This window comes from Scylla paramamosain, chromosome 1, assembly GCF_035594125.1.
Source record: "Scylla paramamosain isolate STU-SP2022 chromosome 1, ASM3559412v1, whole genome shotgun sequence".
NCBI classification, from domain to species: Eukaryota; Metazoa; Arthropoda; class Malacostraca; order Decapoda; family Portunidae; genus Scylla; species Scylla paramamosain.
Window position 1 is genome coordinate 18335499 of NC_087151.1, and position 144179 is coordinate 18479677.

The 144179-nt window shown below is 34.9% G+C and overlaps 1 protein-coding gene and 1 long non-coding RNA gene across 4 annotated transcripts in view; both read right to left on the bottom strand.

The window, feature by feature from the left end:
* Positions 1–25724: 25724 nt before the first annotated feature.
* LOC135101814 (uncharacterized) lies at positions 25725–120485 on the bottom strand. Of its 3 annotated transcripts, none has more exons than XR_010269385.1 (4): positions 120316–120485; positions 118502–118633; positions 103790–104272; positions 25725–26207 (listed from the first exon to the last, which is right to left on the bottom strand). XR_010269385.1 is itself a non-coding variant. In XM_064006111.1 (3 exons), exons 1-3 carry the CDS (start codon positions 120364–120366, stop codon positions 104129–104131), a joined length of 327 nt encoding a protein of 108 aa, XP_063862181.1. In that variant the 5' UTR covers positions 120367–120485; the 3' UTR covers positions 103740–104128. The 3 variants fall into 3 exon arrangements, 1 of the variants encoding a protein (XP_063862181.1); XR_010269382.1 differs by lacking the exon at positions 25725–26207 and adding an exon at positions 99230–99876; XM_064006111.1 differs by lacking the exon at positions 25725–26207 and having other exon boundaries at positions 103740–104272.
* A 12899-nt stretch (positions 120486–133384) lies between these two features.
* Positions 133385–144179, bottom strand: part of LOC135101841 (uncharacterized) — an 18234-nt gene continuing 7439 nt past the window's right edge. Inside the window, exon 2 of the long non-coding RNA XR_010269400.1 lies at positions 133385–133919. This is a non-coding gene — a long non-coding RNA (uncharacterized LOC135101841). The remainder of the gene's footprint in view (positions 133920–144179) is intronic.

Consider the following 144179-nt stretch of genomic DNA (forward strand, 5'->3'; position numbering starts at 1 on the left):
AGAAAAGTGTATAATAAGTGTTTTATAGTTCAAAAGAACCACAAAGCAAACAACGCAAAAACTCGTGTATATGGAGAGATTTCTTAGATACCAAAATGCTGAAACTCATGAATAACACTCTTAATTGAGAAACAGAACAACCTTACTAAATGCGTGTATTTTGAGTGCTTTTCACATTCTTATTTACCAAAAACCCCAAATTACATGCAAAAATAGCTTTGTGGGGAAAAAAAATTACTTTACCATAAAAGTATATTTTGAATGTTTTTTTCAACGTGATAGGTAATAAAGCACTCAAAAGCAGGACAATCACATTACATTGGAATAAAACCATATTTTAACAAGAACTTGTATTTAAGTGTTTTTGAGCTCCTTATATACAAAACTGCTAAAACGCATGCAAAACACACTTTTATGGAGAAACAGAATAACATTACCAAAACCTTGTATTTTGAGTGTTTTGATCATGTTATCTATAAAAACGCTTAAATACATGCAAAGAACCTTATGTTTGGGAAACTAAAGGACATTACGAGAAACGTATATTATGAGTGTTTTTAAGTTTAAGTACCAAAAACATAAAACCCACTCTTTATTTAGAAAAAAAATAAATGAAAAAATTAAAAAATTTTCAACAATATTACTGAAAACGTGTCTTTTCCGTTTTAGCGTAAAACGCTAAAACGGATGCAAACCAACCAATATGAAGATATAGAATAACATTACAAAAAAGTTGAGTGTTTTTGAGCTTGTTACCTACAAAAAACGCAAAAATGAATGCAAAGCAGTCTATATTGGGAAACAAAAGGATATTACAAGAAAATTGTATAATGAATGTTTTTATAGTTTTCAAGAACCATAAGGCAAAAAACGCAAAAACTCGTATATATGGAGAAGTTTCTTAGATACCAAAATGCTGAAACTCATGAATAACACTCTTAATTCAGAAACAGAACAATCTTAGGAAATGAGTGTATTTTGAATGTTTTTCACATTCTTAGTGGTCCAACCCCAAATTACATGCGAGAATGTGAAAAAAATGAAATTACTAGAAAAGTGTCTTTTTAGTGTTTTTCAGCGTGTTAGGCAATAAAGCACTAAAAAGCAGGGCAATCACATTACATGGGAATATAACCAATTTTTACCAAGAACTTGCCTTTTAGTTTTTTTCAGCTCCTTACATACCAAAACGCTAAAACCCATGCAAAACACCCTTTATGGATAAACAGAATAACATTATGAAAAACATGTATTTTGAGTGTTTTTGAGCTTGTTACCAATAAAAACGCTTAAATATATGCAAAGAACCCTATGTTTGGGAATGAAAGGACATTACGAGGAATGTGTATTATGAGTGTTTATAAGTTCCTTTAGTACCAAAAAGCTAAAACCCATAATTAACACTGTTTATAGAGAAAAAAAAAACAAGTAAAAAATAGCATTTTTTTTATTGATCTTCATAGGTACCGAGATGCCAAAATTCTGGCAAAATTAAGGAAAATTACGTGAAAAAAAATATATTATGAAAAAGGTTAATTTTAACTTTTTTTTCAGACTGTTATGTACCAAACCCTAAAGTGTATACAAAGCCACCTATATAGGGAAATTAAACTACTTTACAAGAAACCTGTCTTTTGACTGTTTTTCAGCAAGTTAGGCATCAAAAACGATAAATAATATGGAAGTCACTCTATATGGGAATCCAAAACAAAATTACTGAAAACGTGTCTTTTCTGTGTTTTTCGTAGAAAAACGCTAAAACGGATGGAAACCAACCAATATGAAGAAATAGAATAACATTACCAAAAAAGGTATATTTTGAGTGTTTTTGATCATGTTACCTATAAAAACGCTTAAATATATGCAAAGAACCTTATCTTTAGGAAACAAAAGGACATTACGAGAAACGACTATTATGAGTGTTTTTACGTTCCTTAAGTACTAAAAAAAGCTTAAATTCACATATAACACTCTTTATAGAGAAAAAATAAATAAATTATAAAATAGCTTTTTTTTGGTTATTGATCTTCATAAAATTCAGAGAAATTATATGAAAAAAAATATCAAAAAAGTTAATTTTAGCTTTTTTTTTTTCAGACCGTTATGTACCAAACCCTAAAGTGCATGTAGAGCCACCTATATGGGGAAATTAAACGACTTTACCTGAAACCTGTCTTTTGCCTGTTTTTCAGTATGTTAGGCACCAAAACAATAAATAATATGGAAGTCACTCTGTATGGGAATCCAAAACAAAATTACTGAAAACGTGTCTTTTCAGTATTTTACGTAGAAAAACGCTAAAACGAATGCAAATCAACCAATATCATGAAATAGAATAATATTTCCAAAAAGGTATTTTTTGTGTTTTTGAGCGAAAATGGATGCAAATCTTTCTATATTGGGTAACAAAAGGACATTACGAGAAACGTTTATAATGAGTGTTTTATAGTTTCACAAGAACCTCAAGGCAAAACAAGCAAAAACTCATGTATATGGAGATTTTTCTTAGATACCGAAATGCTGAATATCATGAATAACACTCTTAATTACCAAATACGTGTATTTTGATTGTTTTTCATATTCTTAGTTACCAAAACCCGAAATTACATGCGAAACTAGCTTTATGTTGGAAATAAATGACATTACCAGAAAAAAAAGTGTTTTTTGAGTGTTTTTGAGCGTGTTAGGCAATAAAGCACATAAAAAGCAGGGCAATGACATTACATGGGAATAAAACAAACATTTACCAAGAACTTGTCTTTAAGTGTTTTTCAGCTCCTTACATACCAAAACGCTAAAATGCATGCAAAACACCCTTTATTGAGAAACAAAATAACATTACGAAAAACATGAATTTTCAGTGTTTTTGATCTCTTACGTATAAAAACGCTTAAATGCATCCAAAGAACACTATATTTAAGAAACGAAAGGACATTACGAGAAACGTGTATTATGAGTGTTTTTAAGTTCCATGAGTACGAAAAGAGTTAAAACCCACAAATAACACTCTTTATAGAGAAAATAAATAAACAAATATAAACTAGGATTTTTTTTTTTGTTATTTATCTTCATAGGTACCGAGATGGCAAAATTCTGGCAAAATTCAGGGAAATTATGTGAAAAAATAATATTATGAAAAAAGTTAATTTTACCTTTTTTTTTCAGACTGTTATGTACCAAACCCTAAAGTGTATGCAAAGCCACCTACATGAGGAAATTAAACGACTTTACCAGATACCTGTCTTTTGAGTGTTTTTCAGCAAGTTAGGCACCAAAACGATAAATAATATGGAAGTCACTGTTTATGGGAATCCAAAACAAAATTACTGAAAATGTGTCTTTTTAGTGTTTTACTTAGAAAAACATTAGAACGGATGCAAACCAACCAATATGAAGAAATAGAATAATATTACTAAAAAGTTATATTTTGAGTGTTTTTGAGCTTGTTACCTACAGAAAATGCGAAAATAGTTGCAAAGCACTCTATATTGGGAAAGAAAAGGACATTACGAGAAACGTGTATAATGAGTGTTTTATAGTTTCACAAGAACCACAAGGCAAAACACGCAAAAACTCGTGTATATGGAGATGTTTCTTAGATACCAAAATGCTGAAATTCATGAATAACACTCTTAATTGAGAAAGAGAACAACCTTACCAAATGGGTGTATTTTGAATCTTTTTAACATTCTTACTTACCAAAACCCCAAATTGCATGCGAAACTAGCTTTATGTGTGAAAAAAAATATTACCAGAAAAGTGTCTTGAGTTTTTTTGAGCGTGTTAGGCAATAAAGCACTAAAAAGCAGGGCAATCACATTACATGGGAATAAAACCAACTTTTACCAATAACTTGCCTTTAAGTGTTTTCAAGCTCCTTACATACGAAAACGCTAAAACGCATACAAAACAAGTATTTTGAGTCTTTTGTAAAATTGTTACGTAAAAAAACTCCTAAATGAATCGGAAATATCCTATATGGGAAAAATTAAAAGACATTACGAGAAACGTGTATTATGAGTGTTTTTTTTATTTTCTTAGTATCAAAAGGGTAAAACGCATGAAAAACACTCTATATGGAGAAACAGAACAATACTGCCAAAAAAAAACGTGCATTTTGAGTGTTATCACATTGTTAGTTACCAAAAAGCCAAAATTCATGCAAAGACCCATATCTAGATATATGAAACGACTTTAAAAACGTATGAAAATACCATATATAGAGAAACAGAATACACTAACCAAAAACGTGTATTTTGTGTGTTTTTTTTTTTTTTTTTTTTTTGAGTTTATTATGTACAAAATCGCTTGTCATCAAACAAATCACCCTGCATATGGAAATAAAAACGACATTACGAGAAACGTTTGTTGTGTGTGTGTGTTTTTTTTTTTTTTATTACTTTCTTATGTACCAAATCAGTACTTCAATAGTGCTCTGAAGAAAAAGAACAAACTTACGAAAAACGGGTATTTTTTTTTTACATTGATAATTACCAAAACGCCAACATGCATGTAAAGCAACCTATATGAAGAAACGAAACGAAATCACTAGAAACTTGTCTTTTGTTATTTTTTGGGCGTGTTAGGCACCAAATCAGTAAGTAACGAAATCACCCCATAGGGGAATACAAAACAACTTTACTAAAACGTGTCTTTAGAGTGTTTTTTTTAGGTTCTTACGAACTAAAATGTCAAAATACATGCAAACACCCTGTTAGGTAAGAAAGCACCAAAAACAGCCTATATGAGGAAACGAAAGGACATGACAAAAAATGTGTATTATGAGTTTTTTTTTTTTTTTTTTAGCTTAGGTACCGAAACGCAAAAATGGAGAAAGAAAAAACATTACCAAAATCGTGTAATTTGAATGTTTTTCACATTGTCAGGTAGCAAAACACCATAATGCTTGATCGCTATACGAGAAAATTAAACAACAATATAAGAAATGTGTTTTTATATGTTTTTCAGCGTGTTAGGCACGAAAACGCTAAATAGCATGGAAAGCACCTTATATAGAAATGCAAAATAATAAGCATGTCTTTTAAGTGTTTTAAACTTTTTACGTTCCAAAACGCTAAAACACGTGCAACAAACACGAATAATCTTACCAAACAGAAAAAAAAAAAACTTACCAAAAACGTGTATTTTGAATCTTTTTGATTCTGTTACGTACATCATCTTAAAAATGCATGTAAAACACCCTGTATGAGGAAACGAAAGGACATTACGAGAAACGTGCATTATCAGAGTTTTGAGTCTCTTAGGTACCAAACACTAAACCGCCTGAATGAAAATTAAATATATTCTATATCTCTTAATAGAGAAACAGAATATCACCAAAAACGTGTTTTTGAGTGTTTTTTTTTTTTCCTTTTTATGTACCAAAACGTCAAAATACATTCGAAGCATTCTATATGGGTAAATGGAAAGACGTTTGGAGAAACAAGTTTTATTTGTGTTTTTGAGCTTCCTAAGTAAGCTTCCTAAGTACCAAAACGCTAAAAAGGATGAATAGCACCCTATATAGAGAAAAACAACAACATTATCTAAAATCTTTATTTTGAGCGTTTTTCACATTATGTAGCAAAACATCTTAATGCGGGCAGATCCCTATAAGAAGAAGTAAAACGATATTACAGGAAACGTGTCTTTTGAGTGTTTACTTGAGTGTTAGGAATCAAAATCCTAAAAAGCATTGAAAGCACCCTATTTGGCAATATAAAATAACATTACCAAGAAAGTGTCTTTAGAGTGTTTTTCACCTTCTTACATCCGAAATCGCTGAAAAGCATGCAAAACAACCTTTACGGAGAAACAAATTAACATTACCAAAAACTTGTATTTTGATTGTTTTTGTGCTTGTTAAGTATAAAAGTGCCCAATTACACGCAAAGCATCCTACATGGAAAAAAGAAAGGACATTACGAGAAAAGTGTATTATGACAGATTTTGAGCTTTTTAGGTACCCAGACTCAAAAAGACATGATTAGAACTTTATATGGAAAAATAACTCTACCGAAAACTTTTACTTAAACTTTTTTTTTATATTGTTAAGTACCAAAAGACAAAATGCATTGGAAGCCCCCTTTATCGGGAAACGAAACGACATTATCATCAACGTGTCTTTTGAGTGTTTTTCAACGTGTTAGACACCAAAACACTGAAAAGCATGGAAAGCGCTCCATAAAGGAATACAAAATAATATTACTAAAAACCGGTTTTAAAGGTTCTTATGTACAGAAACGCTAAAACTCAAGCAAAACACCCTTTATAGAGAAGCGAAATAAATATTTCGTTGTTAAATCACATTCAGGACAGTTAGGGAATATCCCTTACAGAAGAATAAGATCGCAGAAGAATGATCCTAAATGGATGACTGAGGTTAAAACATTACATAGGGCGAAAGAGAAGTATATATGAGATTAAAGACAGGGGAAACCTGACTTTTGAGTGTTTTTCAGCATGTTAGGCACCAAAACAGTAAATAATATGGAAGTCACTCTATATGGGAATCCAAAATAAAATCACTTAACACTTGATATTTCAGTGTTTTACGTTAAAACACGCTAAAACGGATGCAAACAAACCAATATGAAGAAATTGCCAAAAAGGTATATTTTAAGTGTTTTTGAGCCGGTTACCTACAAAAAACGCGAAAATGGATGCAAAGCACTCTATATTGGGAAACAAAAGGACATTACGAGAAACCTATATAATGAGTGTTTTATAGTTTTACAACAACCACAAGGCAAAAGTTTCTTAGATACCAAAATGCTGAAACTCATGAATAACACTTTTGATTGAGATACAACAACCTTACCAAATGCGTGTATTTTGAGTGTTTTTCACATTCTTAGTCACCAAAACACGAAATTGCATGCGAAACTAGGTTTATGTGAGGAAAAAATTTTATTGCCAGAAAATGTCTTTTGAGTGTTTATGAGCCTGTTAGGCAATAAAGTACTTAAAAGAAGGGCAATCATATTACATGTGAATAAAAACAAACTTTTACCAAGAACTTGCCGTTAAATATTTTTGAGCTCCTTACATACCAAAACGCTAAAACGAATGCAAAAAATCCTTTATGGAGAAACACAATAACACTAAAAAAAAAACATGTATTTTGAGTGTTTTTGATCATGTTACCTATAAAAACGCTTAAATACATGCAAAGAATCCTATGTTTGGGAAACAAAAGGACATTACGAGAAACGTGTTAAGTGTTTTAAGAAATAAGTGTTTTTTTAGTTACTTAAGTACCAAAAAGCTATAACCCACAAATAACACTCTTTATGAAGAAACAAAAAATAAATAAAAATAAAAATAAATGAATGAAATAGAAATTTTTTTTTTTTTTTTTTTTTTTTTGTTTTTTGCTATTCATCTTCATAGGTACCGAGATGCCAAAATTCTGTTAAAATTCATGGAAATTATGTGGATAAAAGAACATTATCGTAAAAGTTAATTTTAGTTTTTTTTTTTTTTCGGACTCTTATGTACCAAACCCTAAAGTGCATGCAAAGCCATCTATATGAGGAAATTAAACGACTTTACAAGAAAACTGTCTTTTGAGTGTTTTTCAGCATGTTAGGCACCAAACCGATAAATAATATGGAAGTCACTCAATATGGAATCCAAAACAAAATTATTGAAAACGTGTCTTCTCAGTGTTTTACGTAAAAAATCGCTAAAACGGATGCAAACAGACCAATATGAAGAAATAGAATATTACCAAAAAGGTATATTTTAAGTATTTTTGAGCTTGTAACCAACAAAAAAAAAAAAAACACGAAAATGGATGCAAAGCACTCTATATTGGGAAATAAAAAGACATTACGAGAAACGTGTATAATGAGTATTTTATAGTTTCACAGGAACCACGAAGCAAAAAAGGCAAAAACTAGTGTATATGGAGAAGGTTCATAGATACCAAAATGCTCAAACTCCTGAATAACACTCTTAATTAAGAAACAGAATAACATTACTAAATGCGTGTATTTTGAGTGTTTTTTCACATTCTTAATTACTAGAACCCAAAATTGCATGCAAAACTAACTTTATGTGGGAAAAAAAAAAATATTACCAGAAAAGTGTCTTTTGAGGGTTTTTAAGAGAGTTAGGCAATAAAGCACTAAAAAGGAGAGCAATCACATTACATGGGAATAAAACCAACTTTTATCAACAACTTGCCTTTAAGTGTTTTTTAACTCCTTATATACCAAAACGCTAAAAGACATGCAAAACACCCTTTATGGAGAAACAGATTAACATAACCAAAAACATGTATTTTGAGTGTTTTTGATCATGTTACCTCTAAAAACGCTTAAATACATGCAAAGAATCTTATGTTTGGGAAACGAAAGGACATTTCGAGAAACGTGTATTATGAGTGTTTTTAAGCTCTTTAAGTACCAAAAAGCTAAAACCCACAAATAACACTCTTTATAAAGAAAAAAAATTAAAGAAAAAAATAGGATTTTTTTTTTATTCATCTTCATAGGTACCGAGATGCCAAAATTCTGCCAAAATTCAGGGAAATTATGTGAAAAAAGAACATTATGAAAAAAGTTTTTAGCTTTTTTTTCGGACTGTTATGTACCAAACCCTAAAGGCACCAAAACCATAAATAATATGGAAGTCACTCAATGTGAGAATCCATCACAAAATTACTGAAAAAGTGTCTTTTCAGTGTTTTACTTAGAAAAACGCTAAAACGGATGCAAACCAACGAATATGGAGAAATAGAATATTACCAAAAAGGTATATTTTAAGTGTTTTTGAGCTTCTTACCTTCAAAAAACGCGAAAATGGATGGAAAGCACTCTATATTGGAATACAAAAGGACATTACGAGAAACGTGTATCATAACTGTTTTATAGTTTCACAACAACCACAAGGCAAAAATAGCAAAAACTCGGTGTATATGGAGAAGTTTCTTAGATACCAAAAATGCTCAAACTCAGAAATAACACTCTTAATTAAGAATACAGAACAACCTTACCAAATGCATGTATTTTGAGTGCTTTTCACATTCTTCGTTACCAAAACCAAAAATTGCATTCGAAACTAGCTTTATGTGGGAAAAAAATTACAATAAAACAAAAGTGTCTTATGAGTGTTTTTGAGCGTGATAGGCACTAAAGCACTAAAAAGGAAGGCAATCACATTATATGGGATTAAAACCAACTTTTACCAAGAACATGCCTTTACGTGTTTTTGAGCTTCTTACATACCAAAACGCTAAAACGCATGCAAAACACCCTTTATGGAGAAACAGAATAACATTACCAGAAACATGTATTTTGAATATTTTTTATCATGTTACCTATAAAAACGCCTAAATACATGCAAAGAACCCTATGTTTGGAAAATAAAAGGACATTACGAAAATCGTGTATTATTAGTGATTTTAAGTTCCTTAAGTACCAAAAAGCTAAAACCCACAAGTAACTCTTTAAAGAGAGAAAATTTTTTTTTCTTTGTTATTCATCTTCATAGGTACCGAGATGCCAAAATTCTGGGAAAATTCAGGGCTATTATATGATAAAACAAAAATTATCAAAAAAGTTAATTTTAGTTTTTTTTCGGACTGTTATGTACCAAACCCTAAAGTGCATCCATCCTATATAAGGAAATTAAACGACCTTACCAGAAATCTGTTTTTTGAGTTTTTTTCAGCATGTTAGGCACCAAAACGATAAATAATAAGGAACTCACTCTATATGAGAATCCAAAACAAAATTGCTGAAAACGTGTTTTTTCTTTGTTTTACGTAGAAAAACGCTAAAACGGATACAAACCTACCAATATCAAGAAATAGAAAAACATTACCAAAAAGGTATATTTTGAGAGTTTTTCAGCTTGTTACCTATAAAAAAACGCGAAAATTGATGCAAAGCACTCTATATTAGAAAACAAAAGGACTTTGCAAGAAAAGTGTTTAATGAGTTCTTTTTTATAGTTCAAAAGAACCAAAAGGGAAAAAACACAAAAACTCGTGTATATGGAGAAGGTTCCAAGATACCAAAATGCTGAAACTCATGAATAACACTCTTAATTGAGAAACAGAACAACCTTACTAAATGCGTGTATTTTGAGTGCTTTTCACATTCTTAATTACCAAAATCCCAAATTGCATGCGAAACCACCTTTATGTGAGAAAAAAAATTACATTACTAGAAAAGTGTCTTTTTAAGTGTTTTTGAGCGTGATAGGCAATAAAGCACTAAAAAGCAGGGTAATCATATTACATTGGAATAACACCAGTTTATTCCAAAAACTTGCCTTTAAGTGTTTTTGAGCTATTTATATACCAAACAGCTAAAACACATGCAAAACAAACTTTATGGAGAAACAAAATAACATTACCAAAAACATGTATTTTGAGTGTTTTTGATCATTTTATCTATAAAAACGCTTAGATACATGCATAGAACATTATGTTTGGGAAACAAAAGGACATTACGAGAAACGTGTATTATGAGTGTTTTTTTTAAGTTCCTTAAGTACCAAAAGCTAAAACCCACAAATAACACTATTTAGAAAATAAAAAATTAAAAAATTAAAAAAATAGGAATTTTATTTATTTATTTTTTATTTTTTATTTTTTTTTTATTATTCATATTCATAGGTACCGAGATGCCAAAATTCTGGGAAAATTCAGGGCAATCATATGATAAAAGAATATTATCAAAAAAGTTAATTTCAGCTTTTTTTTCGGACTGTTATGTACCAAACCCTAAATTGCATGCAAAGACTCCTATATGAGGAAATTAAACGACCTTACCAGAAATATGTGTATTGAGTGTTTTTTTTTAGCATGTTAGGCACAAAAACGATAAATAATAAGGAACTCCCTCTATATGGAAATCCAAAAAAAAGTTGCAAAGCAACAAATATCAAGAAACAGAAAAACGTTACTAAAAAGGTATATTTTGAGTGTTTTTGAGCTTGATACCTACAAAAAACGCGAAAATTTATGCAAAGCACTCTATATTGGTAAACAAAAGGACATTGCAAGAAAAGTGTATAATGAGTGTTTTATAGTTCAAAACAACCACAAGGCAAAAAACGAAAAATCTCGTCTATATGGAGAGGTTTCCTAGTTACAAAAATGCTAAAACTCATGTATAACACTCCTAATTGAGAAACAGAACAACCTTAATAAATGCGTGTATTTTGAGTGCTTTTCACATTCTTAGTTAACAAAACCCCAAATTGCATGCAAAACCAGCTTTATGTGGGGAAAAAATGACATTACCAGAAAAATGTCTTTTGAGTGTTTTTGAGCGTGTTAGCCAATAAAGCACTAAAAAGCAAGGCAATCACATTACATTGGAATAAAACCAATTTTTAACAAGAACTTCCCTTTAAGTGTATTTGAGCTCCTTATATACCAAAACTCTAAAATGCATGCAAAATACACTTTATGGTGAAACAGAATAACAGTACCAAAAACATGTATTTTGAGTGTTTTTGATTATGTTAACAATAAAAACGCTTAAATACATGCAAAGAACCATATTTTTGGGAAATGAAAGGACATTACGAGAAACGTGTATTATGAGTGTTTTTAAGTTCATTAAGTACGAAAAAGCTAAAAGCCTCAAATTACATTCTTTATTGAGAAAAATAAATAAATAAATAAATAAATACGATTTTTTTTTCATTCTTATTCATCTTCACAGGTAACGATGTGCCAAAATTCGGGCAAAGTTCAGGAAATTATATGAAATAAGAACATTATCAAAAAAGTTAAATTTAGCTTTTTTTTCGGACTCTTATGTATCAAACCCCTAAAGTGCATGCAAAGCCATCTATATGGGGAAATTAAACGTCTTTGCCAGAAAACTGTCTTATGAGTGTTTTTCAGCATGTTAGGAACTAACACGATAAAACCCAAGGAAGTCAATCTATATGGGAATCCAAAAACAAAATTACTGAAAAGGTGTCTTTTCTATGTTTTACGTAGAAAACGCTAAAACGGATGCAAACCAACCAAAATGAAGAAATAGAATAACATTACCAAAATGGTATATTTTGAGTGTTTTTGAAATTGTTACCTACAAAAAACGCGAAAATGGATGGAAAGCACTCTATATTGGGAAGCAAAAGGCACCAAAAAGCATGTTAGGCACCAAAACGATATATAATATGAGTCACTCTATAAAATTAAAATTAAATTAAAACAAAATTACTGGAAACGTGTGTTTTAAAAGATTTACGTAGAAAAACGCTAAAACGGATGCAAACCAACCAATATGAAGAAATAGAATAACATTACCAAAAAAGTATATTTTGTGTGATTTTGAGCTTGTTACATAAAAAGAAACGCGAAAAATGGATGCAAAGCACTCTATATAAGGAAAAAAAAAAAAGGACATAAAAAACGTGTATAATGAGTGTTTTATAGTTTCACCAGAATCACAAGGCAAAAAACACAAAAACTCGACTGTATGCAGAAGTTTCTAAGATACCAAAATACTGAAACTCATGAATAACACTCTTAATGAAGAAACATAACAACCTTACTAAATGCGTGTATTTTGAGTGTTCTTTACAATCTTAGTTACCAAAACCCCAAATTCTATGCGAAACTAGCTTTATGTGAGAAAAAAAAATGACATTACCAGAAAAGTGTCTTTGAGTGTTTTTGAGCGTGTTAGGCAATAAAGCACTAAAAAGCAGGGCAATCACATTACATGGGAATAAAACCAATTTTTACGAAGAACTTGAATTTTAGGGTTTTTGACACGCATTTAGTAAGGTTGCTCTGTTTCTCAATTAAGAGTTTTATTCATGAGTTTCAGCATATACACGAGTTTTTGCGTTTTTTGCCTTGTGTTTTTTTTTTTTTTTTTTTAACTATAAAACATTCATTATACATTTTTCTCGCAATGTCCCTTTCTTTCCCAATATAGAGTGCTTTGTATCCATTTTCGCGTTTTTTTGTAACAAGCTCAAAAACACTCAAAATATACATTTTTGGTAATGTTTTTCTGCTTCTAGATATTGGTTGGTTTGTATCAGTTTTAGCGTTTTTTTCTACGTAAAACACTGAGAAGACACGTTTTCAGTAATTTTCTTTTGGATTCCCACATAGAGTGAGTTCCTTATTATTCATCGTTTTGGTGCCTAACATGCTGAAAAACACTTAAAAGACAGATTTCTGGTAAGGTCTTTAATTTCCTCATATGGGAGGCTTTTCATGTCTTTTCAGTGTTTTTGAGCGTGTTACACAATAAAGCACTAAATGCCAGGGCAATCACATTACATGGGAATAAAACCAAATTTTACCAAGAATTTGCCGTTAAGTGTTTTTGACCTCCTTACATATCAAAACGCTAAAACGCATGCAAAATACATTTTATAGAGAAACAGAATAACATTACCAAATACATGTATTTTGAGTGTTTTTGATCATGTTATCTAAAAAAAACGCTTAAATACATGCAAAGAGCCTTATATTTGGGAAACGAAAGAACATTACGAGAAACGTGTATTATGAGTGATTTTTAAGTTCCTTCAGTACCAAAAAAAGCTAAAACCCACAAATAACACTCTTTAGAGAAAAAAATGATAAATAAAAAAATTTAAAAATGGGATTTTTTTTTTTTTTTTTTTTTTGTTATTCATCTTCATAGGTACCGAGATGCCAAAATTCTGCCAAAATTCAGGGAATTTATGTGGAAAAAAGAACATTATCATAAAAATTAATTATACCTTTTTATTTCGAATTGTTATGTATCAAACCCTAAAGTGCATGCAAAGCCACCTATATAGGGAAGTTAAACGATTTTACCAGAAAACTGTCTTTTCAGTGTTTTTCAGCATGTTAGGCACCAAAACGATAAATGATATAGAAGTCAGTCAATATGTGAATCCAAAAGAAAATTACTGAAAACGTGTCTTTTCAGTGTTTTACGTAGAAAAACGCTAAAGCGGATACAAACCATCCTATATGAAGAAATAGAATAACATTACCAAAAAGAAATATTTTGAGTGTTTTTGAGCTTGTTACCTACAAAAAATGCAAAAATGGATGTAAAACAAAAATGGATGTAAAGGACATTACGAGAAACGTGTATAACGAGTGTTTTATAGTTTTAAAATAACCACAAGGCAATAAACGCAAAAACTCGTGTATATAGAGAAATTTCTTACATACCAAAATGAATAAATGCATGAATAACACTTTTAATCAATAAACAGAACTACCTTACCAAATTGTGTATTTTGAGTGTTTTTCACATTCTTAGTTACGAAAATGCCAAATTACATGCGAAACTATCTTCATGCGGGAAAAAAAAATGACATTAGAAAAATGTCTTTTGATTGTTTTTCAGCGTGATATGCAACAAAACACTAAAAAGCAGAACGATCACATTACATGGGAATAAAACCAACTTTTACGAAGAATTTGCCTTTAAGTATTTTTTAACCCCTTATATACCCAACCGCTAAAACGCATGCAAAACAAACTTTATGGAGAAACAGAATAACATTACCAAAAACATGTATTTTGAGTGTTTTTGATCATGTTATCTATAAAAACGCTTAAGTACATGCAAAGAACATTATGTTTGGGAAACAAAAGGACATTACGAGAAACGTGTATTATGAGTGTTTTTTTTTTTTTTAAGTTCCTTAAGTACCAAAAAGCTGAAACCCACAAATAACACTCTTTATTTAGAAAATTAAAAAAAAATTAAAATAAATAAAAAATATGATTTATTTTTTTGTTATTCATCTTCATAGGTACCGAGATGATGAAATTCTGGGAAAATTCAGGGCAATTATGTGATAAAAGAATATTATCAAAAAAGTTAATTTCAGCTCTTTTTTTTTCGGACTGTTATGTACCAAACCCTAAAGAGCATGGAAAGCCTCCAATATGAGGAAATTAAACGACCTTACCAGAAATCTGTGTTTTGAGTGTTTTTTAGCATGTTAGGCACCAAAACGATAAATAATAAGGAATTCACTCTATATGGGAATCCAAAACAAAGTTACTGAAAACGTGTCTTCTCAGTGTTTTACGTAGAAAAACGTTTAAACAGATGGAAACCAACCAATATCAAGAAATATAAAAACGTTACCAAAAAGGTATATTTGGAGTGTTTTTGAGCTTTTTACCTACAAAAAACTTGAAGATTGATGCAAAGCACTCTATATTGGGAAACAAAAGGACATTGCAAGAAAAGTGTATAATGAGTGTTTTATAGTTCAAAAGAACCACAAAGCAAAAAACGCAAAAAACTCGTGTATATGGAGAAATTTCCTAGATACCAAAATGCTGAAACTCATGAATAACACTCTTAATTGAGAAACAGAACAACCTTACTAAATGCGTGTATTTTGAGTGCTTTTCACATTCTTAGTTACTAAAACCCCAAATTGCATGCGAAACCACCTTTATGTGAGAAAAAAATGACATTACCAGAAAAGTGTCTTTTAAGTGTTTTTAAGCATGATAGGCAATAAAGCACTAAAAAGCAGGGAATCATATTACATTGGAATAACACCAAAATATACCAAAAACTTGCCTTTAAGTGTTTTTGAGCTCCTTATATACAAAACTGCTAAAACGCATGGAAAACACACTTTATGGAGAAAAAGAATAACATTACCAAAAACATGTATTTTCAGTGTTTTTCATCATGTTATCTATAAAAACGCTTAAATACATGCAAAGAACATTATGTTTGGGAAACAAAAGGACATAACGAGAAACGTGTATTATGAGTGTTTTTTAAGTTCCTTAAGTACCAAAAAGCTAAAACCCACAAATAACACTCTTTATTTAGAAAATATAAAAAAATAAAAAAAAATAAAAAAAATAGGAATTTTTTTTTTTTTTTTTTTTTTTTTGTTATTCATCTTCATAGGTACCGAGATGCCAAAATTCTGGGGAAATTCAGGGCAATCATATGATAAAACAATATTATCAAAAAAGTTAATTTCAGCTTTTTTTCGGACTGTTATGTACCAAACCCTAAAGTGCATGCAAAGCCTCCTATATGAGGAAATTAAACGACCTTACCAGAAATCTGTTTTGAGAGTTTTTTAGCATGTTAGGCACCAAAACGATAAATAATAAGGAACTCACTCTATATGGGAATCTAAAACAAATTTACTGAAAACGTGTCTTCTCAGTGTTTTACATAGAAAAACGCTAAAACGAATGCAAAGCAACCAATATCAAGAAATAGAAAAACGTTACTAAAAAGGTATATTTTGAGTGTTTTTGAGCTTGTTACCTACAAAAAAACGCAAAAATTGATACAAAGCACTCTATATTTTGAAACAAAAGGACATTGCAAGAAAAGTGTATAATGAGTGTTTTATAGTTCAAAAGAACCACAAAGCAAAAAACGCAAAATCTCGTGTATATGGAGAGGTTTCCTAGATACCAAAATGCTAAAACTCATGTATAACACTCTTAATTGAGAAACGGAAAAACCTTACTAAATGCGTGTATTTTGAGTGCTTTTAACATTCTTAGTTACCAAAACCCCAAATTGCATGCGAAAATAGATTTGTGGGAAAAAAAAAAAATCATTTACCAGAAAAGTGTCTTTTGAGTGTTTTTGAGCGTGTTAGGCAATAAAGCGCTAAAAACCAGGGCAAACACATTACACTGGAATAAAACCAATTTTTAACAAGAACTTGCCTTTAAGTGTTTTTGAGTTCCTTATATACCAAAACACTAAAACGCATGCAAAATACACTTCATGGTGAAACAGAAGAACATTACCAAAAACAAGTATTTTGAGTGTTTTTGATCATGTTACTAATGAAAACGCTTAAATACATGCAAAGAACACTATTTTTTGGGAAACGAAAGGACATTATGAGAAACGTGTATTATGAGTATTTTTAAGTTCATTAAGTACCAAAAAAGTTAAAACCCACAAATAACACTCTTTATAGAGAAAAAAAAAAAGAAAAGAAAATATAATCTTTTTTTTTTTTTTTTTTTGTTCTTTATCTTCATAGGTACTAGGATGCTTCTCCATAAAGGAAATTTTTTTCATGCGTTTTAGCGTTTTGGTTTGTAAGGAGGTCAAAAACACTTCAAGGCAAGTTCTTGGTAAAAGTTGATTTTATTCCCATGTAATGTGATTGCCCTGTTTTTTTTCTGATTTATTGCCTAACACGCTCAAAAACACTCAAAAGACACTTCTAGTTATGTCATTTTTTTTCCAACATAGTTTCGCGTGCTATTTGGGGTTTTGCTAAGAATGTCAAAAACACTCAAAATATACGCATTTGGTAAGGTTGTCCTGTTTCTCAATTAATATTGTTATTCATGAGTTTCAGCATTTTGGTATCTCAGAAACTTCTTTATATACACGAGTTTTTGCGTTTTTTGCCTAGTGGTTCTTGTGAACCACAAGTTCTTTTTCTCAAAAATAATGACACTCATTATACACCTTTCTCGTAATGTCTTTTTGTTTCCCAATAGGGAGTGCTTTGCATCCATTTTCGCGTTTTTTTGTAGGTAACAAGCTCAAAAACACTCAAAATGTACCTTTTTGGTAATGTTATTTTATTTCTGTTTATTGGTTGGTTTGCATCCGTTTTAGCATTTTTCTACGTAAAACACCGAAAAGACACTTTTTCAGTAATTTTGTTTTAGATTCCCATATAGAGTGACTTGCATGTTATTTACCGTTAGGGTGCCTAACAAGCTGAAAAACACTCATAAGACAGTTTTCTGGCAAAGACGTTTAATTTCCCGATATAGGTGGCTTTGCATGCACTTTTAGGCATCTTGGTACCTATGAAGATAAATAAAGAAAAATAAAAAAAAATATTTTTTTATTTTTTATTTATTTATTTATTTTTTCTCACTAAAGAGTGTTATTTGTGGGATTTACCTTTTTGGTACTTAAGGAACTTAAAAACACTCATAAAACACGTTTCTCGTAATGTCCTTTCGTTTCCCAAACATAAGGTTCTTTGCATGTATTTAAGCGTTTTTATAGATAACATGATCAAAAACACTCAAAATACAAGGTTTTGGTAATGTTATTCTGTTTCTCCATAAAGTGTGTTTTGCATGCATTTTAGCAGTTTTGTATATAAGGAGCTCAAAAACATTTAAAGGCAAGTTCTTGGTAAAAAATGGTTTTATTCCAATGTAATGTGATTGTCCTGCTTTTGAGTGCTTTATTACCTATCACGTTGAAAAACACTCAAAAGACACTTTTCTGGTAAAGTCATTTTTTTTTCCCCACAAAGCTATTTTCGCATGTAATTTGGGTTTTTTGGTAACTAAGAATGTGAAAAGCACTCAAAATACACACATTTAGTAAGGTTGTTCTGTTTTTCAATTAAGAGTGTTATTCATGAGTTTCAGCATTTTGGTATCTAAGAAATCTCTCCATATACACGAGTTTTTGCGTTGTTTGCTTTGTGGTTCTTTTGAACTATAAAAACACTCATTATACACTTTTCTTGCAATGTCCTTTTGTTTCCCAATATAGAGTGCTTTGCATCAAGATTTCGCGTTTTTGTAGGTAAAAAGCTCAAAAACACTCAAAATATACCTTTTTGGCAACGTTTTTCTATTTCTTGATATTGGTTGGTTTGCATCCGTTTTAACGTTTTTCTACGTAAAACACTGAGAAGACACGTTTTCAGTAATTTTGTTTTGGATTCCCATATAGAGTGAGTTCCTTATTATTTATCGTTTTGGTGCCTAACATGTTAAAAAACACACAAAACACAGGTTTCTGGTAAGGTCGTTTAATTTCCTCATATTGGAGGCTTTGCATGCACTTTAGGGTTTGGTACATAACAGTCCGAAAAAAAAAAAGCTTAAATTAACTTTCCATATACACGAGTTTTTGCGTTGTTTGCTTTGTGGTTCTTTTGAACTATAAAACACTCATTATACACTTTTCTTGCAATGTCCTTTTCTTTCCCAATATACAGTGCTTTGCATCAATTTTCGCGTTTCTGTAGGTAAAAAGCTGAAAAACACTCAAAATATACTTTTTTGGTAACGTTTTTCTATTTCTTAATATTGGTTGGTTTGCATCCGTTTTAACGTTTTTCTTCGTAAAACACTGTGAAGACACGTTTTCAGTAACTTTATTTTGGATTCCCATATAGAGTGAGTTCCTTATTATATATCGTTTTGGTGCCTAACATGCTTAAAAACACACAAACCACAGATTTCTGGTAAGGTCGTTTAATTTCCTCATATTGGAGGCTTTGCATGCACTTTAGCGTTTAGTACTTAACAGTCCGAAAAAAAAAAGCTGAAATTAACTTTTTTGATAATATTCTCTTATCACATAATTGCCCTGAATTTTCCCAGAATTTTCGCATCTCGGTACCTATGAAGATGAATAACAAAAAAAAAATCCTATTTATTTTATTTTTTATTTCTTATTCTCTAAATAAAGAGTGTTATTTGTGGGTTTTAGCTTTTTGGTACTTAAGGAACTTATAAAAACACTCATAATACACGTTTCTCGTAATGTCCTTTTGTTTCCCAAACATAATGTTCTTTGCATGTACTTAAGCTTTTTTATAGATCACATGATCAAAAACACTCAAAATACATGTTTTTGGTAATGTTATTCTGTTTCTCCATAAAGTTTGTTTTGCATGCGTTTTAGCGGTTTGGTATACAAGGGGTTAAAAAATACTTAAAGGCAAGTTCTTCGTAAAAGTGATGAAATTATTCCTTTGAAAGTATTGATGGCTGATCTCTTTCTATAGGTGAGGGTTAGTGTTCTCTACTGTACCAAATACTGAAATATCTTTTTTACTATTTCTCCATCTGTATCCTACCCAGTAATGGTAATAGACTGAGGAACTCCCCACCTTTGTTAATTTTTACTAAGTATTGTCCTAGTGGTAATCAGCTGCAGCATTGATTTGTTTAGGAGTTGGATATCTGAGAATGAGTGGTTATTGGCACCAAGTGCAGCTCAGTTGTGGGTAACTCCAGTTGTTGGGAACATTCCATGGTACACAGATGGTGGGATAGTCTTGCCTTGGACTCTTGTAAATGTGTACTATATCCCAATGAGTTTTTTTTTTTTTTTGACATGAATCCCAAGTTTATTTAGGCATTTCAGGGACTTATTGTGGGTGATGGAGATCTCCACAGCACTCTTCTCTTGGTTGGTGGGTAGCTGTTGAAAAATTCATATAAATAGAGATGTCAGATGTAGGTAAAATAGAGAAATGTTGATTTGATTGTGAACTAAATCCCACAACTTATATTATCTTTGATAAGAAAGGTTTCGTTTAGACCATGAAAATTGGATAAATGAAGCTGAGCATTATTTTACTGCAACAAGAAGGCACACAAAGTGAAGGAGATCGCATACTTGACTTTAGTTTGTTGTTCCTTTGATGGGGAACTTGTATCATTGTTAAAAGCTTAAAACCTGTAAAATAGCATGGATCCATCTGAATCTTTATTCAGTCAAAAGTTTATATGATGTGTAGACTATTCAAGCTTGCCAGCCTGGAGCCTGGAGCCTGCTTGTTGTAGAGTTGTCCTATGTTCTGTAGATTTGCTTGATATTATAAACAATTATGATAAAATTTTTGTAAACAATTTTGTTCTTTATTTCTTTCAGTATCAGATTCAGTATTTTCTCCATCTTATGGCAGCATATATTTTCAACACAGAGTGAGGGCAGTGTCATTCCTCCTGTCCACTATCCCAACTTCTACTCCCAACACTACCACAACAATGAGCGGTCTGGTGTGGTGGCTGAGGATTCTTTTGAAGAGGACAATGCTTCTGCTTCATCTGAGCAGGTCAGAAGGTGGATAGCAGCAGTACTAGTAGCAGACTGGTGTTACCTTGATGCTACTGCTACATTGCATTATTTGCATAGTTTTTTCAGTTATCATGGGCTTTGTGTAATATGTATAAAAGTATATGAAGCTCAAGAAACTTGTTGATAAGGTTTATGTTCAGTATACAAATTGTAGGATGCAAAGTCAAGGATTGAAATATCATTGCCACAATTCCTGACAAAGCATTTGGTGCCACAGAATATTCAGCAATGTAATGTTTGTTTGGCAAACAAACCAGTTTCCCTGAATGATAGCTTTATTTCTGCAGGTTAATACAGTCTCTCTATGGGGGAGACTTTGGAGACAAAGCCAAGCATATATATATATATATATATATATATATATATATATATATATATATATATATATATATATATATATATATATATATATATATATATATATATATATATATATATATATATATATATATATATATTAGTTTGTGAGCCAAGCATACTGATCATTACACTATCATGTGTAGTTTTAATATGTAATTTAGATCAAGGACAGTGCAGTGATAGAGGAAAAATTATTCACTAGATTTTTTCAGAGAAGTTTTATGACATAAAGGATTAATTGAACGATCAGTATATATATTGGCTCACTAGCTGCATCTCTTTAACACAGAAAGCTTTCACTAATTATCTCGGCCCAATTCATTAAGTGCATCGCTGTTGTGGGAGGGAAGATATGCAGTGTTTCCCTGCCATCTGTGGGAGTTACATTCCAGAGCCTCCTGCAAATAATTAAAATCTATGAATATGGGAAACCATTCTTATAAGGATTAGAACTACCTTTATTTATAGTTTAAACCTTAAACTATGCATCTCACATTTACTAAGCAATTCACTTTAAGACAATAAAAAACAGTTATTATATGTATAGTATATGATATTTTAATTAAAATACAGTGCACTATATAATAAAAGGGGAATAAGTTGATATGTACAATAAACCCTTCATATAATGAACTTCTATTTACCAAATTTCAGGTATAACAACCTATTTAAGGCTGCTGTCTCCTACCTCTCTCTCTCTCTCTCTCTCTCTCTCTCTCTCTCTCTCTCTCTCTCTCTCTCTCTCTCTCTCTCTCTCTCTCTCTCTCTCTCTCTCTCTCTCTCTCTCTCTCTCTTTCTCTCTCTCTCTATACACATATATAGCAAATTTTCATCTCAAGTGAACCACTCTCCCCCCATATGTGTTCGTTATATCTTGGGTTACTATAATTTATAACTGAAAGAATAATTTGGGCTCTTTGGACTGAAAGACTGAGCTGGTGGTGACACCTGGCAACTCTGAAAACTCCCCATAAGTTAGGTTAGGTTAGGGAAAACTCTGCAAATATGCAAAACCATGAATATGTGAGGGAACGCTGATATATGCTATCTCTTATTTGTTGTAGATGTATTCCATTCTATTGGCATAGAACGATAGGAAAATGGCATCAAGGAAGTAGGGATGCCACCAAACTTTATGACACTAGACATAACCTTGCACATAGAATTGCTGAACATAAAGGTATTTCTCCTTGAACTAATAATCAACCAGCTGTTCCATCATTTTCAGTAATAAGTTCCCATTCACATGAACATGATCATCCCTTTTTGTGACAAAGTTTTTAGAATACTACACAAGACAGAGTCCAATATGGATACAAAATTATTAGAGGCAATATATATTAAACACATAAATCCAGTACTGAATAATAACTTAACATCAAGTCAATCACATATTGTAAGATAATGTTTCGGAGGCCCGTTCCAATACCATTATCATAGTGTTAGGAACCCAACTTTTTCAGTCCCTCTCTCATTGCCATACAGGCAAGATGTGTTTGGATACTTATTGTTTTCTGTCAATCCAGTTTATAATCTTGGTGCTTGTAGTGTTTTGTTTTTTGTGTGTAGTGTCATATGATGTGAATTTTATACAACTTTTACATAGTATTTTATTGTTTTTTCTAGCTTGAAGCTGCCTGCAGAAATAGGCAAAACAGCAACTGACGAAAGAATAAAGTTGAAGGAAACTGGAGTTTCCCTGCAAAACAAGTTATCAAGAAGACCTATACAATGTGTGTGTATATATATATATATATATATATATATATATATATATATATATATATATATATATATATATATATATATATATATATATATATATATATATATATATATATATATATATATATATATATATATATATATATATATATATATATATATATATATATATATATATATATATATATATATATATATATATATATATATATCCTTGTCTTCATAATGCTCTTCATTGGCACTTGAAGCATGCATCACACTTTTGTATGATTGATCGTATAATTTTTCCTGAGTGGCCCAATCACCCACACTATCACATTCACTATCCAAGTCCTTCCTTCAGCCTTGACACACGCACTGTAATGATGGAACAGTATTTTTCTGTATGTCACAACTAGATAAGTGTAATCAACTAGGTTAACACACACACACATACAGGTATTTTTGAGGGCTTCAAGGAAGAGGATCTCAATGTAGCTCATACAAATACATGAATGTGGATAACTAAAGAAGAAAATGTGAAAATACAAGAAGCTTAACAGCGATGATAAGGGCATGGAAGGAAGAAACAGAAGTGGATGGCGACAATGTAAAACAGATATCCAATGATATAATAGAGATGGAAAGGGAAAAAGAAAACAAAGAACTGAGAAGAGGTGACAAAAATAGTGGACTTAAATAAGAAATACTGTGAAGAGATTAAGAAACTCAAGAAAGAGAATGAAGAATTAAAGAAAACTTTGCAAGAGAGGTTAGGGTTGGAGGAGTGAGAGTTAGTTACAGAGGAAGTCAAAGGTTGGAAAGAGAGAGAACAGCAAAAGGTGGACATGGAGGACATAACAAGGCAACAGCAACAGAAACAACAAGGATATGGAAAAGCAAGTGATTAAAATAATAAAGGAAAAAAGTAATCTTGTGAGAGACACAGTACAGAGAAAGATGTGTATGGTGGTATTTGGGGTCAAGGAAAAGAACCTACCCATGAAAACAGCTAGAGAGAAAGAAGTGAAAAGAACTAAGGAAATTATAGCACAAGTGGCAGAGGAAGGAGAGGGGAGAGTCGAACAAATTGAAGAGGTTTACAGGATCGGAAAGTATGACAAAAATAGAACAAAGCCAATGTAAAACAAGAATCATGTCACAAACAGCAGCAGAACATGTCTTGCAAAGAACAGGAAAATTGGCAAAAGCAAAAGGATTGAAGGAAATATGGATAAAAAGAGACATGAACGAAGAATAGAGAAGTAAACTAAAAGTCAAAAAATGAATAGAGAACACAGGAAAGTTGTGGACATGAAAGTGAGGAAATGATGGCACAAAGATGCCACACAAGACCACTAAACAGAAGTTTAAAGATTATGTATACTAATGTAGATGGTTTGGTGTCCAGCCTACTGGAACTTGAAGACTATTTAAAGAACAATAAACCAGATGTGGTATGTTTAACAGGAACCAAACTAGAAGAGGAAATAAAGTTGGGATTTGCAAAGGAAGGATACAGTACATGGAAGAGGGACAGAAAAGGAAAGGGAAGAGAAGTGATGATATTGGTAAGAAAAGGATATTGTTCTTGAGGAAGTGGAATATGGTGATGGAATGGTAGAAACAATGAGTGTTGTGATTAAGATCAAAAGATGTGAAAAAAGGAAAAATCATTGTGAAATACATACCACCAAAAACTAATGCATGGTAGACTAATAAGTTCAAAAGTATGCAACTAGATACAAAAAAATAGTATGGAGGAAATGATAAGGAAAGGTAACAAAGTACTCTTAGTAGGTGACTTCAACACTAAAAGAATTAACTGAGAGGAGATGGAAGTAACAGAAAATGTTGGCACATGGAGTGAAGAACTTATGCAAACCATGATGATGAATACAACGAGACAGTGGGTGAATGAGCCTATAAGATGTAGAAGAGAAGAAGAACCATCACAGCTGGATTTAATGTTTATGAAAACCCCAGAAAGTAGACCAAGTATACATTGTCTGAGTTCAATGGGAAGAAGTGATCATGTGACAATAGAGATAGTACTACAGGAGGAAACAGTGTTGCACAGGAAAGAACAATACAGAAATTGGAGACAGAACTATGCTAAGGCAAACTTTGCAGAGCTTAGTAAGTTTTATTGAAAAATTAAATGGAAAGAGCAATTTGAAGGTAAAGTAGTGCAAGAAAAATATGAGATATTTTTGAGCAAGTATAGAGAGAGGATGCAACAGTTTGTACGGTTATAAAATGAAAATTGGGAAACAAGAACGGTATAATGGCAGGTGTGTAGAAGCAAATAAGAAAAAGGACAGGACATGGAAGAAAATGGCTATGGCCTGTTTTAAGACTATACAAGTGGAAATACCCTGGTCTGAGGCAATTTTCTCTCTCTCTCTCTCTCTCTCTCTCTCTCTCTCTCTCTCTCTCTCTCTCTCTCTCTCTCTCTCTCTCTCTCTCTCTCTCTCTCTCTCTCTCTCTCTCTCTCTCTCTCTCTCTCTCTCTCTCTCTCTCTCTCTCTCTCTCTCTCTCTCTCAAACAAAAAATAAAAAAGGTGGAGAAACAAGGGGAAAGGGAGATGAATGAACAGAAGGTAGCCAAAATCAAATTTGTACATTTGTGTGTGTTTGCATTTGTTTCTTATTTATATTTTCACAGATTGACCCAAATCTAAATTACCATTTTTAATGAGAGAGAGAGAGAGAGAGAGAGAGAGAGAGAGAGAGAGAGAGAGAGAGAGAGAGAGAGAGAGAGAGAGAGAGAGAGAGAGAGAGAGAGAGAGAGAGAGAGAGAGAGAGAGAGAGAGAGAGAGAGAAATCACAAATACCTACTAAACTGGAAAGTGGAGTCCTTGATGATAAATTGGCTGGGATCAGCAGGGTGAACTGTGGCAGAAGTTTGGTGCATGGCAAATATGGCTTCAGGATGAGTAAATGGAGAGGCAGGAGGGAGTGATGGTTGTGGGGGAGATGATGAGTGAGCAGATGGTGAGAAGGATGAGGAGAAAAAAGGTGATGGTGCAGAGAATGATGAGGAATGGACTAATGGGGAAGGGGAAATGTGAGATAATTTTGAGGACTCAAAGGCAGTAATAACGGGTGGTGTAGTGCTGAGGTGAGTATGGTCTGAGGCATGGCCAGGAGCTGCTGTATGACCAGATTTCTGAATTTCCAGTCAAAGTGTCTGGCTAAGAGTTGGAGATCTGGCAGAGAAGCTGTGGCCAGAGGAAGGAGGCTTGGCTGCTGCACCAGACCCATAGACCACATCTTTGGAGTGGCTTTGGCCTTGAGGTGCAGCCAGGTAGCTGTAGCTCACCACCTGCCAGAGAAAAGCTTTTTAACCTCACTGCCTGCCAGGGAAGAGCTTTTTTAATTTCCATTTTAATCTTACATGATTAAGGTCATATGATTAATAGTTATACCATCTTCTGTATATCTAGCCTGGAGGTTGAGATGTGATGGAATGATTCCAAATGTGAATGTATACCATATTAAATCCTTGTCTCTACTTTCCTCCAAATGAGATCCATGGGCCTTGTAAAAAAAAGTTGGGAGTCCAATCTTTTAAAACTAGTAACTCTAATATTAGAGATTTGAGAGACAGAATGAAGCATAATTAAAGCTTTGATAAGCATTTATAAATCTGTACATTCTTTCAATTTTTTTTCACCATTTTTGAATGGCATATTGGAGTGATTTGAGTCAGAAATAACAATTTTGAACACTTTTGTTTCTATTTGTTGGTAATGTGTAATACCACTGATGAGAGACAAACTTTGTGCTTGGAAGGAAAGAACTGACACCCTTTCTCTATAAATTCTGCTTCACTGCATGCCACAAGTTTTATAATTTATATCAGAACTATTTCTAGACTAACCACTTCATAAGCATAATCATTTTGTCATCACAGTTTTCACTATGCTGCCTTATCACCATTGTGCTACAGTGATCTCAGATGCTTCTGATTTCATAATGAAAGTTAGGGTTCACTTTAAAACCAGTTGACAACTGATAGTCTAAATTCCAATCCAAGAAATGAATTTTGTATCATCAATGAATGAAAGTGCTTGATTGTTCTACAAGTTTGGTGAGGATTGAGGTTGCTGGTTAGTTCTGGGGAGTAGATTAGTAAAATTCTGAAGAAGTATTTTTTAACTGTCTTCACCCAGGAAAACATGCAGGAAATGCTGGATAGTGAAATTTTTAGAGCAGAAGAGAATGAGAAGCTGAAAGATATTACCATAATTAAGGAGATAGTGGAACAGGTGATAGATAGGCTAAGAAAGTTCAAGACACCAAGACCAGATGAAATATATCCCAGAGTAGTTGGGTTTAGGAAGGGGGATAAAAACCCAGGGAGGAGGTAGGATTCTTTTAATCTCTAATGTTTCAGCTGAATAGCCATCCTCAGAGAGACTGATTTACATGAGTGAAAACACATTATTTATAACAACAAACAAAATTTTCTCATATGACATTCGTACAGAGTATTGCCATCCTGGCGTGTACCTCACCTAATTTTATTTTCCTAGTCAGGTGGCATTATTCGCCTACGTGACGAGCCTTTACTGGGGATTTTCCTTGTACCTGACCTGAGGGCCAATCTGGCGGAATTACCCGCCCACCTGATAAAACCTTCTCTGTGGTTAATGACTTCCCTAGTTGTTATGAGGGCTGCCTCTATAGCTTTTCTCATTCTTTTCTTCAATCCGACTTTAATTTCTTTAGCCTCTTCCCATTTTGGTAGGTGTTTACATTTTTCTATGTTCAATACAAGGGAGTTTGATGTGTTGTGTTTTAAAACATCTTTCCTATGCTCTGCTATTCTTGTTTTAAGTCCCCTGCCTGTTTCTCATATGTACTGCTTTGTACAACCTTTGCATGGTATGCTGTACACTACACTGTTATTATTAACAAGTCCGGTCTCTTTAGTCCTCGTTAGCTCACCAATTTTCTCTCCCGCTAATGTTGCTATTTTTAATCCTGTTCTAGACAAATATTTGTTAATTATGGAAGCCTTGTCCGAATTTGGTACACATGTATAACTCTCTCTTTTGCTGGTTGTACAGAGATCTTTATTCTCTTTGTTTTCAGTTGTTATTTTCTTTGCCTTATTCTTAAGCCTAACAAGGAGCCCTTCAGGATAACCCAGCTTTTTGAAAGTTGATATGATATATCATATTTCTTGCTCTAGGAAGTTGTTGCTGCAAATTCTGAACGCTCTTAAGTAAAAACCAATAATCACATCAGATTTGACTCTCATGCTGTGGGCTGAAAGGTAGTGAATGAAATCGTCCTTATTGGACATTCATTCACTTGTTAATAATAACAGCGTAGTGTACAGCATACCATGCAAAGGTTGTACAAAGCAGTACATAGGAGAAACAGGCAGGGGACTTAAAACAAGAATAGCAGAGCATAGGAAAGATGTTTTAAAATGCAACACATCAAACTCCCTTGTATTGCACATAGAAAAATGTAAACACCTACCAAAATGGGAAGAGGCTAAGAAATTAAAGTTGGATTGAAGAAAAGAATAAGAAAAGCTATAGAGGCAGCCCTCATAACAACTAGGGGAGTCATTAACCACAGAGAAGGTTTTATCAGGTGGGCGGGTAATTCCGCCAGATTGGCCCTCAGGTCAGGTACAAGGAAAATCCCCAGTAAAGGCTCGACACGTAGGCGGATAATGCCACCTGACTAGAAAAATAAAATTAGGTGAGGTACACGCCAGGATGGCAATACTCTGTACGAATGTCAAATGAGAAAATTTTGTATGTTGTTATAAATAGTGTGTTTTCACTCATGTAAATCAGTCTCTCTGAGGATGGCTATTCAGCCGAAACGTTAGAGATTAAAAGAATCCTAACTCCTCCCTGGGTTTTTATCCCCCTTCCTAAACCCAACTACTTGTCAACATGAACAGTTCATATCCCAGAGTACTTAAGGAATGCAAAGAAGTTATTAGTGAACTGTTAGTTTCTGCCTTTAGGAAATCACTTGAGATACCGGTAATGTGGAGGCAAGTTTAAGCTTTAAGAAAGGAGATTTAAGCTTAACTTCTGTTGTAGATAAAATAATGAAGTCTGTAATAGTAAAGAACATTAGGGAACATTTAGACAAACATAACTTGATAAATTGGTCACAGCATAGCTTCACAAAGGGGAAGTCTTACCTGACAAACTTGTCAAGATTTTACTGTAAAGTTTACATGGCAGGAGATAATGCTGATAGTTATGACATCCTATATCTGGACTTCAGTGAAGTGTTTGACAAGGTACCCCATCAGAGGCTCCTGAGAAAGGTTAGGGCACACGGAATAGATGGGAAGGTGTTAGGGTGGATAAGGTTGTGGCTAAGTGACAGGCGACAGAGTCGTAATAAACAGCTCTAAATCGGAGTGGGATTAAGTAATTAGTGGGGTGCCACAGGGATCAGTATAAGGGCCATTGATGTTTTTAATATACATCAGTGACTTGGATAGTGGAATTAGTTGTGACGTTAGTAAATTTGAGGATGACACGAAGATAGGTAGATTAATTAGATTAGAATTGGATGCCATTCCCTTGCAGGCAGATTTGGATAGGATGAACGAATAGACAGACAGATGGCAAATGCAGTATAATATAAAAAAATGTAAAGTACTTAGCATAAGTAGAGGAAATCCACACAGAAGGTACACAATAAACAATGAACCTCTGGTAGGTTTAGGGTACAAAAAAGATTTAGAATTTATAGTTAGCTCTAAATTCCATATAAGAAAGCAATGCATAGAGGCCAGAAACAGGGCAAATAGGATATTAGGATTTATTTTTAAGAGTGTTAAAAGTAGAAGTCCCAAAGTAATATTAAAGTTATATTTGGTGCTGGTCAGACCTCATCTATATTATGCTGTGCAGTTCTGGTCCCCCATATTACAGGAAGTATATAGGTCTTTTAGAATCAATACAAAGGAGAATGGCTAAAAGGATACAAGGAGTGAGGAGTATTCCTTACAAAGAGAGATTGAAGCTGTTAAATTTACATTAAGAGAGATGTAGGTTAAGAGGGGACCTGATAGAAGTCTTTAAATGCTATAAGGGTTACAACACAGGGGATGTAAGCAAAATTCTTAGGATTAGTAACCAGGATAGAACAACAAATAACAGTTTTAAGCTTGAAAAATTTAGTTTAAAAAAGAGATAGGAAGGAATCAGTTCTCAAATAGAGTGGTAGATGAATGGAACGGACTCAGTAATCAGGTTGTTGGTGCTGGGTCATTAGGAAGCTATAAGAGAAAATTAGAGATTTATGGATGGGGATTGATAGGTGGAAATAGGTAAGTATATTTCATACAGGAACTGCCACATGTATGCCTGATGGTTTCTTGCAGCTTCCATTTTTTATGTTCTTATATTCTTATGAGTATGTATCTTGAACCTGAGATATTATGCTTGTCTTATTATCACAGGGATATTGATCATAGAAAAGAAACACTCATCTTTTGTACTTACATTTTTTTTTTTTTTTTTTGTGAATGTGAAAGAAAATGCCCTGACAGAATTAATTTTTCTTTTTAAGGAACATAATGAAAAAAGTTATATTTGCAATTGTCATGTTTGGGTTAACTATAATTAGCCTTAGTTTGTGTTGGCTACACACACTGGATCATGTGTGTTGCTGCTGTGATTATTAATGAGTGTAATTTCCAGAAATGTGATTTCAGTACTCTCCTAGCAAGTCAGTTAAACACACATGATTTATTCAAAGCAAAAGACTATTCAGTGTGTTTGAAGACTACTTGATATTGATAATAAAACCCATCTTAATGCTTACTTTCAGGTTTTTTTTCTGATTTTATTTTCAGACAAGGATATGTTCACATTGTTTTTGTTGTTGAGGAGAAACTGTTGTTCTTAGTGAGCTATGAAAGCCCTGACCCATTCATAGCTATGAATGTTCCATGGTTCTTAGTTGCGAATGATTTTGCTTTAAAAAATTACCAGCACTAAGATGTTCATAGCCCACTAAGATAAATCTTAGAAGCATCTGGGAATGTGGCTTCTGGCTCCTCAGGGGTATGTTGTTGTCCGTCATAATAATGAAAGGCTTATGTGTTGTGTAAAAGTAAAATTAAGATAGCAGCCTGTTATTTATGGATAGCAAGCAGGCTGGAGGGAGGGAGAGTGTGAAGTGTGTGGGTGTCGTGGTGGGGAAGTGTCTCAGTGTGACACGTGAATCACTGCATGAGCTGTCATTGGCTGACTCTTCTCGTGCTGCTGTGGCGAGGGAATTATTCTCTCTGGCCCCAGCAACTGATAGCTATCACTCAAGCGTGACAAAAAGGTTCTGTGGATAATTTCACTTGGATGGATTTTGACCCTAATGTGGGGTCCATTCTGATGTCTGCACTCTCTCTCGTCACGTTAGGAAGGTTGGGGATGACAATGCAATAAAATAGTAATTTTGACCACAAGGGCACTTAGATCACTCTGGCTCTGGGAACCTCATATAATATCTGATGCAATATGATCATAGGATAGTGCAATTAATTTTTTTTTTTTCCCCTTCCCCCCTTTTTTCTTTTTTTCTTTTTTTTTTTACCTAGGAGGGACACTGGCCAAGGGCAACAAAAATCCAATAAAAAAAAGCCCAGTGTGATGCTAGTTCCAGAAAAGGATCCAAACCGGTAGTCAAAAATTAAAGGATAAGTGTCTTGAAACCTCCCTCTTGAAGGAATTCAAGTCATAAGAAGGTGGAAATACAGAAGCAGGTAGGAAGTTCCAGAATTTACCAGAGAAAGGGATGAATGATTGAGAATACCAGTTAACTCTTGCATTAGAGAGGTGGACAGAATAGGGGTGAGAGAATGAAGAAAGTCTTATGCAGCAAGGCTGCAGGAGGAGGAGAGGCATGCAGTTAGCAAGATCAGAAGAGCAGCTAGCTTGAAAACTGCAGTAGAAGATAGCTAGAGATGCAATATTGCAGCGATGAACAGAGGCTGAAGACAGTCAGCTGGAAGAGGGGAGTTGATGACACGAAAAGCTTTTGATTCCACCCTGTCTAGAAGAGCAGTAATAGTAGAACCTCCCAGACGTGTGAAGCATACTCCATACATGCACGGATAAGGCCCTTGTACAGAGTTAGCAGTCGGAGGGGATGAGAAAAACTGGCAGAGATGTCTCAGAACACCTAACTTCATAGAAGCTGTTTTTAGCTAGAGATGAGATGTGAAGTTTCCAGTTCAGATTATAAGTAAAGGACAGACCGAGGATGTTCAGTGTAGAAGAGGGACAGTTGAGTGTCACTGAAGAAGAGGGGATAGTTGTCTGGAAGGTTGTGTCGAGTTGATGGATGGAGGAATTGAGTTTTGAGACAATAAACAATACCAAGTTTGCTCTGCCCCAATCAGAAATTTTAGAAAGATCAGAACTCAGGTGTTCTGTGGCTTCCCTGCATGAAATGTTTACTTCTTGAAGGGTTGGATGTCTATAAAAAGATGTGGAGAAGTGCTGGATGGTATCATCAGTGTAGGAGTGGATAGGACAAGAAGTTTGGTTTAGAAGGTCATTGATGAATAATAAGAAGAGAGTGGGTGCCAGGACAGAATCCTGAGGAACACCACTGTTAATAGATTTAGGAATAAACAGTGACCATCTACCACAGCAGCAACAGAATGGTCAGAAAGGAAACTTGAGATGAAGTTACAGAGAGAAGGACACAAGCCATAGGAAGGTAGTTTGGAAATCAAAGCTTTGTGCCACACTCTATCAAAAGCTTTTGATATATCCAAGGCAACAGCAAAAGGTTCACCAAAATCTCTAAAAGAGATGACTGAGACTCAGTAAGGAAACCCAGAAGATCACCAGTAGAGCGGCCTTGACAGAACCCATACGGTGATCAGATAGAAGGTTGTGAAGTGACAGATGTTTAAGAATCTTCCTCTTGAGGAAGATTGATTCAAAAACTTTAGATAGGCAGGAAATTAAAGCAATAGGACGGTAGTTTGAGGGATTAGAACAGTCTTCCTTTTTAGGAACAGGCTGAATGTAGGCAAACTTCCAGCAAGAAGGAAAGGTAGATGTTGACAGAGTTGAAAGAGTTTGACTAGGCAAGGTGCAAGCACGGAGGCACAGTTTTGGAGAACAATAGGAGGGATCCCATCAGGCAACCTTTCAAATCAATAATTAATTAGAAAGTTATTATAATATCTGTACCACTATTTCTTACCATAGATAGTATACATTTAGTTCAGATAATACTCCATTCTTGGCATCACACTTATTGAAACATCACACAACATCTCTATAATGGTCAGAAACAAGTCCATGTAGCCATGCACGGTGTGCACTGTGTTGTGTATTTACCTAGGTGTAATTTACAGGGCCTGAGCTACACTCAAGTGGTCCCATCCCCATACCTATACATGTCTAATTTTTCCTTTAGTTTGTGTACACTTGTTGCCAAAACTATACATATCTTCTTTTAGTCCATTCCAAACTTCAGTGTGTCTTTGTGGAAAACTATTCTTTGTGTTGTTTAGACATCTTCTTTTCCCTACTTATGTGAGTGTCCCATTCTACTGTCATGACTGCTTGTCTCTTTTAGTAATGGTTTTGTCATTACCAACTTCCATTTTGTTTGCCAACTTGTAGATAGTTATCAAATCTCTTTCTCTCCTTTGTTCCAGTATTGGTAAGTATATTTTTTCTAATCTTTCTTCATAACTTAATTCCTCAAATTCTGCCACCATTTTTGTTCCTATTGTTTGTATTCTTCCTAGCTTGTTTACATGCTTCTTACATAGAGACTACACAACTGCTGCATATTCCAATCTAGGTCTTATTATCATAGGGATTATTTTTCTCATCTTACTTTTGTTCATGAGGTGAGAAGCTGTACTATGTTTCATAGTAATCTGTAAATGTTCCTCATATTCTACCTATATGCTTCTCTGGTTGGAAGTTATCTGGCTTTACTACTCCTAGATCCTTTTCTTCCTGGATCCTTTTAATATATTTGTTTTCTACCTTGTATGTCCAATGTGGTCTTCTATTCACTTCTGCACATCTCCATCATATGACATTTGCTTACATCGAATTTAACTTCCCATTTTTTGCTCCATTCACAAATTTTATTGGTAATTTTGTAGATATTCACAGTCTTTGCAACTTTTTATTTCTTTCTGTAATTTAGCATTATCTGCAAATAGGCTGTTGTAGCTATCAATTTTTTTCAGGAATATCATTTATATAAACAATGAACAATACCATATTGGTGATAGTACTGACCCTTGTGGCACACCACTCTTTACTGTTTTCCAAACCAACTTTTCATCATTAGCTACTGTTCTCATTTCTCATCATTTTAAGTAATTTTCCATCCACTTTATACTTGTCCCATGTAGTCTCTTAATATTTTCAAGTTTCCACATAAGTCTTTCATGGGGGAACCTTGTCAAAAGCTTTTTATCAGATCTAGTTATATACAGTCCACAAATGCATCTCTTTCCTACATGATGTCATCACTCTTGAGCTGAAGCTTAATAGATTTGTTACACATGATTTTCTTTTCCTGGAGCCATATTGTTTGTCTGTTATTATTCCTTCTTTTATAAGAATTCTGCTGCCCATTGTGTGTGTGTGTGTGTGTGTGTGTGTGTGTGTATGTGTGTGTGTGGGGAGGGGGACAGAATTTGATAATGACACTGACATTACAGTTGTTACTCTCCCTTCATAATGTGCAATTAGTGATTGGGTGCCAATTATACCAGAGACACTCTTCAGTGAATTCTTTCACTCATAATACCCCATAATCAATGATCTAGTGCCTCTAAATATTACAGTAATAAAATTATTTTGTAATCACCTTTCAACAAGCATTACCTACTCAGCTAGACTACCAGTATGCAGAAACTTCTGCTAGCCCCTAAGCAACGGGTTTTTTGTGCAGAAACCTGTTCTTGTAATGAGTTTTTAGAGAAAAATAACTCTTATTCCTAGTTATATCTCATTTAGTACAGATTCTAGAATAATGAAACTTACAGCATAAGAAGCACCTATCCTTCTCCATTCTAGTGGTACTTTTGTCTGACTCATTATTTTAGTTCAACAGGAAGTAAAGGTGTGTTCATTATGCTGGATATAGTACTGGCTACAGCTCACTTGCCCCACCTGCCCTCACTGCTTTCCCCACATATCAAAAGGAATGTTCTTCCACTGTGACTCCTTGTTTAACAGCACTTAATGGGAGTGGATGAGGTTAGCTTGCATTTGCACTTAGCCATTCATTAGGATGAGGGCAGATCACCTCCTTCCATGATACTTGCCTTGTATAGAATACCAGATGGCAAGTCACTAAAAGTGGTAGGGAGCAGCTTTGTAAATGTTGCTAAGTAATGTTCAAAATATCTCTCTCCCACTTTCATTTTGATTTAAGGATTGAAAATCATGAGGCACATACATTCATTACCCATCAGAGCCCTGAAATGCACACCACTGTGTTGCTTGTTGCTCAGGGGGTTAAAATTATTGATACCTGTGAGATGTTACTCTAAAAACTGGAAAAATAAATAACAGGCAGCTCTAAATAAATTATATACTGTCGACAAATAACAACAGTAGCTTATGTAAAAAGGAACATAAATGCTTGGTACACATTTTTAGACCTCAGCTAGGATGTGAAAACATGAGCTAAAGCTAAACTAGATGTGATGTACTTTATGATTATGTCAGCTAAAGGCTTGTCCTTTAAGCTTGTCAGATCTGGTTTCAATCCCTGGTCACATCCACTTCCCATGTTTATACATTTTTTTTTTTCATAATTTTTAATTTTGTAATAGGAAATGTATTTCTTTGTTTAACTATGACATTGGCAACATGGTGGTGGGATGGTCTTAAAAGATTTCATATAGGGGAAAGAATAAAGCCTAGTATGAACTTATGATGGCATTGTTTTGTTGCGTCAAACAGGAAATGAGTGTCCCACCCAAAAAAGGGAGAAAACATGAATGGAGCAGGGGCTTCCTAGTGAATACTCTGGTAAACCTTGCAAGACCAGAACCACACTTCCCAGACACACACTTTGGATTGTTTGGATACTTATTGTACCACATTAAATTAACGAAACATCAGAAATTAACCTAGAAGGAAGAGCCATGTAATGCAGTGATAGGACACAAATATGAGCCAAAGCTAGATTAGCTGTGAGGTACCTCATGGTCCAGTTAGTTAAGGCTTGGTATTCTGGTATGTTCATTCCTGGTTCAGTCCCTGATCACATCTACCTCCCTTTTTTTTTCTTTTTTTCCCCTTCATGTAGGAGTGGCACAGGCCAAGGGAAACAAAAATTCCAGCAAAAAAAAAAAAAAAAAAAAACAGCCACTGAGGTGCCAGTCCCCAAACAGTCAAAAATGTTAGTCAAAAATACAAGTTAAGTGTCTTGAAACCTCACTCTTGAAAGAGTTCAAGTCATAGGAAGGTGGAAATACAGAGGCAGGCAGGGAGTTCCAAGGTTTACTAGAGAAAGGGATGAATGATTGAGAATACTGGTTAACTTGCATTAGAGAAGTGGACAGAATAGGGATGAGAGAAAAAAGAAAGTCTTATGCAGCAAAACCAAGGGAGGAGGGGAGGCATGCACTTCACAAGATAAGAAGAGCAGTTGGCATGAAAATAGCAGTAGAAGATAGCAAGAGATGCAACATTGCAGCAATGAGAATGAGGCTGAAGACGGTCAGTTAGAGGAAAGGAGTTGATGAGATGGAAAACTTTTGATTACACCCTATCTAAAAGATAGCATACTACATACATGGACGGATAAGGAGGGGTGGGGGTGAGAAAAACTGGTGAAGAAGACTGATGCCTAACTTCACAGAAACTGTTTTAGCTAGAGATGAGATGTGAAGTTTCCAGTTTAGATTATGATTAAAGGACAGAGGACAGACTGAGGATGCTCAGTGTAGAGAAAGGGGACGGTTGAGTGTCACTGAAGAAAAGGGGATAGTTGTCTGGAAGGTTGTGTTGAGTTGATAGATGGAGGAATTGAATTCTTGGGACACTGAACAATACTAAGTTCACTCTCCCCCAGTCAGAAATTTTGGAGAGATCAGAAGTCAGGAATTCTGTGGCTTCCTTGTGTGAACTGTTTACTTCCTGAAGGGTTGGACGTCTACAAAAAGACACGGAAAAGTGTAGGGTGGTATCATCAGCATAGGAATGGATAGGACAAAAGTTTTGTTTAGAAGGTCATTGATGAATAATAGGAAGAGAGTGGGTGACAGGACAAAACCCTGAGGAACACCATTGTCAATAGATTTAGGAGAAGAACAGTGACCATCTACCACAGTACCAATAGAATGGTCAGAAAAGAAACTCGAGATCAAGTTACCAAGAGAAGGATAGAGGCTGTAGGAGGGTAATTTGGAAATCAAAGCTTTGTGCCACTCTATCAAAAGCTTTTGATATGTCTAAGGCATCAGCAAAAGATTCACCAAAATCTCTAAAAGAGGATAATCAAGACTCAGTAAGGAAAGCCGGATCACCAGTAGAGTGGCATTGACGGAACCCATACTGTTGATCAGATAGAAGGTTGTGAAGTGATAGATGTTTAAGAATCTTCCTGTTGATGCATCAAAAACTTCAGATAAGCAGGAAATTACAGCAACAGGATGGTTATTTGATGGATTAGAACGGTCACGCTTTTTAGGAATAGGCTGAATGTAGGCAAGCTTCCAGCAAGAAGAAAAGATAGATGTTGATAGACAAAGATGAAAGAGTTTGACTAGGCAAGGTGCAAGCACAGAGGAGCAGTTTTGGAGAACAATAGGAGGGACCCCATCAGGTCCATAAGCCTTCCGAGGGTTTAGGCCAGCAAGGGCATGGAAAACATCATTGTGAAGAATTTTAATAGGTAGCATGGAGGATGGAGGAGAGGGAGGAACAAGCCCTGAATTGTCCAAGGTAGAGTTTTTAGCAAAGGTTTGAGCAAAGAGTTCAGCTTTAGAGATAGATATGATAACAGTGGTACTATCTGGTTGAAATAAAGGAGGGAAAGAAGAAGCAAAGTTATTGGAGATGTTTTTGGCTAGGTGCCAGAGATCACGAGGGGAGTTAGATCTTGAAAGATTTTGACACTCTATTAATGAAGGAGTTTTGGCTAGTTGGAGAACAGATTTGGCATGGTTCCGGACAGAAATATAAAGTGCAAGAGATTCTAGTAATGGAAGGCTCAGGTACCTTTAGTGAGCTACCTCTCTATCATGAATAGCAGGAGAACAGGCTGTGTTAAACCAAGGTTTGGAAGGTTTAGGTATGGGCAGAAATATAAAGTGCAAGAGATTCTGGTAATGGAAGGCTCAAGTACCTTTTGTGAGCTACCTCTCTATCATGAATAACAGGAGAACAGGCTGTGTTAAACCAAGGTTTGGAAGGTTTAGGTCGAGAAAAAGAGTGAGGAATGTAGGGCCCGATGCCAGACACTATCACCCCCGTTATGCGCTCGGCACACAGTCTCTGGCACAGAAGCAGTAGTCATTCCAAGGAAATTCAGCAAAATACCTCCTCAGTTCCCCCCAACTAGCAGAGGCAAAACACCAGAGGCACCTCTCATTAGGAGATCCTGAGGATGGATTGGAGCAATAGGACAAGATACAGATAAGAGATTGTGATTGGAGGAGCCCAATGGAGAAGATAGGGTAACAGCATAAGCAGAAGGATTAGAGGTTAGGAAAAGGTCAAGAATGTTGGGTGTATCACTTAAACACTTAAACACTTTATTATAGCCTAGGTTTATACATTTCATTATTGGATAGGTATACATTATTGGCCAGCCTATGTATAAGCTTGATGCTTTTCAGGCAAATGAAAAATTTAAAAGTACATTACTTAAAGTAAACACAATAGACAACTTAAAATCGAAAAATCTATCATGAAGATAAATAAAAACATAATATGATAAGGTTTATACAGAATAATATATATCTATATTGTTATAAAGTTGAGTATGAAGATGGATGGGATGACACATAGGGTTAGGTGATATAAATTGATACATATATGAGACTGAAATCATATAGATGTGTTTAAAAATAAAGTACAGGAAAGATGATAAAGTTTTGTAGGGTTAGTTTTGTAAGATCAGGGGGGAAGTAATATAAGGTATGAGTGTAGGAAGTGACTGATTAGTATGCATCTCTAAAACGGTCAAGGATATGAGCAGGGTGTTGCACCAATTGGAGGATAGCAAAGTTGAAGGCTAGTTCACCATGATGGTCAGTGAAGGGAGAGGAAACCCAAAGCTGGTGGTGAACATTGAAGTCTCCAAGAATGGAGGTCTCTGCAAAAGGGAAGTGAGTCAGAATGTGCTCCACTTTGGAGGTTAAGTAGTCAAAGAATTTCTTATAGTCTGAGGAGTTAGGTGAGAGGTATACAGCACAGATAAATTTAGTTTGAGAGTGACTCTGTAATAGTAGCCAGATGGTGAAAAACTCGGAATATTCAAGAGTGTGGGCACAACAGCAGGTTAAGTCACTGCGCACATAAACGCAACATTCAGCTTTGGATTGAAAATGAGAATAAAGAAAGTAGAAGGGAACAGAAAAGGGGCTATTGTAAGTTGCCTCAGACACCTATGTTTCAGTGAGGAAAAGAAGATAAGGTTTAGTAGAGGAGAGATTGTGTTCTAGAAATTGAAAACTAGATCTAAGACTGTGAATGTTGCAGAAATTAATGAAGAAAAAGTTGAGGGGGGGGTCTCAAGAGACTTAGGGTTGATACCAGAAGACACTAGCCTTGATGAGCATCATCAACAGGACCCATCAAGTAAATTTTAAGTTGGTTTTTACCTAATTATTTTTTATTATTTTATTCATAATACTGTACATGCATATCATAAATAAAGATGAGGTTTACTAGAGGAGAGGTGATGTTGTACAGATAGAAAATTATATCTAAGACAGCAAATGTTACACAATTTAATGAAGAAAAGATATAATATACCAGTAAAATGCCTTGGAAGGCGATTAACGAGCAAAGATGTCAGTAATGCATCAGTGGAAGGGGTATTTCAAGAAGAGTGAGAGAGAGAGAGAGAGAGAGAGAGAGAGAGAGAGAGAGAGAGAGAGAGAGAGAGAGAGAGAGAGTGAGGCAACTTCAGGCACCCCACACTTGCCTAATATTCAAATCACTCTAGCTCAAAACTCTGCAAGAGCCCAGTGGTTGTGCTATATACCACTTGATAGGAAATTTCATTTTGTGTTCAGTGGTATCTATCCGCTCTCATTGAGACAAAAGAAAATTGGTGAAAATTGCAGAAAACTGATGGTCACTTTACAAAAAGTTTTGTATTGTATTTTGCATATGCACAGTAGTATTGCAAATTTCATATGATTTTTCATTATAACTTGTATTACTCTTATTACCAACAAAAATTTGAGCTTGATCAGTTAATTACTTAAAAAGTTGTAATTTTGACTTTGTGCATGTACAGTGCTACTTCAAAGTTGACGTAAGGAATTTTATTAAAATTATAACATGACACCTCTTAAGTTTCATTAAAACTGGTTGAGTAGTTTTTGAGAAATCCCATTTCTGACACCTTTCTACTTTTAGTAAGTTAACTTCACCCAATAGAAGAGATGAAAGCTATATCATATAAAATTGATAGAAGTGTGCTATCATATGATGCTAATTTTGTTACGATCAGCCACATAGTTCTGGAGATATTAGCGATTGAATAGGGTTATGGTCAGACTGAGCCAGGCCCCTCAAAACGAAACAACAAGCTCCATGGTAAACTTTGTTTTGCTCATAATTAATTTCTCACTCTTTCATAAAAGAGAACATAGGTATCCATTCAATCATGATGAGTTTCCCTTCAATACAGGGACTGTAATATATATACCTCCCATATTTATAATATATGAATTTCTCACTCTTTCATAAAAGAGAACATAGTTATCCATTCAATCATGATGAGTTCCCCTTCAATACAGGGACTGTAATATATATACCTCCCATATTTATAATATATGAATTTCTCACTCTTTCATAAAGGAGAACATAGAGTTCTTTGTTTAATCATGATTAGTTCCTTTTCATTACATGGACTGTACTAAATACATATTTTTCTTAAGCTACTTTTTTAGAATACTTTTGGCTTAAATTGAGAACTTGACCGCCCTGATTTGAGGAATGGTGAAGTGGAGCCACCAGGCACAATATCTACCAATTCACAAAACAGAGCAATGACTAAATTTTGACTTCTCTATTTCCTTAGTTTGGTGGCATCCCTACTTCCTTGATGCCATTTTCCTATCGTTCTATGCCAATAGAATGGAATACATCTACAACAAATAAGAGATAGCATATATCAGCGTTCCCTCACATATTCATGGTTTTGCATATTTGCAGAGTTTTCCCTAACCTAACCTAACTAATGGGGAGTTTTTAGAGTTGCCAGGTGTCACCACCAGCTCAGTCTTTCAGCCCAAAGAGCCCAAATTATTCTTTCAGTTATAAATTACAGTAACCCAAGATATAACGAACACATATGGGGGGAGAGTGGGTCACTTGAGATGAAAATTTGCTATATATGTGTATAGAGAGAGAGAGAGAGAGAGAGAGAGAGAGAGAGAGAGAGAGAGAGAGAGAGAGAGAGAGAGAGAGAGAGAGAGAGAGAGAGAGAGGCAGCAGACAGCAGCCTTAAATAGGATGTTATACCTGAAATTTGGTAAATAGAAGTTCATTATATCAAGGATTTATTGTACATATCAACTTATTCCCCTTTTATTTTATAGTGCACTGTATTTTTTAATTAAAATATCATGTACTATACATATAATAACTGCTTTTTATTGTCTTAAAGTGAATTCCTTAGTAAATGTGAGATGCATAGTTTAAGGTTTAAACTATAAATATAGGTAGTTCTGATCCTTATAAGGATGGTTTCCCATATTCACAGATTTTAACTATTTGCAGGAGGCTCTGGAATGTAACTCCCACAGATGGCAGGGAAACACTGCATATCTTCCCTCCCACAACAGCGATGCACTTAATGAATTGGGCCAAGATAATTAGTGAAAGCTTTCTGTGTTAAAGAGATGCAGCTAGTGGGCCAATATATATACTGATCATTCAATTAATCCTTTATGTCATAAAACTTCTCTGAAAAAATCTAGTGAATAATTTTTCCTTTCTCACTGCACTGTCCTTGATCTAAATTACATATTAAAACTACACATGATAGTGTAATGATCAGTATGCTTGGCTCACAAACCACATATATATATATATATATATATATATATATATATATATATATATATATATATATATATATATATATATATATATATATATATATATATATATATATATATATATATATATATATATGCTTGGCTTTGTCTCCAAACTCTCCCCCATAGAGAGACTGTATTAACCTGCAGAAATAAAGCTATCATTCAGGGAAACTGGTTTGTTTGCCAAACAAACATTACATTGCTGAATATTCTGTAGCACCAAATGCTTTGTCAGGAATTGTGGCAATGATATTTCAATCCTTGTCTTTGCATCCTACAATTTGTATGCTGAACATAAACCTTATCAACAAGTTTCTTGAGCTTCATATACTTTTATACATATTACACAAAGTCCATGACAACTGAAAAAACTATGCAAATAATGCAATGTAGCAGTAGCATCAAGGTAACACCAGTCTGCTACTAGTACTGCTGCTATCCACCTTCTGACCTGCTCAGATGAAGCAGAAGCATTGTCCTCTTCAAAAGAATCCTCAGCCACCACACCAGACCACTCATGGCTGTGGTAGTGTTGGGAGTAGAAGTTGAGGTAGTGGACAGGAGGAATGACACTGCCCTCACTCTGTGTTGAAAATATATGCTGCCATAAGATGGAGAAAATACTGAATCTGATACTGACAGAAATAAAGAACAAAATTGTTTACAAAAATTTTACCATAATTGTTTATAATATCAAGCAAATCTACAGAACATAGGACAACTCTACAACAAGCAGGCTCCAGGCTCCAGGCTGGCAAGCTTGAATAGTCTACACATCATATAAACTTTTGACTGAATAAAGATTCAGATGGATCCATGCTATTTTACAGGTTTTAAGCTTTTAACAATGATAAAAGTTCCCCATCAAAGGGACAACAAACTAAAGACAAGTATGCAATCTCCTTCACTTTGTGTGCCTTCTTGTTGCAGTAAAATAATGCTTAGCTTCATTTATCCAATTTTCATGGTTTAAACGAAACCTTTCTTATCAAAGATAATATAAGTTGTGGGATTTAGTTCACAATCAAATCAACATTTCTCTATTTTACCTACATCTGACATCTCTATTCATATGAATTTTTCAACAGCTACCCACCCACCAAGAGAAGAGTGTTGTGGAGATCTCCATCACCCACAATAAGTCCCTGAAATGCCTAAATAAACTTGGGATTCATGTCAAATAAAAACAAAACTCACTGGGACATAGTACACATTTGCAAGAGTCCAAGGCAAGACTATCCCACCATCTGTGTACCATGGAATGCTCCCAACAACTGGAGTTACCCACAACTGAGCTGCACTTGGTGCCAATAACCACTCATTCTCAGATACCCAACTCCTAAACAAATCAATGCTGCAGGACAATACTTAGTAAAAATTAACAAAGGTTCCTCAGTCTATTACCATTACTGGGTAGGATACAGATGGAGAAATAGTACAAAAGACAGTTCAGTATTTGGTACAGTAGAGAACACTAACCCTCACCTATAGAAAGAGATCAGCCATCAATACTTTCAAAGGAATAATTTCATCACTGTAATATGGTTCTTTTTCAGGTCCCTTCAATAAACCTTGCATGTCACTAGGTCATGGACCATGCTTCTATGAAAAGGCACAGATCAATGCCTCTTATGAAAGAGCACAGAGTTGATCAGGAATGAAAATAGAAAAACTTAACTGACTTTGGAATCAAATATCTAAACTACATCTTTGTAAAAATGATAGGGAGACTGAAAGAAATTTAATTGGAAAACATTCTATACAACATGGACAACCAAGGTCATGTGACCTTCTTAACATAATTCCTCCTATCAAATCACAATCTAAAAGCTTAAACACCTGATACGTTGAGGCTCCTACACACATTATGAACAAATGGTTCCCAGCCTTTTTTAGGAGATTAGTACAATGCCATGTTAACCTTCACATTATCATCCAAACATCAATTTAAAAAGCTAAATACTTATCAAGTGAATTTACACATGCTTCAACACTCAAATGCAGAATCCTGCACACAAACTTGACATGCCTTTGACAACTTTTTTATTGTCATATAAGAGAAATAATAAATCACCACCTCATTTCCTTCCCTCTTATGTTGCTTAGTGTTTTGAGGACATGCTGCCATACATACATAGCACAACACAAGTACAAAAATTAAGAGTGAAACATTGTGAAAACAAGGAATAAATATGTTTCATGTGACAGCATAGGAAGTGAAGCACAAGAAGTACAAGTGGCTAGGTGTACAGGCCACACACCTACCTGGCTTGGTCTCAGGTTCAACACCCGGGCTTGGCGGGGCACGGCGGCCATGCCTGCTGCTAATGACCTGGCCTGTACCTGGTTGATTCGGGCTTCATCCTCAGCCGTCAAAAGCTTGTTGTTGATAATTCTGTGCCATCACCAGGGAATGGAACAGAAGGGAAGGGGAGGTGAAGAGAAAAAAGACAGTGGGTAAGGATATAAGAACTTCTGAAAATATGCAATAAAGGGAGAATGGAAAAAGGAAGATGAAAATGAAATTTAGGAGATTACAAGGAGGTTGGTGGGTTCCCCTTGTTACTAATACTGTACATACTGTATATGGATGAATAAAGCTACAAAATATCTTTTATCTTGCCTCCTTAAAAAAAAGTCATTACTGACCTTCATTAGCATCCTTAAAAATTTCATCAGATACAAAACAAAACTGCTGTTATAGTGACTTAAACACTCCATATCATCTGTCAGCCCCTGCAGGCTCCACACTGAATAAAAGGGTCACACCTGTCAGTACAGCAGTCATGTGAACCTTTATGACTTGTCTCACAGTACTTGCACACAACCAAAATATATAAATGACCACATATTTTACACTTCCCTCAGCTTGTTAAGTGTGGTTCAACAGCCCCCACAACAAATGATCTGTCTCATTGTAGCAACAGCATGTCTTTATCAAATGCACACACACACACACACACACACACACACACACACACACACACTAGCTCTAATTTTGTATATCATTTTATGTAAATTATATGCTAAATGACCAAAGAAAATATATGTCTGTAAATGATGCTACAGTCATGAAGATAATCATGCAAAATGAAAAGTGGAGAATTATCAGAAAATTCTGAATATAATGGAGCCAATCTGATTATTAACATGAATATGACGGAGTCAAGATTGATAAATGGAGCTAAAAAATAGCATATGTTGGAAATGGGACAAGAGGATAAAGAAACAAAGATGGGTGGTCGTAGAATAAAGTGATAGAGTGAGAGAAACTTGGAAGTAGCACTAGAGAAATGAATATGATTACTTCAAGAACTAAATAAATGTTGATAAATTTGAAAGTGGTGTATATATATATATATATATATATATATATATATATATATATATATATATATATATATATATATATATATATATATATATATATATATATATATATATATATATATATATATATATATATATATATATATATATATATATATATATATATATATATATATAGCTGGTTGTGATGACGAAAAAAATTGATCATGATAACTGATAAATCGGTAACAATAACCTTATCAGTGATGACTGATAATTGGCAATAAATTTATTGCCCAATAACCAATAACTGATAAATTTATAAATCTAAAATTCCTATACCACCGATAACAATGAGTGTTTTGAGCTTGTTACCTATAAAAAACACGAAAATTGATGCAAAGCACTCTATAATGGGAAAGAAAAGGACATTGCAAGAAAAGTGTATAATGAGTGTTTTATAGTTCAAAAGAACCACAAGGCAAAAAATGCAAAAACTAGTGTATATGAAGAAGTTTCGTAGATACCAAAATGCTGAAACTCATGAACAACTCTTAATTGAGAAACAGAACAATCTTACTAAATGTGTGTATTTTGAGTGCTTTTCACATTCTTAGTTACCAAAACCCCAAATTGCATGCGAAACCAGCTTAATGTGGGAAAAAAATGACATTACCAGAAAAAAAATGTCTTTTGAGTGTTTTTGAGCGTGTTAGGCAATAAAGCACTAAAAAGGGGGGCAATCACATTACATTGGAATAAAACCAATTTTTAATAAGAACTTGCCTTTAAGTCTTTTTGAGCTCCTTATATACCAAAACACTAAAACACATGCAAAATACACTTTATGGTGAAACAGAATAACATTACCAAAAACATGTCTTTTTAGTGTTTTTGATCATGTTACCAATAAAAACGCTTAAATGACATTATCAGAAAAACGTCTTTTAAGTGTTTTTGAGCGTGATATGCAACATAGCACTAAAATCCAGAAAAATCACATAACTTGGGAATAAAACCAACTTTTACGAAGAACTTGCCTTTAAGTGTTTTTTTTAATTCCTTACATACCAAAACGCTAAAACGCATGTAAAACACCCTTTATGGAGAAACAGAATAACTACCAAAAATATGTATTTTGAGTGTTTTTCATCATGTTACTTATAAAAACGCTTAAATACATGTAAAGAACCCTATGTTTCTATAAGAAAAGGACATTAAGAAAATCGTGTATTATGAGTGTTTTTAAGTTCCTTAAGTACTAAAAAGCTAAAACACACAAATAACACTTTATAGAGAAAAAAAAAAAATTGTTATTCATCTTCATAGGTACCAAAATTCTGGAAAAATTCAGGGAAATTTTGTAAAAGAAATTCATTATAAAAAAATAATTTTAGCTTTCTTCCGGAGTTATGTACCAAACCCTGAACTGCATGCAAAGCCACCTATATGGAGAAATTACTCGACTTTACCAGAAACCTGTCTTTTGAGTGTTTTTTTTTTTTTTCCAGCAATTTCAACAATATTATTGAAAACGTGTCTTTTCAGTGATTTACGTAGAAAAACGCTAAAACGGATGCAAATCAACCAATATGAAGAAATAGAATAATATTACTAAAAAGATATATTTTGATGTGTTTTTGAGCTTGTCACCTACAAAAAAATGCGAAAATGGATGAAACGCACTCTATATTAGGAAAGAAAAGGACATTACGAGAAACGTGTATAATGAGTGTTTTATAGTTTCACAAGAACCACAAGGCAAAAAGCTCAAAAACTCGTGTACATAAAGAAGTTTCTTACATACCAAAATGCTGAATCTCATGAATAACCCTTTTAATTAAGAAACAGAACAACCTTACTAAATGCCTGTATTTTGAGTGTTTTTCACATTCTTAGTTACCAAAACCCCAAATTTCATGCGAAACTAGCTTTATGTGGGAAAAAAATATTACCAGAAAATGTCTTTCGAGTGTTTTTGAGCGTGTTAGGCAATAAACCACTAAAAAGCAGGGCAATCACATTACATGGGAATAAAACCAACTTTTACCAAGAACTTGCCTTTAGGTGTTTTTGAGCTCATTACATACCAAAACGCTAAAACGCATGCAAAACACCTTTTATGGAGAAACAGAATAACATTACCAAAAATATGTATTTTGAGTGTTTTTGATCATGTTATCTATAAAAACGCTTAAATACATGCAAAGAACCTTATGTTTGGGAAACGAAAGGACATTACGAGAAATATGTATTATGAGTGTTTTTTTAGTTCCTTAAGTACCAAAAAGCTAAAACCCACAAATAACACTCATTATTTAGAAAAATAAATAAATAAAAATATAAAAATAGGATTTTTTTTTTTTTTGTTATTCATCTTCATAGGTACCGAGATGCCAAAATTCTGGGAAAATTCCGGGCTATTATATGATAAAAGAAAATTATCAAAAAAGTTAATTTTAGCTTTTTTTTCTGTTATATACGAAACCCTAAAGTACATGCAAAGCCTCCTATATGAGGAAATTAAACGACCTTAAAAGAAATCTGTCTTTTGAGTGTTTTTCAGAATGTTAGGCACCAAAACGATAAATAAATAAGGAACTCACTATATATGGGAATCCAAACAAAACTACTGAAAACGTGTCTTCTCAGTGTTTTACGTAGAAAAAACGATAAACGGATGCAAACCAACCAATTAAAAAAAATATATATAAAAACATTACCAAAAAGGTATATTTTGAGTGTTTTTGAGCTTGTTACCTACAAAAAACGCGAAAATTGATGCAAAGCACTCTATATTAGGAAATAAAAGGACATTGCAAGAAAAGTGTATAATGAGTGTTTTATAGTTCAAAAGAACCAAAAGGCAAAAAACGCAAAAACTTGAGGATATGGAGAAGTTTCCTAGATACCAAAATACTGAAACTCATGAATAACATTCCTAATTGAGAAACAGAACAACCTTACTAAATGCGTGTATTTTGAGAGCTTTTCACATACTTAGTTACCAAAACCTCAAATTGCATGCGAAACCAGCTTTATGTGAGAAAAAAATGACATTACCAGAAAAAAAGTCTTTTGAGTGTTTTTGAGCCTGATAGGCAATAAAGCACTAAAAAGCAGGGCAATCGCATTACATTTGAATAAAACCAATTTTTAATAAGAACTTGCCTTTAAGTCTTTTTGAGCTCCTTATATACCAAAACACTAAAACGCATGCAAATTACACTTTATGGTGAAACAGAATAAAACTACCAAAAACATGTATTTTGAGTATTTTTGATCATGTTACCTATAAAAACGCTTAAATACATGCAAAGAACCTTATGTTTGGGAAACAAAAGGACTTTACGAGAAGCGTATATTATGAGTGTTTTTAAGTTTAAGTACCAAAAACCTAAAACCCACTCTTTATTTAGAAAAATAAATAAATAAAAAAAAATAAAAAATAGGATTTTTTTTTTGTTATTCATCTTCATAGGTACGAAATGCCAAAATTCTGGGAAAATTCAAGGCAATTATATGATAAGAGAATATTATCAAAAAAGTTGATTTTAGCTGTTTTTTTCGGACTGTTATGTACCAAACTCTAAACTGCATGCAAAGCCTCCTATATAAGGAAATTAAACTACCTTACCAGAAATCTGTCTTTTGAGTGTTTTTCAGCATGTTAAGCACCGAAATGATAAATAATAAGGAACTCACTTTATATGGGAATCCAAAACAAAATTACTGAAAACGTGTGTTCCCAGTGTTTTACGTAGAAAAACGCTAAAATGGATGCAAACCAACCAATATCAAGAAATAGAAAAAAAAAACATTACCAAAAAGGTATATTTTGAGTGTTTTTGAGCTTGTTACCTACAAAAAAAAAAAACGCAAAAATTGATACAAAGCACTCTATATTGGGAAACAAAGGGACATTGTGAGAAAAGTGTATAATGAATGTTTTATAGTTCAAAAGAACCACAAGCCAAAAAACGCAAAAACTCGTGTATATGGAGAAGTTTCCTAGATACCAAAATGCTGAAACTCATGAATAACACTCTTAATTGAGAAACAGAACAACTTTACTAAATGCGTGTATTTTGAGTGCTTTTCACATTCTTAGTTACCAAAATCCCAAATTGCATGTGAAAACAGCTTTATGTGGGAAAAAAATGACATTACCAGAAAAGTGTCTTTTGAGTGTTTTTGAGCGTGATAGGCAATAAAGCACTAAAAAGCAGGGGAATCACTTTACATGGAAATAAAATCAATTTTTACCAAGAACTTGCCTTTAAGTGTTTTGAGCTTCTTATATACCAAAACGCTAAAATGCATGCAAAACACACTTAATGGAGAAAGAGAATAACATTACCAAAAACATATATTTTGAGTGTTTTTGATCATGTTACCAATAAAAACGCTTAAATACATGCAAAGAACCCTATTTTTGGGAAACGAAAGGACATTACGAGAAACGTGTATTATCAGTGTTATTAAGATCTTTACCAAAAAGCTAAAAGCCACAAATAACACTCTTTATTGAGAAAAAAACGATATTTTTTTCTTTTTCATCTTCACAGGTACCGAGGTGCCAAAATTTGGGCAAAATTCAGGAAATTATGAGTCAATTATCAAAAAAGTTAATTTTAGCTTTTTTTTTCGTACAGTTATGTACCAAACCCTAAAGTGCATACAAAGCCACCTATATGGGGAAATTAAACGTCTTTGCCAGAAAACTGTCTTATGAGTGTTTTTCAGATTTTGAGTGTTTTTCACATTCTTAGGAAAACCCCAAATAGCACGCGAAACTATGTTGGGAAAAAAAATCACATTACTAGAAGTGATTTTTGAGTGTTTTTGAGCGTGTTAGGCAATAAATCACAAAAAAACAGGGCAATCACATTACATGGGAATAAAATAAACTTTTACCAAGAACTTGCCTTGAAGTGTTTTTCACCTCCTTACAAACCAAAACGCTAAAACGCATGCAAAAAAATTCCTTTATGGAGAAGCAGAATAACATTACTAAAAACATGTTTTTTAAGTGTTTTTAAGTGTTTTTAAGTGTTCCTTAAGTAAAAAAAAAACGTTAAAACCCCAAAATAACACTCTTTATAGAGAAAAAAAATAGCTTTTTTTTTATAATGATTTTCATAGGTACCAAGATGCCAAAATTCTGCCAAAATTCAGGGAATTTATGTGGAAAAAATAACATTATCAAAAAAGTTAATTATAGCTCTTTTTTCGGATTTTTATGTACCAAACTCTAAAGTGCATGCCAGTTATATAAGGAAGTTAAACGACTTTACCAGAAACCTGTCTTTTCAGTGTTTTTCAGCATGTTAGGCACCAAAACGATAAATAATGTGGAAGTCAGTCAATATGTGAATCCAAAAGAAAATTACTGAAAACGTGTCTTTTCAGTGTTTTACGTAGAAAAACACTAAAACGGATGCAAACCAACAAATATGAAGAAATAGAATAACATTACCAAAAAGTGTTTTTGAGCTTTTTACCTACAAAAAACGCGCAAATGGATGGAAAGCACTCTATATTGGGAAGCAAAAGGACATTACGAGAAACGTGTATAATGAGTGTTTTTTAGTTTCACAAGAACCACAAGGCAAAAAACGCAAAAACTCGTGTATATAGAGAAGTTTCTTACCAAAACGCTAAAACTCATGAATAACACTTTTAATTGAAAAACAGAACTACCTTACCAAATGTGTGTATTTTGAGTGTTTTTCACATTGTTAGTTACGAAAATCCCAAATTACATGCGAAACTAGCTTTATGTGGGAAAAAAATTACCAGAAAAGTGTCTTTTGAGTGTTTTTGAGCGTTATATGCAACAAAACACTAAAAAGCAGAACAATCACATTACACTGGAATAAAAGCAAATTTTACGAAGAACTTGCCTTTAAGTGTTTTTTAACTCCTTACATACCAAAACGCTAAACGCATGCAAAACAACCTTTTATGGAGAAACAGAATAACATTACCAAAAACATGTATTTTGAGTTTTTTTGATCATATTACCTATAAAATCGCTTAAATACATGCAAAGAACCCTATGTTTGTGAAACGAAAGGACATTACGAAAATCGTGTATTATGAGTATTTTTAAGTTCCTTAAGTACCAAAAATCTAAAACCCACAAATAACACTCTTTATAGAGAAAAAAAATAATAAAAAAAATAGATTTTTTTTTGTTAATCATCTTCATAGGTACCGAGATGTCAAAATTCTGAAAAAATTCAGGGAAATTATGTGAAAAAAACATTAAATTTTTTTTTTTAGCTTTTTTCGGAGTTATGTACGAAATCCGGAAGTGCATGCAAAGCCACCTATATGGGGAAATTACACGACTTTACAAGAAACGTGTCTTTGGGTGTTTTCAGCAATTTCAACAATATTACTGAAAACGTGTCTTTTCAGTTTTAGCGTAGAACGCTAAAACGGATGCAAACCAACCAATATGAAGAAATAGAATAACATTACAAAAAAGTTGAGTGTTTTTGAGCTTGTTACCTACAAAAAACGCAAAAATGAATGCAAAGCAGTCTATATTGGGAAACAAAAGGATATTACAAAAAAACTGTATAATGAATGTTTTAATAGTTTTCAAAATCCATAAGGCAAAAAACGCAAAAACTCGTGTATGTGGAGATTTTTCTTAGATACCAAAATGCTGAAATTCATGAATAACACTCTTAATTGAGAAACAGAACAACCTTACCAAATGCGTGTATTTTGAGTGTTTTTCACATTCTTAGTTACCAAAACCCGAAATTACATGCGAAACCAGCTTTATGTTGGAAATAAATGACATAACCAGAAAAAAAAGTGTCTTTTGAGTGTTTTTGAGCGTGTTAGGCAATAAAGCACAAAAAAGCAGGGCAATGAAGGGGAATAAAACCAACATTTACCAAGAACTTGTCTTTAAGTGTCTTTCAGCTCCTTACATACTAAAACGCTAAAATGCATGCAAAATATCCTTTATTGATAAATAAAATAACATTACGAAAAACATGAATTTTCAGTGTTTTTGATCTCTTACGTATAAAAACGCTTAAATACATGCAAAGAACCCTATGTTTGGGAAACGAAAGGACATTACGAGAAACGTGTATTATGAGTGTTTTTAAGTTCCATGAGTACGAAAAGAGTTAAAACCCACAAATAACACTCTTTATAGAGAAAATAAATAAATTAATTAAAATGGATTTTTTTTTTTTTGTTATTTATCTTCATAGGTACCGAGATGCCAAAATTCTGGCAAATTTCAGGGAAATTATGTGAAAAAATAATATTATGAAAAAAGTTAATTTTAGATTTTTTTTTTCGGACTGTTATGTACCTAAAGTGTATGCAAAGCCACCTACATGAGGAAATTAAACGACTTTACCAGATACATGTGTTTTGAGTGTTTTTCAGCAAGTTAGGCACCAAAACGATAAATAATATGGAAGTCACTCTTTATGGGAATCCAAAACAAAATTACTGAAAACGTGTTTTTTTAGTGTTTTACTTAGAAAAACATTAAAACGGATGCAAACCAACCAATATGAAGAAAACACCCTATAAGAAGAAACATAATAATATTACAAAAAATGTGTATTATGAGTGTTTTTACCAAAACGCTAAAGTGCATGCAAACTCCCAATAAGGCAAAAACAAATAACAATAACAAAAACGTGTCGTTTCAACGTTTTTCAGCTTCTTAGTACCAAAACGCGAAAACGCATACAAAACGTTGTTTATGGAGAAACAGAAGTACATAACCGAGGATTTGTCTTTTCATTGTTTTCCAAGTTGTTGGGTACCGAAACGTGAAAATGCATGCAAAGCACCCTATTTGGGTAGCGAATCGACATCACCAGAAACGTGTAATTTGTGTGATTTGAGCATATTAGGCACGAAAACGCTAGAAAGCAGAGGGAATCAAAGCAACATTATCAACAACGTGTCTTTTAAGAAATCTTAAGCTTCTTACGTACCAAAATGCTAAAACATGTAAAACACCCTTTAAGGTGAAACAAAACTATATTAAGAAAAACGTGTGTTTTGAGTGTTTTTGAGCTATTTAGGTAACAAACGCCAAAATGCATCCAAAATATCCGTTACTGGGAAACGAAACGATATTAACAGAAACGTGTGTTATAAGTGTTTTTCAACATTATTGATACCAAAACACTAAATTACGTGAATCGCTCTCTATATGGAAAAATAGAACAACATTACCAAAAACGTGTATTATAAGTGTTTTCGCCATGTTATGTACTAAAACGTCAAATGTACACAAGCACCCTATATGACAAAAAAAAAAAAAAAGATTATTAAATTGGTGTATTATGAGTGTTATTAAGATTGTTAGGTACCAAAACGCCAAAATGCACGCAAATTACCCTATATGTGAAGAGCAAACAATAATACCAAAAACATCTTTTCAGTAGTTCCAGCTTATTAGATACCAACCCTCCAAAATATATACAAATCATCCTATCCGGGGTTAGAACACATTCCCAGAAACGTGTCAAAAGGGTGTTTTTTTGAGGATATTAGGCACCAAACGGTAAAAAGGAAAAAACACATTCATTATAAAATATCAAAACTGTGTATTTTGTGTTTTTTTTCTTTAAGCTTCTTACGTACCAAAACGCTAAAACACGTGTTAAATACCCTTTTACAGAGAAACTGAACAGCATTACCAAAAACGTATGATTTGTGTGTTTTCCAGATTGTTAGGTTTAGGTATTAAAATGCCAAAATGAATGATTTGATATGTCTAAAGGAAACGATATTAACAGAAACGTGTATTAAGAGCGTTTTTTTTTTTTTTTAGCTTCTTATGTACCAAAACGCTAAAACACATGAATAGGAATCTATAAGGAGAAACAGAACAACATTATATAAAAAAAAAAACAACAACATTTATTATGAGTGATTTTCTCTATGTTAAGTGCTAAAACGCCAAAATGCATACAAAACACCCTACATAAAGAAATCAGAACATTATCTAAAACGTGTATTATGAGTGTTTTGAGCTTGTTATTTACCAAAACGATAAAAGTGCATACAAAAAATCCTTCATGGAGAAAGAAAAAAATTGCAAAAAAAGACCATATTGAGTCTTCTTGAGCTTCTTAGCTATCGAAACTGCAAAATGAATGAAATCACCATTTTAGTAGCCGAACGAGATTACGAAAAACAGCTCTTTTTGAGTGTTTTTGAAAATCTTATGTACCAAAAAGCTCTATATTGGAAAAGCAAATAACATAACCAAAAACATGTATTTTTAGTGTTTTTGAGCTTCTTACGTACCCTTTATAGAGAAACAGAAAAAACATTGCATAAAACGTGTTTATTGAGTGTTTTGAGCTTCTTATCTACCAAAACTGCAAAATGCATGCAAAGCACTGAGCGACATTACCAGAAAGATATTTTTTGAGTGTTTTTGAGCTTCTTATGTATGAAAACGCTAAAGCGCGTGGAAAACACGTTTTATAAGGATACATTACAAAAAAAAAGTGTGATTTGAGCGTTTTCCAGCTTGTTAGGAACCAAAACGAGAAATTCAATGAAAATATCACGATATTGGATAAAAAAAAAAAGGATAATTAATGAGTATTATGAGTATTTTCAGCTTCTTAGGTTAGAAAAAAAAACGCTAAAAAACATCAATAGCACACTATATCTAGAAACAGAACGTCATTACTAAAAACGTCTTTTATATGTTTTTGAGCTTCTTAGGTGCTAAATCACCAAAGTGCATGCAAAGCACCATGTATGGAAATATATATATATATATATATATATATATATATATATATATATATATATATATATATATATATATATATATATATATATATATATATATATATATATATATATATATATATATATATATATATATATATATATATATATATATATATATATATATATATATATATATATATATATATATTTATTTATTTTTATTTATTTTTTTTTTTCCAGCTTACGTACAAAAACGGTAAAACACATTGAAAACACTGTGGAGAAAAAAAGATACCAGCAATGTGTATTATCAGCGTAATTAGTAAAACGCCAAAATGCATGCAGAGCGCCCTATATGAAGTAACGAAACGACATTTCCAAAAACGTGTCATTTAGGTGTTTTTTTTTAGGGTATTAGGCACCAAAACGCTAGAAAAAAAAAAAAAAACATGGAAAATACCCTATATGGGAAAACGAAACAACTTCAACAAAAACGTGTCCTTTGTGTGCTCTTGAGCCTCTTACGTACCAAAACGATAACAATTTACGAAAAAAAACAACAACTATTTTCGCGTTTTCTGTAGGTAACAAGCTCAAAAACACTCACCTATGAAGATAAATAAAAAAAAAAATCCTAGTTTTTATTTATTTATTTATTTTCTCTATAAAGAGTGTTATTTGTGGGTTTTAACTCTATTCGTACTCATGGAACTTAAAAACACTCATAATACACGTTTTTCGTAATGTCCTTTTGTTTCCCAAATATAGGGTTATTTGCATGTATTTAAGCGTTTTTATACGTAAGAGATCAAAAACACTGAAAATTCATGTTTTTCGTAATGTTATTTTCTTTCTCAATAAAGGGTGTTTTCCATGCATTTTAGCGTTTTCGTATGTAAGGAGCTGAAAAACACTTAAAGACAAGTTCTTGGTAAATGTTGGTTTTATTCCCATGTAATAATGTCATTGCCCTGCTTTTTTGTGCTTTATTGCCTAACACGCTCAAAAACACTTAAAAGACACTTTTTTTTTCTGGTAATGTCATTTATTTCCAACATAAAGCTAGTTTCGCATGTAATTTCGGGTTTTGGTAACTAAGAATATGAAAAACACTCAAAATACACGCATTTGGTAAGGTTGTTCTGTTTCTCAATTAAGAGTGTTATTCATGAATTTCAGGATTTTGCTATCTAAGAAAAATCTCTATATACACGAGTTTTTGCTTGTTTTGCCTTGTGGTTCTTGTGAAACTATAAAACACTCATTATAAACGTTTATCGTAATGTCCTTTTGTTTCCCAAGATAGAAAGATTTGCATCCATTTTCGCTCAAAAACACAAAAAATACGTTTTTGGAATTATTATTCTATTTCATGATATTGGTTGATTTGCATTCGTTTTAGCGTTTTTCTACGTAAAACACTGAAAAGACACGTTTTCAGTAATTTTGTTTTGGATTCCCATACAGAGTGACTTTCATATTATTTATTGTTTTGGTGCCTAACATACTGAAAAACAGACAAAAGACAGGTTTCAGGTAAAGTTGTTTAATTTCCTCATATAGGTGGCTCCACATGCACTTTAGAGTTTGGTACATAACAGTCTGAAAAAAAAAGCTAAAATTAACTTTTTTGATGTTCTTTTTTCACATAATTTCCCTGAATTTTGCTAGAATTTTGGCATCTCGGTACCTATGAAGATCATTAACAAAAAAAAATGCTATTTTTTCATTTATTTATTTTTTCTCTATAAAGAGTGTTATATGTGGGTTAAAGCTTTTTGGTACTTAAGGAACGTAAAAACACTCATAATACTCGTTTCTCGTAATGTCCTTTTGTTTCCTAAAGATAAGGTTCTTTGCATGTATTTAAGCGTTTTTATAGGTAACATGATCAAAAACACTCAAAATATACCTTTTTGGTAATGTTATTCTATTTCTTCATATTGGTTGGTTTCCATCCGTTTTAGCGTTTTTCTACGTAAAACACAGAAAAGACACGTTTTCAGTAATTTTGTTTTGGATTCCCATATAGAGTAACTTCCATGTTATTTATCGTTTTTGATGCCTAACATGCTGAAAAACACTGAAAACACAGGTTTCTTGTAAAGTCGTTTAATTTCCCCATATTTGCATACACTTTAGGGTTTGGTACATAACAGTCCGAAAAAAAAGCTAAAATTACCATTTTTCATAATATTCTTTTTTCACGTAATTTTCCTGATTTTTGCCAGAATTTTGGCTCCTCGGTACCTATGAAGATCAATAAAAAAAATGCTATTTTTTTATTTATTTTTTTTTATTTATTTTTTCTCTACAAACAGTGTTATTTGTGGCTTTTAGCTTTTTGGTACTTTAGGAACTTATAAACACTCATAATACACATTCTTAGTAATGTCCTTTCATTCCCAAACATAGGGTTCTTTGCATGTATTTAAGCGTTTTTATTGGTAACAAGCTCAAAAACACTCAAAATAAATGTTTTTCATAATGTTATTCTGTTTATCCATAAAGGGTGTTTTCATGGGTTTTAGTGTTTTGGTATGTAAGGAGCTCAAAAAAACTTAAAAGGCAAGTTCTTGGTAAAAAATTGGTTATATTCCCATGTAATATGATTGCCCTGCTTTTTAGTGCTTTATTGCCTAACACGCTGAAAAACACTAAAAAGGCACTTTTCTAGTAATTTCATTTTTTTTTCCACATTCTCGCATGTAATTTGGGGTTGGACCACTAAGAATGCGAAAAAAAACACTCAAAATACACTCATTTCCTAAGATTGTTCTTTTTCTGAATTAAGAGTGTTATTCATGAGTTTCAGCAATTTGGTATCCAAGAAACTTCTCCATATATACGAGTTTTTGCGTTTTTTGCCCTATGGTTCTTGAAAACTATAAAAACATTCATTATACAATTTTCTTGTAATATCCTTTTGTTTCCCAATATAGACTGCTTTGCATTCATTTTTGCGTTTTTTGTAGGTAACAAGATCAAAAACATAACTTTTTTGTAATGCTATTCTATTTCTTCATATTGGTTGGTTTGCATCCGTTTTAGCGTTCTACGCTAAAACTGAAAAGACATGTTTTCAGTAATATTGTTGAAATTGATGAAAACACTCAAGGACACGTTTCTTGTAAAGTGTAATTTCCCCATATAGGTGGCTTTGCATGCACTTCCGGGTTTCGTACATAACACTGTAAAAAGCTAAAATTATTTTTTTTGTTTTTTTTTCACATAATTTCCCTGAATTTTCTCAGAATTTTTGCATCTCGGTACCTATAAAGATGAATAACAAAAAAAAAAAATTTTTTTTTATTATTTTTTTTTCTCTATAAAGAGTGTTATTTGTGGGTTTTAGATTTTTGGTACTTAAGGAACTTAAAAATAACCATAATACACGATTTTCGTAATGTCCTTTCGTTTCACAAACATAGGGTTCTTTGCATGTATTTAAGCGATTTTATAGGTAACATGATCAAAAACACTCAAAACACATGTTTTTGGTAATGTTATTCTGTTTCTCCATAAATGTTGTTTTCCATGCGTTTAGCGTTTTGGTATGTAAGGAGTTAAAAAACACTTAAAGGCAAGTTTTTCGTAAAATTTGGTTTTATTCCAGTGTAATGTGATTGTTCTCCTTTTTAGTGTTTTATTGCATATAACGCTCAACAACTCTCAAAAGACACTTTTCTGGTAATGTCATTTTTTTTCCCACATAAAGCTAGTTTCGCATGTAATTTGGGATTTTCGTAACTAAGAATGAGAAAAACACTCAAAATACACACATTTGGTAAAGTAGTTCTGTTTTTCAATAAAAAGTGTTATTCATGAGTTTTAGCGTTTTGGTATGTAAGAAACTTCTCTTTATACACGAGTTTTTGCGTTTTTTGCCTTGTGGTTCTTGTGAAACTATAAAACACTCATTATACACGTTTCTCGTAATGTCCTTTTGCTTCCTAATATAGAGTGCTTTCCATCCATTTGCGCGTTTTTTGTAGGTAAAAAGCTCAAAAACACTTTTTGGTAATGTTATTCTATTTCTTCATATTTGTTGGTTTACATCCGTTTTAGCGTTTTTCTACGTAAAACACTGAAAAGACACGTTTTCAGTAATTTTGTTTTGGATTCACATATTGACTGACTTCCATATTATTTATCGTTGTTGTGCCTAACATTCTGAAAAAAACACTGAAAAGACAGATTTCTGGAAAAGTCGTTTAACTTCCTTATATAGGTGGCATTCACTATATTTTGGTACATAAAAATCCGAAAAAAAGAGCTATAATTAACTTTTTTGATAATGTTCTTTTTTCCACATAAATTCCCTGAATTTTGGCAGAATTTTGGCATCTTGGTACCTATGAAAATCAATTACTACTTAAGGAACACTTAAAAACACTTAAAGGTATTTAAGGAACACTTAAAAAAAAATTAAAAACACTTAAAACACATGTTTTTAGTAATGTTATTCTGCTTCTCAATAAAGTTTTTTCCATGCGTTCTAGCGTTTTTGTTTGTAAGGAGGTCAAAAAAACTTCAAGGCAAGTTCTTGGTAAAAGTTGATTTTATTCCCATGTAATGTGATTGCCCTTTTTTTTTGTGATTTATTGCCTAACACGCTCAAAAAACCTCAAAAGACACTTCTAGTAATGTCATTTTTTTTCCAACATAGTTTCGCGTGCTATTTGGGGTTTGCCTAAGAATGTGGAAAACACTCAAAATACACGCATTTGGTAAGGTTGTTCTGTTTCTCAATTAATATTGTTATCAGCATTTTGGTATCTAAAAAACTTCTTTATATACACGAGTTTTTGCATTTTTTGCCTTGTTGTTCTTGTGAACCACAAGTTCTTTTGCTCAAAAATTATGAGACACTCATTATAAACGTTTCTCGTAATGTCTTTTTGTTTCCTAATAAGGAGTGCTTTGCATCCATTTTCGCGTTTTTTGTAGGTGGCAAGCTCGAAAACACTCAAAATGTACCTCTGGTAATGTTATTTTTTTTCTTCTTATTGTTTGGTTTGCATCCGTTTTAGCGTTTTTCTACGTAAAACAAAGAAAAGACATTTTTTCAGTAATTTTGTTTTAGATTCCCATATAGAGTGACTTGCATGTTATTTAACATGTGCCTAACAAGCTGAAAAACACTGATAAGACAGTTTTCTGGCAAAGACTTTTAATTTCCACATATAGGTGGCTTTGCATGCACTTTAGGGTTTGGTACATAACAGTACGAAAAAAAAGCTAAAATTAACTTTTTTGATAATCGACTCATAATTTCCTGAATTTTTCCTAAATTTTGGCATCTCGGTACTTGTGAAGATGAAAAAGAAAGAAAAAAATATCGTATTTTATTTATTTATTTATTTATTTTTTTTTTGTCAATAAAGACTGTTATTTGTGGCTTTTAGCTTTTTGGTAAATAATGATCTTAAAAAACACTGATAATGTCCTTTCGTTTCCCAAAAATAGGGTTCTTTGCATGTATTTAAGCGTTTTTATTGGTAACATGATCAAAAACACTCAAAATATATATTTTTGGTAATGTTATTCTCTTTCTCCATAAAGTGTGTTTTGCATGCGTTTTAGCGTTTTGGTATATAAGGAACTCAAAACACTTAAAGGCAAGATCTTGGTAAAAATTGATTTTATTTCCATGTAAAGTGATTCCCCTGCTTTTTAGTGCTTTATTGCCTATCACGCTCAAAAACACTCAAAAGACACTTTTCTGGTAATGTCATTTTTTTCCCAAATAAAGCTGGTTTCGCATGCAATTTGGGATTTTGGTAACTAAGAATGTGAAAAGCACTCAAAATAACCGTATTTAGTAAAGTTTTTCTGTTTCTCAATTAAAAGTGTTATTCATGAGTTTCAGCATTTTGGTATCTAGGAAACTTCTCCATATACACGAGTTTTTTGCGTTTTTTGGCTTGTGGTTCTTTTGAACTATAAGACATTCATTATAAACTTTTCTCGCAATGTCCCTTTGTTTCCCAATATAGAGTGCTTTGTATCAATTTTCGCGTTTTTTTTTTTTTTTTGTAGGTAACAAGCTCAAAAACACTCAAAATATATTTTTTTGGTAATGTTTTTCTGCTTCTTGATATTGGTTGGTTTGCATCTGTTTTAGCGTTTTCTACGTAAAACACTGAGAAGACACGTTTTCAGTAATTTTGTTTTGGTTTGCCATATAGAGTGAGTTCCTTATTATTTATCGTTTTTGTTCCTAACATGCTGAAAAACACTCGAAACACAGATTTCTGGTAAGGTCGTTTAATTTCCTCATATGGGAGGCTTTGCATGCACTTTAGTGTTTGGTACATAACAGTCCGAAAAAAAGCTAATATCAACTTTTTTTGATATAATTCTCTTATCATATAATTGCCCTAATTTTTCCCAGAATTTTGGCATCTCGGTACCTATGAGGGTGAATAACAACAAAAAAAAAATCTTTTATTTTTATTTTTATTTTTTATTTTTTTCTAAATAACGAGTGTTATTTGTGGGTTTTAGCTTTTTGGTAGTTAAGGAACTTAAAAACACTCATAATACACGTTTCTCGTAATGTCCTTACGTTTCCCAAACATAAGGTTCTTTGCATGCATTTAAGCGTTTTTATAGATAACATTATCAAAAACACTCAAAATACATGTTTTTGGTAATGTTATTCTGTTTCTCCATAAAGTTTGTTTTGCATGCGTTTTAGCGGTTTGGTATGTAAGGAGCTCAAAAACACTTACTGGCAAGTTCTTGGTAAAAGTTGGTTTTATTCCCATGTTATGTAATTGCCTAACACGCTCAAAAACAATTAAAATACATTTCTGGTAATGTCATTTTTTTCCCTCATAAAGCTAGTTTGTTATGCTATTTTGGGTATTGCTAACTAGGAATATGAAAAACACTAAAAATACAGGCATTTACTAAGGTTGTTCTGTTTCTCAATTAAGACTGTTATTCATGATTTTTAGCATTTTGGTATCTAAGAAACTTCTTTATATACACGAGTTTTTGCGTTTTTCTACGTAAAACACTGAGAAGATACATTTTCAGTAATTTTGTTTTGGATTCCCATATAGAATGAGTTCCTTATTTATTTATCGTTTTGGTGCCTAACTTTCTGAAAAATACTCAAAAGACAGATTTCTTTAAAGGTCGTTTAATTTCTTCATATAGGAGGAGGCTCTGCATGCACTTTAGGGCTTGGTATATAACAGTCCGAAAAAAAAGCTAAAATTAACTTTTTTGATAATTTTCTTTTATCATATAATAGCCCGGAATTTTCCCAGAATTTTGGCATCTTGGTACCTATGAAGATGAATAACAAAAAAAAAAAACTTATTTTTTTATTTTTTATTTATTTATTTTTCTAAATAATGAGTGTTATTTGTGGGTTTTAGCTTTTTCGTACTTAAGGAACTAAAAACAATCATAATACATATTTCTCGGAATGTCCTTTCGTTTCCCAAACATAAGGTTCTTTGTATGTATTCAAGCGTTTTTATAGATAACATAATCAAAAACACTCAAAATACATATTTTTGGTAATGTTATTCTGTTTCTCTATAAAAGGTGTTTTGCATGCGTTTTAGCGTTTTGGTATGTAATGAGCTCAAAAACACCTAAAAACAAGTTCTTGGTAAAAGTTGGTTTTATTCCCATGTAATGTGATTGCCCTGCTTTTTAGTGGTTTATTGCCTAACACGCTCAAAAACACTCGAAGGACATTTTCTGATATTATTATTTTTTTTCTCACATCAAGCTAGTTTCGCATGGAATTTGGGGTTTTGGTAACTAAGAATGTGAAAAAAACTCAAAATACAGGCATTTAGTAAGGTTGTTCTGTTTCTCAATTAAAAGTGTTATTCATGAGATTCAGCATGAGGAGGAGGAGGCAGTAGACACCTGCCGAAACGATAATTACTCCCAGTGAGGTCTAAAGCACTGTTCAGGGGGTGCTGTGAACTTATCATTAAACCCAGCTGTGACCTCACTGAACGTTTCCCTTTGTGTCTCACAACACAAGGGGGTAGTCACAGCCTGCCCTCTAAAGACAACTCTCTTCCTCCACACAAAACTACAAGCACCTAATAACACACACACCCTTCACTCAAAAAATTTTAAAATCATGGCGACTCCTACACCAGCCTCGGAGTCCCCATCTGGGGAGGGGACCATAAATGTCCCCAGGTCGGACTGCCTTTCCGTCGACGACCCTAAGTGTCTTGACACCCCCCTCAACTTTTTCTTCATTAACTTCTGCAACATTCGCGGTCTAAGATCTAATTTTCAATCTGTAGAACACCACCTCTCCTCTTCTAAACCTCATCTTCTTTTCCTCACTGAAACTCAGGTGTCTGAGGCAACTGACAGTAGCCCCTTTTCTGTTCCCTCCTACTTTCTCTATCCTCATTTTCGATCCAAAGCTGGATGCTGCGTTTATGTGCGCAATGACTTAACCTGCTCTCGTGCCCACGCTCTTGAATCTTCCGAGTTTTTCACCATCTGGCTACGACTACAGAGTCATTCTCATACTAAATTTATCTGTGCTGTATACCTCTCTCCTAACTCCTCTGACTATAAGAAATTCTTTGACTACTTAACTTCCAAAGTGGAGCACATTCTGACCCTCTTCCCTTTTGTAGAGATCTCCATTCTTGGAGACTTCAATGTTCACCACCAGCTTTGGCTTTCCTCTCCCTTCACTGACCATCCTGGTGAACTAGCCTACAACTTTGCTATCCTCCATGACCTAGAGCAATTGGTGCAACACCCTACTCGTATTCCTGACCGTCTTGGAGATACGCCCAACATTCTTGACCTTTTCCTGACCTCTAATCCTTCTGCTTATGCTGTCACCCTTTCTTCTCCGTTGGGCTCCTCCGATCACAATCTCATATCTTTATCTTGTCCTATCACTCCAATCCCTCCTCAGGATCCCCCTAAGCGGAGGTGCCTCTGGCGTTTTGCCTCTGCTAGTTGGGGGGACCTGAGGCGGTATTTTGCTGATTTTCCTTGGAATGACTACTGCTTCCGTGTCAGAGACCCGTCTTTGTGTGCTGAGCGCATAACAGAGGTGATAGTGTCTGGCATGGAGGCGTACATTCCTCACTCTTTTTCTCGTCCTAAACCTTCTAAACCTTGGTTTAACACAGCTTGTTCTCGTGCTATACATGATAGAGAGGTGGCCCACAAAAGGTACTTAAGCCTTCCTTCACCAGAATCTCATGCACTTTATATTTCTGCCCGGAACCATGCCAAGTCTGTTCTCCAACTAGCCAAAAACTCCTTCATTAACAGAAAATGTCAAAACCTTTCAAGATCTAACTCCCCTAGTGATTTCTGGCATCTAGCCAAAAATATCTCCAATAACTTTGCTTCTTCTTCTTTCCCTCCTCTACTTCAACCAGATGGCACCACTGCTATCACATCTATTTCTAAAGCTGAACTCTTTGCTCAAACCTTTGCTAAAAACTCTACCTTGGACGATTCTGGGCTTGTTCCTCCCTCTCCTCCACCCTCTGACTACTTCATGCCTCGTATTAAAATTCTTCGTAATGATGTTTTCCATGCCCTCGCTGGCCTAAACCCTCGGAAGGCTTATGGACCTGATGGGGTCCCTCCTATTGTTCTCCGAAACTGTGCCTCCGTGCTTGCACCTTGCCTAGTCAAACTCTTTCAGCTCTGTCTGTCAACATCTACCTTTCCTTCTTGCTGGAAGTTTGCCTACATTCAACCTGTTCCTAAAAAGGGTGACCGCTCTAATCCCTCAAACTACCGTCCTATTGCTTTAATTTCCTGCTTATCTAAAGTTTTTGAATCTATCCTCAACAGGAAGATTCTTAAACATCTATCACTTCACAACCTTCTATCTGATCGCCAGTATGGGTTCCGTCAAGGCCGCTCTACTGGTGATCTTCTGGCTTTCCTTACTGAGTCTTGGTCATCCTCTTTTAGAGACTTTGGTGAAACTTTTGCTGTTGCCTTGGACATATCAAAAGCCTTTGATAGAGTCTGGCACAAAGCTTTGATTTCCAAACTACCCTCCTACGGTTTCTATCCTTCTCTCTGTAACTTCATCTCAAGTTTCCTTTCTGACCGTTCTATTGCTGCTGTGGTAGACGGTCACTGTTCTTCTCCTAAATCTATTAACAGTGGTGTTCCTCAGGGTTCTGTCCTGTCACCCACTCTCTTCTTATTATTCATTAATGATCTTCTAAACCAAACTTCTTGTCCTATCCACTCCTATGCTGATGATACCACCCTGCACTTTTCCACGTCTTTTCATAGACGTCCAACCCTTCAGGAGGTAAACATATCACGCAGGGAAGCCACAGAACGCCTGACTTCTGATCTTTCTAAAATTTCTGATTGGGGCAGAGCAAACTTGGTATTGTTCAATGCCTCAAAAACTCAATTCCTCCATCTATCAGCTCGACACAATCTTCCAGACAACTATCCCCTCTTCTTCAATGACACTCAACTGTCCCCCTCTTCTACACTGAACATCCTCGGTCTGTCCTTTACTTATAATCTGAACTGGAAACTTCACATCTCATCTCTAGCTAAAACAGCTTCTATGAAGTTAGGTGTTCTGAGACGTCTCCGCCAGTTTTTCTCACCCCCCCAGCTGCTAACTCTGTACAAGGGCCTTATCCGTCCATGTATGGAGTATGCTTCACATGTCTGGGGGTGTTCCACTCATACTGCTGTTCTAGACAGGGTGGAATCAAAAGCTTTTCGTCTCATCAACTCCTCTCCTCTAACTGACTGTCTTCAGCCTCTCTCTCACCGCCGCAATGTTGCATCTCTAGCTGTCTTCTACCGCTATTTTCATGCTAACTGCTCTTCTGATCTTGCTAACTGCATGCCTCCCCTCCTTCCGCGGCCTCGCTGCACAAGACTTTCTTCTCTCTCTCACTCCTATTCTGTCCACCTCTCTAACGCAAGAGTTAACCAGTATTCTCAGTCATTCGTCCCTTTCTCTGGTAAACTCTGGAACTCCTCGCCTGCTTCTGTGTTTCCACCTTCCTATGACTTGAATTTCTTCAAGAGGGAGGTTTCAAGACACTTATCCACCAATTTTTGACCACTGCTTTGACCCTTTTAAGGGACTGGCATTTCAGTGGGCATTTTTTTTTTATTAGATTTTTGTTGCCCTTGGCCAGTATCCTTCCTACATAAAAAAAAAAAAAAAAAAAAAAAAAAAAAAAAAGCATTTTGGTATGTAAGAAACTTCTTTATGTACACGAGTTTTTGAGTTTTTTGCCTTGTGGTTCTTGTGAAACTATAAAACACTCATTATAGACGTTTCTCGTAATGTCGTTTTCTTTCCTAATATAAAGTGCGTTTCATCCATTTTCGCATTTTTTTGTAGGTGACAAGCTTAAAAACACATCAAAATATATCTTTTTGGTAATGTTATTCTATTTCTTCATATTGGTTGGTTTGCATCCGTTTTAGCGTTTTTCTACGTAAATCACTGAAGAGACACGTTTTCAGTAATATTGTTGAAATTGCTGAAAAAACACTCAAAAGACAGGTTTCTGGTAAAGTCGAGTTATTTGTCAATATAGGTGGCTATGCATACACTTCAGGCTTTGGTACATAACGCAAGAAAAAAGCTAAAATTATTCTTTTTATAATGATTTTTTTTACAAAATTTCCCTGAATTTTTCCAGAATTTTGGTATCTCGGTACCTTTTTTTTCTCTCTCTATAAAGTGTTATTTTTGTGTTTAAAACACTCATAATACACGATTTTCTTAATGTTCTTTTCTTATACAAACATAGGGTTCTTTACATGTATTTAAGCGTTTTTATAAGTAACATGATCAAAAACACTCAAAATACATATTTTTGGTAATGTTATTCTGTTTCTCCATAAAGGGTGTTTTACCTGCGTTTTAGCGTTTTGGTATGTAAGGAGTTAAAAACACTTAAAGGCAAGTTCTTCGTAAAAGTTGGTTTTATTCCCAAGTTATGTGATTTTTCTGCTTTTTAGTGCTTTGTTGCATATCAGGCTCAAAAACACTTAAAAGACATTTTTCTGGTTATGTCATTTAAGCGTTTTTATTGGTAACATGATCAAAAACACTCAAAATACATGTTTTTGGTAATGTTATTCTGTTTCACCATTAAGTGTATTTTGCATGCGTTTTAGTGTTTTTGGTATATAAGGAGCTCAAAAACACTTAGAGGCAAGTTCTTATTAAAAAATTGGTTTAAATCCAATGTAATGTGATTGCCCTGCTTTTTAGTGCTTTATCTCCTAACACGCTCAAAAAACACTCAAAACACATTTTTCTGGTAATGTCATTTTTTTCCCACATAAAGCAGGTTTTGCATGTAATTTAATAAGATTGTTCTGTTTCTCAATTAAGAGTGTTGTTCATGAATTTCAGCATTTTGGTATCTACGAAAGTTCTTCATATACACTAGTTTTTGCATTTTTTGCCTTGTGGTTCTTTTGAACTATAAAACACTCATTATACACTTTTCATGCAATGTCCTTTTCTTTCCCATGATAGAGTGCTTTTATCAATTTTCGTGTTTCTTATAGGTAACAAGCTCAAAAACACTCAAAATATACCTTTTTGGTAATGTTTTTCTATTTCTTTATATTGGTTTGTTTCCATCCGTGTTAGCGTTTTTCTACGTAAAACACTGAGAAGACACGTTTTCAGTAATTTTGTTTTGAATTACTATATAGAGTGAGTTCCTTATTATTTATTGTTTTGGTGCCTAACATGCTGAACAACACTCAAAAGAGAGATTTTTGATAAGGTCGTTTAATTTCCTCATATAGGAGGCTTTGCATGCACTTTAGGGTTTGGCAGATAACAGTCAGAAAAAAAAGTTAAAATTAACTTTTTTAATAATATTCTTTTATCATATTATTGCCCTGAATATTTCCAGAATTTTGGCATCTCGGTACCTATGAAGATAAATAAAAAAATTTTTTTTTAAATCCTATTTTTTTATTTTTTATTTATTTAAAAAACATTTTGCATGCGTTTTAGCGTTTTGGTATGTAATGAGCTCAAAAAAGTTGGTTTTATTCCCATGTAATGTGATTGCCCTGCTTTTTAGTGCTTTATTGCCTAACACGCTCAAAAACACTCAAAAGACACTTTTCTGGTAATGTCATTTTTTTCCCACATAAAGCTAGTTTCGCATGGAATTTTGGGTTTGGTAAATAAGAATGTGAAAAACACTCAAAATACACGCATTTAGTAAGGTTGTTCTGTTTCTTAATTAAGAGTATTATTCATGAGTTTCAGCATTTTGGTATGTAAGAAACATCTCTATTACAGACATTTGGTAAGGTAGTTCTGTTTCTCAATTTAAAGTGTTATTCATGAGTTTTAGGATTTTGGTATGTAAGAAACTTCTCTATATACGCGAGTTTTTGCGTTTTTTGCCTTTGGTTCTTGTGAAACTATAAAACACTCATTATACACGTTTCTCGTAATGTCCTTTTGTTTCCCAGTATAGAGTACTTTCCATCCATTTTCGCATTTTTTGTAAGAAACTCAAAAACACTCAAAATATATCTTTTTGGTAATGATATTCTATTTCTTCATATTGGTTGGTTGCATCAGCTTAAGCGTTTTTCTACGTAAATCACTGAAAAAGACACGTTTTCAGTAATATTGTTGATATTGCCGAAAAAACACTCAAAAGACAGGTTTCTGGTAAAGTCGTGTAATTTCCCCATATAGGTGGCTTTGCATGCGCTTCAGGGTTTGGTACATAACTCCGGAAAAAAGCTTTTTTTTTTTTTTTTGTGATAATGATTTTTTTTTTTACATAATTTCCCTGAATTTTGCCAGAATTTTGGCATCTCGATACCTATGAAGATGAATAACTAAAAAAAATTCTATTTTTTTTTCTCTATAAAGAGTGTTATTTCTGGGTTTTAGCTTTTTGGTACTTAAAGAACTTAAAAACACTCGTAATACATGATTTTCGTAATGTCCTTTCGTTTCACAAACATTGTGTTCTTTACATGTATTTAAGCGTTTTTATAGGTAACATGATAAAAAACACTCAAAATACATGTTTTTGGTAATGTTATTCTGTTTCTTCATAAAGGGTGCTATTGCTTGCGTTTTAGCGTTTTGGTATGTAAGGAGTTTAAAAATACTTAAAGGCAAGTTCTTTGTAAAAGTTGGTTTTATTCCCATGTAATGTGATTGTTCTGGTTTTTAGAGCTTTGTTGCATATCACGCTCAAAAAAAACTCAACGTTTTGGTTCTTAAAGAACGTAACGTTTTGGTACTTAAGGAACTTAAAAACAGTCATAATACACGTTTCTCGTAATGTCCTTTCGTTTCCCAAAGACAGAGTTTTTTGCATGTATTTAAGCGTTTTTATAGGTAACATGATCAAAAACACTGAAAACATGTTTTTGTATTGTTTTTCTACTTCTCCATAAAGGAGTGTTTTGCATGCTTTTAGCGTTTTGGTAAGTAAGGTGCTCAAAAACACATAATGGCAAGTTCTTGGTAAAAGTTGGTTTTATTCCCATGTAATTTGATTGCCCTGCTTTTTAGTGCTTTATTGCCTAACACGCTCAAAAAAACACACAAAAGACACTTCAGGTAATGTTATTTTTTTTCCCACATAAAGCTAGTTTCGCATGCGATTTTCCTAAGAATGTGAAAAACACTGAAAATACACGCATTTGATAAAGTTGTTCTGTTTCTCAATTAAAATTGTTATTCATGAGTTTCAGCATTTTTGTATCTAAGAAACTTTTTTATATACACGAGTTTTTGCGTTTTTTGCCTTGTGGTTCTTGTGAACCACAATAATGCCCGAAAATAATAAGACACTCATTATAATTATGTAAGGAGCTGAAAGACACTTAAAGACAAGTTCTTAGTAAATGTTGGTTTTATTCCCATGTAATGTCATTGCCCTGCTTTTTTGTGCTTTATTGCCTAACACGCTCAAAAACACTCAAAAGACACTTTTTTTCTGGTAATGTCATTTATTTCCAACATAAAGCTGGTTTCGCATGTAATTTCGGGTTTTGGTAACTAAGAATGTGAAAAACACTCAAAATACACGCATTTGGTAAGGTTGTTCTGTTTCTCAATTAAGAGTGTTATTCATGAATTTCAGCATTTTGGTATCTAAGAAAAATCTCCACATACACGAGTTTTTGCGTTTTTTGCCTTATGGATCTTGAAAACTATTAAAACATTCATTATACAATTTTTTTGTAATATCCTTTTGTTTCCCAACATAGACTGCTTTGCATTCATTTTTGCGTTTTTTGTAGGTAACAAGCTCAAAAACACTCAACTTTTTTGTAATGTTATTCTATTTCTTCATATTGGTTGGTTTGCATCCGTTTTAGCGTTCTACGCTAAAACTGAAAAGACACGTTTTCAGTAATATTGTTGAAATTGCTGAAAACACCCAAAGACACGTTTCTTGTAAAGTCGTGTAATTTCCCCTTATAGGTGGCTTTGCATGCACTTCCGGATTTCGTACATAACTCCGAAAAAAGCTAAAAAAAAATTTTAATGTTTTTTTTCACATAATTTCCCTGGATTTTTTCAGAATTTTGACATCTCGGTACCTATGAAGATGATTAACAAAAAAAAATCTATTTTTTTTATTATTTTTTTTCTCTATAAAGAGTGTTATTTGTGGGTTTTAGATTTTTGGTACTTAAGGAACTTAAAAATACTCATAATACACGATTTTCGTAATGTCCTTTCGTTTCACAAATATAGGGTTCTTTGCATGTATTTAAGCGATTTTATAGGTAACATGATCAAAAACACTCAAAATACATGTTTTTGGTAATGTTATTCTGTTTCTCCATAAAAGGTTGTTTTCCATGCGTTTAGCGTTTTGGTATGTAAGGAGTTAAAAAACACTTAAAGGCAAGTTCTTCGTAAAATTTGCTTTTATTCCAGTGTAATGGGATTGTTCTGCTTTTTAGTGTTTTGTTGCATATAACGCTCAAAAACACTCAAAAGACACTTTTCTGGTAATTTTTTTCCCACATAAAGCTAGTTTCGCATGTAATTTGGGATTTTCGTAACTAACAATGTGAAAAACACTCAAAATACACACATTTGGTAAGGTAGTTCTGTTTTTCAATTAAAAGTGTTATTCATGAGTTTTAGCGTTTTGGTAAGAAACTTCTCTATATACACGAGTTTTTGCGTTTTTTGCCTTGTGGTTCTTGTGAAACTAAAAAACACTCATTATACACGTTTCTCGTAATGTCCTTTTGCTTCCCAATATAGAGTGCTTTCCATCCATTTGCGCGTTTTTTGTAGGTAAAAAGCTCAAAAACACTTTTTGGTAATGTTATTCTATTTCTTCATATTTGTTGGTTTGCATCCGTTTTAGCGTTTTTCTACGTAAAACACTGAAAAGACACGTTTTCAGTAATTTTCTTTTGGATTCACATATTGACTGACTTCCACATTATTTATCGTTTTGGTGCCTAACATGCTGAAAAACACTGAAAAGACAGGTTTCTGGTAAAGTCGTTTAACTTCCTTATATAACTGGCATGCATTTTAGAGTTTGGTACATAAAAATCCGAAAAAAGAGCTATAATTAACTTTTTTGATAATGTTATTTTTTCCACATAAATTCCCTGAATTTTGGCAGAATTTTGGCATCTTGGTATCTATGAAAATCATTATAAAAAAAAGCTATTTTTTTTTCTCTCTATAAAGAGTGTTATTTTGGGGTTTTAACGTTTTGGTACTTAAGGAACACTTAAAAACACATAAAAACACTTAAAAAACATGTTTTTACTAATGTTATTCTGCTTCTCCATAAAGGAGTTTTTTTGCATGCGTTTTAGCGTTTTGGTTTGTAAGGAGGTGAAAAACACTTTAAGGCAAGTTCTTGTAAAAGTTTATTTCATTCCCATGTAATGTGATTGCCCTGTTTTTTTTTTTGTGATTTATTGCATAACACGCTCAAAAACACTCAAAAATCACTTCCAGTAATGTGATTTTTTTCCAACATAGTTTCGCGTGCTATTTGGGGTTTTCCTAAGAATGTGAAAAACACTCAAAATATACGCATTTGGTAAGGTTGTTCTATTTCCCAATTAATATTGTTATTCATGAGTTTCATAATTTTGGTATCTAAGAAACATCTTTATATACACGAGTTTTTGCGTTTTTTGCCTTGTGGTTCTTGTGAACCACAAGTTCTTTTGCTCAAAAATAATAAGACACTCATTATACACGTTTCTCGTAATGTTTTTTGTTTCCCAATAGGGATTGCTTTGCATCCATTTTCGCGTTTTTTGTAGGTAGCAAGCTCATAAACACTCAAAATGTACCTTTTTGGTAATGTTATTTTATTTCTTCTTATTGGTTGGTTTGCATCCGTTTTAGCGTTTTTCTACGTAAAACACCGAAAAGACACTTTTTCAGTAATTTTGTTTTAGATTCCCATATAGACTGACTTGCATGTTATTTACCGTTAGGGTGCCTAACAAGCTGAAAAACACTCATAAGACAGTTTTCTGGCAAAGACGTTTAATTTCCCCATATAGGTGGCTTTGTATGCACTTTAGGGTTTGGTACATAACAGTACGAAAAAAAACCTAAAATTAACTTTTTTGATAATTGACTCATAATTTCCAGAATTTTGCCCAAATTTTGGCATCTCGGTACCTGTGAAGATGAAAAAGAAAAAAAATATCGTTTTTTTCTCAATAAATAGGGTTATTTGTGGCTTTTAGCTTTTTGGTAAAGATCTTAATAACACTGATAATACACGTTTCTCGTAATGTCCTTTCGTTTCCCAAAAATAGGGTTCTTTGCATGTATTTAAGCGTTTTTATTGGTAACATGATCAAAAACACTCAAAATATATGTTTTTGGTAATGTTATTCTCTTTCTCCATAGAGTGTGTTTTGCATGCATTTTATCGTTTTGGTATATAAGGAGCTCAAAACACTTAAAGGCAAGTTCTTGGTAAAAATTGATTTTATTTCCATGTAAAGTGATTCCCCTGCTTTTTAGTGCTTTATTGCCTATCACGCTCAAAAACACTCAAAAGACACTTTTCTGGTAATGTCATTTTTTTCCCACATAAAGCTGGTTTCACGTGCAATTTGGGATTTTGGTAACTAAGAATGTAAAAAGCACTCAAAATACACGCATTTAGTAAAGTTGTTCTGTTTCTCAATTAAGAGTGTTATTCATGAGTTTCAGCATTTTGGTATCTAGGAAACTTCTCCATATACACGAGTTTTTGCGTTTTTTGGCTTGTGGTTCTTTTGAACTATAAAACATTCATTATACACTTTTCTCACAATGTCCCTTTGTTTCCCAATATAGAGTGCTTTGTATCAATTTTTGCGTTTTTTTTTTTGTAGGTAACAAGCTCAAAAACACTCAAAATATACCTTTTTGGTAATGTTTTTCTACTTCTTGATATTGGTTGGTTTTCATCCGTTTTACCGTTTTTCTACGTAAAACACTGAGAAGACATGTTTTCAGTAATTTTGTTTTGGTTTGCCATATAGAGTGAGTTCTTCATTATTTATCGTTTTGGTGCCTAACATGCTGAAAAACACTCAAAAGACAGATTTCTTTTAAGGTCGTTTAATTTCCTCAAAAGGCCTTGCATGCACTTTAGTGTTTGGTACACGAAAAAAAGCTAATATCAACTTTTTGATATAAATTTCTTATCATATAATTGCCCTAATTTTTCCCAGAATTTTGGCATCTCGGTACCTATGAAGGTGAATAGCAACAAAGAAAAAGAAAATCCTTTTATTTATTTTTTTTCTAAATAACGAGTGTTATTTGTGGGTTTTAGCTTTTTGGTAGTTAAGGAACTTAAAAACACTCATAATACACGTTTCTCGTAATGTCTTTACGTTTCACAAACATAAGGTTCTTTGCATGTATTTAAGCGTTTTTATAGATAACATTATCAAAAACACTCAAAATACATGTTTTTGGTAATGTTATTCTGTTACTCCATAAAGTTTTTTTTTCCATGCGTTTTAGCGGTTTGGTATGTATGGAGCTCAAAAACACATATTGGCAAGTTCTTGGTAAAAGTTGGTTTTATTCCCATGTAATATGATTGCCCTGCTTTTTAGTACTTAATTGCCTAACACGCTCAAAAACAATTAAAATACACTTCTGATGATGTCATTTTTTTCCCTCATAAAGGTAGTTTCTTATGCTATTTTGGGTATTGCTAACTAGGAATATGAAAAACACTCAAAATACAGGCATTTGCTAAGGTTCTTCTGTTTCTCAATTAAGATTGTTATTCATGAGTTTCAGCATTTTGGTATCTAAGAAACTTCTTTATATACACGAGTTTTTGCGTTTTTCTACGTAAAACACTGAGAAGATACATTTTCAGTAATTTTGTTTTGGATTCCCATATAGAGTGAGTTCCTTATTATTTATCGTTTTGGTCCCTAACATGCTGAAAAACACTCAAAAGACAGATTTCTGGTAAGCTCGTTTAATTTCCTCATATAGGAGGCTTTGCATGCACTTTAGGGTTTGGTACATAACAGTCCGAAAAAAACAGCTAAAATCAACTTTTTTGATAATATTCTCTTATCATATAATTGCCTTGAATTTTCCCAGAATTTTGGCATTTCGTACCTATGAAGATGAATAACAAAAAAAAAAAAAATCCTATTTTTTATTTTTTTTGTTTATTTTTTTTTTTCTAAATAAAGAGTGGGTTTTAGGTTTTTGGTACTTAAACTTAAAAACACTCATAATATACGCTTCTCGTAATGTCCTTTTGTTTCCCAAACATAAGGTTCTTTGCATGTATTTAAGCGTTTTTATAGGTAACATGATCAAAAATACTCAAAATACATGTTTTTGGTAGTTTTATTCTGTTTCACCATAAAGTGTAATTTGCATGCGTTTTAGTGTTTTGGTATATAAGGAGCTCAAAAAGACTTAAAGGCAAGTTCTTATTAAAAATTGGTTTTATTCAAATGTAATGCGATTGCCCTGCTTTTTAGTGCTTTATTGCCTATCAGGCTCAAAAACACTCAAAAGACTTTTTTCTGGTAATGTCATTTTTTTCTCACATAAAGCTGGTTTCGCATGCAATTTGAGGTTTTGGTAACTAAGTATGTGAAAAGCTCTCAAAATACACGCATTTAGTAAGGTTGTTCTGTTTCACAATTAGGAATGTTATTCATGAGTTTCAGCATTTTGGTATCTAGGAAACTTCTCCATATCCTCAAGTTTTTTGCGTTTTTTGCCTTTTGGTTCTTTTGAACTATAAAGCACTCATTATACACTTTTCTTGCAATGTCCTTTTATTTCCTAATATAGAGTGCTTTGCATCAATTTTCGCGTTTTTTATAGGTAACAAGCTCAAAAACACTCAAAATATACCTTTTTGGTAATGTTTTTCTATTTTTTTTTTTTTATTGGTTGGTTTGCATCCGTTTATCGTTTTTTTCTACGTAAAACACTGAGAAGACACGTTTTCAGTAGTTTTGTTTGGATTCCCATATAGAGTGAGTTCCTTATTTATTTATTGTTTTGGTGCCTAACATTCTGAAAAACACTCAAAAGACAGATTTCTTTTAAGGTCGTTTAATTTCCTCATATAGGAGGCTTTGCATGCACTTTAGGGTTTGGTATATAACAGTCCGAAAAAAAAAGCTAAAATTAACTTTTTTGATAATTTTCTTTTATCATATAATAGCCCGGAATTTTCCCAGAATTTTGGCATCTCGGTACCTATGAAGATGAATAACAAAAAAAAAAATCCTATTTTTTTATTTTTATTTATTTATTTTTCTAAATAATGAGTGTTATTTGTGGGTTTCAGCTTTTTGGTACTTAAGGAACTAAAAAAACACTCATAATACATATTTCTCGTAATGTCCTTTCGTTTCCCAAACATAAGGTTCTTTGCATGTATTTAAGCATTTTTATAGATAACATGATCAAAAACACTCAAAATACATATTTTTGGTAATGTTATTCTGTTTCTCCATAAAAGGTGTTTTGCATGCGTTTTAGCGTTTTGGTATGTAATGAGCTCAAAAACACCTAAAGGCAAGTTCTTGGTAAAAGTTGGTTTTATTCCCATGTAATGTGATTGCCCTGCTTTTTAGTGGTTTATTGCCTAACACGCTCAAAAACACTCGAAAGACATTTTCTGGTAATATTTTTTTCCCACATAAAGCTAGTTTCGCATGAAATTTGGGGTTTTGGTAACTAAGAATGTGAAAAACACTCACAATACAGGCATTTAGTAAGGTTGTTCTGTTTCTTAATTAAAAGGGTTATTCATGAGATTCAGCATTTTGGTATGTAAGAAACTTCTTTATGTACACGAGTTTTTGAGTTTTTTGCCTTGTGGTTCTTGTGAAACTATAAAACACTCATTATACACGTTTCTCGTAATGTCCTTTTCTTTCCTAATATAGAGTGCGTTTCATCCATTTTCGCATTTTTTTGTAGGTGACAAGCTCAAAAACACATCAAAATATATCTTTTTGGTAATGTTATTCTATTTCTTCATATTGGTTGGTTTGCATCCGTTTTAGCGTTTTTCTACGTAAATCACTGAAAAGACACGTTTTCAATAATATTGTTGAAATTGCTGAAAAAAAAAAAACACTCAAAAGACAGGTTTCTGGTAAAGTCGAGTAATTTCTCCATATAGGTGGCTTTGCATGCAGTTCAGGGTTTGGTACATAACTCCGGAAGAAAGCTAAAATTATTTTTTTATAATGAATTTCTTTTACAAAATTTCCCTGAATTTTTCCAGAATTTTGGTACCTATGAAGATGAATAACAATTTTTTTTTCTCTCTATAGTGTTATTTGTGTGTTTTAGCTTTTTAGTACTTAAGGAACTTAAAAACACTCATAATACACGATTTTCTTAATGTCCTTTTCTTACAGAAACATAGGGTTCTTTACATGTATTTAAGCGTTTTTATAAGTAACATGATCAAAAACACTCAAAATACATATTTTTGGTAGTTATTCTGTTTCTCCATAAAGGGTGTTTTACATGCGTTTTAGCGTTTTGGTATGTAAGGAGTTAAAAAAAACACTTAAAGGCAAGTTCTTCGTAAAAGTTGGTTTTATTCCCAAGTTATGTGATTTTTCTGGTTTTTAGTGCTTTGTTGCATATCACGCTCAAAAACACTTAAAAGACGTTTTTCTGATAATGTCATTTAAGCGTTTTTATTGGTAACATGATCAAAAACACTAAAAACACAAGTTTTTTGTAATGTTATTCTGTTTCACCATAAAGTGTATTTTGCATGCGTTTTAGTGTTTTGGTATATAAGGAGCTCAAAAAGACTTAAAGGCAAGTTCTTATTAAAAATTGGTTTTATTCCAATGTAATGTGATTGCCCCCCTTTTTAGTGCTTTATTGCCTAACACGCTCAAAAACACTCAAAAGACATTTTTTTTCTTGTAATTTCATTTTTTTCCCACATTAAGCTGGTTTCGCATGCAATTTGGGGTTTTGGTAACTAAGAATGTGAAAAGCACTCAAAATACACACATTTAGTAAGATTGTTCTGTTTCTCAATTAAGAGTGTTGTTCATGAGTTTCAGCATTTTGGTATCTACGAAATTTCTTCATATACACTAGTTTTTGCATTTTTTGCCTTGTGGTTCTTTTGAACTATAAAACACTCCTTATACACTTTTCTTGCAATGTCCTTTTCTTTCCCATTATAGAGTGCTTTGCATCAATTTTTGTGTTTTTTATAGGTAACAAGCTCAAAAACACTCATTGTTATCGGTGGTATAGGAATTTTAGATTTATAAATTTATCAGTTATTGGTTATTGGGCAATAAATTTATTGCCAATTATCAGTCATCACTGATAAGGTTATTGTTACCGATTTATCAGTTATCATGATCAATTTTTTTCGTCATCACAACCAGCTATATATATATATATATATATATATATATATATATATATATATATATATATATATATATATATATATATATATATATATATATATATATATATATATATATATATATATATATATATATATATATATATACACCACTTTCAAATTTATCAACATTTATTTAGTTCTTGAAGTAATCATATTCATTTCTCTAGTGCTACTTCCAAGTTTCTCTCACTCTTTCACTTTATTCTACGACCACCCATCTTTGTTTCTTTATCGTCTTGTCCCATTTCCAACATATGCTATTTCTTAGCTCCATTTATCAATCTTGACTCCGTCATATTCATGTTAATAATCAGATTGGCTCCATTATATTCAGAATTTTCTGATAATTCTCCACTTTTCATTTTGCATGATTATCTTCATGACTGTAGCATCATTTACAGACATATATTTTCTTTGGTCATTTAGCATATAATTTACATAAAATGATATACAAAATTAGAGCTAGTGTGTGTGTGTGTGTGTGTGTGTGTGTGTGTGTGTGTGTGTGTGTGTGTGTGTGTGTGTGTGTGTGTGTGTGTGTGTGCAGTTGATAAAGACATGCTGTTGCTACAATGAGACAGATCATTTGTTGTGGGGGCTGTTGAACCACACTTAACAAGCTGAGGGAAGTGTAAAATATGTGGTCATTTATATATTTTGGTTGTGTGCAAGTACTGTGAGACAAGTCATAAAGGTTCACATGACTGCTGTACTGACAGGTGTGACCCTTTTATTCAGTGTGGAGCCTGCAGGGGCTGACAGATGATATGGAGTGTTTAAGTCACTATAACAGCAGTTTTGTTTTGTATCTGATGAAATTTTTAAGGATGCTAATGAAGGTCAGTATTGACTTTTTTTTAAGGAGGCAAGATAAAAGATATTTTGTAGCTTTATTCATCCATATACAGTATGTACAGTATTAGTAACAAGGGGAACCCACCAACCTCCTTGTAATCTCCTAAATTTCATTTTCATCTTCCTTTTTCCATTCTCCCTTTATTGCATATTTTCAGAAGTTCTTATATCCTTACCCACTGTCTTTTTTCTCTTCACCTCCCCTTCCCTTCTGTTCCATTCCCTGGTGATGGCACAGAATTATCAACAACAAGCTTTTGACGGCTGAGGATGAAGCCCGAATCAACCAGGTACAGGCCAGGTCATTAGCAGCAGGCATGGCCGCCGTGCCCCGCCAAGCCTGGGTGTTGAACCTGAGACCAAGCCAGGTAGGTGTGTGGCCTGTACACCTAGCCACTTGTACTTCTTGTACTTCACTTCCTATGCTGTCACATGAAACATATTTTATTCCTTGTTTTCACAATGTTTCACTCTTAATTTTTGTACTTGTGTTGTGCTATGTATGTATGGCAGCATGTCCTCAAAACACTAAGCAACATAAGAGGGAAGGAAATGAGGTGGTGATTTATTATTTCTCTTATATGACAATAAAAAAGTTGTCAAAGGCATGTCAAGTTTGTGTGCAGGATTCTGCATTTGAGTGTTGAAGCATGTGTAAATTCACTTGATAAGTATTTAGCTTTTTAAATTGATGTTTGGATGATAATGTGAAGGTTAACATGGCATTGTACTAATCTCCTAAAAAAGGCTGGGAACCATTTGTTCATAATGTGTGTAGGAGCCTCAACGTATCAGGTGTTTAAGCTTTTAGATTGTGATTTGATAGGAGGAATTATGTTAAGAAGGTCACATGACCTTGGTTGTCCATGTTGTATAGAATGTTTTCCAATTAAATTTCTTTCAGTCTCCCTATCATTTTTACAGAGATGTAGTTTAGATATTTGATTCCAAAGTCAGTTAAGTTTTTCTATTTTCATTCCTGATCAACTCTGTGCTCTTTCATAAGAGGCATTGATCTGTGCCTTTTCATAGAAGCATGGTCCATGACCTAGTGACATGCAAGGTTTATTGAAGGGACCTGAAAAAGAACCATATTACAGTGAGGAAATTATTCCTTTGAAAGTATTGATGGCTGATCTCTTTCTATATGTGAGGGTTAGTGTTCTCTACTGTACCAAATACTGAACTGTCTTTTATACTATTTCTCCATCTGTATCCTACCCAGTAATGGTAATAGACTGAGGAACCTTTGTTAATTTTTACTAAGTATTGTCCTGCAGCATTGATTTGTTTAGGAGTTGGGTATCTGAGAATGAGTGGTTATTGGCACCAAGTGCAGCTCAGTTGTGGGTAACTCCAGTTGTTGGGAGCATTCCATGGTACACAGATGGTGGGATAGTCTTGCCTTGGACTCTTGCAAATGTGTACTATGTCCCAGTGAGTTTTGTTTTTATTTGACATGAATCCCAAGTTTATTTAGGCATTTCAAGGACTTATTGTGGGTGATGGAGATCTCCACAACACTCTTCTCTTGGTGGGTGGGTAGCTGTTGAAAAATTCATATGAATAGAGATGTCAGATGTAGGTAAAATAGAGAAATGTTGATTTGATTGTGAACTAAATCCCACAACTTATATTATCTTTGATAAGAAAGGTTTCGTTTAAACCATGAAAATTGGATAAATGAAGCTAAGCATTATTTTACTGCAACAAGAAGGCACACAAAGTGAAGGAGATTGCATACTTGTCTTTAGTTTGTTGTCCCTTTGATGGGGAACTTGTTAAAAAGCTTAAAACCTGTAAAATAGCATGGATCCATCTGAATCTTTATTCAGTCAAAAGTTTATATGATGTGTAGACTATTCAAGCTTGCCAGCCTGGAGCCTGGAGCCTGCTTGTTGTAGAGTTGTCTTATGTTCTGTAGATTTGCTTGATATTATAAACAATTATGGTAAAATTTTTGTAAACAATTTTGTTCTTTATTTCTGTCAGTATCAGATTCAGTATTTTCTCCATCTTATGGCAGCATATATTTTCAACACAGAGTGAGGGCAGTGTCATTCCTCCTGTCCACTACCTCAACTTCTACTCCCAACACTACCACAGCCATGAGTGGTCTGGTGTGGTGGCTGAGGATTCTTTTGAAGAGGACAATGCTTCTGCTTCATCTGAGCAGGTCAGAAGGTGGATAGCAGCAGTACTAGTAGCAGACTGGTGTTACCTTGATGCTACTGCTACATTGCATTATTTGCATAGTTTTTTCAGTTGTCATGGACTTTGTGTAATATGTATAAAAGTATATGAAGCTCAAGAAACTTGTTGATAAGGTTTATGTTCAGCATACAAATTGTAGGATGCAAAGACAAGGATTGAAATATCATTGCCACAATTCCTGACAAAGCATTTGGTGCCACAGAATATTCAGCAATGTAATGTTTGTTTGGCAAACAAACCAGTTTCCCTGAATGATAGCTTTATTTCTGCAGGTTAATACAGTCTCTCTATGGGGGAGAGTTTGGAGACAAAGCCAAGCATATATATATATATATATATATATATATATATATATATATATATATATATATATATATATATATATATATATATATATATATATATATATATATATATATATATATATATATATATATGTGGTTTGTGAGCCAAGCATACTGATCATTACACTATCATGTGTAGTTTTAATATGTAATTTAGATCAAGGACAGTGCAGTGAGAGAGGAAAAATTATTCACTAGATTTTTTCAGAGAAGTTTTATGACATAAAGGATTAATTGAATGATCAGTATATATATTGGCCCACTAGCTGCATCTCTTTAACACAGAAAGCTTTCACTAATTATCTTGGCCCAATTCATTAAGTGCATCGCTGTTGTGGGAGGGAAGATATGCAGTGTTTCCCTGCCATCTGTGGGAGTTACATTCCAGAGCCTCCTGCAAATAGTTAAAATCTGTGAATATGGGAAACCATCCTTATAAGGATCAGAACTACCTATATTTATAGTTTAAACCTTAAACTATGCATCTCACATTTACTAAGCAATTCACTTTAAGACAATAAAAAGCACTTTAAGACAATAAAAATATCATACATGATATTTTAATTAAAAAATACAGTGCACTATAAAATAAAAGGGGAATAAGTTGATATGTACAATAAACCCTTGATATAATGAACTTCTATTTACCAAATTTCAGGTATAACATCCTATTTAAGGCTGCTGTCTGCTGCCTCTCTCTCTCTCTCTCTCTCTCTCTCTCTCTCTCTCTCTCTCTCTCTCTCTCTCTCTCTCTCTCTCTCTCTATACACATATACCTACCTCTCTCTCTCTCTCTCTCTCTCTCTCTCTCTCTCTCTCTCTCTCTATACACATATACCTACCTCTCTCTCTCTCTCTCTCTCTCTCTCTCTCTCTCTCTCTCTCTCTCTCTCTCTCTCTCTCTCTCTCTCTCTCTCTCTCTCTCTCTCTCTCTCTCTCTCTCTCTCTCTCTCTCTCTCTCTCTCTCTCTCTCTCTCTCTCTCTCTCTCTCTCTCTCTCTCTCTCTCTCTCTCTCTCTCTCTCTCTCTCTATACACATATATAGCAAATTTTCATCTCAAGTGACCCACTCTCCCCCCATATGTGTTCGTTATATCTTGGGTTACTGTAATTTATAACTGAAAGAATAATTTGGGCTCTTTGGGCTGAAAGACTGAGCTGGTGGTGACACCTGGCAACTCTAAAAACTCCCCATTAGTTAGGTTAGGTTAGGGAAAACTCTGCAAATATGCAAAACCATGAATATGTGAGGGAACGCTGATATATGCTATCTCTTATTTGTTGTATATGTATTCCATTCTATTGGCATAGAACGATAGGAAAATGGCATCAAGGAAGTAGGGATGCCACCAAACTAAGGAAATAGAGAAGTCAAAATTTAGTCATTGCTCTGTTTTGTGAATTGGTAGATATTGTGCCTGGTGGCTCCACTTCACCATTCCTCAAATCAGGGCGGTCAAGTTCTCAATTTAAGCCAAAAGTATTCTAAAAAAGTAGCTTAAGAAAAATATGTATTTAGTACAGTCCATGTAATGAAAAGGAACTAATCATGATTAAACAAAGAACTCTATGTTCTCCTTTATGAAAGAGTGAGAAATTCATATATTATAAATATGGGAGGTATATATATTACAGTCCCTGTATTGAAGGGGAACTCACCATGATTGAATGGATAACTATGTTCTCTTTTATGAAAGAGTGAGAAATTCATATATTTTAAATATGGGAGGTATATATATTACAGTCCCTGTATTGAAGGGGAACTCATCATGATTGAATGGATAACTATGTTCTCTTTTATGAAAGAGTGAGAAATTCATATATTATAAATATGGGAGGTATATATATTACAGTCCCTGTATTGAAGGGAAACTCATCATGATTGAATGGATACCTATGTTCTCTTTTATGAAAGAGTGAGAAATTAATTATGAGCAAAACAAAGTTTACTATGGAGCTTGTTGTTTCGTTTTGAGGGGCCTGGCTCAGTCTGACCATAACCCTATTCAATCGCTAATATCTCCAGAACTATGTGGCTGATCGTAACAAAATTAGCATCATATGATAGCACACTTCTATCAATTTTATATGATATAGCTTTCATCTCTTCTATTGGGTGAAGTTAACTTACTAAAAGTAGAAGGGTGTCAGAAATGGGATTTCTCAAAAACTACTCAACCAGTTTTAATGAAACTTAAGAGGTGTCATGTTATAATTTTAATAAAATTCCTTACGTCAACTTTGAAGTAGCACTGTACATGCACAAAGTCAAAATTACAACTTTTTAAGTAATTAACTGATCAAGCTCAAATTTTTGTTGGTAATAAGAGTAATACAAGTTATAATGAAAAATCATATGAAATTTGCAATACTACTGTGCATATGCAAAATACAATACAAAACTTTTTGTAAAGGGACCATCAGTTTTCTGCAATTTTCACCAATTTTCTTTTGTCTCAATGAGAGCGGATAGATACCACTGAACACAAAATGAAATTTCCTATCAAGTGGTATATAGCACAACCACTGGGCTCTTGCAGAGTTTTGAGCTGGAGTGATTTGAATATTAGGCAAGTGTGGGGTGCCTGAAGTTGCCTCACTCTCTCTCTCTCTCTCTCTCTCTCTCTCTCTCTCTCTCTCTCTCTCTCTCTCTCTCTCTCTCTCTCTCTTCTTGAAATACCCCTTCCACTGATGCATTACTGACATCTTTGCTCGTTAATCGTCTTCCAAGGCATTTTACTGGTATATTATAACTTTTCTTCATTAAATTGTGTAACATTTGCTGTCTTAGATATAATTTTCTATCTGTACAACATCACCTCTCCTCTAGTAAACCTCATCTTTATTTATGATATGCATGTACAGTATTATGAATAAAATAATAAAAAATAATTAGGTAAAAACCAACTTAAAATTTACTTGATGGGTCCTGTTGATGATGCTCATCAAGGCTAGTGTCTTCTGGTATCAACCCTAAGTCTCTTGAGACCACCCCCTCAACTTTTTCTTCATTAATTTCTGCAACATTCACAGTCTTAGATCTAGTTTTCAATTTCTAGAACACAATCTCTCCTCTACTAAACCTTATCTTCTTTTCCTCACTGAAACATAGGTGTCTGAGGCAACTTACAATAGCCCCTTTTCTGTTCCCTCCTACTTTCTTTATTCTCATTTTCAATCCAAAGCTGAATGTTGCGTTTATGTGCGCAATGACTTAACCTGCTGTTGTGCCCACACTCTTGAATATTCCGAGTTTTTCACCATCTGGCTACTATTACAGAGTCACTCTCAAACTAAATTTATCTGTGCTGTATACCTCTCACCTAACTCCTCAGACTATAAGAAATTCTTTGACTACTTAACCTCCAAAGTGGAGCACATTCTGACTCACTTCCCTTTTGCAGAGACCTCCATTCTTGGAGACTTCAGTGTTCACCACCAGCTTTGGGTTTCCTCTCCCTTCACTGACCATCATGGTGAACTAGCCTTCAACTTTGCTATCCTCCAATTGGTGCAACACCCTGCTCATATCCTTGACCGTTTTAGAGATGCATACTAATCAGTCACTTCCTACACTCATACCTTATATTACTTCCCCCCTGATCTTACAAAACTAACCCTACAAAACTTTATCATCTTTCCTGTACTTTATTTTTAAACACATCTATATGATTTCAGTCTCATATATGTATCAATTTATATCACCTAACCCTATGTGTCATCCCATCCATCTTCATACTCAACTTTATAACAATATAGATATATATTATTCTGTATAAACCTTATCATATTGTGTTTTTATTTATCTTCATGATAGATTTTTCGATTTTAAGTTGTCTATTGTGTTTACTTTAAGTAATGTACTTTTAAATTTTTCATTTGCCTGAAAAGCATCAAGCTTATACATAGGCTGGCCAATAATGTATACCTATCCAATAATGAAATGTATAAACCTAGGCTATAATAAAGTGTTTAAGTGTTTAAGTGATACACCCAACATTCTTGACCTTTTCCTAACCTCTAATCCTTCTGCTTATGCTGTTACCCTATCTTCTCCATTGGGCTCCTCCAATCACAATCTCATATCTGTATCTTGTCCTATTGCTCCAATCCATCCTCAGGATCTCCTAATGAGAGGTGCCTCTGGTGTTTTGCCTCTGCTAGTTGGGGGGAACTGAGGAGGTATTTTGCTGAATTTCCTTGGAATGACTACTGCTTCTGTGCCAGAGACTGTGTGCCGAGCGCATAACGGAGGTGATAGTGTCTGGCATCGGGCCCTACATTCCTCACTCTTTTTCTCGACCTAAACCTTCCAAACCTTGGTTTAACACAGCCTGTTCTCCTGTTATTCATGATAGAGAGGTAGCTCACAAAAGGTACTTGAGCCTTCCATTACCAGAATCTCTTGCACTTTATATTTCTGCCCATACCTAAACCTTCCAGACCTTGGTTTAACACAGCCTGTTCTCCTGCTATTCATGATAGAGAGGTAGCTCACTAAAGGTACCTGAGCCTTCCATTACTAGAATCTCTTGCACTTTATATTTCTGTCCGGAACCATGCCAAGTCTGTTCTCCAACTAGCCAAAACTCCTTCATTAATAGAGTGTCAAAATCTTTCAAGATCTAACTCCCCTCGTGATCTCTGGCACCTAGCCAAAAACATCTCCAATAACTTTGCTTCTTCTTTCCCTCCTTTATTTCAACCAGATAGTACCACTGTTATCATATTTATCTCTAAAGCTGAACTCTTTGCTCAAACCTTTGCTAAAAACTCTACCTTGGACAATTCAGGGCTTGTTCCTCCCTCTCCTCCATCCTCCATGCTACCTATTAAAATTCTTCACAATGATGTTTTCCATGCCCTTGCTGGCCTAAACCCTCGGAAGGCTTATGGACCTGATGGGGTCCCTCCTATTGTTCTCCAAAACTGCTCCTCTGTGCTTGCACCTTGCCTAGTCAAACTCTTTCATCTTTGTCTATCAACATCTATCTTTTCTTCTTGCTGGAAGCTTGCCTACATTCAGCCTATTCCTAAAAAGCGTGACCGTTCTAATCCCTCAAATAACCATCCTGATTCTGTAATTTCTTGCTTATCTGAAGTTTTTGATGCATCAACAGGAAGATTCTTAAACATCTATCACTTCACAACCTTCTATCTGATCAACAGTATGGGTTCCGTCAATGCCACTCTACTGGTGATCCGGCTTTCCTTACTGAGTCTTGATTATCCTCTTTTAGAGATTTTGGTGAATCTTTTGCTGATGCCTTAGACATATCAAAAGCTTTTGATAGAGTGGCACAAAGCTTTGATTTCCAAATTACCCTCCTACAGCCTCTATCCTTCTCTTGGTAACTTGATCTCGAGTTTCTTTTCTGACCATTCTATTGGTACTGTGGTAGATGGTCACTGTTCTTCTCCTAAATCTATTGACAATGGTGTTCCTCAGGGTTTTGTCCTGTCACCCACTCTCTTCCTATTATTCATCAATGACCTTCTAAACCAAACTTTTGTCCTATCCATTCCTATGCTGATGATACCACCCTGCACTTTTCCGCGTCTTTTTGTAGACGTCCAACCCTTCAGGAAGTAAACAGTTCACACAAGGAAGCCACAGAATTCCTGACTTCTGATCTCTCCAAAATTTCTGACTGGGGGAGAGTGAACTTATTATTGTTCAGTGTCCCAAGAATTCAATTCCTCCGTCTATCAACTCGACACAACCTTCCAGACAACTATCCCCTCTTCTTCAGTGACACTCAACCGTCCCCTTTCTCTACACTGAACATCCTCAGTCTGTCCTCTGTCCTTTAATCATAATCTAAACTGGAAACTTCACATCTCATCTCTAGCTAAAACAGTTTCTGTGAAGTTAGGCATCAGTCTTCTTCACCAGTTTTTCTCCCCCCCACCCCTCCTTATCCATCCATGTATGTGGTATGCTATCTTTTAGATAGGGTGTAATCAAAAGTTTTCCATCTCATCAACTCCTTTCCTCTAACTGACCGTCTTCAGCCTCATTCTCATTGCTGCAATGTTGCATCTCTTGCTATCTTCTACTGCTATTTTCATGCCAACTGCTCTTCTTATCTTGTGAAGTGCATGCCTCCCCTCCTCCCTTGGTTTTGCTGCATAAGACTTTCTTTTTCTCTCATCCCTATTCTGTCCACTTCTCTAATGCAAGTTAACCAGTATTCTCAATCTTTCATCCCTTTCTCTAGTAAACCTTGGAACTCCCTGCCTGCCTCTGTATTTCCACCTTCCTATGACTTGAACTCTTTCAAGAGTGAGGTTTCAAGACACTTAACTTGTATTTTTAACTAACATTTTTGACTGTTTGGGGACTGGCACCTCAGTGGCTGTTTTTTTTTTTTTTTTTGCTGGAATTTTTGTTTCCCTTGGCCTGTGCCACTCCTACATGAAGGGGAAAAAAAGAAAAAAAAAGGGAGGTAGATGTGATCAGGGACTGAACCAGGAATGAACATACCAGAATACCAAGCCTTAACTAACTGGACCATGAGGTACCTCACAGCTAATCTAGCTTTGGCTCATATTTGTGTCCTATCACTGCATTACATGGCTCTTCCTTCTAGGTTAATTTCTGATGTTTCGTTAATTTAATGTGGTACAATAAGTATCCAAACAATCCAAAGTGTGTGTCTGGGAAGTGTGGTTCTGGTCTTGCAAGGTTTACCAGAGTATTCACTAGGAAGCCCCTGCTCCATTCATGTTTTCTCCCTTTTTTGGGTGGGACACTCATTTCCTGTTTGACGCAACAAAACAATGCCATCATAAGTTCATACTAGGCTTTATTCTTTCCCCTATATGAAATCTTTTAAGACCATCCCACCACCATGTTGCCAATGTCATAGTTAAACAAAGAAATACATTTCCTATTACAAAATTAAAAATTATGAAAAAAAAAATGTATAAACATGGGAAGTGGATGTGACCAGGGATTGAAACCAGATCTGACAAGCTTAAAGGACAAGCCTTTAGCTGACATAATCATAAAGTACATCACATCTAGTTTAGCTTTAGCTCATGTTTTCACATCCTAGCTGAGGTCTAAAAATGTGTACCAAGCATTTATGATCCATTTTACATAAGCTACTGTTGTTATTTGTCGACAGTATATAATTTATTTAGAGCTGCCTGTTATTTATTTTTCCAGTTTTTAGAGTAACATCTCACAGGTATCAATAATTTTAACCCCCTGAGCAACAAGCAACACAGTGGTGTGCATTTCAGGGCTCTGATGGGTAATGAATGTATGTGCCTCATGATTTTCAATCCTTAAATCAAAATGAAAGTGGGAGAGAGATATTTTGAACATTACTTAGCAACATTTACAAAGCTGCTCCCTACCACTTTTAGTGACTTGCCATCTGGTATTCTATACAAGGCAAGTATCATGGAAGGAGGTGATCTGCCCTCATCCTAATGAATGGCTAAGTGCAAATGCAAGCTAACCTCATCCACTCCCATTAAGTGCTGTTAAACAAGGAGTCACAGTGGAAGAACATTCCTTTTGATATGTGGGGAAAGCAGTGAGGGCAGGTGGGGCAAGTGAGCTGTAGCCAGTACTATATCCAGCATAATGAACACACCTTTACTTCCTGTTGAACTAAAATAATGAGTCAGACAAAAGTACCACTAGAATGGAGAAGGATAGGTGCTTCTTATGCTGTAAGTTTCATTATTCTAGAATCTGTACTAAATGAGATATAACTAGGAATAAGAGTTATTTTTCTCTAAAAACTCATTACAAGAAGAGGTTTCTGCACAAAAAACCCGTTGCTTAGGGGCTAGCAGAAGTTTCTGCATACTGGTAGTCTAGCTGAGTAGGTAATGCTTGTTGAAAGGTGATTACAAAATAATTTTATTACTGTAATATTTAGAGGCACTAGATCATTGATTATGGGGTATTATGAGTGAAAGAATTCACTGAAGAGTGTCTCTGGTATAATTGGCACCCAATCACTAATTGCACATTATGAAGGGACACTGTAATGTCAGTGTCATCAAATTCTGTCCCCCTCCCCACACACACACACACACACACACAATGGGCAGCAGAATTCTTATAAAAGAAGGAATAATAACAGACAAACAATATGGCTCCAGGAAAAGAAAATCATGTGTAACAAATCTATTAAGCTTCAGCTCAAGAGTGATGACATCATGTAGGAAAGAGAAGCATTTGTGGACTGTATATAACTAGATCTGATAAAAAGCTTTTGACAAGGTTCCCCCATGAAAGACTTATGTGGAAACTTGAAAATATTAAGAGACTACATGGGACAAGTATAAAGTGGATGGAAAATTACTTAAAATGATGAGAAATGAGAACAGTAGCTAATGATGAAAAGTTGGTTTGGAAAACAGTAAAGAGTGGTGTGCCACAAGGGTCAGTACTATCACCAATATGGTATTGTTCATTGTTTATATAAATGATATTCCTGAAAAAAATTGATAGCTACAACAGCCTATTTGCAGATAATGCTAAATTACAGAAAGAAATAAAAAGTTGCAAAGACTGTGAATATCTACAAAATTACCAATAAAATTTGTGAATGGAGCAAAAAATGGGAAGTTAAATTTGATGTAAGCAAATGTCATATGATGGAGATGTGCAGAAGTGAATAGAAGACCACATTGGACATACAAGGTAGAAAACAAATATATTAAAAGGATCCAGGAAGAAAAGGATCTAGGAGTAGTAAAGCCAGATAACTTCCAACCAGAGAAGCATATAGGTAGAATATGAGGAACATTTACAGATTACTATGAAACATAGTACAGCTTCTCACCTCATGAACAAAAGTAAGATGAGAAAAATAATCCCTATGATAATAAGACCTAGATTGGAATATGCAGCAGTTGTGTAGTCTCTATGTAAGAAGCATGTAAACAAGCTAGGAAGAATACAAACAATAGGAACAAAAATGGTGGCAGAATTTGAGGAATTAAGTTATGAAGAAAGATTAGAAAAAATATACTTACCAATACTGGAACAAAGGAGAGAAAGAGATTTGATAACTATCTACAAGTTGGCAAACAAAATGGAAGTTGGTGACAAAACCATTACTAAAAGAGACAAGCAGTCATGACAGTAGAATGGGACACTCACATAAGTAGGGAAAAGAAGATGTCTAAACAACACAAAGAATAGTTTTCCACAAAGACACACTGAAGTTTGGAATGGACTAAAAGAAGATATGTATAGTTTTGGCAACAAGTGTACACAAACTAAAGGAAAAATTAGACATGTATAGGTATGGGGATGGGACCACTTGAGTGTAGCTCGGGCCCTGTAAATTACACCTAGGTAAATACACAACACAGTGCACACCGTGCATGGCTACATGGACTTGTTTCTGACCATTATAGAGATGTTGTGTGATGTTTCAATAAGTGTGATGCCAAGAATGGAGTATTATCTGAACTAAATGTATACTATCTATGGTAAGAAATAGTGGTACAGATATTATAATAACTTTCTAATTAATTATTGATTTGAAAGGTTGCCTGATGGGATCCCTCCTATTGTTCTCCAAAACTGTGCCTCCGTGCTTGCACCTTGCCTAGTCAAACTCTTTCAACTCTGTCAACATCTACCTTTCCTTCTTGCTGGAAGTTTGCCTACATTCAGCCTGTTCCTAAAAAGGAAGACTGTTCTAATCCCTCAAACTACCGTCCTATTGCTTTAATTTCCTGCCTATCTAAAGTTTTTGAATCAATCTTCCTCAAGAGGAAGATTCTTAAACATCTGTCACTTCACAACCTTCTATCTGATCACCGTATGGGTTCTGTCAAGGCCGCTCTACTGGTGATCTTCTGGGTTTCCTTACTGAGTCTCAGTCATCTCTTTTAGAGATTTTGGTGAACCTTTTGCTGTTGCCTTGGATATATCAAAAGCTTTTGATAGAGTGTGGCACAAAGCTTTGATTTCCAAACTACCTTCCTATGGCTTGTGTCCTTCTCTCTGTAACTTCATCTCAAGTTTCCTTTCTGACCATTCTGTTGCTGCTGTGGTAGATGGTCACTGTTTTTTCCTAAATCTATTAACAGTGGTGTTCCTCAGGATTCTGTCCTGGCACCCACTCTCTTCTTATTATTCATCAATGACCTTCTAAACCAAACTTCTTGTCCTATCCACTCCTACACTGATGATACCATCCAGCACTTCTCCACATCTTTTTATAGACATCCAACCCTTCAAGAAGTAAACATTTCACGCAGGGAAGCCACAGAACACCTGAGTTCTGATCTTTCTAAAATTTCTGATTGGGGCAGAGCAAACTTGGTATTGTTTATTGTCTCAAAACTCAATTCCTCCATCCATCAACTCGACACAACCTTCCAGACAACTATCCCCTCTTCTTCAGTGACACTCAACTGTCCCTCTTCTACACTGAACCTCCTCTTTCTATCCTTTACTTATAATCTGAACTGGAAACTTCACATCTCATCTCTTGCTAAAAACAGCTTCTATGAAGTTAGGTGTTCTGAGACATCTCTGCCAGTTTTTCTCACCCCCCCACACTGCTAACTCTGTACAAGGGCCTTATCCGTGCATGTATGGAGTATGCTTCACACGTCTGGGAGGTTCTACTATTACTGCTCTTCTAGACAGGGTGGAATCAAAAGCTTTTCGTCTCATCAACTCCTCTCTTCCAGCTGACTGTCTTCAGCCTCTGTTCATCGCTGCAATATTGCATCTCTAGCTATCTTCTACTGCAGTTTTCAAGCTAGCTGCTCTTCTGATCTTGCTAACTGCATGCTCTCCTCCTCCTGCAGCCTTGCTGCATAAGACTTTCTTCATTCTCTCACCCCTATTCTGTCCACCTCTCTAATGCAAGAGTTAACTGGTATTCTCAATCATTCATCCCTTTCTCTGGTAAATTCTGGAACTTCCTACCTGCTTCTGTATTTCCACCTTCTTATGACTTGAATTCCTTCAAGAGGGAGGTTTCAAGACACTTATCCTTTAATTTTTGAATACTGGTTTGGACCCTTTTCTGGAACTAGCATCACAGTGGGCTTTTTTTTTATTGGATTTTTGTTGCCCATGGCCAGTGTCCCTCCTAGGTAAAAAAAAAAGAAAAAAGAAAAAAGGGGGGAAGGGGGAAAAAAAAAATTAATTGCACTATCCTATGATCATATTGCATCAGATATTATATGAGGTTCCCAGAGCCAGAGTGATCTAAGTGCTCTTGTGGTCAAAATTACTATTTTATTGCATTGTCATCCCCAACCTTCCTAACAATGACACTGCCCTCACTCTGTGTTGAAAATATATGCTGCCCTAAGATGGAGAAAATACTGAATCTGATACTGAAAGAAATAAAGAACAAAATTGTTTACAAAAATTTTATCATAATTGTTTATAATATCAAGCAAATCTACAGAACATAGGACAACTCTACAACAAGCAGGCTCCAGGCTCCAGGCTGGTAAGCTTGAATAGTCTACACATCATATAAACTTTTGACTGAATAAAGATTCAGATGGATCCATGCTATTTTACAGGTTTTAAGCTTTTAACAATGATACAAGTTCCCCATCAAAGGAACAACAAACTAAAGTCAAGTATGCGATCTCCTTCACTTTGTGTGCCTTCTTGTTGCAGTAAAATAATGCTCAGCTTCATTTATCCAATTTTCATGGTCTAAACGAAACCTTTCTTATCAAAGATAATATAAGTTGTGGGATTTAGTTCACAATCAAATCAACATTTCTCTATTTTACCTACATCTGACATCTCTATTTATATGAATTTTTCAACAGCTACCCACCAACCAAGAGAAGAGTGCTGTGGAGATCTCCATCACCCACAATAAGTCCCTGAAATGCCTAAATAAACTTGGGATTCATGTAAAAAAAAAAAAAAAACTCACTGGGACATAGTACACATTTGCAAGAGTCCAAGGCAAGACTATCCCACCATCTGTGTACCATGGAATGTTCCCAACAACTGGAGTTACCCACAACTGAGCTGCACTTGGTGCCAATAACCACTCATTCTCAGATATCCAACTCCTAAACAAATCAATGCTTCCAATATGAGGAAATTAAACGACCTTACCAGAAATCTGTGTTTTGAGTGTTTTTAGCATGTTAGGCACCAAAACGATAAATAATAAGGAATTCACTCTATATGGGAATCCAAAACAAAGTTACTGAAAACGTGTCTTCTCAGTGTTTTACGTAGAAAAACGTTTAAACAGATGGAAACCAACCAATATCAAGAAATATAAAAACGTTACCAAAAAGGTATATTTTGAGTGTTTTTGAGCTTTTTACCTACAAAAAACTTGAAAATTGATGCAAAGCACTCTATATTGGGAAACAAAAGGACATTGCAAGAAAAGTGTATAATGAGTGTTTTATAGTTCAAAAGAACCACAAAGCAAAAAACGCAAAAAACTCGTGTATATGGAGAAATTTCCTAGATACCAAAATGCTGAAACTCATGAATAACACTCTTAATTGAGAAACAGAACAACCTTACTAAATGCGTGTATTTTGAGTGCTTTTCACATTCTTAGTTACCAAAACCCCAAATTGCATGCGAAACCACCTTTATGTGAGAAAAAAATGACATTACCAGAAAAGTGTCTTTTAAGTGTTTTTAAGCATGATAGGCAATAAAGCACTAAAATGCAGGGAATCATATTACATTGGAATAACACCAATTTATACCAAAAACTTGCCTTTAAGTGTTTTTGAGCTCCTTATAATACAAAACTGCTAAAACGCATGGAAAACACACTTTATGGAGAAAAAGAATAACATTACCAAAAACATGTATTTTCAGTGTTTTTCATCATGTTATCTATAAAAACGCTTAAATACATGCAAAGAACATTATGTTTGGGAAACAAAAGGACATAACGAGAAACGTGTATTATGAGTGTTTTTTAAGTTCCTTAAGTACCAAAAAGCTAAAACCCACAAATAACACTCTTTATTTAGAAAATATAAAAAAAAAATAAAAAAATTAAAAAATAGGAATTTTCTTTTTTTTTTTTTTTGTTATTCATCTTCATAGGTACCGAGATGCCAAAATTCTGGGGAAATTCAGGGCAATCATATGATAAAACAATATTATCAAAAAAGTTAATTTCAGCTTTTTTTCGGACTGTTATGTACCAAACCCTAAAGTGCATGCAAAGCCTCCTATATGAGGAAATTAAACGACCTTACCAGAAATCTGTTTTGAGTGTTTTTTAGCATGTTAGGCACCAAAACGATAAATAATAAGGAACTCACTCTATATGGGAATCTAAAACAAATTTACTGAAAACGTGTCTTCTCAGTGTTTTACATAGAAAAACGCTAAAACGGATGCAAAGCAACCAATATCAAGAAATAGAAAAACGTTACTAAAAAGGTATATTTTGAGTGTTTTTGAGCTTGTTACCTACAAAAAAACGCAAAAATTGATACAAAGCACTCTATATTTTAAAACAAAAGGACATTGCAAGAAAAGTGTATAATGAGTGTTTTATAGTTCAAAAGAACCACAAAGCAAAAAACGCAAAATCTCGTGTATATGGAGAGGTTTCCTAGATACCAAAATGCTAAAACTCATGTATAACACTCTTAATTGAGAAACAGAAAAACCTTACTAAATGCGTGTATTTTGAGTGCTTTTAACATTCTTAGTTACCAAAACCCCAAATTGCATGCGAAAATAGATTTGTGGGAAAAAAAAAAGATTTACCAGAAAAGTGTCTTTTGAGTGTTTTTGAGCGTGTTAGGCAATAAAGCACTAAAAACCAAGGCAAACACATTACACTGGAATAAAACCAATTTTTAACAAGAACTTGCCTTTAAGTGTTTTTGAGTTCCTTATATACCAAAACACTAAAACGCATGCAAAATACACTTCATGGTGAAACAGAAGAACATTACCAAAAACAAGTATTTTGAGTGTTTTTGATCATGTTACTAATGAAAACGCTTAAATACATGCAAAGAACACTATTTTTTGGGAAACGAAAGGACATTATGAGAAACGTGTATTATGAGTGTTTTTAAGTTCATTAAGTACCAAAAAAGCTAAAACCCACAAATAACACTCTTTATAGAGAATAAAAAAAAAGAAAAGAAAATATAATCTTTTTTTTTTTTTTTTTTTATCTTCATAGGTACTAGGATGCTTCTCCATAAAGGAGTTTTTTTTCATGCGTTTTAGCGTTTTGGTTTGTAAGGAGGTCAAAAACACTTCAAGGCAAGTTCTTGGTAAAAGTTGATTTTATTCCCATGTAATGTGATTGCCCTGTTTTTTTTCTGATTTATTGCCTAACACGCTCAAAAACACTCAAAAGACACTTCTAGTAATGTCATTTTTTTCCAACATAGTTTCGCGTGCTATTTGGGGTTTTGCTAAGAATGTGAAAAACACTCAAAATATACGCATTTTTGTAAGGTTGTTCTGTTTCTCAATTAATATTGTTATTCATGAGTTTCAGCATTTTGGTATCTCAGAAACTTGTTTATATACACGAGTATTTGCGTTTTTTGCCTTGTGGTTCTTGTGAACCACAAGTTCTTTTCCTCAAAAATAATGGCACTCATTATACACCTTTCTCGTTATGTCTTTTTGTTTTCCAATAGGGAGTGCTTTGCATCTATTTTCACGTTTTTTTGTAGGTAACAAGCTCAAAAACACTCAAAATATACCTTTTTGGTAATGTTATTTTATTTCTTCTTATTGGTTGGTTTGCATCCGTTTTAGCATTTTTCTACGTAAAACACCGAAAAGACACTTTTTCAGTAATTTTGTTTTAGATTCCCATATAGAGTGACTTGCATGTTATTTACCGTTAGGGTGCCTAACAAGCTGAAAAACACTCATAAGACAGTTTTCTGGCAAAGACGTTTAATTTCCCGATATAGGTGGCTTTGCATGCACTTTTAGGCATCTTGGTACCTATGAAGATAAATAAAGAAAAATAAAAAAAACTATTTTTTAATTTTTTATTTATTTGTTTATTTTTTCTCAATAAAGAGCGTTATTTGTGGGATTTACCTTTTTGGTACTTAAGGAACTAAAAAACACTCATAATACACGTTTCTCGTAATGTCCTTTCGTTTCCCAAACATAAGGTTCTTTGCATGTATTTAAGCGTTTTTATAGATAACATGATCAAAAACACTCAAAATACAAGGTTTTGGTAATATTATTCTGTTTCTCCATAAAGTGTGTTTTGCATGCGTTTTAGCAGTTTTGTATATAAGGAGCTGAAAAACACTTAAAGGCAAGTTCTTGGTAAAAAATGGTTTTATTCCAATGTAATGTGATTGTCCTGCTTTTGAGTGGTTTATTACCTATCACGTTGAAAAACACTCAAAAGACACTTTTCTGGTAAAGTCTTTTTTTTTCCCCACAAAGCTATTTTCGCATGTAATTTGGGGTTTTTGGTAACTAAGAATGTGAAAAGCACTCAAAATACACACATTTAGTAAGGTTGTTCTGTTTTTCAATTAAGAGTGTTATTCATGAGTTTCAGCATTTTGGTATCTAAGAAATCTCTCCATATACACGAGTTTTTGCGTTGTTTGCTTTGTGGTTCTTTTGAACTATAAAACACTCATTATACACTTTTCTTGCAATGTCCTTTTGTTTCCCAATATAGAGTGCTTTGCATCAATTTTCGCGTTTTTGTAGGTAAAAAGCTCAAAAACACCCAAAATATACCTTTTTGGTAACGTTTTTCTATTTCTTAATATTGGTTGGTTTGCATCCGTTTTAACGTTTTTCTACGTAAAACACTGAGAAGACACGTTTTCAGTAACTTTATTTTGGATTCCCATATAGAGTGAGTTCCTTATTATATATCGTTTTGGTGCCTAACATGCTTAAAAACACACAAAACACAGATTTCTGGTAAGGTCGTTTAATTTCCTCATATTGGAGGCTTTGCATGCACTTTAGCGTTTAGTACTTAACAGTTCGAAAAAAAAAAAGCTGAAATTAACTTTTTTGATAATATTCTCTTATCACATAATTGCCCTGAATTTTCCCAGAATTTTGGCATCTCGGTACCTATGAAGATGAATAACAAAAAAAAAAAATCCTATTTATTTTATCTTTTTATTTCTTATTGTCTAAATAAAGTGTTATTTGTGGGTTTTAGCTTTTTGGTACTTAACGAACTTATAAAAACACTCATAATACACGTTTCTCGTAATGTCCTTTTGTTTCCCAAACATAATGTTCTTTGCATGTACTTAAGCGTTTTTATAGATCACATGATCAAAAACACTCAAAATACATGTTTTTGGTAATGTTATTCTGTTTCTCCATAAAGTTTGTTTTGCATGCGTTTTAGCGGTTTGGTATACAAGGGGTTAAAAAATACTTAAAGGCAAGTTCTTCGTAAAAGTGATGAAATTATTCCTTTGAAAGTATTGATGGCTGATCTCTTTCTATAGGTGAGGGTTAGTGTTCTCTACTGTACCAAATACTGAACTATATTTTTTACTATTTCTCCATCTGTATCCTACCCAGTAATGGTAATAGACTGAGGAACTCCCCACCTTTGTTAATTTTTACTAAGTATTGTCCTAGTGGTAATCAGCTGCAGCATTGATTTGTTTAGGAGTTGGATATCTGAGAATGAGTGGTTATTGGCACCAAGTGCAGCTCAGTTGTGGGTAACTCCAGTTGTTGGGAACATTCCATGGTACACAGATGGTGGGATAGTCTTGCCTTGGACTCTTGCAAATGTGTACTATGTCCCAGTGAGTTTTTTTTTTTTTTTTACATGAATCCCAAGTTTATTTAGGCATTTCAGGGACTTATTGTGGGTGATGGAGATCTCCACAGCACTCTTCTCTTGGTTGGTGGGTAGCTGTTGAAAAATTCATATAAATAGAGATGTCAGATGTAGGTAAAATAGAGAAATGTTGATTTGATTGTGAACTAAATCCCACAACTTATATTATCTTTGATAAGAAAGGTTTCGTTTAGACCATGAAAATTGGATAAATGAAGCTGAGCATTATTTTACTGCAACAAGAAGGCACACAAAGTGAAGGAGATCGCATACTTGACTTTAGTTTGTTGTTCCTTTGATGGGGAACTTGTATCATTGTTAAAAGCTTAAAACCTGTAAAATAGCATGGATCCATCTGAATCTTTATTCAGTCAAAAGTTTATATGATGTGTAGACTATTCAAGCTTACCAGCCTGGAGCCTGGAGCCTGCTTGTTGTAGAGTTGTCCTATGTTCTGTAGATTTGCTTGATATTATAAACAATTATGATAAAATTTTTGTAAACAATTTTGTTCTTTATTTCTTTCAGTATCAGATTCAGTATTTTCTCCATCTTAGGGCAGCATATATTTTCAACACAGAGTGAGGGCAGTGTCATTCCTCCTGTCCACTACCCCAACTTCTACTCCCAACACTACCACAACAATGAGCGGTCTGGTGTGGTGGCTGAGGATTCTTTTGAAGAGGACAATGCTTCTGCTTCATCTGAGCAGGTCAGAAGGTGGATAGCAGCAGTACTAGTAGCAGACTGGTGTTACCTTGATGCTACTGCTACATTGCATTATTTGCATAGTTTTTTTCAGTTATCATGGACTTTGTGTAATATGTATAAAAGTATATGAAGCTCAAGAAACTTGTTGATAAGGTTTATGTTCAGCATACAAATTGTAGGATGCAAAGACAAGGATTGAAATATCATTGCCACAATTCCTGACAAAGCATTTGGTGCCACAGAATATTCAGCAATGTAATGTTTGTTTGGCAAACAAACCAGTTTCCCTGAATGATAGCTTTATTTCTGCAGGTTAATACAGTCTCTCTATGGGGGAGAGTTTGGAGACAAAGCCAAGCATATATATATATATATATATATATATATATATATATATATATATATATATATATATATATATATATATATATATATATATATATATATATATATATATATATATATATATATATATATATATATATATGTGGTTTGTGAGCCAAGCATACTGATCATTACACTATCATGTGTAGTTTTAATATGTAATTTAGATCAAGGACAGTGCAGTGATAGAGGAAAAATTATTCACTAGATTTTTTCAGAGAAGTTTTATGACATAAAGGATTAAATGAACGATCAGTATATATATTGGCTCACTAGCTGCATCTCTTTAACACAGAAAGCTTTCACTAATTATCTCGGCCCAATTCATTAAGTGCATCGCTGTTGTGGGAGGGAAGATATGCAGTGTTTCCTTGCCATCTGTGGGAGTTACATTCCAGAGCCTCCTGCAAATAATTAAAATCTGTGAATATGGGAAACCATTCTTATAAGGATCAGAACTACCTATATTTATAGTTTAAACCTTAAACTATGCATCTCACATTTACTAAGCAATTCACTTTAAGACAATAAAAAACAGTTATTATATGTATAGTACATGATATTTTAATTAAAATACAGTGCACTATATAATAAAAGGGGAATAAGTTGATATGTACAATAAACCCTTGATATAATGAACTTCTATTTACCAAATTTCAGGTATAACAACCTATTTAAGGCTGCTGTCTCCTACCTCTCTCTCTCTCTCTCTCTCTCTCTCTCTCTCTCTCTCTCTCTCTCTCTCTCTCTCTCTCTCTCTCTCTATACACATATATAGCAAATTTTCATCTCAAATGACCCACTCTCCCCCCATATGTGTTCGTTATATCTTGGGTTACTGTAATTTATAACTGAAAGAATAATTTGGGCTCTTTGGACTGAAAGACTGATCTGGTGGTGACAGCTGGCAACTCTGAAAACTCCCCATTAGTTAGGTTAGGTTAGGGAAAACTCTGCAAATATGCAAAACCATGAATATGTGAGGGAACGCTGATATATGCTATCTCTTATTTGTTGTAAATGTATTCCATTCTATTGGCATAGAACGATAGGAAAATGGCATCAAGGAAGTAGGGATGCCACCAAACTTTATGAGACTAGACATAACCTTGCACATAGAATTGCTGAACATAAAGGTATTTCTCCTTGAACTAATAATCAACCAGCTGTTCCATCATTTTCAGCAATAAGTCCCCATTCACATGAACATGATCATCCCTTTTTGTGACAAAGTTTTTAGAATACTACACAAGACAGAGTCCAATATGGATACAAAATTATTAGAGGCAATATATATTAAACACATAAATCCAGTACTGAATAATAACTTAACATCAAGTCAATCACATATTGTAAGATAATGTTTCGGAGGCCCGTTCCAATACCATTATCATAGTGTTAGGAACCCAACTTTTTCAGTCCCTCTCTCATTGCCATACAGGCAAGATGTGTGTGGATACTTATTGTTTTCTGTCAATCCAGTTTATAATCTTGGTGCTTGTAGTGTTTTGTTTTTTGTGTGTAGTGTCATATGATGTGAATTTTATACAACTTTTACATAGTATTTTATTGTTTTTTCTAGCTTGAAGCTGCCTGCAGAAATAGGCAAAACAGCAACTGACGAAAGAATAAAGTTGAAGGAAACTGGAGTTTCCCTGCAAAACAAGCTATCAAGAAGACCTATACAATGTGTGTGTATATATATATATATATATATATATATATATATATATATATATATATATATATATATATATATATATATATATATATATATATATATATATATATATATATATATATATATATATCCTTGTCTTCATAATGCTCTTCATTGGCACTTGAAGCATGCATCACACTTTTGTATGATTGATCGTATAATTTTTCCTGAGTGGCCCAATCACCCACACTATCACATTCACTATCCAAGTCCTTCCTTCTGCCTTGACACATGCACTGTAATGATGGAACAGTATTTTTCTGTATGTCACAACTAGATAAGTGTAATCAACTAGGTTAACACACACACACATACAGGTATTTTTGAGGGCTTCAAGGAAGAGGATCTCAATGTAACTCATACAAATACATGAATGTGGATAACTAAAGAAGAAAATGTGAAAATACAAGAAGCTTAACAGCAATGATAAAGGCATGGAAGGAAGAAACAGAAGTGGGTGGCGACAATGTAAAAAAGATATCCAATGATATAATAGAGATGGAAAGGGAAAAAGAAAACAAAGAACTGAGAAGAGGTGACAAAAATAGTGGACTTAAATAAGAAATACTGTGAAGAGATTAAGAAACTCAAGAAAGAGAATGAAGAATTAAAGAAAACTTTGCAAGAGAGGTTAGGGTTGGAGGAGTGAGAGTTAGTTACAGAGGAAGTCAAAGGTTGGAAAGAGAGAGAACAGCAAAAGGTGGACATGGAGGACATAACAAGGCAACAGCAACAGAAACAACAAGGATATGGAAAAGCAAGTGATTAAAATAATAAAGGAAAAAAGTAATCTTGTGAGAGACACAGTACAGAGAAAGATGTGTATGGTGGTATTTGGGGTCAAGGAAAAGAACCTACCCATGAAAACAGCTAGAGAGAAAGAAGTGAAAAGAACTAAGGAAATTATAGCAGAAGTGGCAGAGGAAGGAGAGGGGAGAGTCGAACAAATTGAAGAGGTTTACAGGATCGGAAAGTATGACAAAAATAGAACAAAACCAATGTAAAACAAGAATCATGTCACAAACAGCAGCAGAACATGTCTTGCAAAGAACAGGAAAATTGGCAAAAGCAAAAGGATTGAAGGAAATATGGATAAAAAGAGACATGAACGAAGAATAGAGAAGTAAACTAAAAGTCAAAAAATGAATAGAGAACACAGGAAAGTTGTGGACATGAAAGTGAGGAAATGGTGGCACAAAGATGCCACACAAGACCACCAAATAGAAGTTTAAAGATTATGTATACTAATGTAGATGGTTTGGTGTCCAGCCTACTGGAACTTGAAGACTATTTAAAGAACAATAAGCCAGATGTGGTATGTTTAACAGGAACCAAACTAGAAGAGGAAATAAAGTTGGGATTTGCAAAGGAAGGATACAGTACATGGAAGAGGGACAGAAAAGGAAAGGGAAGAGAAGTGATGATATTGGTAAGAAAAGGATATTGTTGTTGAGGAAGTGGAATATGGTGATGGAATGGTAGAAACAATGAGTGTTGTGATTAAGATCAAAAGATGTGAAAAAAGGAAAATCATTGTGAAATACATACCACCAAAAACTAATGCATGGTAGACTAATAAATTCAAAAGTATGCAACTAGAAACAAAAAAATAGTATGGAGGAAATGATAAGGAAAGGTAACAAAGTACTCTTAGTAGGTGACTTCAACACTAAAAGAATTAACTGAGAGGAGATGGAAGTAACAGAAAATGTTGGGTCATGGAGTGAAGAACTTATGCAAACCATGATGATGAATACAACGAGACAGTGGGTGAATGAGCCTATAAGATGTAGAAGAGAAGAAGAACCATCACAGCTGGATTTAATGTTTATGAAAACCCCAGAAAGTAGACCAAGTATACATTGTCTGAGTTCAATGGGAAGAAGTGATCATGTGACAATAGAGATAGTACTACAGGAGGAAACAGTGTTGCACAGGAAAGAACAATACAGAAATTGGAGACAGAACTATGCTAAGTTAAACTTTGCAGAGCTTAGTAAGTTTTATTGAAAAATTAAATGGAAAGAGCAATTTGAAGGTAAAGTAGTGCAAGAAAAATATGAGATATTTTTGAGCAAGTATAGAGAGAGGATGCAACAGTTTGTACGGTTATAAAATGAAAATTGGGAAACAAGAACGGTATAATGGCAGGTGTGTAGAAGCAAATAAGAAAAAGGACAGGACATGGAAGAAAATGGCTATGGCCTGTTTTAAGACTATACAAGTGGAAATACCCTGGTCTGAGGCAATTTTCTCTCTCTCTCTCTCTCTCTCTCTCTCTCTCTCTCTCTCTCTCTCTCTCTCTCAAACAAAAAATAAAAAAGGTGGAGAAACAAGGGGAAAGGGAGATGAATGAACAGAAGGTAGCCAAAATCAAATTTGTACATTTGTGTGTGTTTGCATTTGTTTCTTATTTGTATTTTCACAGATTGACCCAAATCTAAATTACCATTTTTAATGAGAGAGAGAGAGAGAGAGAGAGAGAGAGAGAGAGAGAGAGAGAGAGAGAGAGAGAGAGAGAGAGAGAGAGAGAGAGAGAGAGAGAGAGAGAGAGAGAGAGAGAGAGAGAGAGAGAGAAATCACAAATACCTACTAACCTGGAAAGTGGAGTCCTTGATGATAAATTGGCTGGGATCAGCAGGGTGAACTGTGGCAGAAGTTTGGTGCATGGCAAATATGGCTTCAGGATGAGTAAATGGAGAGGCAGGAGGGAGTGATGGTTGTGGGGGAGATGATGAGTGAGCAGAAGGTGAGAAGGATGAGGAGAAAAAAGGTGATGGTGCAGAGAATGATGAGGAATGGACTAATGGGGAAGGGGAAATGTGAGATAATTTTGAGGACTCAAAGGCAGTAATAACAGGTGGTGTAGTGCTGAGGTGAGTATGGTCTGAGGCATGGCCAGGAGCTGCTGTATGACCAGATTTCTGAATTTCCAGTCAAAGTGTCTGGCTAAGAGTTGGAGATCTGGCAGAGAAGCTGTGGCCAGAGGAAGGAGGCTTGGCTGCTGCACCAGACCCATAGACCACATCTTTGGAGTGGCTTTGGCCTTGAGGTGCAGCCAGGTAGCTGTAGCTCACCACCTGCCAGAGAAAAGCTTTTTTAACCTCACTGCCTGCCAGGGAAGAGCTTTTTTAATTTCCATTTTAATCTTACATGATTAAGGTCATATGATTAATAGTTATACCATCTTCTGTATATCTAGCCTGGAGGTTGAGATGTGATGGAATGGTTCCAAATGTGAATGTATACCATATTAAATCCTTGTCTCTACTTTCCTCCAAATGAGATCCATGGGCCTTGTAAAAAAAAGTTGGGAGTCCAATCTTTTAAAACTAGTAACTCTAATATTAGAGATTTGAGAGACAGAATGAAGCATAATTAAAGCTTTGATAAGCATTTATAAATCTGTACATTCTTTCAATTTTTTTTCACCATTTTTGAATGGCATATTGGAGTGATTTGAGTCAGAAATAACAATTTTGAACACTTTTGTTTCTATTTGTTGGTAATGTGTAATACCACTGATGAGAGACAAACTTTGTGCTTGGAAGGAAAGAACTGACACCCTTTCTCTATAAATTCTGCTTCACTGCATGCCACAAGTTTTATAATTTATATCAGAACTATTTCTAGACTAACCACTTCATAAGCATAATCATTTTGTCATCACAGTTTTCACTATGCTGCCTTATCACCATTGTGCTACAGTGATCTCAGATGCTTCTGATTTCATAATGAAAGTTAGGGTTCACTTTAAAACCAGTTGACAACTGATAGTCTAAATTCCAATCCAAGAAATGAATTTTGTATCATCAATGAATGAAAGTGCTTGATTGTTCTACAAGTTTGGTGAGGATTGAGGTTGCTGGTTAGTTCTGGGGAGTAGATTAGTAAAATTCTGAAGAAGTATTTTTTAACTGTCTTCACCCAGGAAAACATGCAGGAAATGCTGGATAGTGAAATTTTTAGAGCAGAAGAGAATGAGAAGCTGAAAGATATTACCATAATTAAGGAGATAGTGGAACAGGTGATAGATAGGCTAAGAAAGTTCAAGACACCAAGACCAGATGAAATATATCCCAGAGTAGTTGGGTTTAGGAAGGGGGATAAAAACCCAGGGAGGAGGTAGGATTCTTTTAATCTCTAACGTTTCAGCTGAATAGCCATCCTCAGAGAGACTGATTTACATGAGTGAAAACACACTATTTATAACAACAAACAAAATTTTCTCATATGACATTCGTACAGAGTATTGCCATCCTGGCGTGTACCTCACCTAATTTTATTTTCCTAGTCAGGTGGCATTATCCGCCTACGTGACGAGCCTTTACTGGGGATTTTCCTTGTACCTGACCTGAGGGCCAATCTGGTGGAATTACCCGCCCACCTGATAAAACCTTCTCTGTGGTTAATTACTCCCCTAGTTGTTATGAGGGCTGCCTCTATAGCTTTTCTTATTCTTTTCTTCAATCCAACTTTAATTTCTTTAGCCTCTTCCCATTTTGGTAGGTGTTTACATTTTTCTATGTGCAATACAAGGGAGTTTGATGTGTTGCATTTTAAAACATCTTTCCTATGCTCTGCTATTCTTGTTTTAAGTCCCCTGCCTGTTTCTCCTATGTACTGCATTTCCTGCATGTTTTCCTGGGTGAAGACAGTTAAAAAATACTTCTTCAGAATTTTACTAATCTACTCCCCAGAACTAACCAGCAACCTCAATCCTCACCAAACTTGTAGAACAATCAAGCACTTTCATTCATTGATGATACAAAATTCATTTCTTGGATTGGAATTTAGACTATCAGTTGTCAACTGGTTTTAAAGTGAACCCTAACTTTCATTATGAAATCAGAAGCATCTGAGATCACTGTAGCACAATGGTGATAAGGCAGCATAGTGAAAACTGTGATGACAAAATGATTATGCTTATGAAGTGGTTAGTCTAGAAATAGTTCTGATATAAATTATAAAACTTGTGGCATGCAGTGAAGCAGAATTTATAGAGAAAGGGTGTCAGTTCTTTCCTTCCAAGCACAAAGTTTGTCTCTCATCAGTGGTATTACACATTACCAACAAATAGAAACAAAAGTGTTCAAAATTGTTATTTCTGACTCAAATCACTCCAATATGTAGGCGGAATGTTCACATTGTTGTTGTTGTTGAGGAGAAACTGTTGTTCTTAGTGAGCTATGAAAGCCCTGACCCATTCATAGCTATGAATGTTAAATGGTTCTTAGTTGCGAATGATTTTGCTTTAAAAAATTACCAGCACTAAGATGTTCATAGCCCACTAAGATAAATCTTAGAAGCATCTGGGAATGTGGCTTCTGGCTCCTCAGGGGTATGTTGTTGTCCGTCATAATAATGAAAGGCTTATGTGTTGTGTAAAAGTAAAATTAAGATAGCAGCCTGTTATTTATGGATAGCAAGCAGGCTGGAGGGAGGGAGAGTGTGAAGTGTGTGGGTGTCGTGGTGGGGAAGTGTCTCAGTGTGACACGTGAATCACTGCACGAGCTGTCATTGGCTGACTCTTCTCGTGCTGCTGTGGCGAGGGAGTTATTCTCTCTGGCCCCAGCAACTGATAGCTATCACTCAAGCGTGACAAAAAGGTTCTGTGGATAATTTCACTTGGATGGATTTTGACCCTAATGTGGGGTCCATTCTGATGTCTGCACTCTCTCTCGTCACGTTAGGAAGGTTGGGGATGACAATGCAATAAAATAGTAATTTTGACCACAAGGGCACTTAGATCACTCTGGCTCTGGGAACCTCATATAATATCTGATGCAATATGATCATAGGATAGTGCAATTAATTTTTTTTTTCCCCCTTCCCCCCTTTTTTCTTTTTTCTTTTTTTTTTTTACCTAGGAGGGACACTGGCCATGGGCAACAAAAATCCAATAAAAAAAAAGCCCACTGTGATGCTAGTTCCAGAAAAGGGTCCAAACCGGTAGTCAAAAATTAAAGGATAAGTGTCTTGAAACCTCCCTCTTGAAGGAATTCAAGTCATAAGAAGGTGGAAATACAGAAGCAGGTAGGAAGTTCCAGAATTTACCAGAGAAAGGGATGAATGATTGAGAATACCAGTTAACTCTTGCATTAGAGAGGTGGACAGAATAGGGGTGAGAGAATGAAGAAAGTCTTATGCAGCAAGGCTGCAGGAGGAGGAGAGGCATGCAGTTAGCAAGATCAGAAGAGCAGCTAGCTTGAAAACTGCAGTAGAAGATAGCTAGAGATGCAATATTGCAGCGATGAACAGAGGCTGAAGACAGTCAGCTGGAAGAGAGGAGTTGATGAGACGAAAAGCTTTTGATTCCACCCTGTCTAGAAGAGCAGTAATAGTAGAACCTCCCAGACGTGTGAAGCATACTCCATACATGCACGGATAAGGCCCTTGTACAGAGTTAGCAGTGGGGGGGGGGGTGAGAAAAACTGGCAGAGATGTCTCAGAACACCTAACTTCATAGAAGCTGTTTTTAGCTAGAGATGAGATGTGAAGTTTCCAGTTCAGATTATAAGTAAAGGACAGACCGAGGATGTTCAGTGTAGAAGAGGGACAGTTGAGTGTCACTGAAGAAGAGGGGATAGTTGTCTGGAAGGTTGTGTCGAGTTGATAGATGGAGGAATTGAGTTTTGAGACAATCAACAATACCAAGTTTGCTCTGCCCCAATCAGAAATTTTAGAAAGATCAGAACTCAGGTGTTTTGTGGCTTCCCTGCGTGAAATGTTTACTTCTTGAAGGGTTGGATGTCTATAAAAAGATGTGGAGAAGTGCTGGATGGTATCATCAGTGTAGGAGTGGATAGGACAAGAAGTTTGGTTTAGAAGGTCATTGATGAATAATAAGAAGAGAGTGGGTGCCAGGACAGAATCCTGAGGAACACCACTGTTAATAGATTTAGGAAAAAACAGTGACCATCTACCACAGCAGCAACAGAATGGTCAGAAAGGAAACTTGAGATGAAGTTACAGAGAGAAGGACACAAGCCATAGGAAGGTAGTTTGGAAATCAAAGCTTTGTGCCACACTCTATCAAAAGCTTTTGATATATCCAAGGCAACAGCAAAAGGTTCACCAAAATCTCTAAAAGAGATGACTGAGACTCAGTAAGGAAACCCAGAAGATCACCAGTAGAGCGGCCTTGACAGAACCCATACGGTGATCAGATAGAAGGTTGTGAAGTGACAGATGTTTAAGAATCTTCCTCTTGAGGAAGATTGATTCAAAAACTTTAGATAGGCAGGAAATTAAAGCAATAGGACGGTAGTTTGAGGGATTAGAACAGTCTTCCTTTTTAGGAACAGGCTGAATGTAGGCAAACTTCCAGCAAGAAGGAAAGGTAGATGTTGACAGAGTTGAAAGAGTTTGACTAGGCAAGGTGCAAGCACGGAGGCACAGTTTTGGAGAACAATAGGAGGGATCCCATCAGGCAACCTTTCAAATCAATAATTAATTAGAAAGTTATTATAATATCTGTACCACTATTTCTTACCATAGATAGTATACATTTAGTTCAGATAATACTCCATTCTTGGCATCACACTTATTGAAACATCACACAACATCTCTATAATGGTCAGAAACAAGTCCATGTAGCCATGCACGGTGTGCACTGTGTTGTGTATTTACCTAGGTGTAATTTACAAGGCCCGAGCTACACTCAAGTGGTCCCATCTCCATACCTATACATGTCTAATTTTTCCTTTAGTTTGTGTACACTTGTTGCCAAAACTATACATATCTTCTTTTAGTCTATTCCAAACTTCAGTGTGTCTTTGTGGAAAACTATTCTTTGTGTTGTTTAGACATCTTCTTTTCCCTACTTATGTGAGTGTCCCATTCTACTGTCATGACTGCTTGTCTCTTTTAGTAATGGTTTTGTCATTACCAACTTCCATTTTGTTTGCCAACTTGTAGATAGTTATCAAATCTCTTTCTCTCCTTTGTTCCAGTATTGGTAAGTATATTTTTTCTAATCTTTCTTCATAACTTAATTCCTCAAATTCTGCCACCATTTTTGTTCCTATTGTTTGTATTCTTCCTAGCTTGTTTACATGCTTCTTACATAGAGACTACACAACTGCTGCATATTCCAATCTAGGTCTTATTATCATAGGGACTATTTTTCTCATCTTACTTTTTTTCATGAGGTGAGAAGCTGTACTATGTTTCATAGTAATCTGTAAATGTTCCTCATATTCTACCTATATGCTTCTCTGGTTGGAAGTTATCTGGCTTTACTACTCCTAGATCCTTTTCTTCCTGGATCCTTTTAATATATTTGTTTTCTACCTTGTATGTCCAATGTGGTCTTCTATTCACTTCTGCACATCTCCATCATATGACATTTGCTTACATCGAATTTAACTTCCCATTTTTTGCTCCATTCACAAATTTTATTGGTAATTTTGTAGATATTCACAGTCTTTGCAACTTTTTATTTCTTTCTGTAATTTAGCATTATCTGCAAATAGGCTGTTGTAGCTATCAATTTTTTTCAGGAATATCATTTATATAAACAATGAACAATACCATATTGGTGATAGTACTGACCCTTGTGGCACACCACTCTTTACTGTTTTCCAAACCAACTTTTCATCATTAGCTACTGTTCTCATTTCTCATCATTTTAAGTAATTTTCCATCCACTTTATACTTGTCCCATGTAGTCTCTTAATATTTTCAAGTTTCCACATAAGTCTTTCATGGGGGAACCTTGTCAAAAGCTTTTTATCAGATCTAGTTATATACAGTCCACAAATGCTTCTCTTTCCTACATGATGTCATCACTCTTGAGCTGAAGCTTAATAGATTTGTTACACATGATTTTCTTTTCCTGGAGCCATATTGTTTGTCTGTTATTATTCCTTCTTTTATAAGAATTCTGCTGCCCATTGTGTATGTGTGTGTGTGTGTGTGTGTGTGGGGAGGGGGACAGAATTTGATAATGACACTGACATTACAGTTGTTACTCTCCCTTCATAATGTGCAATTAGTGATTGGGTGCCAATTATACCAGAGACACTCTTCAGTGAATTCTTTCACTCATAATACCCCATAATCAATGATCTAGTGCCTCTAAATATTACAGTAATAAAATTATTTTGTAATCACCTTTCAACAAGCATTACCTACTCAGCTAGACTACCAGTATGCAGAAACTTCTGCTAGCCCCTAAGCAACGGGTTTTTTGTGCAGAAACCTCTTCTTGTAATGAGTTTTTAGAGAAAAATAACTCTTATTCCTAGTTATATCTCATTTAGTACAGATTCTAGAATAATGAAACTTACAGCATAAGAAGCACCTATCCTTCTCCATTCTAGTGGTACTTTTGTCTGACTCATTATTTTAGTTCAACAGGAAGTAAAGGTGTGTTCATTATGCTGGATATAGTACTGGCTACAGCTCACTTGCCCCACCTGCCCTCACTGCTTTCCCCACATATCAAAAGGAATGTTCTTCCACTGTGACTCCTTGTTTAACAGCACTTAATGGGAGTGGATGAGGTTAGCTTGCATTTGCACTTAGCCATTCATTAGGATGAGGGCAGATCACCTCCTTCCATGATACTTGCCTTGTATAGAATACCAGATGGCAAGTCACTAAAAGTGGTAGGGAGCAGCTTTGTAAATGTTGCTAAGTAATGTTCAAAATATCTCTCTCCCACTTTCATTTTGATTTAAGGATTGAAAATCATGAGGCACATACATTCATTACCCATCAGAGCCCTGAAATGCACACCACTGTGTTGCTTGTTGCTCAGGGGGTTAAAATTATTGATACCTGTGAGATGTTACTCTAAAAACTGGAAAAATAAATAACAGGCAGCTCTAAATAAATTATATACTGTCGACAAATAACAACAGTAGCTTATGTAAAAAGGAACATAAATGCTTGGTACACATTTTTAGACCTCAGCTAGGATGTGAAAACATGAGCTAAAGCTAAACTAGATGTGATGTACTTTATGATTATGTCAGCTAAAGGCTTGTCCTTTAAGCTTGTCAGATCTGGTTTCAATCCCTGGTCACATCCACTTCCCATGTTTATACATTTTTTTTTTTCATAATTTTTAATTTTGTAATAGGAAATGTATTTCTTTGTTTAACTATGACATTGGCAACATGGTGGTGGGATGGTCTTAAAAGATTTCATATAGGGGAAAGAATAAAGCCTAGTATGAACTTATGATGACATTGTTTTGTTGCGTCAAACAGGAAATGAGTGTCCCACCCAAAAAAGGGAGAAAACATGAATGGAGCAGGGGCTTCCTAGTAAATACTCTGGTAAACCTTGCAAGACCAGAACCACACTTCCCAGACACACACTTTGGATTGTTTGGATACTTATTGTACCACATTAAATTAACGAAACATCAGAAATTAACCTAGAAGGAAGAGCCATGTAATGCAGTGATAGGACACAAATATGAGCCAAAGCTAGATTAGCTGTGAGGTACCTCATGGTCCAGTTAGTTAAGGCTTGGTATTCTGGTATGTTCATTCCTGGTTCAGTCCCTGATCACATCTACCTCCCTTTTTTTTTTTTTTTTCCCCCTTCATGTAGGAGTGGCACAGGCCAAGGGAAACAAAAATTCCAGCAAAAAAAAAAAAAAAAACAGCCACTGAGGTGCCAGTCCCCAAACAGTCAAAAATGTTAGTCAAAAATACAAGTTAAGTGTCTTGAAACCTCACTCTTGAAAGAGTTCAAGTCATAGGAAGGTGGAAATACAGAGGCAGGCAGGGAGTTCCAAGGTTTACTAGAGAAAGGGATGAATGATTGAGAATACTGGTTAACTTGCATTACAGAAGTGGACAGAATAGGGATGAGAGAAAAAAGAAAGTCTTATGCAGCAAAACCAAGGGAGGAGGGGAGGCATGCACTTCACAAGATAAGAAGAGCAGTTGGCATGAAAATAGCAGTAGAAGATAGCAAGAGATGCAACATTGCAGCAATGAGAATGAGGCTGAAGACGGTCAGTTAGAGGAAAGGAGTTGATGAGATGGAAAACTTTTGATTACACCCTATCTAAAAGATAGCATACTACATACATGGACGGATAAGGAGGGGTGGGGGGGAGAAAAACTGGTGAAGAAGACTGATGCCTAACTTCACAGAAACTGTTTTAGCTAGAGATGAGATGTGAAGTTTCCAGTTTAGATTATGATTAAAGGACAGAGGACAGACTGAGGATGTTCAGTGTAGAGAAAGGGGACAGTTGAGTGTCACTGAAGAAGAGGGGATAGTTGTCTGGAAGGTTGTGTCGAGTTGATAGACGGAGGAATTGAATTCTTGGGACACTGAACAATAATAAGTTCACTCTCCCCCAGTCAGAAATTTTGGAGAGATCAGAAGTCAGGAATTCTGTGGCTTCCTTGTGTGAACTGTTTACTTCCTGAAGGGTTGGACGTCTACAAAAAGACGCGGAAAAGTGCAGGGTGGTATCATCAGCATAGGAATGGATAGGACAAAAGTTTGGTTTAGAAGGTCATTGATGAATAATAGGAAGAGAGTGGGTGACAGGACAAAACCCTGAGGAACACCATTGTCAATAGATTTAGGAGAAGAACAGTGACCATCTACCACAGTACCAATAGAATGGTCAGAAAAGAAACTCGAGATCAAGTTACCAAGAGAAGGATAGAGGCTGTAGGAGGGTAATTTGGAAATCAAAGCTTTGTGCCACTCTATCAAAAGCTTTTGATATGTCTAAGGCATCAGCAAAAGATTCACCAAAATCTCTAAAAGAGGATAATCAAGACTCAGTAAGGAAAGCCGGATCACCAGTAGAGTGGCATTGACGGAACCCATACTGTTGATCAGATAGAAGGTTGTGAAGTGATAGATGTTTAAGAATCTTCCTGTTGATGCATCAAAAACTTCAGATAAGCAGGAAATTACAGCAACAGGATGGTTATTTGAGGGATTAGAACGGTCACGCTTTTTAGGAATAGGCTGAATGTAGGCAAGCTTCCAGCAAGAAGAAAAGATAGATGTTGATAGACAAAGATGAAAGAGTTTGACTAGGCAAGGTGCAAGCACAGAGGAGCAGTTTTGGAGAACAATAGGAGGGACCCCATCAGGTCCATAAGCCTTCCGAGGGTTTAGGCCAGCAAGGGCATGGAAAACATCATTGTGAAGAATTTTAATAGGTAGCATGGAGGATGGAGGAGAGGGAGGAACAAGCCCTGAATTGTCCAAGGTAGAGTTTTTAGCAAAGGTTTGAGCAAAGAGTTCAGCTTTAGAGATAGATATGATAACAGTGGTACTATCTGGTTGAAATAAAGGAGGGAAAGAAGAAGCAAAGTTATTGGAGATGTTTTTGGCTAGGTGCCAGAGATCACGAGGGGAGTTAGATCTTGAAAGATTTTGACACTCTATTAATGAAGGAGTTTTGGCTAGTTGGAGAACAGACTTGGCATGGTTCCGGACAGAAATATAAAGTGCAAGAGATTCTAGTAATGGAAGGCTCAGGTACCTTTAGTGAGCTACCTCTCTATCATGAATAGCAGGAGAACAGGCTGTGTTAAACCAAGGTTTGGAAGGTTTAGGTATGGGCAGAAATATAAAGTGCAAGAGATTCTGGTAATGGAAGGCTCAAGTACCTTTTGTGAGCTACCTCTCTATCATGAATAACAGGAGAACAGGCTGTGTTAAACCAAGGTTTGGAAGGTTTAGGTCGAGAAAAAGAGTGAGGAATGTAGGGCCCGATGCCAGACACTATCACCTCCGTTATGCGCTCGGCACACAGTCTCTGGCACAGAAGCAGTAGTCATTCCAAGGAAATTCAGCAAAATACCTCCTCAGTTCCCCCCAACTAGCAGAGGCAAAACACCAGAGGCACCTCTCATTAGGAGATCCTGAGGATGGATTGGAGCAATAGGACAAGATACAGATATGAGATTGTGATTGGAGGAGCCCAATGGAGAAGATAGGGTAACAGCATAAGCAGAAGGATTAGAGGTTAGGAAAAGGTCAAGAATGTTGGGTGTATCACTTAAACACTTAAACACTTTATTATAGCCTAGGTTTATACATTTCATTATTGGATAGGTATACATTATTGGCCAGCCTATGTATAAGCTTGATGCTTTTCAGGCAAATGAAAAATTTAAAAGTACATTACTTAAAGTAAACAGAATAGACAACTTAAAATCGAAAAATCTATCATGAAGATAAATAAAAACATAATATGATAAGGTTTATACAGAATAATATATATCTATATTGTTATAAAGTTGAGTATGAAGATGGATGGGATGACACATAGGGTTAGGTGATATAAATTGATACATATATGAGACTGAAATCATATAGATGTGTTTAAAAATAAAGTACAGGAAAGATGATAAAGTTTTGTAGGGTTAGTTTTGTAAGATCAGGGGGGAAGTAATATAAGGTATGAGTGTAGGAAGTGACTGATTAGTATGCATCTCTAAAACGGTCAAGGATATGAGCAGGGTGTTGCACCAATTGGAGGATAGCAAAGTTGAAGGCTAGTTCACCATGATGGTCAGTGAAGGGAGAGGAAACCCAAAGCTGGTGGTGAACATTGAAGTCTCCAAGAATGGAGGTCTCTGCAAAAGGGAAGTGAGTCAGAATGTGCTCCACTTTGGAGGTTAAGTAGTCAAAGAATTTCTTATAGTCTGAGGAGTTAGGTGAGAGGTATACAGCACAGATAAATTTAGTTTGAGAGTGACTCTGTAATAGTAGCCAGATGGTGAAAAACTCGGAATATTCAAGAGTGTGGGCACAACAGCAGGTTAAATCATTGCGCACATAAACGCAACATTCAGCTTTGGATTGAAAATGAGAATAAAGAAAGTAGGAGGGAACAGAAAAGGGGCTATTGTAAGTTGCCTCAGACACCTATGTTTCAGTGAGGAAAAGAAGATAAGGTTTAGTAGAGGAGAGATTGTGTTCTAGAAATTGAAAACTAGATCTAAGACTGTGAATGTTGCAGAAATTAATGAAGAAAAAGTTGAGGGGGGGGTCTCAAGAGACTTAGGGTTGATACCAGAAGACACTAGCCTTGATGAGCATCATCAACAGGACCCATCAAGTAAATTTTAAGTTGGTTTTTACCTAATTATTTTTTATTATTTTATTCATAATACTGTACATGCATATCATAAATAAAGATGAGGTTTACTAGAGGAGAGGTGATGTTGTACAGATAGAAAATTATATCTAAGACAGCAAATGTTACACAATTTAATAAAGAAAAGTTATAATATACCAGTAAAATGCCTTGGAAGGCGATTAACGAGCAAAGATGTCAGTAATGCATCAGTGGAAGGGGTATTTCAAGAAGAGAGAGAGAGAGAGAGAGAGAGAGAGAGAGAGAGAGAGAGAGAGAGAGAGAGAGAGAGAGAGAGAGAGAGAGAGAGAGAGAGAGAGAGAGAGAGAGAGAGAGAGAGAGAGAGAGAGAGAGAGAGAGAGAGAGAGAGAGAGAGAGAGAGAGAGAGAGAGAGAGAGAGAGAGAGAGAGAGAGAGAGAGAGAGAGAGAGAGAGAGAGAGAGAGAGAGAGAGAGAGTGTGAGGCAACTTCAGGCACCCCACACTTGCCTAATATTCAAATCACTCTAGCTCAAAACTCTGCAAGAGCCCAGTGGTTGTGCTATATACCACTTGATAGGAAATTTCATTTTGTGTTCAGTGGTATCTATCCGCTCTCATTGAGACAAAAGAAAATTGGTGAAAATTGCAGAAAACTGATGGTCACTTTACAAAAAGTTTTGTATTGTATTTTGCATATGCACAGTAGTATTGCAAATTTCATATGATTTTTCATTATAACTTGTATTACTCTTATTACCAACAAAAATTTGAGCTTGATCAGTTAATTACTTAAAAAGTTGTAATTTTGACTTTGTGCATGTACAGTGCTACTTCAAAGTTGACGTAAGGAATTTTATTAAAATTATAACATGACACCTCTTAAGTTTCATTAAAACTGGTTGAGTAGTTTTTGAGAAATCCCATTTCTGACACCTTTCTACTTTTAGTAAGTTAACTTCACCCAATAGAAGAGATGAAAGCTATATCATATAAAATTGATAGAAGTGTGCTATCATATGATGCTAATTTTGTTACGATCAGCCACATAGTTCTGGAGATATTAGCGATTGAATAGGGTTATGGTCAGACTGAGCCAGGCCCCTCAAAACGAAACAACAAGCTCCATAGTAAACTTTGTTTTGCTCATAATTAATTTCTCACTCTTTCATAAAAGAGAACATAGGTATCCATTCAATCATGATGAGTTTCCCTTCAATACAGGGACTGTAATATATATACCTCCCATATTTATAATATATGAATTTCTCACTCTTTCATAAAAGAGAACATAGTTATCAATTCAATCATGATGAGTTCCCCTTCAATACAGGGACTGTAATATATATACCTCCCATATTTATAATATATGAATTTCTCACTCTTTCATAAAAGAGAACATAGTTATCCATTCAATCATGATGAGTTCCCCTTCAATACAGGGACTGTAATATATATACCTCCCATATTTATAATATATGAATTTCTCACTCTTTCATAAAGGAGAACATAGAGTTCTTTGTTTAATCATGATTAGTTCCTTTTCATTACATGGACTGTACTAAATACATATTTTTCTTAAGCTACTTTTTTAGAATACTTTTGGCTTAAATTGAGAACTTGACCGCCCTGATTTGAGGAATGGTGAAGTGGAGCCACCAGGCACAATATCTACCAATTCACAAAACAGAGCAATGACTAAATTTTGACTTCTCTATTTCCTTAGTTTGGTGGCATCCCTACTTCCTTGATGCCATTTTCCTATCGTTCTATGCCAATAGAATGGAATACATCTACAACAAATAAGAGATAGCATATATCAGCGTTCCCTCACATATTCATGGTTTTGCATATTTGCAGAGTTTTCCCTAACCTAACCTAACTAATGGGGAGTTTTTAGAGTTGCCAGGTGTCACCACCAGCTCAGTCTTTCAGCCCAAAGAGCCCAAATTATTCTTTCAGTTATAAATTACAGTAACCCAAGATATAACGAACACATATGGGGGGAGAGTGGGTCACTTGAGATGAAAATTTGCTATATATGTGTATAGAGAGAGAGAGAGAGAGAGAGAGAGAGAGAGAGAGAGAGAGAGAGAGAGAGATAGAGGCAGCAGACAGCAGCCTTAAATAGGATGTTATACCTGAAATTTGGTAAATAGAAGTTCATTATATCAAGGGTTTATTGTACATATCAACTTATTCCCCTTTTATTTTATAGTGCACTGTATTTTTTAATTAAAATATCATGTACTATACATATAATAACTGCTTTTTATTGTCTTAAAGTGAATTGCTTAGTAAATGTGAGATGCATAGTTTAAGGTTTAAACTATAAATATAGGTAGTTCTGATCCTTATAAGGATGGTTTCCCATATTCACAGATTTTAACTATTTGCAGGAGGCTCTGGAATGTAACTCCCACAGATGGCAGGGAAACACTGCATATCTTCCCTCCCACAACAGCGATGCACTTAATGAATTGGGCCAAGATAATTAGTGAAAGCTTTCTGTGTTAAAGAGATGCAGCTAGTGGGCCAATATATATACTGATCATTCAATTAATCCTTTATGTCATAAAACTTCTCTGAAAAAATCTAGTGAATAATTTTTCCTCTCTCACTGCACTGTCCTAGATCTAAATTACATATTAAAACTACACATGATAGTGTAATGATCAGTATGCTTGGCTCACAAACCACATATATATATATATATATATATATATATATATATATATATATATATATATATATATATATATATATATATATATATATATATATATATATATATATATATATATATATATATATATATATATATATATATATATATATATATATATATATATATATATATATATATATATATATATATATATATATATATGTGCTTGGCTTTGTCTCCAAACTCTCCCCCATAGAGAGACTGTATTAACCTGCAGAAATAAAGCTATCATTCAGGGAAACTGGTTTGTTTGCCAAACAAACATTACATTGCTGAATATTCTGTGGCACCAAATGCTTTGTCAGGAATTGTGGCAATGATATTTCAATCCTTGTCTTTGCATCCTACAATTTGTATGCTGAACATAAACCTTATCAACAAGTTTCTTGAGCTTCATATACTTTTATACATATTACACAAAGTCCATGACAACTGAAAAAACTATGCAAATAATGCAATGTAGCAGTAGCATCAAGGTAACACCAGTCTGCTACTAGTACTGCTGCTATCCACCTTCTGACCTGCTCAGATGAAGCAGAAGCATTGTCCTCTTCAAAAGAATCCTCAGCCACCACACCAGACCACTCATGGCTGTGGTAGTGTTGGGAGTAGAAGTTGAGGTAGTGGACAGGAGGAATGACACTGCCCTCACTCTGTGTTGAAAATATATGCTGCCATAAGATGGAGAAAATACTGAATCTGATACTGACAGAAATAAAGAACAAAATTGTTTACAAAAATTTTACCATAATTGTTTATAATATCAAGCAAATCTACAGAACATAGGACAACTCTACAACAAGCAGGCTCCAGGCTCCAGGCTGGCAAGCTTGAATAGTCTACACATCATATAAACTTTTGACTGAATAAAGATTCAGATGGATCCATGCTATTTTACAGGTTTTAAGCTTTTAACAATGATACAAGTTCCCCATCAAAGGGACAACAAACTAAAGACAAGTATGCAATCTCCTTCACTTTGTGTGCCTTCTTGTTGCAGTAAAATAATGCTTAGCTTCATTTATCCAATTTTCATGGTTTAAACGAAACCTTTCTTATCAAAGATAATATAAGTTGTGGGATTTAGTTCACAATCAAATCAACATTTCTCTATTTTACCTACATCTGACATCTCTATTCATATGAATTTTTCAACAGCTACCCACCCACCAAGAGAAGAGTGCTGTGGAGATCTCCATCACCCACAATAAGTCCCTGAAATGCCTAAATAAACTTGGGATTCATGTCAAATAAAAACAAAACTCACTGGGACATAGTACACATTTGCAAGAGTCCAAGGCAAGACTATCCCACCATCTGTGTACCATGGAATGCTCCCAACAACTGGAGTTACCCACAACTGAGCTGCACTTGGTGCCAATAACCACTCATTCTCAGATACCCAACTCCTAAACAAATCAATGCTGCAGGACAATACTTAGTAAAAATTAACAAAGGTTCCTCAGTCTATTACCATTACTGGGTAGGATACAGATGGAGAAATAGTACAAAAGACAGTTCAGTATTTGGTACAGTAGAGAACACTAACCCTCACCTATAGAAAGAGATCAGCCATCAATACTTTCAAAGGAATAATTTCATCACTGTAATATGGTTCTTTTTCAGGTCCCTTCAATAAACCTTGCATGTCACTAGGTCATGGACCATGCTTCTATGAAAAGGCACAGATCAATGCCTCTTATGAAAGAGCACAGAGTTGATCAGGAATGAAAATAGAAAAACTTAACTGACTTTGGAATCAAATATCTAAACTACATCTCTGTAAAAATGATAGGGAGACTGAAAGAAATTTAATTGGAAAACATTCTATACAACATGGACAACCAAGGTCATGTGACCTTCTTAACATAATTCCTCCTATCAAATCACAATCTAAAAGCTTAAACACCTGATACGTTGAGGCTCCTACACACATTATGAACAAATGGTTCCCAGCCTTTTTTAGGAGATTAGTACAATGCCATGTTAACCTTCACATTATCATCCAAACATCAATTTAAAAAGCTAAATACTTATCAAGTGAATTTACACATGCTTCAACACTCAAATGCAGAATCCTGCACACAAACTTGACATGCCTTTGACAACTTTTTTATTGTCATATAAGAGAAATAATAAATCACCACCTCATTTCCTTCCCTCTTATGTTGCTTAGTGTTTTGAGGACATGCTGCCATACATACATAGCACAACACAAGTACAAAAATTAAGAGTGAAACATTGTGAAAACAAGGAATAAATATGTTTCATGTGACAGCATAGGAAGTGAAGCACAAGAAGTACAAGTGGCTAGGTGTACAGGCCACACACCTACCTGGCTTGGTCTCAGGTTCAACACCCGGGCTTGGCGGGGCACGGCGGCCATGCCTGCTGCTAATGACCTGGCCTGTACCTGGTTGATTCGGGCTTCATCCTCAGCCGTCAAAAGCTTGTTGTTGATAATTCTGTGCCATCACCAGGGAATGGAACAGAAGGGAAGGGGAGGTGAAGAGAAAAAAGACAGTGGGTAAGGATATATTAAGAACTTCTGAAAATATGCAATAAAGGGAGAATGGAAAAAGGAAGATGAAAATGAAATTTAGGAGATTACAAGGAGGTTGGTGGGTTCCCCTTGTTACTAATACTGTACATACTGTATATGGATGAATAAAGCTACAAAATATCTTTTATCTTGCCTCCTTAAAAAAAAGTCAATACTGACCTTCATTAGCATCCTTAAAAATTTAATCAGATACAAAACAAAACTGCTGTTATAGTGACTCCATATCATCTGTCAGCCCCTGCAGGCTCCACACTGAATAAAAGGGTCACACCTGTCAGTACAGCAGTCATGTGAACCTTTATAACTTGTCTCACAGTACTTGCACACAACCAAAATATATAAATGACCACATATTTTACACTTCCCTCAGCTTGTTAAGTGTGGTTCAACAGCCCCCACAACAAATGATGTGTCTCATTGTAGCAACAGCATGTCTTTATCAACTGCACACACACACACACACACACACACACACACACACACACACACAAACACTAGCTCTAATTTTGTATATCATTTTATGTAAATTATATGCTAAATGACCAAAGAAAATATATGTCTGTAAATGATGCTACAGTCATGAAGATAATCATGCAAAATGAAAAGTGGAGAATTATCAGAAAATTCTGAATATAATGGAGCCAATCTGATTATTAACATGAATATGACGGAGTCAAGATTGATAAATGGAGCTAAGAAATAGCATATGTTGGAAATGGGACAAGAGGATAAAGAAACAAAGATGGGTGGTCGTAGAATAAAGTGATAGAGTGAGAGAAACTTGGAAGTAGCACTAGAGAAATGAATATGATTACTTCAAGAACTAAATAAATGTTGATAAATTTGAAAGTGGTGTATATATATATATATATATATATATATATATATATATATATATATATATATATATATATATATATATATATATATATATATATATATATATATATATATATATATATATATATATATATATATATATATATATATATATATATATATATATATATATATATATATATATATATATATACAAACCACCATATTTCCCCTTCAAAGTAATCCTTCTGGAGTATACAACTGCGCTCCCAACCCTCTACAGTCACTAATCTTTTTCTTACGTGCTTTTAAAATCATGTCCTCTGTTGCAGGTCGTTTAACAATGAGCGCTGAACAGCGAACAAACTTGAAGTTTTTGGTGCAGTTGGGGAAAACGCCGTCAGAAGCACTGGGTATGCTGCAAAAAGTGTACGGGGATGAGACAATGTCACGCTCACGTGTTTTTGAGTGGTGCAAGAGGTTCAAAGAGGGCCGGGAGGACGTGGAAGATGACCCCAGGAGTGGAAGACCCTCAACGAGCAGGAATGAGGCCAATGTTGAGCGTGTCAAGCAGATGGTGCGTGACGATCGTCGGTTGACTGTTCGAAAGATCGCAGATGAGCTTGGCATGAACCACAACAGCGTGTGGAAGATTATCACTGAAGATCTGGGCATGCGGAAAGTCTGTGCGAAGATGGTGCCGAGACTCCTGAACGATGACCAGAAGGGACGACGCATGCAGGTGTGTCAGGACATCCTCGAGCGTCTGGAAACTGAACCAGACTTGCTCAGGAGAGTCATCACCGGCGATGAGTCCTGGGTATTTGAGTACGACCCGGAGACCAAACGCCAGAGCCTTCAATGGAAGAGTCCGGCGTCGCCACGGCCGAAGAAAGCAAGGCAGTCCAGGTCCAGCTTCAAGGTCATGTTAATCGCTTTCTTCGATGTGAGGGGCATCGTCCACTGCGAGTTCTTGCCACAGGGCCAGACAGTCAACCAACATGTGTACAAAGAAGTACTGCGGCGTCTGCTTCGTGCAGTGCGCGAGAAGAGGCGGGAGTTGTGGCAGGGCAACTCGTGGCTGCTTCACCACGACAATGCGCCTGCTCACAATGCCCTGAGCATCAGAGAGTTCTTGGCCAAGAAGAACATCGCCGTGCTGGAGCAACCGCCCTACTCACCTGACCTCGCTCCGTGCGACTTCTTCCTCTTCCCCAAGCTCAAGGAGGTCATGAAGGGGACCCGTTTTGATGATGCGGACGACATCAAAAAGGCCGTGACGACGGAGCTGAGGAGCATCCCGCAAGAATCCTTCCAGCAGTGCATGCAAGCCTGGCAGAGAAGGATGGACAAGTGCATGCGGTGCCAGGGGGATTACTTCGAAGGAGATAACCTATAGTTTGTAGCCTGGATGTGAAATAAAACTTGTGTGGCACCAGTCCTGGAACTTTAATGACACACTTCGTATATATATATATATATATATATATATATATATATATATATATATATATATATATATATATATATATATATATATATATATATATATATATATATATATATATATATATATATATATATATATATATATATATATATATATATATATATATATAGCTGGTTGTGATGACGAAAAAAATTGATCATGATAACTGATAAATCGGTAACAATAACCTTATCAGTGATGACTGATAATTGGCAATAAATTTATTGCCCAATAACCAATAACTGATAAATTTATAAATCTAAAATTCCTATACCACCGATAACAATGAGTGTTTTTTGAGCTTGTTACCTATAAAAAACACGAAAATTGATGCAAAGCACTCTATAATGGGAAAGAAAAGGACATTGCAAGAAAAGTGTATAATGAGTGTTTTATAGTTCAAAAGAACCACAAGGCAAAAAATGCAAAAACTAGTGTATATGAAGAAATTTCGTAGATACCAAAATGCTGAAACTCATGAACAACACTCTTAATTGAGAAACAGAACAATCTTACTAAATGTGTGTATTTTGAGTGCTTTTCACATTCTTAGTTACCAAAACCCCAAATTGCATGCGAAACCAGCTTAATGTGGGAAAAAAATGACATTACCAGAAAAAAAATGTCTTTTGAGTGTTTTTGAGCGTGTTAGGCAATAAAGCACTAAAAAGGGGGGCAATCACATTACATTGGAATAAAACCAATTTTTAATAAGAACTTGCCTTTAAGTCTTTTTGAGCTCCTTATATACCAAAACACTAAAACGCATGCAAAATACACTTTATGGTGAAACAGAATAACATTACCAAAAACTTGTGTTTTTAGTGTTTTTGATCATGTTACCAATAAAAACGCTTAAATGACATTATCAGAAAAACGTCTTTTAAGTGTTTTTGAGCGTGATATGCAACAAAGCACTAAAAACCAGAAAAATCACATAATTTGGGAATAAAACCAACTTTTACGAAGAACTTGCCTTTAAGTGTTTTTTTTAACTCCTTACATACCAAAACGCTAAAACGCATGTAAAACACCCTTTATGGAGAAACAGAATAACTACCAAAAATATGTATTTTGAGTGTTTTTGATCATGTTACTTACGAGTATAAAAACGCTTAAATACATGTAAAGAACCCTATGTTTCTGTAAGAAAAGGACATTAAGAAAATCGTGTATTATGAGTGTTTTTAAGTTCCTTAAGTACTAAAAAGCTAAAACACACAAATAACACTTTATAGAGAGAAAAAAAAATTGTTATTCATCTTCATAGGTACCAAAATTCTGGAAAAATTCAGGGAAATTTTGAAAAAGAAATTCATTATAAAAAAATAATTTTAACTTTCTTCCGGAGTTATGTACCAAACCCTGAACTGCATGCAAAGCCACCTATATGGAGAAATTACTCGACTTTACCAGAAACCTGTCTTTTGAGTGTTTGTTTTTTTCAGCAATTTCAACAATATTATTGAAAACGTGTCTTTTCAGTGATTTACGTAGAAAAACGCTAAAACGGATGCAAACCAACCAATATGAAGAAATAGAATAACATTACCAAAAAGATATATTTTGATGTGTTTTTGAGCTTGTCACCTACAAAAAAATGCGAAAATGGATGAAACACACTCTATATTAGGAAAGAAAAGGACATTACGAGAAACGTGTATAATGAGTGTTTTATAGTTTCACAAGAACCACAAGGCAAAAAACTCAAAAACTCGTGTACATAAACAAGTTTCTTACATACCAAAATGCTGAATCTCATGAATAACCCTTTTAATTAAGAAACAGAACAACCTTACTAAATGCCTGTATTTTGAGTGTTTTTCACATTCTTAGTTACCAAAACCCCAAATTTCATGCGAAACTAGCTTTATGTGGGAAAAAAATATTACCAGAAAATGTCTTTCGAGTGTTTTTGAGCGTGTTAGGCAATAAACCACTAAAAAGCAGGGCAATCACATTACATGGGAATAAAACCAACTTTTACCAAGAACTTGCCTTTAGGTGTTTTTGAGCTCATTACATACCAAAACGCTAAAACCCATGCAAAACACCTTTTATGGAGAAACAGAATAACATTACCAAAAATATGTATTTTGAGTGTTTTTGATCATGTTATCTATAAAAACGCTTAAATACATGCAAAGAACCTTATGTTTGGGAAACGAAAGGACATTACGAGAAATATGTATTATGAGTGTTTTTTTAGTTCCTTAAGTAACAAAAAGCTAAAACCCACAAATAACACTCATTATTTAGAAAAATAAATAAATAAAAATAAAAAAATAGGTTTTTTTTTTTTTTGTTATTCATCTTCATAGGTACCGAGATGCCAAAATTCTGGGAAAATTCCGGGCTATTATATGATAAAAGAAAATTATCAAAAAAGTAAATTTTAGCTTTTTTTTCGGACTGTTATATACCAAACCCTAAAGTGCATGCAAAGCCTCCTATATGAGGAAATTAAACGACCTTAAAAGAAATCTGTCTTTTGAGTGTTTTTCAGAATGTTAGGCACCAAAACGATAAATAAATAAGGAACTCACTCTATATGGGAATCCAAACAAAACTACTGAAAACGTGTCTTCTCAGTGTTTTACGTAGAAAAAAACGATAAACGGATGCAAACAAACCAATAAAAAAAAAAAATAGAAAAACATTACCAAAAAGGTATATTTTGAGTGTTTTTGAGCTTGTTACCTACAAAAAACGCGAAAATTGATGCAAAGCACTCTATTAGGAAATAAAAGGACATTGCAAGAAAAGTATATAATGAGTGTTTTATAGTTCAAAAGAGTGGGTTTTAGGTTTTTGGTACTTAAACTTAAAAACACTCATAATATACGCTTCTCGTAATGTCCTTTTGTTTCCCAAACATAAGGTTCTTTGCATGTATTTAAGCGTTTTTATAGGTAACATGATCAAAAATACTCAAAATACATGTTTTTGGTAGTTTTATTCTGTTTCACCATAAAGTGTAATTTGCATGCGTTTTAGTGTTTTGGTATATAAGGAGCTCAAAAAGACTTAAAGACAAGTTCTTATTAAAAATTGGTTTTATTCAAATGTAATGCGATTGCCCTGCTTTTTAGTGCTTTATTGCCTATCAGGCTCAAAAACACTCAAAAGACTTTTTTCTGGTAATGTCATTTTTTTCTCACATAAAGCTGGTTTCGCATGCAATTTGAGGTTTTGGTAACTAAGTATGTGAAAAGCTCTCAAAATACACGCATTTAGTAAGGTTGTTCTGTTTCTCAATTAGGAATGTTATTCATGAGTTTCAGCATTTTGGTATCTAGGAAACTTCTCCATATCCTCAAGTTTTTGCGTTTTTTGCCTTTTGGTTCTTTTGAACTATAAAACACTCATTATATACTTTTCTTGCAATGTCCTTTTATTTCCTAATATAGAGTGCTTTGTGTGAAAACACTCAAAAGACAGATTTCTTTTAAGGTCGTTTAATTTCCTCATATAGGAGGCTTTGCATGTACTTTAGGGTTTGGTATATAACAGTCCGAAAAAAAAGCTAAAATTTACTTTTTTGATAATTTTCTTTTATCATATAATAGCCCGGAATTTTCCCAGAATTTTGGCATCTCGGTACCTATGAAGATGAATAACAAAAAAAAAAAAACCTATTTTTTTATTTTTATTTATTTATTTTTCTAAATAATGAGTGTTATTTGTGGGTTTTAGCTTTTTGTTACTTAAGGAACTAAAAAAACACTCATAATACATATTTCTCGTAATGTCCTTTCGTTTCCCAAACATAAGGTTCTTTGCATGTATTTAAGCGTTTTTATAGATAACATGATCAAAAACACTCAAAATACATATTTTTGGTAATGTTATTCTGTTTCTCCATAAAAGGTGTTTTGCATGGGTTTTAGCGTTTTGGTATGTAATGAGCTCAAAAACACCTAAAGGCAAGTTCTTGGTAAAAGTTGGTTTTATTCCCATGTAATGTGATTGCCCTGCTTTTTAGTGGTTTATTGCCTAACACGCTCAAAAACACTCGAAAGACATTTTCTGGTAATATTTTTTTCCCACATAAAGCTAGTTTCGCATGAAATTTGGGGTTTTGGTAACTAAGAATGTGAAAAACACTCAAAATACAGGCATTTAGTAAGGTTGTTCTGTTTCTTAATTAAAAGGGTTATTCATGAGATTCAGCATTTTGGTATGTAAGAAACTTGTTTATGTACACGAGTTTTTGAGTTTTTTGCCTTGTGGTTCTTGTGAAACTATAAAACACTCATTATACACGTTTCTCGTAATGTCCTTTTCTTTCCTAATATAGAGTGTGTTTCATCCATTTTCGCATTTTTTTGTAGGTGACAAGCTCAAAAACACATCAAAATATATCTTTTTGGTAATGTTATTCTATTTCTTCATATTGGTTGGTTTGCATCCGTTTTAGCGTTTTTCTACGTAAATCACTGAAAAGACACGTTTTCAATAATATTGTTGAAATTGCTGAAAAAAACAAACACTCAAAAGACAGGTTTCTGGTAAAGTCGAGTAATTTCTCCATATAGGTGGCTTTGCATGCAGTTCAGGGTTTGGTACATAACTCCGGAAGAAAGTTAAAATTATTTTTTTATAATGAATTTCTTTTTCAAAATTTCCCTGAATTTTTCCAGAATTTTGGTACCTATGAAGATGAATAACAATTTTTTTTTCTCTCTATAAAGTGTTATTTGTGTGTTTTAGCTTTTTAGTACTTAAGGAACTTAAAAACACTCATAATACACGATTTTCTTAATGTCCTTTTCTTACAGAAACATAGGGTTCTTTACATGTATTTAAGCGTTTTTATACTCGTAAGTAACATGATCAAAAACACTCAAAATACATATTTTTGGTAGTTATTCTGTTTCTCCATAAAGGGTGTTTTACATGCGTTTTAGCGTTTTGGTATGTAAGGAGTTAAAAAAAACACTTAAAGGCAAGTTCTTCGTAAAAGTTGGTTTTATTCCCAAATTATGTGATTTTTCTGGTTTTTAGTGCTTTGTTGCATATCACGCTCAAAAACACTTAAAAGACGTTTTTCTGATAATGTCATTTAAGCGTTTTTATTGGTAACATGATCAAAAACACTAAAAACACAAGTTTTTGGTAATGTTATTCTGTTTCACCATAAAGTGTATTTTGCATGCGTTTTAGTGTTTTGGTATATAAGGAGCTCAAAAAGACTTAAAGGCAAGTTCTTATTAAAAATTGGTTTTATTCCAATGTAATGTGATTGCCCCCCTTTTTAGTGCTTTATTGCCTAACACGCTCAAAAACACTCAAAAGACATTTTTTTTCTGGTAATGTCATTTTTTTCCCACATTAAGCTGGTTTCGCATGCAATTTGGGGTTTTGGTAACTAAGAATGTGAAAAGCACTCAAAATACACACATTTAGTAAGATTGTTCTGTTTCTCAATTAAGAGTGTTGTTCATGAGTTTCAGCATTTTGGTATCTACGAAATTTCTTCATATACACTAGTTTTTGCATTTTTTGCCTTGTGGTTCTTTTGAACTATAAAACACTCATTATACACTTTTCTTGCAATGTCCTTTTCTTTCCCATTATAGAGTGCTTTGCATCAATTTTCGTGTTTTTTATAGGTAACAAGCTCAAAAAACACTCATTGTTATCGGTGGTATAGGAATTTTAGATTTATAAATTTATCAGTTATTGGTTATTGGGCAATAAATTTATTGCCAATTATCAGTCATCACTGATAAGGTTATTGTTACCGATTTATCAGTTATCATGATCAATTTTTTTCGTCATCACAACCAGCTATATATATATATATATATATATATATATATATATATATATATATATATATATATATATATATATATATATATATATATATATATATATATATATATATATATATATATATATATATATATATATATATATATATATATATATATATATATATATATATATATATATATATATATATATATATATATATATATATACGAAGTGTGTCATTAAAGTTCCAGGACTGGTGCCACACAAGTTTTATTTCACATCCAGGCTACAAACTATAGGTTATCTCCTTCGAAGTAATCCCCCTGGCACCGCATGCACTTGTCCATCCTTCTCTGCCAGGCTTGCATGCACTGCTGGAAGGATTCTTGCGGGATGCTCCTCAGCTCCGTCGTCACGGCCTTTTTGATGTCGTCCGCATCATCAAAACGGGTCCCCTTCATGACCTCCTTGAGCTTGGGGAAGAGGAAGAAGTCGCACGGAGCGAGGTCAGGTGAGTAGGGCGGTTGCTCCAGCACGGCGATGTTCTTCTTGGCCAAGAACTCTCTGATGCTCAGGGCATTGTGAGCAGGCGCATTGTCGTGGTGAAGCAGCCACGAGTTGCCCTGCCACAACTCCCGCCTCTTCTCGCGCACTGCACGAAGCAGACGCCGCAGTACTTCTTTGTACACATGTTGGTTGACTGTCTGGCCCTGTGGCAAGAACTCGCAGTGGACGATGCCCCTCACATCGAAGAAAGCGATTAACATGACCTTGAAGCTGGACCTGGACTGCCTTGCTTTCTTCGGCCGTGGCGACGCCGGACTCTTCCATTGAAGGCTCTGGCGTTTGGTCTCCGGGTCGTACTCAAATACCCAGGACTCATCGCCGGTGATGACTCTCCTGAGCAAGTCTGGTTCAGTTTCCAGACGCTCGAGGATGTCCTGACACACCTGCATGCGTCGTCCCTTCTGGTCATCGTTCAGGAGTCTCGGCACCATCTTCGCACAGACTTTCCGCATGCCCAGATCTTCAGTGATAATCTTCCACACGCTGTTGTGGTTCATGCCAAGCTCATCTGCGATCTTTCGAACAGTCAACCGACGATCGTCACGCACCATCTGCTTGACACGCTCAACATTGGCCTCATTCCTGCTCGTTGAGGGTCTTCCACTCCTGGGGTCATCTTCCACGTCCTCCCGGCCCTCTTTGAACCTCTTGCACCACTCAAAAACACGTGAGCGTGACATTGTCTCATCCCCGTACACTTTTTGCAGCATACCCAGTGCTTCTGACGGCGTTTTCCCCAACTGCACCAAAAACTTCAAGTTTGTTCGCTGTTCAGCGCTCATTGTTAAACGACCTGCAACAGAGGACATGATTTTAAAAGCACGTAAGAAAAAGATTAGTGACTGTAGAGGGTTGGGAGCGCAGTTGTATACTCCAGAAGGATTACTTTGAAGGGGAAATATGGTGGTTTGTATATATATATATATATATATATATATATATATATATATATATATATATATATATATATATATATATATATATATATATATATATATATATATATATATATATATATATATATATATATATATATATATATATATATATATATATATATATATATATATATATATATATATATATATATATATATATATATATATATATATATATATATATATATATATATATATATATATATATATATATATATATACACCACTTTCAAATTTATCAACATTTATTTAGTTCTTGAAGTAATCATATTCATTTCTCTAGTGCTACTTCCAAGTTTCTCTCACTCTATCACTTTATTCTACGACCACCCATCTTTGTTTCTTTATCCTCTTGTCCCATTTCCAACATATGCTATTTCTTAGCTCCATTTATCAATCTTGACTCCGTCATATTCATGTTAATAATCAGATTGGCTCCATTATATTCAGAATTTTCTGATAATTCTCCACTTTTCATTTTGCATGATTATCTTCATGACTGTAGCATCATTTACAGACATATATTTTCTTTGGTCATTTAGCATATAATTTACATAAAATGATATACAAAATTAGAGCTAGTGTTTGTGTGTGTGTGTGTGTGTGTGTGTGTGTGTGTGTGTGTGTGTGTGTGTGTGCAGTTGATAAAGACATGCTGTTGCTACAATGAGACACATCATTTGTTGTGGGGGCTGTTGAACCACACTTAACAAGCTGAGGGAAGTGTAAAATATGTGGTCATTTATATATTTTGGTTGTGTGCAAGTACTGTGAGACAAGTTATAAAGGTTCACATGACTGCTGTACTGACAGGTGTGACCCTTTTATTCAGTGTGGAGCCTGCAGGGGCTGACAGATGATATGGAGTCACTATAACAGCAGTTTTGTTTTGTATCTGATTAAATTTTTAAGGATGCTAATGAAGGTCAGTATTGACTTTTTTTTAAGGAGGCAAGATAAAAGATATTTTGTAGCTTTATTCATCCATATACAGTATGTACAGTATTAGTAACAAGGGGAACCCACCAACCTCCTTGTAATCTCCTAAATTTCATTTTCATCTTCCTTTTTCCATTCTCCCTTTATTGCATATTTTCAGAAGTTCTTAATATATCCTTACCCACTGTCTTTTTTCTCTTCACCTCCCCTTCCCTTCTGTTCCATTCCCTGGTGATGGCACAGAATTATCAACAACAAGCTTTTGACGGCTGAGGATGAAGCCCGAATCAACCAGGTACAGGCCAGGTCATTAGCAGCAGGCATGGCCGCCGTGCCCCGCCAAGCCCGGGTGTTGAACCTGAGACCAAGCCAGGTAGGTGTGTGGCCTGTACACCTAGCCACTTGTACTTCTTGTGCTTCACTTCCTATGCTGTCACATGAAACATATTTATTCCTTGTTTTCACAATGTTTCACTCTTAATTTTTGTACTTGTGTTGTGCTATGTATGTATGGCAGCATGTCCTCAAAACACTAAGCAACATAAGAGGGAAGGAAATGAGGTGGTGATTTATTATTTCTCTTATATGACAATAAAAAAGTTGTCAAAGGCATGTCAAGTTTGTGTGCAGGATTCTGCATTTGAGTGTTGAAGCATGTGTAAATTCACTTGATAAGTATTTAGCTTTTTAAATTGATGTTTGGATGATAATGTGAAGGTTAACATGGCATTGTACTAATCTCCTAAAAAAGGCTGGGAACCATTTGTTCATAATGTGTGTAGGAGCCTCAACGTATCAGGTGTTTAAGCTTTTAGATTGTGATTTGATAGGAGGAATTATGTTAAGAAGGTCACATGACCTTGGTTGTCCATGTTGTATAGAATGTTTTCCAATTAAATTTCTTTCAGTCTCCCTATCATTTTTACAGAGATGTAGTTTAGATATTTGATTCCAAAGTCAGTTAAGTTTTTCTATTTTCATTCCTGATCAACTCTGTGCTCTTTCATAAGAGGCATTGATCTGTGCCTTTTCATAGAAGCATGGTCCATGACCTAGTGACATGCAAGGTTTATTGAAGGGACCTGAAAAAGAACCATATTACAGTGATGAAATTATTCCTTTGAAAGTATTGATGGCTGATCTCTTTCTATAGGTGAGGGTTAGTGTTCTCTACTGTACCAAATACTGAACTGTCTTTTGTACTATTTCTCCATCTGTATCCTACCCAGTAATGGTAATAGACTGAGGAACCTTTGTTAATTTTTACTAAGTATTGTCCTGCAGCATTGATTTGTTTAGGAGTTGGGTATCTGAGAATGAGTGGTTATTGGCACCAAGTGCAGCTCAGTTGTGGGTAACTCCAGTTGTTGGGAGCATTCCATGGTACACAGATGGTGGGATAGTCTTGCCTTGGACTCTTGCAAATGTGTACTATGTCCCAGTGAGTTTTGTTTTTATTTGACATGAATCCCAAGTTTATTTAGGCATTTCAGGGACTTATTGTGGGTGATGGAGATCTCCACAGCACTCTTCTCTTGGTGGGTGGGTAGCTGTTGAAAAATTCATATGAATAGAGATGTCAGATGTAGGTAAAATAGAGAAATGTTGATTTGATTGTGAACTAAATCCCACAACTTATATTATCTTTGATAAGAAAGGTTTCGTTTAAACCATGAAAATTGGATAAATGAAGCTAAGCATTATTTTACTGCAACAAGAAGGCACACAAAGTGAAGGAGATTGCATACTTGTCTTTAGTTTGTTGTCCCTATGATGGGGAACTTGTATCATTGTTAAAAGCTTAAAACCTGTAAAATAGCATGGATCCATCTGAATCTTTATTCAGTCAAAAGTTTATATGATGTGTAGACTATTCAAGCTCTCCAGCCTGGAGCCTGGAGCCTGCTTGTTGTAGAGTTGTCCTATGTTCTGTAGATTTGCTTGATATTATAAACAATTATGGTAAAATTTTTGTATACAATTTTGTTCTTTATTTCTGTCAGTATCAGATTCAGTATTTTCTCCATCTTATGGCAGCATATATTTTCAACACAGAGTGAGGGCAGTGTCATTCCTCCTGTCCACTACCCCAACTTCTACTCCCAACACTACCACAGCAATGAGCGGTCTGGTGTGGTGGCTGAGGATTCTTTTGAAGAGGACAATGCTTCTGCTTCATCTGAGCAGGTCAGAAGGTGGATACCAGCAGTACTAGTAGCAGACTGGTGTTACCTTGATGCTACTGCTACATTGCATTATTTGCATAGTTTTTTCAGTTGTCATGGACTTTGTGTAATATGTATAAAAGTATATGAAGCTCAAGAAACTTGTTGATAAGGTTTATGTTCAGCATACAAATTGTAGGATGCAAAGACAAGGATTGAAATATCATTGCCACAATTCCTGACAAAGCATTTGGTGCCACAGAATATTCAGCAATGTAATGTTTGTTTGGCAAACAAACCAGTTTCCCTGAATGATAGCTTTATTTCTGCAGGTTAATACAGTCTCTCTATGGGGGAGAGTTTGGAGACAAAGCCAAGCATATATATATATATATATGGTTTGTGAGCCAAGCATACTGATCATTACACTATCATGTGTAGTTTTAATATGTAATTTAGATCAAGGACAGTGCAGTGAGAGAGGAAAAATTATTCACTAGATTTTTTCAGAGAAGTTTTATGACATAAAGGATTAATTGAACGATCAGTATATATATTGGCCCACTAGCTGCATCTCTTTAACACAGAAAGCTTTCACTAATTATCTTGGCCCAATTCATTAAGTGCATCGCTGTTGTGGGAGGGAAGATATGCAGTGTTTCCCTGCCATCTGTGGGAGTTACATTCCAGAACCTCCTGCAAATAGTTAAAATCTGTGAATATGGGAAACCATCCTTATAAGGATCAGAACTACCTATATTTATAGTTTAAATCTTAAACTATGCATCTCACATTTACTAAGCAATTCACTTTAAGACAATAAAAAACAGTTATTATATGTATAGTACATGATATTTTAATTAAAAAATACAGTGCACTATAAAATAAAAGGGGAATAAGTTGATATGTACAATAAACCCTTGATATAATGAACTTCTATTTACCAAATTTCAGGTATAACATCCTATTTAAGGCTGCTGTCTGCTGCCTCTCTCTCTCTCTCTCTCTCTCTCTCTCTCTCTCTCTCTCTCTCTCTCTCTCTCTCTCTCTCTCTCTCTCTCTCTCTCTCTCTCTCTCTCTCTCTCTATACACATATATAGCAAATTTTCATCTCAAGTGACCCACTCTCCCCCCATATGTGTTCGTTATATCTTGGGTTACTGTAATTTATAACTGAAAGAATAATTTGGGCTCTTTGGGCTGAAAGACTGAGCTGGTGGTGACACCTGGCAACTCTAAAAACTCCCCATTAGTTAGGTTAGGTTAGGGAAAACTCTGCAAATATGCAAAACCATGAATATGTGAGGGAACGCTGATATATGCTATCTCTTATTTGTTGTGGATGTATTCCATTCTATTGGCATAGAATGATAGGAAAATGGCATCAAGGAAGTAGGAATGCCACCAAACTAAGGAAATAGAGAAGTCAAAATTTAGTCATTGCTCTGTTTTGTGAATTGGTAGATATTGTGCCTGGTGGCTCCACTTCACCATTCCTCAAATCAGGGCGGTCAAGTTCTCAACTTAAGCCAAAAGTATTCTAAAAACGTAGCTTAAGAAAAATATGTATTTAGTACAGTCCATGTAATGAAAAGGAACTAATCATGATTAAACAAAGAACTCTATGTTCTCCTTTATGAAAGAGTGAGAAATTAATATATTATAAATATGGGAGGTATATATATTACAGTCCCTGTATTGAAGGGGAACTCATCATGATTGAATGGATAACTATGTTCTCTTTTATGAAAGAGTGAGAAATTCATATATTATAAATATGGGAGGTATATATATTACAGTCCCTGTATTGAAGGGAAACTCATCATGATTAAATGGATACCTATGTTCTCTTTTATGAAAGAGTGAGAAATTAATTATGAGCAAAACAAAGTTTACTATGGAGGTTGTTGTTTCGTTTTGAGGGGCCTGGCTCAGTCTGACCATAACCCTATTCAATCGCTAATATCTCCAGAACTATGTGGCTGATCGTAACAAAATTAGCATCATATGATAGCACACCTCTATCAATTTTATATGATATAGCTTTCATCTCTTCTATTGGGTGAAGTTAACTTGCTAAAAGTAGAAGGGTGTCAGAAATGGGATTTCTCAAAAACTACTCAACCAGTTTTAATGAAACTTAAGAGGTGTCATGTTATAATTTTAATAAAATTCCTTACGTCAACTTTGAAGTAGCACTGTACATGCACAAAGTCAAAATTACAACTTTTTAAGTAATTAACTGATCAAGCTCAAATTTTTGTTGGTAATAAGAGTAATACAAGTTATAATGAAAAATCATATGAAATTTGCAATACTACTGTGCATATGCAAAATACAATACAAAACTTTTTGTAAAGTGACCATCAGTTTTCTGCAATTTTCACCAATTTTCTTTTGCCTCAATGAGAGCGGATAGATACCACTGAACACAAAATGAAATTTCCTATCAAGTGGTATATAGCACAACCACTGGGCTCTTGCAGAGTTTTGAGCTAGAGTGATTTGAATATTAGGCAAGTGTGGGGTGCCTGAAGTTGCCTCTCTCTCTCTCTCTCTCTCTCTCTCTCTCTCTCTCTCTCTCTCTCTCTCTCTCTCTCTCTCTCTCTCTCTCTCTCTCTCTCTCTCTCTCTCTCTCTCTCTCTCTCTCTCTCTCTCTCTCTCTCTCTCTCTCTTGAAATACCCCTTCCACTGATGCATTACTGACATCTTTGCTCGTTAATTGCCTTCCAAGGCATTTTACTGGTATATTATAACTTTTCTTCATTAAATTGTGTAACATTTGCTGTCTTAGATATAATTTTCTATCTGTACAACATCACCTCTCCTCTAGTAAACCTCATCTTTATTTATGATATGCATGTACAGTATTATGAATAAAATAATAAAAAATAATTAGGTAAAAACCAACTTAAAATTTACTTGATGGGTCCTGTTGATGATGCTCATCAAGGCTAGTATCTTCTGGTATCAACCCTAAGTCTCGAGACCCCCCCTCAACTTTTTCTTCATTAATTTCTGCAACATTCACAGTCTTAGATCTAGTTTTCAATTTCTAGAACACAATCTCTCCTCTACTAAACCTTATCTTCTTTTCCTCACTGAAACATAGGTGTCTGAGGCAACTTACAATAGCCCCTTTTCTGTTCCCTCCTACTTTCTTTATTCTCATTTTCAATCCAAAGCTGAATGTTGCGTTTATGTGCGCAATGACTTAACCTGCTGTTGTGCCCACACTCTTGAATATTCCGAGTTTTTCACCATCTGGCTACTATTACAGAGTCACTCTCGAACTAAATTTATCTGTGCTGTATACCTCTCACCTAACTCCTCAGACTATAAGAAATTCTTTGACTACTTAACCTCCAAAGTGGAGCACATTCTGACTCACTTCCCTTTTGCAGAGACCTCCATTCTTGGAGACTTCAATGTTCACCACCAGCTTTGGGTTTCCTCTCCCTTCACTGACCATCATGGTGAACTAGCCTTCAACTTTGCTATCCTCCAATTGGTGCAACACCCTGCTCATATCCTTGACCGTTTTAGAGATGCATACTAATCAGTCACTTCCTACACTCATACCTTATATTACTTCCCCCCTGATCTTACAAAACTAACCCTACAAAACTTTATCATCTTTCCTGTACTTTATTTTTAAACACATCTATATGATTTCAGTCTCATATATGTATCAATTTATATCACCTAACCCTATGTGTCATCCCATCCATCTTCATACTCAACTTTATAACGCCTCTGGCGTTTTGCCTCTGCTAGTTAGGGGGACCTGAGGCGGTATTTTGCTGATTTTCCTTGGAATGACTACTGCTTCCGTGTCAGAGACCCGTCTTTGTGTGCTGAGCGCATAACAGAGGTGATAGTGTCTGGCATGGAGGCGTACATTCCTCACTCTTTTTCTCGTCCTAAACCTTCTAAACCTTGGTTTAACACAGCTTGTTCTCGTGCTATACATGATAGAGAGGTGGCCCACAAAAGGTACTTAAGCCTTCCTTCACCAGAATCTCATGCACTTTATATTTCTGCCCGGAACCATGCCAAGTCTGTTCTCCAACTAGCCAAAAACTCCTTCATTAACAGAAAATGTCAAAACCTTTCAAGATCTAACTCCCCTCGTGATTTCTGGCATCTAGCCAAAAATATCTCCAATAACTTTGCTTCTTCTTCTTTCCCTCCTCTACTTCAACCAGATGGCACCACTGCTATCACATCTATTTCTAAAGCTGAACTCTTTGCTCAAACCTTTGCTAAAAACTCTACCTTGGACGATTCTGGGCTTGTTCCTCCCTCTCCTCCACCCTCTGACTACTTCATGCCTCGTATTAAAATTCTTCGTAATGATGTTTTCCATGCCCTCGCTGGCCTAAACCCTCAGAAGGCTTATGGACCTGATGGGGTCCCTCCTATTGTTCTCCGAAACTGTGCCTCCGTGCTTGCACCTTGCCTAGTCAAACTCTTTCAGCTCTGTCTGTCAACATCTACCTTTCCTTCTTGCTGGAAGTTTGCCTATATTCAACCTGTTCCTAAAAAGGGTGACCGCTCTAATCCCTCAAACTACCGTCCTATTGCTTTAATTTCCTGCTTATCTAAAGTTTTTGAATCTATCCTCAACAGGAAGATTCTTAAACATCTATCACTTCACAACCTTCTATCTGATCGCCAGTATGGGTTCCGTCAAGGCCGCTCTACTGGTGATCTTCTGGCTTTCCTTACTGAGTCTTGGTCATCCTCTTTTAGAGACTTTGGTGAAACTTTTGCTGTTGCCTTGGACATATCAAAAGCCTTTGATAGAGTCTGGCACAAAGCTTTGATTTCCAAACTACCCTCCTACGGTTTCTATCCTTCTCTCTGTAACTTCATCTCAAGTTTCCTTTCTGACCATTCTATTGCTGCTGTGGTAGACGGTCACTGTTCTTCTCCTAAATCTATTAACAGTGGTGTTCCTCAGGGTTCTGTCCTGTCACCCACTCTCTTCTTATTATTCATTAATGATCTTCTAAACCAAACTTCTTGTCCTATCCACTCCTATGCTGATGATACCACCCTGCACTTTTCCACGTCTTTTCATAGACGTCCAACCCTTCAGGAGGTAAACATATCACGCAGGGAAGCCACAGAACGCCTGACTTCTGATCTTTCTAAAATTTCTGATTGGGGCAGATCAAACTTGGTATTGTTCAATGCCTCAAAAACTCAATTCCTCCATCTATCAACTCGACACAATCTTCCAGACAACTATCCCCTCTTCTTCAATGACACTCAACTGTCCCCCTCTTCTACACTGAACATCCTCGGTCTGTCCTTTACCTATAATCTGAACTGGAAACTTCACATCTCATCTCTAGCTAAAACAGCTTCTATGAAGTTAGGTGTTCTGAGACGTCTCCGCCAGTTTTTCTCACCCCCCCAGCTGCTAACTCTGTACAAGGGCCTTATCCGTCCATGTATGGAGTATGCTTCACATGTCTGGGGGGGTTCCACTCATACTGCTGTTCTAGACAGGGTGGAATCAAAAGCTTTTCGTCTCATCAACTCCTCTCCTCTAACTGACTGTCTTCAGCCTCTCTCTCACCGCCGCAATGTTGCATCTCTAGCTGTCTTCTACCGCTATTTTCATGCTAACTGCTCTTCTGATCTTGCTAACTGCATGCCTCCCCTCCTTCTGCGGCCTCGCTGCACAAGACTTTCTTCTTTCTCTCACTCCTATTCTGTCCACCTCTCTAACGCAAGAGTTAACCAGTATTCTCAATCATTCATCCCTTTCTCTGGTAAACTCTGGAACTTCTTGCCTGCTTCTGTATTTCCACCTTCCTATGACTTGAATTCCTTCAAGAGGGAGGTTTCAAGACACTTATCCACCAATTTTTGACCACTGCTTTGACCCTTTTAGGGACTGGCATTTCAGTGGGCATTTTTTTTTATTAGATTTTTGTTGCCCTTGGCCAGTATCCTTCCTACATAAAAAAAAAAAAAAAAATAAAAAAAAATAAATAAACCTTATCATATTATGTTTTTATTTATCTTCATGATAGATTTTTTGATTTTAAGTTGTCTATTGTGTTTACTTTAAGTAATGTACTTTTAAATTTTTCATTTGCCTGAAAAGCATCAAGCTTATACATAGGCTGGCCAATAATGTATACCTATCCAATAATGAAATGTATAAACCTAGGCTATAATAAAGTGTTTAAGTGTTTAAGTGTTTAAGTGATACACCCAATATTCTTGACCTTTTCCTAACCTCTAATCCTTCTGCTTATGCTGTTACCCTATCTTCTCCATTGGGCTCCTCCAATCACAATCTCATATCTGTATCTTGTCCTATTGCTCCAATCCATCCTCAGGATCTCCTAAGGAGAGGTGCCTCTGGTGTTTTGCCTCTGCTAGTTGGGGGGAACTGAGGAGCTACTTTGCTGAATTTCCTTGGAATGACTACTGCTTCTGTGCCAGAGACTGTGTGCCGAGCGCATAACGGAGGTGATAGTGTCTGGCATCGGGCCCTACATTCCTCACTCTTTTTCTCGACCTAAACCTTCCAAACCTTGGTTTAACACAGCCTGTTCTCCTGTTATTCATGATAGAGAGGTAGCTCACAAAAGGTACTTGAGCCTTCCATTACCAGAATCTCTTGCACTTTATATTTCTGCCCATACCTAAACCTTCCAAACCTTGGTTTAACACAGCCTGTTCTCCTGCTATTCATGATAGAGAGGTAGCTCACTAAAGGTACCTGAGCCTTCCATTACTAGAATCTCTTGCACTTTATATTTCTGTCCGGAACCATGCCAAGTCTGTTCTCCAACTAGCCAAAACTCCTTCATTAATAGTGTCAAAATCTTTCAAGATCTAACTCCCCTCGTGATCTCTGGCACCTAGCCAAAAACATCTCCAATAACTTTGCTTCTTCTTTCCCTCCTTTATTTCAACCAGATAGTACCACTGTTATCATATCTATCTCTAAAGCTGAACTCTTTGCTCAAACCTTTGCTAAAAACTCTACCTTGGACAATTCAGGGCTTGTTCCTCCCTCTCCTCCATCCTCCATGCTACCTATTAAAATTCTTCACAATGATGTTTTCCATGCCCTTGCTGGCCTAAACCCTCGGAAGGCTTATGGACCTGATGGGGTCCCTCCTATTGTTCTCCAAAACTGCTCCTCTGTGCTTGCACCTTGCCTAGTCAAACTCTTTCATCTTTGTCTATCAACATCTATCTTTTCTTCTTGCTGGAAGCTTGCCTACATTCAGCCTATTCCTAAAAAGCGTGACCGTTCTAATCCCTCAAATAACCATCCTGTTGCTGTAATTTCCTGCTTATCTGAAGTTTTTGATGCATCAACAGGAAGATTCTTAAACATCTATCACTTCACAACCTTCTATCTGATCAACAGTATGGGTTCCGTCAATGCCACTCTACTGGTGATCCGGCTTTCCTTACTGAGTCTTGATTATCCTCTTTTAGAGATTTTGGTGAATCTTTTGCTGATACCTTAGACATATCAAAAGCTTTTGATAGAGTGGCACAAAGCTTTGATTTCCAAATTACCCTCCTACAGCCTCTATCCTTCTCTTGGTAACTTGATCTCGAGTTTCTTTTCTGACCATTCTATTGGTACTGTGGTAGATGGTCACTGTTCTTCTCCTAAATCTATTGACAATGGTGTTCCTCAGGGTTTTGTCCTGTCACCCACTCTCTTCCTATTATTCATCAATGACCTTCTAAACCAAACTTTTGTCCTATCCATTCCTATGCTGATGATACCACCCTGCACTTTTCCGCGTCTTTTTGTAGACGTCCAACCCTTCAGGAAGTAAACAGTTCACACAAGGAAGCCACAGAATTCCTGACTTCTGATCTCTCCAAAATTTCTGACTGGGGGAGAGTGAACTTAGTATTGTTCAGTGTCCCAAGAATTCAATTCCTCCGTCTATCAACTCGACACAACCTTCCAGACAACTATCCCCTCTTCTTCAGTGACACTCAACCGTCCCCTTTCTCTACACTGAACATCCTCAGTCTGTCCTCTGTCCTTTAATCATAATCTAAACTGGAAACTTCACATCTCATCTCTAGCTAAAACAGTTTCTGTGAAGTTAGGCATCAGTCTTCTTCACCAGTTTTTCTCACCCCCACCCCTCCTTATCCGTCCATGTATGTAGTATGCTATCTTTTAGATAGGGTGTAATCAAAAGTTTTCCATCTCATCAACTCCTTTCCTCTAACTGACCGTCTTCAGCCTCATTCTCATTGCTGCAATGTTGCATCTCTTGCTATCTTCTACTGCTATTTTCATGCCAACTGCTCTTCTTATCTTGTGAAGTGCATGCCTCCCCTCCTCCCTTGGTTTTGCTGCATAAGACTTTCTTTTTTCTCTCATCCCTATTCTGTCCACTTCTCTAATGCAAGTTAACCAGTATTCTCAATCATTCATCCCTTTCTCTAGTAAACCTTGGAACTCCCTGCCTGCCTCTGTATTTCCACCTTCCTATGACTTGAACTCTTTCAAGAGTGAGGTTTCAAGACACTTAACTTGTATTTTTGACTAACATTTTTGACTGTTTGGGGACTGGCACCTCAGTGGCAGTTTTTTTTTTTTTTTTGCTGGAATTTTTGTTTCCCTTGGCCTGTGCCACTCCTACATGAAGGGGAAAAAAAGAAAAAAAAGGGAGGTAGATGTGATCAGGGACTGAACCAGGAATGAACATACCAGAATACCAAGCCTTAACTAACTGGACCATGAGGTACCTCACAGCTAATCTAGCTTTGGCTCATATTTGTGTCCTATCAATGCATTACATGGCTCTTCCTTCTAGGTTAATTTCTGATGTTTCATTAATTTAATGTGGTACAATAAGTATCCAAACAATCCAAAGTGTGTGTCTGGGAAGTGTGGTTCTGGTCTTGCAAGGTTTACCAGAGTATTCACTAGGAAGCCCCTGCTCCATTCATGTTTTCTCCCTTTTTTGGGTGGGACACTCATTTCCTGTTTGACGCAACAAAACAATGCCATCATAAGTTCATACTAGGCTTTATTCTTTCCCCTATATGAAATCTTTTAAGACCATCCCACCACCATGTTGCCAATGTCATAGTTAAACAAAGAAATACATTTCCTATTACAAAATTAAAAATTATGAAAAAAAAAATGTATAAACATGGGAAGTGGATGTGACCAGGGATTGAAACCAGATCTGACAAGCTTAAAGGACAAGCCTTTAGCTGACATAATCATAAAGTACATCACATCTAGTTTAGCTTTAGCTCATGTTTTCACATCCTAGCTGAGGTCTAAAAATGTGTACCAAGCATTTATGTTCCTTTTTACATAAGCTACTGTTGTTATTTGTCGACAGTATATAATTTATTTAGAGCTGCCTGTTATTTATTTTTCCAGTTTTTAGAATAACATCTCACAGGTATCAATAATTTTAACCCCCTGAGCAACAAGCAACACAGTGGTGTGCATTTCAGGGCTCTGATGGGTAATGAATGTATGTGCCTCATGATTTTCAATCCTTAAATCAAAATGAAAGTGGGAGAGAGATATTTTGAACATTACTTAGCAACATTTACAAAGCTGCTCCCTACCACTTTTAGTGACTTGCCATCTGGTATTCTATACAAGGCAAGTATCATGGAAGGAGGTGATCTGCCCTCATCCTAATGAATGGCTAAGTGCAAATGCAAGCTAACCTCATCCACTCCCATTAAGTGCTGTTAAACAAGGAGTCACAGTGGAAGAACATTTCTTTTGATATGTGGGGAAAGCAGTGAGGGCAGGTGGGGCAAGTGAGCTGTAGCCAGTACTATATCCAGCATAATGAACACACCTTTACTTCCTGTTGAACTAAAATAATGAGTCAGACAAAAGTACCACTAGAATGGAAAAGGATAGGTGCTTCTTATGCTGTAAGTTTCATTATTCTAGAATCTGTACTAAATGAGATATAACTAGGAATAAGAGTTATTTTTCTCCAAAAACTCATTACAAGAAGAGGTTTCTGCACAAAAAACCCGTTGCTTAGGGGCTAGCAGAAGTTTCTGCATACTGGTAGTCTAGCTGAGTAGGTAATGCTTGTTGAAAGGTGATTACAAAATAATTTTATTACTGTAATATTTAGAGGCACTAGATCATTGATTATGGGGTATTATGAGTGAAAGAATTCACTGAAGAGTGTCTCTGGTATAATTGGCACCCAATCACTAATTGCACATTATGAAGGGACACTGTAATGTCAGTGTCATCAAATTCTGTCCCCCTCCCCACACACACACACACACACACACACACACACAATGGGCAGCAGAATTCTTATAAAAGAAGGAATAATAACAGACAAACAATATGGCTCCAGGAAAAGAAAATCATGTGTAACAAATCTATTAAGCTTCAGCTCAACAGTGATGACATCATGTAGGAAAGAGAAGCATTTGTGGACTGTATATAACTAGATCTGATAAAAAGCTTTTGACAAGGTTCCCCCATGAAAGACTTATGTGGAAACTTGAAAATATTAAGAGCAGTAGACACCTGCCGAAACGATAATTACTCCCAGTGAGGTCTAAAGCACTGTTCAGGGGGTGCTGTGAACTTATCATTAAACCCAGCTGTGACCTCACTGAACGTTTCCCTTTGTGTCTCACAACACAAGGGGGTAGTCACAGCCTGCCCTCTAAAGACAACTCTCTTCCTCCACACAAAACTACAAGCACCTAATAACACACACACCCTTCACTCCAAAAATTTTAAAATCATGGCGACTCCTACACCAGCCTCGGAGTCCCCATCTGGGGAGGGGACCATAAATGTCCCCAGGTCGGACTGCCTTTCCGTCGACGACCCTAAGTGTCTTGACACCCCCCTCAACTTTTTCTTCATTAACTTCTGCAACATTCGCGGTCTAAGATCTAATTTTCAATCTGTAGAACACCACCTCT

Excerpts from the sequence above, each read along its gene's own strand:
- LOC135101814 (XM_064006111.1), bottom strand. The coding sequence starts at position 120,366 with ATGGCCGCCGTGCCCCGCCAAGCCCGGGTGTTGAACCTGAGACCAAGC. Across the intron at positions 118,634-120,315 it reads TGAACCTGAGACCAAGCCAG|AGTGAGGGCAGTGTCATTCC; the intron begins GTAGGTGTGTGG and ends TTTTCAACACAG. Across the intron at positions 104,273-118,501 it reads CTTCTGCTTCATCTGAGCAG|GTGGTGAGCTACAGCTACCT; the intron begins GTCAGAAGGTGG and ends TTTCTCTGGCAG.